This window comes from Gorilla gorilla, chromosome 20 (genome assembly GCF_029281585.2).
Source record: "Gorilla gorilla gorilla isolate KB3781 chromosome 20, NHGRI_mGorGor1-v2.1_pri, whole genome shotgun sequence".
In the NCBI taxonomy this organism is placed as follows: Eukaryota; Metazoa; Chordata; class Mammalia; order Primates; family Hominidae; genus Gorilla; species Gorilla gorilla.
Genome location: NC_073244.2, coordinates 7,324,879 through 7,462,273, shown reverse-complemented (window position 1 = coordinate 7,462,273; position 137,395 = coordinate 7,324,879). Strand labels below are relative to the sequence as shown.

Below are 137,395 nucleotides of genomic sequence, written 5' to 3'. Positions count from 1 at the left end.
GGCAACCTAAGGTTCAGACACAGATGGGCCTGGCTGGGAGGGGTGGCTCACACCTGTCATCCCAGCACTTTGGGAGGCTGAGGCGGGCAGATCACCTGAGGTCAGGAGTTCGAGACAAGCCTGGCCAACATGGTGAAACCCCCCACCTCTACTAAAAATACAAAAACTAGCCGGGTGTGGAGGCGGGTGCCTGTAGTCCCAGCTACTCAGGAGGCTGAGGCAGGAGAATCGCTTGAACCCAGGAGATGGAGGTTGCAAAGAGCTGAGATCATGCCACTGCACTCCAGCCTGGGCAACAGACCAAGACTCTGTCTGAGAAAAAAAAAAAAAAAGACACAGTTGGGTCTGGGTTTACAATCTCATCTTCTGGGCTCTGCGGCCTCAGACAAGGCCCTCCACCCCCCAGATCCTCAGTTTCCCCCTCTGTAGACTAGGCCAGTCATATTTCCTGCCTCACAGGCTGCTGAGAGGACGAAGAAGGTAGTTGGGGCATACAGTCGGTGCTCCATAATGTTAGGAACGATGGAAGGTTAGAGGTTTTCAGGGACGATGGGGCAGGGAGGGTCATTGAGACCCAAGTGAAGTCCAGTCTAAGTGGTTTGTATTTAATCTACTGCTATTGCAAAATACTGTTATTTGGTCAATCAACAAACGTTGACTGTGGGACCACTGGACTAGGTCTCTGGGGGTGCATCGGGGTGAATGTAGGTGGGCACTGGAACCAGCTCCTACTGTGCCACAATTGGCAGGGGGACGGTTCAGGGCCTGGCACACAGTAGGTGTTCAATGAATGCGTGCTTGCCCACCCTCCAGCCCCCCGTGGGCATGGGGTCGCATGTGGGAGCAAACGACCGCGGAGTGGAAGGGAAGCTGGTCCTATCCACTGCCCACCAGCCCCCGACTCAAGCTCATGGGCCCGGGGCCTTTCTGCTGAGGCTTCAGAAGTTGGTGGTGGAAGGGCCTCCTCCTGCCCCTACCCATCCGCTGGCCCATCCTTTCCTCCCACACTCAAGGGTACATCTGCTTCAGCTCAGGCACCTACCAGAGGCCTTGGCGGGTGCAGAAGGGGTCACAGTGGATGGAGGGGCTGGTCCCCAACTCCCCCCACAACCCATCCCTTCCCTTCCTTCTACAGTGACCCTACTAGGGAGGCTCCCCAGGAGCGAGCCGGGGGCCCGCCTGTCCCAGTTCGGCCCCTCTGGCTTGTTTGAGCTCCGGCCTCAGTTTTCCCATCTGTATAATGGGACCAGGGCCTCTGCCACTCTAAGTGTTGGGGTGAGGATCAGAGACAACGCACATAAAAGCTTGGTGGCACAGCAGGAGTCAGGAGCACAGATATTCATTATCACCATCATCATCATCCGTGACTCTATTTTTATGTGAAACGCTAATCGGATTAATAGGCCCCGCGCATGCGCGGCACACACTAGGCGCTCAATAAATGCAGCTGAACAAATAAACCCGTCTTCCTGGGTATGCGGCCTCGCAGAAAGGCGCACCCCTCTCTACGCCTCAATTTCCAAACCCAAAACACAAAATGGGGGCCCCAGTTACCCATCCCCCGTTCCAGGGAGCGCTGGACCACGCGGCACCGGGACGCCCCCCCACCGGGAACGAGCCCCCACCCCCCCCAGGCCCCTGGCCCAGCGCCCTTCGGGGAGCCGTTTACAAGAAGCGGCGCGCTTCCCCCGCGCGGCCCCCGCCAGGCTGCCGTTCCCAGCCGGGATAATCTAATCGCGTTTCCAAGGCTGCGATCGATAACCCCGAGGCGGCGCCAAAACGAGGCTCTTAAAGGGCCAGCAGCCCCGCCCGGGCCGGCGGGGAGGGGGTCGTGAGGTGGGGACAGGCTTTGCGCGTCTGCGCCCCCCGGCCGGCCCCCACCTCCAGGCTGTGTGGCCCTAGGCAGGCAGCCTGACCTCTCTGAGCTGCAGTGCCGCAGCCGGAAAACGAGGTCCCCGGAGGCCAAGGGCAAACCTATTCCCTATCTGCGTCTTCCCCCATTGCCCGGATGGGGAAACTGAGGCTTGGGAAAGGAAGAGAGCAGCCTGAGCTAGGTTCTGCAGGCGATCCCACCCTCTCCCGCCTCTGGCCCCCCCAAGACCCTGCCTCCCCTCCTGCCCCAGAATCCATACAAACGTCTTTAGCATGCCAGTCCTCCCGGGCCGGCTCACCGACCTGCCGCGGGGCCCCCGGTGGCCCCACCCGGGCTGTGCCGCCCCGAGGAGGTGTCCCCAGCGCCCCACCGAGGAGGGGGGGCCAGCTGCTCCCGTGTGCTTGGAGGGTCCTCTCCCTGCCTAGCCTGCCCACCTGTTCCCCAAAGGGAAAAACCTCAGGGCACCTTCTTCCTTCTGCCCTGGTGGCTGGAATGGGGAGCTGCTCAGAGAGGCAAAGATGGAAGCTTCCAGAAATGGCAATGGTGGAATCTTCTAGAAGCAGCAGTGGTGGACTGCCCAGGAGCTATAGTGGTGACTTATTTATTTATTTATTTATTTACTTACTTATTTATTTATTTTGAGACGGAGTCTCGCTCTGTCGCCCAGGCTGGAGTGCAATGGCGCCATCTCGGCTCACTGCAAGCTCCGCCTCCCGGGTTCACACCATTCTCCTGCCTCAGCCTCCCTAGTAGCTGGGACTACAGGCGGCCGCCACCGCACCTGGCTAATTTTTTTTTGTATTTTTAGTAGAGATGGGGTTTCACCGTGGTCTCGATCTCCTGACCTCGTGATCCGCCCGCCTCGGCCTCCCAAAGTGCTGGGATTACAAGCATGAGCCACCGCGCCCGGCCAGTAATGGTGACTTCTTTTCTGGTTGGTCCCCAGCCCTGACCACTGCCTGGCCCAGTGGCCTGAGGCCAATGTCTTCTGGGCGTGTAAATTGGGATGAGGGCAGCATTGTCCTTCCTCACCGTCAGCCCAGGGACGGTGTCTCCCACGCACTGGGTTCTCCAAAGGACTGTCCTGGACTGGACCCGGAGTCCGGACATCAGAGAGTCTGTGCCTCAAGGGAAACTGAGGCCCAGGGAGGGTCACACTCAGTGTGTGGCCCAGGGCTCGCCGGACCTTTGGCCCTGCTGACCCTCCCAACAGGGACCGGCTCACCCTATCTGAGTCCCGCCACCCCTGCTCCAGCCAAAGGACCCCCCCTGTCCTACACACACTGGGTCCCTCCCGGGAAGCCAGGCCTGACCCCACTTCCTTGTCGCCTTCCGGGTCCGGGATCAGGGCTGCAGGGGTGAGAGGAGATTGATCCAGCAGACGACCTTGTGGCCACTGTTGCCAAGGAGATGGCCCCTGGGGGCTGTGCGGGTGGCCAGGGCCAGGGAGTGACAGAGGGACAGAGGGAGGGAGGGATAAAGGAAGGGAGGGAGGGATGAAGGAAAGGAGGGAGGGACAGAGGGGAGGGAGAGACAGAGGGGAGGGAGGGAGGGAGGGAGAGAGGGAGGCACCAGCAGTGGGTACGGTCCTCACATCAGGGCCTCCTGGGCAGCTGGTCGGCTATGTTGACACAGCCTGGGAACCAGCATTCACCCCTCCCTGGCGGTCTGCCATTGACTAACCGCCATTGGGCTCCTGTCTACAGGCTTGGCTTGGAAGTGAGACGCAGCTGCCACCACCCAAGTTCACCCAGGAGGGCTGGGAGCCTGGGAGCTGGCACCTGGTCTGCTCTCCAAGGTAGCCTCTGGTCCATTCACCTCCAGGACTGGGGTAGGTATCCTAGAAGTGGGGCCCATGTTCCAGGGCCCCACAGGATGAATAGGAGTTTGCCAGGTGGAGAGGGAACGGTAAAGAGGAGGGAGGCGGCCCGCTCATCCAGCCCCACCACTGGAGAGGAAGGGGTGAGTGAGTGTCAGGAGGGTCTCTGCTTGGCAGGGTCTCTGCTTGGCAGGCTCTGTGACAGGGGAACCTCTGGCCGAGGCCAGCTGGTGACTGCTGGGTTTGTGGGAGCTGAGCATGGATTTCCCATAGTGACGGGAGCTGCTGGGCACGGCTGAAGGACGGTTAGGCTTCTGACCTGGTTACCGCGTGCCAGCTGGATACCAGAGATCAGGGTGCAGCCGTGGACCCCAGACACGGCCCTGCCTCCTAAGAGCTCTGCATCTCTTGGGGGCACAGGCAGCAGCTGGGGCTGACTGGGGACCGGACCCAGAAGCCACCGCAGCAGGAAGAGGGTGCGGGTGCAGGAGGCTGCAGCCACTGAAGTGGGGGAGATCGAGTGGAGAGCTGGGGGTCGGGGCAGACCAGGGAGAGGCCGACTGGGGGCGACCTGGACCCTTCAGCTGCAGGGATCGGCTCACAGGGTCAGGAGGTTTGGGGCAGTGGAGCCGTGGGAGGGCCCTGGGGTATGTGGAGCCTGACTCAGGGGTGTCCTGCGGGACCCAGTCCATAAGGGGCCATTGCACTCAGAGACGCGAGCATGGGCTGTGGCTGGTGAGTGCGCCCACATGCACACACACAAACATGCGCAAGCACACCAGAACACGCAAACACGCGTTTACCAGGACACACACGTGCAGATACAGCAGGCCGCGCATGAGAAGGTGTACGTGTGGACGTTCCTGGCACATACGTGGCCCATGCGTGCACATGTATAAACGGGACTGACCATGTGCAAACACACCTGAGCTCGTGGCAACGCGCGAACATGTCACAGCCTGTGTGTGCACCCACACGGACATGCCAGCACACGCATGCAAACCTGTGTGTAGGAGTGAGCGCACATGCTAGAATGCACACGAGCATGCGAGAACACGCATAAGCATGCCCCGTATACATCACGTGTGGCACACCTGAATCTACGTGAACACTGTTCATTCAGAAACACGCCAACCACACAGGACCACGTGTGCCTCGGGTCAAAATGCCTGAGCCGGCCGGGCGCGGTGGCTCATGCCTGTCATCCCAGCACCTTGGGAGGCCGAGGTGGGGGGATTACAAGGTCAGGAGTTGGAGACCAGCCTGACCAACATGGTGAAACCCTAGCTCTACTAAAAATACAAAAATTAGCTGGGCGTGGTGGCACGTGCCTGTAGTCCCAGCTACTCTGGAGGCTGAGGCAGGAGAATCGTTTGAACCAGGGAGGTGGAGGTTGCCGTGAGCCGAGATCGCGCCACTGCACTCCAGTCTGGCGACAGAGCGAGACTCCGTCTCAAAAAAAGCCCGAGCCGCGAGGCACTGGGGTAGCCGCGGATGCACGTGTGAGCGCGCACGTGGGGAGCGCCCGCGGGTTTCTGGGCTGCGGGCGCGCCCTGGTGGACGCCAGACCCGCTGCAGCTCTGTCCCTGGAAGGGGGTCCCAGTCCCACCTCCCTCGGTCTGGGCGTCACGCAGGGGTAAGAAGGGGACGGGACGGGGACAACACCAGAAGACCCAGGGAAGGCAGCCCGCAGGACCCCCATCATCCAGCTCCCTCCATTCTTCCCATGACGCGCCCGAGTTTGGGGGAGTCTGGCGAAGCTCCGTGTCCCCCACCCCTGGCGTCCCGAGCGGGGGCCGCGGCTTTCCTGAGCCCACCTCCCCCAGCGCAGGGTGGGCTCCGTGGGGTGGGGGCCCCGACGCCCGGGGAGGACCCGCGGCCTTGCCCCAGTGGCCACCAGGTGGCAGCACGCGCGCCCGACTGAACCCCAGGACCAGCGAGGCCTCCGCGCCCCACCCCATGCACCCCCGGACCACAGGGAGGGGAGGGGTCTGGGGAGGACCCCGGGGGGCCGTGAGCACCAGCCTCGCCGCTCTACGCCTCGGTTTCCCCACCTCCCAGGGAGAGGGAGAATAACTGAACACACAGGCGTGGTGAAGTAACCAGGAGGGCTTCCCTGGGGAGGTGGGGTTGAAGGAAAAGGCACCAATGGTGAAGAAGAGCAGGCCGGGTACGGGACGCGGCAGGTGCAGAGGGCCGGGGGAGGGCGCGGTGGGGGCGAAGGGAACTGAGTCCTGAGCCTGGGCGGGATTGTGGGGTGGGGTTTGGAGGCAAAGGTCCCAGGTTTCCGATCTGAGCGCAGGAGGTGAGGACAAGGGCAGGATTTAGGGTCTACCTAGGACAGAGAATACAAAGGTTTGTTTTGATTTTTTTTTAAATGATATTCTTGGCCGGTAAATATTCTTACTATCCTCAGCCTCGATGGGTAAAATCCAAAGGTTTTAAGATACTCCGAACTTGAATTCACAGCTTTCCAAATATGGGATTCTCAGGATGGAGCCAATTGGAGAAAGTTCCAGAATCCCAGTTCCCCTGGCCAATGCCAGCGTTGATGCCCAAATGCAAGAGTGGCAAAGACAGGGCGTGATGGCTCACACTTGTAATCCCAGCACTTTAGGTGGCTGAGGCAGGAGGCTCATTTAAGCCCAGGAGTTCAAGACCAGCCTGAGAAACATAGCAAGACCCCTGTCCTACAAAAATGTATTTATTTATTTTTGAGACGGAGTTTCACTGTCGCCCAGACTGGAGTGCAGTAGCGATCTTGGCTCACTGCAACCTCTGCTTCCTGGGTTCAAGCGATTCTCCCTGCCTCAGCCTCCCGAGTAGCTGGGATTACACGCACGTGCCACCATGCCCAGCTACTTTTTGTATTTTTAGTAGAGAGGGGGTTCCCCTATGTTGGTCAGGCTGGTCTCCAACTCCTGATCTCAAGTGACCCACCAGCCTCTGCCTCCCAAAGTGCTGGGATTACAGGCGTGAGCCACTGCACCCAAACTCAAAATTTTAAATAATTAGGCTAGTGTGGTGGTACACGCCTGTGGTCCGAGCCACGTGGGAGGTGGGAGGATCACTTGAGCCAGGAGGTGGAGGCTGCAGTGAGCTATGATTGCACCACTGCATTCCAGCTTGGGTAACAGAGCAAGATCCTGCCTCAAAAGAGAAGAAAAAGAGTGGGCCGGGCGCGGTGGCTCATGCCTGTAATCCCAGCACTTTGGGAGGCCGAGGTGGGCAGATCTCCTGAGGTCAGGAGTTCGAGACCAGCCTGGCCAACATGGTGAAACCCCGTTTCTACTAAAAATACAAAAAGTTAGCCAGGCATGGGCCGGGCGCGGTGGCTCACGCCTATAATCCCAGCACTTTGGGAGGCTGAGGCAGGAGGATTGCCTGAGGTCAGGAGTTCGAGACCATCCTGGCTAACAAGGTGAAACTCCGTCTCTACTAAAAAAAAATTCAAAAAATTAGCCAGGCGTAGTGGTGGGCGCCTGTAGTCCCAGCTACTCGGGAGGCTGAGGCAGGAGAATGGCGTGAACCCGGGAGGCCGAGCTTGCAGTGAGCCGAGATCACTGCCACCAGTGCACTGCACTCCAGCCACTGCACTCCAGCCTGGGCGACTGAGCAAAACTCCGTCTCAAAAAACAAACAAACAAAAATTAGCTGGGCATGGTGGTGCACACCTGTAATCCCAGCTACTCGGGAGGCTGAGGCAGGAGAATCACTTGAACCCGGGAGGCGGAGGTTGCAGTGAGCCAAGATTGTGCCATTGCACTCCAGCTTGGGCAACAAGAGCGAAAGAAAGAAAGAGAGAGAGAGAGAGGAGGGAGGGAAGGGAGGGAAGGAAAGGAAGAAAAGGAAAGAGAGAGAGAGAGAGGGGGGAGGGAGGGAAGGAAGGGAAGGAAAGGAAGGAAAGGAAAGAAAGGAAAGAAAGAGAGAGAGAGAGCGAGAGAGCGAGAGAGACAGGAGGGAGGGGAGGGAGGGAAGGGAAGGAAAGAAAGATAGAGTGGCAGAGACTCTGTGATTCCTGTGAGCCCCAGAGGCAGGGACCCCATAATCCCCAAGGGTCCCTGCAGCTCCCAGAGGCAGGGGCAGCTCCCAGGGCAGAGACCCTGTAATCTGTAACCTGAGGGCCAGCACCCCCCAGGCCAGGTGAGGAAGGCTCCGGTCCTCACCCCCTCACCGCCTCCGTAGTTTCAGAGCTACTGCACCTTTAAAATCATGTGCCAAAATTAGCAGCTCTGCTGTCATTAATATGCAAAAATGCAAATCAGGAACTGATTAAGCCCCAGCCCCAGAGGATGTTTCTACAGTGATGAATTCTATTGTCTGCGAGGGTTGGTGGGTGGATGTGCTGGTGAGGGGGGATCAGGGGTGTAGATCCCGGAAGGGAGGGTCCTTGGGGGGAGTCCCAGCTCCGCCCCCCTAGTGCACGCACAGCCCCTCCCAGCTGCCCTCCCCAGGACCAGTGGGTACGGGCAACTAGGCCGGGTTCCCTGTGTGACCGGGGAGTGTGGCTGGGGGTGGCCCGGGGAGGGACTCTCAGGGCCCTCACCCTGCCTGCTCCTCCACCCGGGATTCCCCTGGCCTCTGCCTGCAGAGTTTCAAATGCCTGTAAGGCGATTCCTTCGAAATTCTCCTTCCCCATCTGGCTGGGAGCCCCGACGGGCTGAGACCTCTGTCCTGTGGTTCCCCAGAGCACCGCTCTGAGAGGGCTCTGCAAACACCCTGCATGTGGGGAAATGCAGGCTCACAGGAGAGCGATTCGCACAGGGTCCCCAGCCCGTGAGAGGGTCCTGGGCTCCTCCCGGTGGGTAGAGACCTTCATGCCAGCACAGAGGGGCTGGCTGACGCAGGGGTGCAGGCAGCAGGGAGTGGGGTGGAGCGGGAGGTCTGGAAGAGAGGGTGCAGCAGTGTAACCAGCCCCTGTCCGGGCCAGTCAGGGGAGGCCCCAGTGTGAAGGGGAAGGAGAGAGAGGCAGAGACAGAGGGAGACAGAGAGGCAGAGAGAGACAGAGAGAAAGACAAGAGATAGGAACAGAGAGAGAAAGAGACAGAGAAGCAGAGAAAGAGACAGAGAAGAACAGAAACAGAGAGACAAAGAGATAGAGAGATAGAGATACAGAGAGGCAGAGAGAGAGACAGGCAGAGAAACAAAGAGAGAGACAGAGAGGCAGAGAGAAAGGCAGAGAGAGACAGAAAGAGATAGAGAAAGAGACAGAAACAGAGAGACAACAAGAGAGATGGAGACAGAGATGGAGACACACACAGACACAGAGGGACTGACAGAGGCAGAGGGACAGAAAGAGATACACAGAGACAGAAAGAAACAGAGACAGAGACAAAAAGAGAGACAGAGATGGGGAAGAGAAAGAGACAGAGACAGGGAGGCTGACACAGAGAGAGCACAGAGAAAGAAGACAGAGAGAAACAGACAGAAAGACACAGAGACAGAGAGACAAAGACAGAGATGGAGACCAACCGAGAAAGGCTGAGGGGGACTCAGAAGGGGACCCAGAGGCAGCGTGAGCCGACCCGGCGCCCTCCCTCTGCACGGGCTCCAGCTGGCCTGGGGCCAGCCACCAGCTGCTGCCTCCCACCCACCCTCCCCCACGGCCGGAGCCCCAGCTGCTACCGCCACACACACGGCCACCCTTTGACGGCCCCACCAGCTGCCCCGGGACCCCACGGCGCCCTGGGCCAGGAGGAAATACCGTCGCCTGGGCCGGGGCTCCCAGATGCCTGTCAGGCCGCCCTCTTCGGAGCCTCAGTTTCCTCACCTGTAAGATGGGGAACCCCCCAACTTAGCCTGTGCATTTATGGAGCACCTACTGTGTGCCAGGCCCCAGCTGGATGCTGGAGGTGTGGGGCGGCCAGGCTGGGCCTGGGGCTCCCCTTACAGAGCCAGGCAAGCCCCACAGGCACAAGGGGGAGAAACAGGGGCCTGAGAGTGGGAGGAACGATAAACTGACGATATACCGGCAAAGGGGCCTGAGAGTGGGGAGGAACGGCTCCCGGCCGAGGGACATCCTGGGCACAGACCCTGAGGTCACAGGGAGAAAACGGTGTCCAAGCAGCAGCAAGGAGGTGGCCAGCGCAGCTGGAGGGAGGTGGGCAGAGGAGGCTCGGGAGACCGGACATGGAGGGCAATGGAGTCTTCCGAGACAAAATAAAGCTCAGGGTCGGCCAGGCGCGGCAGCTCACGCCTGTAATCCCAGCACTTTGGGAGGCCGAGTCGAGCGGATCACGAGGTCAGGAGATCGAGACCATCCTGGCTAACACGGTGAAACCCCATCTCTACTAAAAATACAAAAAATTAGCCGGGCGTGGTGTCGGGCACCTGTAGTCCCAGCTACTCGGGAGGCTGAGGCAGGAGAATGGTGTGAACCCGGGAGGTGGAGGTTGCAGTGAGCTGAGATGGCACTGCTGCACTCCAGCCTGGGCAACAGAGCGAGACTCCGTCTCAAAAAAAAAAAAAAAAAAGTTCAGGGTCAGCCAGGCCAGGGGGTTCCCACCCGGGATCCCAGTGCTGTGGGAGGCTGGAGGATTCCTTGAGGCCAGGAGTTTGAGACCAGCCTGGGCAACACAGCAAGACCCCCCTCTACACAAAAAATAGAAATCAGCAGGGTGTGGTCAGGTGCAGTGGCTCACGCCTGTAATCCCAGCACTTTGGGAGGCCGAGACAGGTGGATCACGAGGTCAGGATATCGAGACCATCCTGGCTAACACGGCGAAACCCCGTCTCTACTAAAAATACAAACAATTAGCCAGGCATGGTGGTGGGCGCCTGTAGTCCCAGCTATTCGGGAGGCTGAGGCAGGAGAATGGCCTGAACCCGGGAGGCGGAGCTTACAGTGAGCCGAGATAGCGCCACTGCACTCCAGCCTGGGGGACAGAGCAAGACCTTGTTTCAAAATAATAATAACGAATAAGGAAAAGAAGGAAGAAGGAGAAGGAGGAGGAGGAGAGGCCGGGCGCGGTGGCTCACGCCTGTAATCCCAGCACTTTGGGAGGCCAAGGAGGGCAGATCACCTGAGGTCAGGAGTTCGAGACCAGCCTGACCAACATGGAGAAACCCTGTCTCTACTAAAAATACAAAATTAGCCGGGCGTGGTGGCAGGTGCCTGTAATCCCAGCTGCTCGGGAGACTGAGGCAGGAGAATTGCTTGAACCCGGGAGGCAGAGGCTGCGGTGAGCTGAAATCACGCCATTGCACTCCAGCCTGGGCAACAAGAGTGAAACTCCTTCTCAAAAAAAAAAAAAAAAAAGAGGAGGAGGAGGAGAGAAGGAAGGGAGAAGTAGGGCCCGGCCAGGTGCAGGGCACGTGCTTCCCGCCCCTTCTCCAGTTTGCTGTGTCCCCTGGATTCCTCCCGTGCCCCTGGGCCTGCCCTGACTCAGCCCTAGCTGCAGGCTCCTGTACCCAGTTCTGTATCCCGTCTCAGCCCAGGTCTCCCTGACAGGGTCAGGTTCAGGGTCAGGACAGGAGTGAGGAGTGGCTGGTGAATTTCTTGTCTGTCTCTGCCCAGTGTGCAGACCGTATGCGTGAGGTACAGACCGGCCACGGACCGGCCGGAGACCCGCGGTTCTGCCCTGCCCTGCGGGTAGCTGAGGTTACGAGGGGGCCATGCCCCCACCCAGACAGCCGGGGTGATAAGGAGGCCAGGCCTGACGGAGCAGGAGCTGGGGGGACTAACAAGAGTCTGAAGCAAATAGAAAACCTGAGACCAAGCTTCAGGGGGTGGCTCCGGGGGGTCACATGACCCGGTTTCTCCCGGGCAGCCCTTGGGGCCGTCCCTGGCCTCTGGAAAGGGGCCTCCCCTTCTCACACCCCTGCCACCTGCTGGGAGACCCAGAGGCCCAGCCTCTGCTAGGGGCCTCAGCAGCAGAGAGCACCCGCTCCTTCCCGGGCAGGACTGCCCTGTAGGGCTGTCTGGGACCAAGTCACTTTTGCCATCCTGAGTCCTTTCCTCTATTGAAAAAAAAAAAGTAAAATTGAGGCTAGAATTGTTATTATTAATTTATTATTATTATTATTTGAGACGGAGTCTCGCTCTGTCGCCTAGGCTGGAGTGCAGTGGCGCGATCTCGGCTCACTGCAACTTCTGCCTCCCAGGTTCAAGCGATTCTCCTGCCTCAACCTCCCTAGTAGCTGGGATTACAGGCACCCACCACTACACCCGGCTAATTTTTGTATTTTTAGTAGAGATGGGGTTTCACCATGTTGGCCAGGCTGGTCTTGAACTCCTGACCTCATGATCCGCCCGCCTCGGCCTCCCAAAGCGCTGGGATTACAGGTGTGAGCCACTGTGCCCGGCCTTAATTCGTTATTATTATTGTTCATTGGAAAACAATTATTATTCATCATTTTTCTTCTGATTTAATTATTTTTTCTTCCTGAGACAGGGTCTCACTCTGTCTCCCATCCTGCAGTGCAGTGACGCAAACTTGGCTCACTGCAGCCTCAACCTCTTGGGCTCAAACCATCCTCCTGTCTGAGCCTCTCCAGTAGCTGGAATACAGGTGCCTGCCACCACACCTGGCTTTTTGTTTTTTTTGTTTTTGTTTTTGTTTTTGTTTTTTTGAGACGAGATCTCGCTGTATCGCCCAGGCTGGTCTCAAACTCCTGGGCTCAAGCGATCTTCCCGCCTCAGCCTCCCAAAGTGTTAGGATTACAGGTGTGAGCCACACAGTGCCCGGCCCTGATTTTAAAAGAAATTAAAACATTTTCGGCCAGGTATGGTGGTTCATGCCTGTAATCCCAGCACTTTGAGAGGCCGAAGCAGGTGGATCACCTGAGGTCAGGGGTTTGAGACCAGCCTGACCAACATGGTGAAACCCCATCTCTAGTAAAAATACAAAAATTAGCCAGGCATGGTAGTGGGCACCTGTAATCTCAACTACTTGGGAGGCTGAGGCAGAAAAATTGCTTGAACCTGGGAGGCAGAGGTTGCAGTGAGCCGAGATTGTGCCATCGCACTGCAGCCTGGGTAACAGAGCAAGACTCTGTAACAAAGGAAGAAAGAAAGAAAGAAAAAGAGAGACAGAGAGAGAGGGAGGGAGGGGAGGGGAGGGGGGAGGGGAGGGGGGAGGGGAGGGGAGGGAGGGAAGGGAAAGAAGAGAAAGAAAGAGAGAGAAAGAGAGAAAGAAAAGAAGGAAGGGAGGAAGGGAGGGAGAGAGGGAGGGAGGAAGGAAGACAGACATTTTTATGGGCGCTAAAAGCCTCCGGGGCCTGGGCCTGTTGCGTTCAATGGACAGATTGAACTCACCCTGGTGGCTGCTCTTGTTAACCTCCTGTGACAGATGAGAGCTCACACCATTGTGTGACCACAACCACAGTGGACTCGCTGAGCAGTGCTCCTTGCCCTGAGCTCAAGCTCACGATCAACCTGGTGGGGCCTCCCCAGGACACCAGGGGTTTCCCCCAGGGAACCCTGGGACAGCAAGAGGCCTCCCCACCCCCAGGGAAATGCCCAGGCAGTGCAGATCCTGCAGGAGGAGGGGGTGCCCCGGTGGAAGCCCACCCACGCCCGTTCTGTGGTTCTGCAATCTCAGTCATGCAGCATCTATGGTGAGGTGAAAAACTAAACATTCTTTAATTTTAAAAAGCGGCCGGGGCCAGGGCACAGTGGCTCACGCCTGTAATCCCAGCACTTTCGGAGGCCGAGGTGGGGCTCATCACCTGAGGTTGGGAGTTCGAGACCAGCCTGACCAACATGGAGAAACCCCGTCTCTACTAAAAAATGCAAAATTAGCTGGGCGTGGTGGTGGGTGCCTGCAATCTCAGCTACCAGGGAGGCTGAGGCAGGAGAATCGATTGAACCCGGGAGGTGGAGGTTGCAGTGAGCTGAGATCACGGCATTGCACTCCAGCCTGGGCAACAAGAGCAAAACTCCGTCTCAAAAAAAAAAAAAAAAGCGGGGTGGCAGGGGGCCGGGCATGGTGGCTCATGCCTGTAATCCCAACACTTTGGAAGGCCAAAATGAGAGGATGGCTTGAGTCCAGAGGTTGGAGACCAGCCTGGGCAACATAGCAAGATCCCGTCTCTACAAACAAAATAACGAAAAATTAGCCAGGTGTGGTGGTACATGCCTGCAGTCCCAGCTACTTGGGAGGCTAAGGATGGAGGATGGTTTGATCCCAGGAGTTTGAGGCTACAGTGAGCCATGATCGTGCTACTACACTCCAGCCTGGGTAACAGAGTAAGACCCCATCTCTTTTTTTTTTTTTTTTGAGACACAGTTTCACTCTTTTGCCCAGGCTGGAGTGCAGTGGCGCAATCTCGGCTCACTGTAACCTCTGCCTTCCGGTTTCAAGCAATTCTCCTACCTCAGCCTCCTGAGTAACTGGGATTACAGGTGCGCCACCCCTCCGCCACGCCCAGCTAATTTTTTTTTTTTTTTGAGATGGAGTCTCATTCTGTCACCCAGGCTGGAGTGCAATGGCGCGATCTCAGCTCACTGCAACCTCCGCCTCCCGGGTTCAAGTGATTCTCCTGCCTCAGCCTCCCGAGTAGCTGGGACTACAGGCGCCCGCCACCATGCCCGGCTAATTTTTTGTATTTTTAGTAGAGACGAGGTTTCACCATGTTGGCGAAGATGCTCTCGATCTCTTGACCTTATGATCCACCCGCCTCTGCCTCCCAAAGTACTGTGATTACAGGCGTGAGCCACCGCGCCTGGCTGAGACCCCATCTCTTAAAAAAAAAAAAAAATTAAAACTAAAAAAACATAAAATACACACAAAGATAAACCATCATCTTAGAACATGAAGATGAAGTGGATGCTGGCAGTCTTTTTTTTTTTTTTTTTTTTGAGAGGGAATCTCACTCTGTCACACAGGCTAGAGTGCTGTGGCACAATCTCAGCTCACTGCAGCCTCTGCCTCCTGGGTTCAAACGATTCTCCCACCTCAGCTTCCTGAGTAGCTGAGACTACAGGTGCCCACACCACCACGCCTGGCTAATTTTTGTATTTTTAGTAGAGGGGGGGTTTCGCCATGCTGGCCAGGCTGATCTCAAACTCCTGGCCTGAAGTGATCTGCCCACCTTGGCCTCCCAAAGTGCTGGGATGACAGGTGTGAGCCACCGTGCCCGGCCCCTGGCAGTTTTTATTCAATGTCTCCACGACAGCAGCTCTCCTCTTAGCCTCACCTTCCAAATATTCTGTGGCCTTGTATCCAGTGGCCATTTGCATTTCTTCTTGTATGAATTAATCATTCATTTCTTTACATGGTTTTCTTTTTGAGTTTTTTTCTTATTGATTTGTTGGAACTCTTTGTATATGAAGAACCCAAATCCTTTGCCTCTTATGATGTTGCAAGTGACGTTCCAACTGAGCTTTACGCATGTGGCCTTATGCATATTGTCAAAATGAAAATTTTTTTTAAGAGACAAGGTCTCGGTCTATCCCCCTGGCTGGAGTGCAGTGGCACAATCATAGCTCACTGCAGCCTCCAACTCCTGGACTCAAGGGATCCTCCCACTTCAGCCTCCCTAGTAGCTGGGACTACAGTTGCACACCACCATGCCTGGCTAATTTTATTTATTAATTTATGGTAGAGATGGGGTATTGCTATGTTGCCCAGGCTGGTCTCAAACTCCTGGACTCAAGCAATCCTCCCACTTTGACCTCCCAAAGGGCTGGGATTACAGGCATGAACCACCACTCCCGGCCCCCAAAACAAACATTTTCAACCAAGGAAAAGAGAAAATAATGTCCAATATAAACTCTCAAGCTAATCCTGCCTCTTCAAAAGATAAAGTAAGGGCTGGGCGCAGCGGCTCACGCCTGTAATCCCAGCACTTCAGGAGGCCAAGGCGGGCGGATCACGAGGTCAGCAGATGGAGACCATCCTGGCTAACGCGGTGAAACCCCGTCTGTACTAAAAATACAAAAAATTAGCCGGGCGTGGTGGCGGGCGCCGGTAGTCCCAGCCACTCGGGGAGGCTGAGGCAGGAGAATGGCGTGAACCTGGGAAGCGGAGCTTGCAGTGAGCCGAGATCGCGCCACCGCACTCCAGCCTGGGCGACAGAGTGAGAGTCCATCTCAAAAAAAAAAAAAAAAAAGATAAAGTAAGAACTGAAAGTGTCCCCCACCCCCAGAGTAACCACCAAGCCCTTGGGGCATTTCCTCCTGCACTTTTTCAATATGCTTTTTTCCTTTACAAAAGCTTCAACCAAAAGTGGCATGGTGGGTATTTAACTTGTATTTCATTCCCCCAGAGAAGCGGCCTCAGGAGTCTCTGGGCTCCAAGCAGGCACGGGAACCTGACTTGCTGGACGGTCAACAGTCGGGTTCCTGGTGCAGCCATGACAGAATCTTCTTCTACAGCCCTTGTTGTTGGACACGAGCAGTTTTCAAATCAAGTGTTCTGTGCCACAAACCATGTTCTAATGCACAGCCCTGCTCATGCCGTCAGGTTTTGTCTTGTTTTTAAAAAACGGCCTTGGCATGGGTGAGCAGTGGTCATGCCATCATTTTTATTAGATTTATTAGTGTTTGTTTTTTTTTTTTTTTGAGACGGAGTCTTGCTCTGTCACCCAGGCTGGAGTGCAGTGGCGCCATCTCGGCTCACTGCAAGCTCCGCCTCCCTGGTTCACGCCATTCTCCTGCCTCAGCCTCCCGAGTAGCTGGGACTACAGGTGCCCGCCACCACGCCCGGCTCATTTTTTGTATTTTTAGTAGAGATGAGGATTCACCATATTAGACAGGATGGTCTCGATCTCCTGACCTCGTGATCCGCCCGCCTCAGCCTCCCAATGTGCGAGGATTTTACAGGCGTGAGCCACCGCGCCTGGCCCATTTGTATTTTTTTCACCAAGAGTGACTTTAGGTTTTTTTTTCGTCTGTGTATCCAGTGGCCATTTTAATTTTTTCCTGTATGAATTAATCATTCATTTCTTTGCATGTTTTTTTTGAGTTTTTTCCTTATTGATTTGTTGGAACTCTTTGTATACGAACAGCCCAAACCCTTTGTCTGTTATGATGTTGCAAATAGTTTCTCCCTAGCTTTCTCATCTCATCTAACTTTATTGTGAGTCTGGGACCACACAAAAGTGTTTAATTTTTATGTAGTCAAAAAACTTTTTTTTTTGAGTCAGAGTCTCATTCTTGTGTCCCAGGCTGGAATGCAGTGGCATGATCTCAGCTCACTGCAACCTCTTCCTCCCAGGTTCAAGTAATTCTCCTGCCTCAGCCTCCAAGTAGCTCGGATTAGAGGCGCCTGCCTCTGTGCTCGGCTAATTTTTGTATTTTTAGTACAGAGTGGATTTCATCATGTTGGCCAGGCTGATCTCGAACTCCTGATCTCAAGTGATCTGCCCACCTCGGCCTCCCAAAGTGCTAGGATAACAGGCGTGAGCCACCGTGCCCAGCCTAAAAAACATTTTTTTTTTGAGTCTGAGTCTCGTTCTGTTGCCCAGGCTGGAGTGCAGTCACACAACCATGGCTCAGTGCAGCCTCAACCTCCCCAGACTCAGGTGATCCTCCTGCCTCAGCCTCCAGAGTAGCCACGACTACAGGCACATGCCACCAGGCCCGGCCTAATTTTTGTATTTTTTTTGTAGAGATGGTGGTCTCGCTATGTTGCCAAGGTTGGCCTCAACCTCCTGGCCTCAAGTGATCCTGCCGCCTGGGCCTCCCAAAGTGCTGGGAATACAGACATGAGCTGCCGTGTCTGGCCTGTGTGGTCAAATTTGAAGAATTTTCTCCTTGCATGGTTCTGGATTTTGTATCTTCTCTATGCCTGAAAAGGTCAAGGGGGCTGGGTGTGGGGCCGACCTTTGCTGAGCCTCTTCTGATCCCAGCACCTCCTGCTCACCCTCTCGTGTCTCACACGCAGCCACCCCCAGCTGTTAGAAAACTGCCAACCAAGGCCGGGCACAGTGGCCCACACCTGGAATTCCAGAACTTTGGGAGGCCAAGGGGGGTGGATCACCTGAGGTCAGAGAAGTTCAAGACCAGCCTGGCCAACATGGTGAAACCCCGTCTCTAATAAAAACACAAAAAATTAGCTGGCCGTGGTGGCAGGCACCTGTAATTCCAGCTTCTCAGGAGGCTGAGGCAGGAAAATTGCTTGAACCCAGGGGGCAAAGATTGCAGTGAGCCAAGATGGCGCCATTGCACTCCAGCCTGGGCAACAAGAGCGAAACTCTGTCTCTGGAAACAAACAAACAAACAAACAAACGAACAAACAAAGCAAGGAAGGCTCCCCGGAGGAGGTGGCCCCCAAGCTGAGGGTGGAAGGATGAGGAAGAGAAGACAGCCAGGTACAAAGAGAGGAAAGTTGTTCCAGGAGAGGACACAGCCAGGAAACAGGCCCAGAAACCAACAGGCGCTTGGAGGGACAACCAGGAGGGGCGGAGACGGGGAGGTGGGCAGGGACTTTCGGGCTCTGGGCAGCAGCAAGACATACAATGTCCGTGGAGTGCAGGGCCGGTCTGACGGAGGCAGGGAGGGGCGAGGGCAGGGTTCCGGATCCAGACAGGATGGCCCGGATGGGGGTGGGTGGCACATCCATCAGTGCCACCCGCCCCCGCCCCTTGGCCCTCGGCCCAAACCCAGGGAACAACTTGCATTTCCTCGTCTCGTAGCTTTTGCCTCTGCTGTTCCCTCTGCTCAGTTACCCTTCCTCCCTGTTCCAGCTTTGCAGGCTCAGCTCCAGGCAGCCATCCCTGCAGCCCCCAAGCCCTGAGTCTCCTCCTCGAGTCTAGTTCTCACCCCTTGGGGTTGGGGGCACCTGTGCTCCCCGCCCTCCTAGGATCCTTGTCGTCTTTCCCCAGGGGCGCCCCCCCAGTTTCCCGTCTGTCTAACAGGCATCTCTTTCCACCCCTCCTGTTGCCCTGGGCATCCCACTCCACAGCCACGTCGCCGGCCTCCACCTCGGTCTCCCAGATGCCCTTCCCCACCCCCAGTGAGACCATGTGGGCCCCTCGGCTCCTCCAAACCCGCGAATCAAACCCAACCTTCTTAGCGTGGCAAGGCGTCCCTGGATGGCTTCTGACCTCCCGGCCTTTGTGCCAAAGGGCTGACAGCCTGGAGTGGCCTCCCCCATTTCTGGAAGGCACCAGGTGCAGGTGAAGGAGCCTGGCGGGGTGAGGTGGGGTCGGGGGGGGGACAGGTGGACCGGGGATGGGAGCCTGGCTCAGCTTCAGGCATGAGGCCACTTGAGTCCTGCCTCGGTTTCCCCATCTGAACAATGGGATGACGTCCTCTGTGCCTTGAGCAAAGTTCAGGGGAGGTGAAGACCCCCGGGAAGAAGGGAGATGCCCCCATTGTGCCCAGGGTGCACTACAGAGGCGCCGTCCCCCCATATCAAGGTGGGTGCAGGTCAGCAGGGCTGCCTGTGGGCAGGTGCATGGGTGGCGGGAACTGAGAATCTGGCTGGGCTCCCTGCCCCCTGCCCTGCCCCCGCCTCGGGGTAACTGGGCCAAACAATGCCCCGTGGGGGGTGATGGGCAGGTGCCCTGTGTTTGCACGGGCCGCCCCGGAATGTGGCAGGACAGGCCCGCGGGGGCCCCTGAGTCAGGAGCTGTGGGCGCCTGGCCAAGAGGGGGTGGGACCATCCTCGGCAGTTGGCCCTGGCCCTGGGGTGGACGGGCACCCGGCAGGTGCAGAGGGGCTGCGTGGGGGGCTTGGACAGAAGGAGGGCTCGGGGAGGCCAGGCTGCGTCCAGAGCTGGGCTCCCCCCGAATGGGGACTGTGCCTTCTTCACCGGTGCCTCCTCTCACGCAGCCCCTCCTGGCCATGACCCGCCTTGTCTCATGGGGCCTGGACACCACCCTGGGACATGAGCCTCCTGTTCCCCCTTCACACCTCTCCCTTGACCCACGCTGGCCCCACTCAGAGAACGATACCGCCATTCACAGGCCCAGGTCCCTAACCCCACACCTAGTAGGCAGGCTGCTAACCCCTCACACCCACCCACTGGGAGAGCCCTCAGTTATCCTCCAAATGTACCCCAGATCCACCCCAACTCATGGTCCCTGTGATCACATCCGTCTCCTGCTCAAACTCCCACCATGGCTCCCTAGTCCTCTCACCATGAAGACCCAATTCCTCCCTGTGGCATAGGAGGCCCTGCCCCTCTCTCTGATCTTGGCTCCTCTTCTCTGGTCTTCTCTGGGCTCCAGCCTCACAGGCCCCATTCCTTGAACACCCCACACCCCTTCCCACCTCAGTACCTTTGTCCCTCAGCTTCCCCTGCCTGGCATGGTATCCGCTCTCTGCCTCTCGACCGCATGCATCTTGAGGTCATAGCCCAAGAGTCACTGCCCCAGGGGACCCACTCCCTGTGGGAGATGGTCCTCCTTCCCCTGAATGCCCTACAGCAGGAGGTGTGAGGCTGCGTTCCAGTTCCCGTCAACCTCAGAGCCTCCTGCCCAGCTCTCCTGGCCCTCTGGCTCCCATAAGTCTGGGTGGAGGGGTAGGGGTCTGATCACCGACAAGCCTCTTCCCTTCCTTGGTGTCCTCATAGCTGGAAGTGCCCGAGGAGTCAGGAACCCTTGTGATCAGACCCCAGGAACTGGAGTGTGTCCCCACTGCTCCATTTCACACCAGAATCTCCTCCCTTGGCTAGGGGAGAACGATCATAAGCCCCTAGCACTCCTAATTTCAGGAGGCTTCCCTGCCCAGGTCCAGCCAGCAAGCCTGGAGACGCCTCCTCCCAGAAGGCAGGAAGAACGGGGCCGGGCACGGTGGCTCATGATGGTAAGCCCATCACTTTGGGTAGGCCAAGGAAGGAAGATCGTTTGAGGCCAGAAGTTCTAGACCAGCCTGGGCGACAGGGTGAAACCCCGTCTCTATAAAAAAATACAAAAATTAGCCAGGCGTGGCAGTGGGCACCTATAATCCCAGCTACTCAGGAGGCTGAGGCAGGAGAATCGCTTGACCCCAGGAGGTGGAGGTTGTAGTGAGCTGAGCTGGCACCGCTGCCCTCCAGCCTGGGCGATGAGCTGGCACCGCCGCCCTCCAGCCTGGGCGACAGAGTGAGATTTCATCTTAAAAAAAAATTTTTTTTAAGAGATGGGGGCTTGCTGTGTTATCCAGTCTGGTCTCGAACTCCTGGGCTCAAGCGATCCTTCCACCTCACCCCATCTCTGCTAAAATAAAATAAAAACGAAGTTGTGGAGAATAAGGGAATGGGCCCTACCCTGGCCGAGTCCCAGCCCAGGGCTCTGTGGGGTGGTCCTGATCTGGTCGTGTTGGGATCAGGCCCCTCACTGGAGGTCTGAGCTCGAGCAGGAAGCCCCCACTTTGGGAGGCGACACCGATCGCCCCAGCTGCCCATGCTCAGTGGACGCCGGAGCGAGGTTTGTCCCAGGGCCTCACACGGGTGATAAGTGCTGGGCCGCCACTCCCTTCTCCGCCCCTGCTGGAGGGCGCTGGGGGTTGGGGGAGTATGTTCATACCCTGGGAGAAGTCAAAGGTGCCCACTTTAGGGACAAATGGAAACAGAAATCTGGAGGGTGGCCCCGAAGTCCTAATCCAAGCCCAGTCTCTCTGCGGACAGCTGTGGCCTGCACACCTACGGCGTCTGTCTCCGGAAACCTCGCCATCGCCGCCCCTCGCCCCCCTCGCTTCTGTGTCTCCCTAGTGGGAACTTGTCCTTGGCCTCAGTTTTTCTGACATATGTGGTTCATGTTGGCGGGGGTGCACACAGTAGGTGTGGAGGGAACAGGCGGCAGGTGCAGAGGCCCTGCTCCTCCACCTGCCTGGCCCCAGAGCAAAACAAAGGCCACAGTCAGGAGGATAGCTTGCTGCCTGTCCCCGTGCCAGGGCCCTGGAGGGAGCACCCAGGCCTCGGGGCTGGGCAGAGGTGGTGGCCAAGTGGGGGGCCCCCACGGGCTGCTCCACCCAGTGACTCAGCCCCAGGACTGACCTCCTTGGGGAAAACAATGGTGGCTTGTGGTTACCAGCGGAACCTCCTGGCAGGCGCGAGCCCCAGGGTGCCCTGGGGCCCAGGGAGGAGACCCCTGAGTCTCAGTTTCCTCATCTGTACGATACGTGGAACCACACAGGCAGGAGGACCTCACAGGAAAGAGCCACATTCAGGACTAGACAAGGGGTCCCTCATGGGTCATCCTGCCGGGACAGCAGGGACTGAGTCCATCACTGTCCGCAGTGTTAGGATGCGCGGCACAAGGCCCCGTACGCTGTCAGCGCCCGATAATTGAATAGTCCTGTACGGTGCAGTGGCGCACACCTGTAATCCCAGCACTCTGGGAGGCCAAGGCAGGATGATCACTTGTGCCTAGGAGTTCAAGACCAGCCTGGGCAACATAGGGAGAACCCCGTCTCTACAAAAAATACAAAATTAGCTGGGTGTGGTGGCGCGTGCCTGTGGTCCCAGCTACTCGGGAAACTGAGGCGGGAGGATCGTTTGAGCCCAGGAGTTCAAGGCTGCAGTGAGCTGTGATCTTACCACTGCACTTCAGCCTGGGCGACAGAGCGAGACTCTTTCTCAAAATAATAATAATAAGAAGAAGTCCGTGATTGGATGGTTGCTTCCCTTCCGTGGGTGAAACTGAAGGGCTCCTCCGGAGGACTCCAGCTCCCACACTGTGGCTTGGACCCTGAGTGTGGGTGGGGAGTGGCCCACAGTGCGTGAGGCTCCAGCCCAGCCTTCAAGAGCTCCCTACACTGGAATGGGGAGAGCCAGACCCGGCCACAGACACCCTCAGACCCATGGGGTCAGGGCTGGGCCACAAGGAAGGGCGGGGGGCTGAGGAGGCTGGGGTGGGATTGGAGCTGCTTGGAGACCCTGGCTCCGGAGAGGCCCCTGCGGGGGTGGCGGGCGGCTGAGGAAGGCAGGCATCAGCTGTGAGCACCTACTGTGTGCCAGACTCCCCCCCTTCCACTGTCCAGATGGAGAAACAGAGGCCCGGAGAGTAGCACGAACTTGCCTGAGGTCACAGTGAGGTGGAGAGGGTTAGGGATTGCAGGCAGACCCTGGGACCCGCAGCCCTCTCCCCAGACCTGCAGCACGTGGAACTCTCTGGGCACGGAGGGTCGGACTGTGGACAGCCCAGTTTGGGTGTATAGCAGGGGGGGCTTGTGGCTTTGGTGGGGGGGGCCCCTGTGGCCCCGCCTCCCCGCCGGCCTGGGATAGGTGCAGCATTGAACTGTGATGACTCAGGGGCTCCAGATAGGGGTGGGAAAAGCCTCCCAGGTAGAGGACAAAGCGAACGTAGAGGCCCGGGGTGGGGATGAGCTTAGCAATTTCTGGGCCATCCAGAGGGCAGGATGGCTGGAGCCAAGCGGGCCAGCGAGATGGTGGCATCTTCCCAGGCTGGGAGTGGAGTGTAAATTTCCCTTTGGGGCCCCAGGGAGCCCTGGGAGATTGTGTTATTTTCATTTATTTGTTTAGTTTTTTTTTTTTTTTTTGAGACGGAGCCTCGTTCTGTCGCCCAGCCTGGAGTGCAGTGCTGCGATCTCTGCTCACTGCAACCTCTGCCTCCTGGGTTTAAGCGATTCTCCTGCCTCAGCTTCCCGAGTAGCTGAGATTATAGGTGTATGCCACCACGCCCAGCTAATTTTTGTATTTTTATTTTATTTTACTTATTTATTTATTTATTTATTTTGAGACGGAGTTTCGTTCTTGTCGCCCAGGCTGGAGTACAATGGCGCGCTCTCGGCTCATTGCAACCTCCGCCTTTCGGGTGAAAGCGATTCTGCTGCCTCAGCCTCCCGAGTAGCTAGGACTACAGGTGCCCGCCACCATGCCCGGCTAATTTTTGTATTTTTAGTAGAGATGGGGTTTCACCGTGTTGGCCACAGTGGTCTCGAACTCCTGACTTCAGGTGATCTGCCCGCCTTGGCCTCCCAAAGTGCTGGGAATACAAGCGTGGGCCACCGCGTCCGGTCAACTTTTTAAATTATTATTTTAAATTATTTTAAATATTTTTAGAGACGGGTGTGAGGGGGGGTTCACTATGTTGTTCAGGCTGTTCTCGAACTCCTGGCCTCAAGCGATCTTCCCGCCTTGGCCTCCTTCAAAGCGCTGGGATCACAGGCAGGAGCCACGGCGCCCGATCCTAGGCGGGGTCACTTTTTACTAAAATGTAGACACGGACTACTAAGAATCAGGAAGCCAGATCTGGCCTGAGTTCTGTCCAAAGTCAAGTCCAAATTCACAGATGCCGAGACGGAGACTCAAGTCGGCAAAGGCACCGCTGAGGCTCCCCGCGGGGCTCTCTGACCCAGAGCCGGAGCCAGCCTCGGTTTTCCCGCCGGGAAAATGGGTCTGACGTAGCCCCCTCGGGGCCGTGATACCCGCTCGCACCACTCAGCACGCGGGGCTGGCCCGAGGAACGCAAATATAACCAAGCAGAAGGCTCCGCGCGGGCGGCCACGCCAACCTGAGAACAAAACTCCAGGACCCACCCCGGCCGCCTCTCGCGGCCTCTCGCTCGCAGAGTCCCGCCTCTGCTGCGGGGCGGGGCCGAGAAGAAATGAGGCGGGGCCTCACCACGAATGGCTAGGATCCCCGCCCATCAGACTTTCGCGGCTTCCGATTGACCAGACTGTTCTGCCTTAGCTTTCAATCTCACGGGCCTTACTCGCTTGCGTCATGGACTAAGCGCACAGCTCGTGTGTGCTTCCGCGGACGGGGATAGTCCGTGTTTTCTCCCCGCGCCGCGGCCCGACCGCCTCCTCTGCGCGTCCCCGCTCCCAGGCTCTGGACCTCACGGGATTCGGGGTCCTCACGAGGGTGCTCGAGAGGCCGAGCTAGGGCGTTCGGGCCCGAGCCGCCCGGAGGTGGCGGAGGGATCCGCGTGGGCCGCCGGGCGGGGCACTCGGGGGCGGGGCAGGGGCGGGGCCTGCACGGGGCGGGGCGGGGCGGGGCGGCGCGGGCGGGGGGCGGAACATGTCTCCCGCCGCAGGAAGATGAGGCAGCGGCGGCGGCTGCGGGCGTAGCGGGCCGGAGCCGACGCGGCGGCGGGCACCGCGGGCACCGCGCACGCCGCTGCCCCAGGGGCGCCCCGGCCGGCTGCGCGCACGGGCCCCGCGGGACGGGCCACGCGGGGGTGGGAGGGGCCCGGGCCACGCGCGCCGCCGCCGCCGCCCACGCGCGACCCTCGGGGGCCCGGCCGCGACGCCCCTTTGTCCGGGGGGGGCCCCCCCGCTTCATGCCGCCGCCCCCCACGCGCCGCGTGCCCGGCGGCGCCCAGCAGGTGAGCCCGGCGGGGGGCGGGGGGCGCGCCCGGTACCCCCGTGCTTTGTGCCCAGGGAACCCCGGCCCGCCCCGCGCGCGCTTGTTGGGGGGGGGCGCGGAGGAAGTCGGGGCGGGGGCGGTGTCGGGGGGCGCCCCGCGGCCCGGGAGTCATTGTTCTCCAACTTCGCGCGGCGCCGGGGGGGCGGCGACGTGGAGGAGCCCGGAGCTCGCCAGGCCCGCGTCGCCCCCGTCGGGCCGGGCACTTCGGGAAACTTTAAGCAGCCCCGGGCGGGGGCGCGGGGGGCGCCGGACGGGCTGTGCAACTTAGGCGCGAGGACCGTTCCCCCCAGCCCGGGCGCACGGGGACCCCGGGGCGCCCCCTTTCTCGGGTAGAGGGGGGCCCGGCCCGGGCGCCGGAGTTTGGGGGGGTGGAGCGCGCGGGAGGGGCGTCCTTTTGTCTGCGCGGGGAAGGTGCCGCGCGCTGCAGGCGCTGGTCGGGGCCGGGCGGGCCGGGGGGGGGCGCGCGGGTAACATCTGCTCCGCGTTAATGCGGGGCGAGGCGGCGGCCGCGCTGCGAGCTTCAAAGGCTCCCGGGCCGCGCCGCCTGCACCGGCTGCGGGGGGAAGGGGGTCCGGCTTCCCGGGCCGCCTCCCCCCGGGAAAAAGGCGTTCCAGCGCGCCCCCCGCCTTCCGCGCCGTGCAAAGTGGCTTCAAACATCCTCCAAGTCTCTGAAAGTCCTTGGGACGCCCCAGAAGTCTTCCAGCTCCCGTAGAATGCCCGTTTTAGCTCGCCACCCCCCCCAACTAAGTCTGTCTTAAAATCGGTTTCAGCTACCCCACAAAAAAAGTGCGGTTTCGTAGTCCTCAAAAAAAGTCAGTTTCACACGCCCTCCAAAAAAGAAAAAAACTGAGCGGGGGAGGGGCTGCGCTGGGGCGCCCGCTTCACACCCGGCCTCCAGTTGGCAGACAAAGAGGGGATTTCTCTGCTTCTGAAGTTGGGTCTCCCTCGACCTCGGAGGCTCCTCCCCACCCCCAGCCTCGGAGGTGTCTCCCGGGCTGCCCCCGTCCCCACCTGGGGACCCCTGGGGAAAGTCGAGACTGGAAGGGCCTGGAGTGCATTTCTTTGGGACGGAAATTTTTCTCTGTACCTTTTTCTGGGGGTGGAATGGGTCTTGGCAGGTGGATCCCCCATCCCCCATCTTAGAATGGAGCCCCCTGGGACCACGCGGGAGCACCCTGGTCTTGGGACGCTCTCCCCGCTCATGGAGGGCAGGCAAGGGATGTTGTCAAAGTTTTGCTTAAAAATAATTCCCGGATACATCGCGACAGTAAAGCAATTTAGGGCTGTTTTTTTTTTCTTTCCTGAATACTGTTGGGGTTTTTTGGGGGGAGGGAGATTGAGGGTGGAGGGAAGCTTTGCTGGTCCCTGCATAGGGTGCGCGTCCCCCCCACCCCCGGCACTTTAAGTCTTGAAGCTTGTTCAAGAGTTTCGTGGTTTTCTGACTTGTGGATTTCCTTCATGTCGAATTTGGGGGCGACTTGGTCGTCAACGGGCTGTGACATCTGCTGGGGGAGGGGGGAATCACCAAATTTCCCTCGGGGTGGGGTAGGGTCGGGCTGTTCCTCCCTTTCCCGGGGGTAGGGGGCCTCAGAGGAAGCCCGGGGGTGGTTGGAAATGAGAGAGGTGGAGAAAGGAGAGGTTCTGGCTGCCCTGCGTGCAGTTTAAACTTGGCAACTTGATGCCCTGGTGGTCCCTGGGGGAGTGAGGGAGTTTATATTTGCACACCCTCCCCCCATTTTTCAGACTCCCTGTGGCCTCTGGGGAGGACTCTACAGGGACCTAGACTCTGGAATTCCAGCTTCCCTGCGCCTGCTCCCAGGGCTCCCCGTGCCCCCAGGGCTCTGCTGGAACTCAGACCCCAGGGCGGTGGAGGGTTTTTTAGGTGGCTTTTATCGCTCTGTGCTTCTCCCACTCACAACTCTTCTCCCCTCCCTGTTTCTCCCTGTCCATCTGTCCCCACATCCACCAAGCAGGGTTTCCAGGCCTGAGGTGCCCGCCCTGGCCCCAGGAGAATGAACCAGCCGCAGAGGATGGCGCCTGTGGGCACAGACAAGGAGCTCAGTGACCTCCTGGACTTCAGCATGGTGAGCCAGGACCCCCGCCCAGCCCCCGACACCCCTTTGCCCCCACAGTTCACGGGAAGGTTTTCAGGGGAGAGTGTTTGCTGAATACTTCAGCGATGGAGCGTCAGCTGTTTGGATGGGAGGAGGCCCCGGTGGGGCTGGGGGAGTGGGCCACTCTCTGGCAGGAGGCTGACACCGCATGGCAGCGCGTGTGCTATGGGGCTTTCGCCCGGACGCAGCATGCTACAGCCTGCTGCTTTACAGATGGGGAAACTGAGTCCTTAGGGGCATGGTCCTGGGCCCCCAGCTTGGCTGGGTAAGCAAAAGGCGGTCTCGATCTTCTGATCTGTAAAATGGGCCTGATCAGGGTCGCTTACCTCGTTGTAGATACAAAAATTAAAAATAAGTAAAAGATCACTGCACTGCAGTCTGGTTGACAGTGAGACCCTGGAGGCCCTGTTTCAGTAAATGGGAGGGGGGCTGGGCACAGTGGTTCCCACCTGTCATTCCAGCACTTTGGGAGGCTGAGGCGGGAGGATCGCTTGAGGCCAGGAGTTCCAAGTCCAGCCCAGGAAACATAGTGAGGCCCCATTTCTCAAAAAGGCAAAACAAAACTCAAAAAATTAGCTAGGAGTGGTGGTAGATGCCTGTGGTCCCAGCTACTCGGGAGGCTGAGGCAAGGAGAATCACTTGAGCCCTGGAGGTTGAGGCTGCAGTGAGCTGTGATTGCGCCACTGCACTCCTTCCTGGGCGATAGAGTAAGATCCTTCCTCAAAGAAGAAAAGGAGGGGGTGCCCAGTGCTGAGAGGACCACTCTCCGTGAATGGGGCAGACACGGCCTGCCCCATACAGGACTCCCCTGGTGGGCAGAGGACACGGGCATGAAACTGACTGTGTGGTTAATTAGTCACACGTGGGTGCTGAATTTAAGCTGCCAGAAGTCAAGCTTGGGCCAGGAGGAGGCTGGGTTGGGATTGAGTGAGAATTCATGGGCCACTGAGCAGACAGCAGTGCCACCATTGTGACTGCCACGGTTATCACTGCGGAGCAGGCAGGCCCGGTGGGGAGGGCGGAGCGGCTCCTTCAGAGTCTTAGGTGGTTGGATCTGTCCCTGAACGGCCCATTTTCCGCCTGGGTGTATGGAGGCTCAGAGGGTGCTGGTCCTCAGAAGTCACACAGTTCAGGCAGGTGCAGTGAGGCTGGAATGCTGGAGACCCCTGGGGTACCGGCCGCTGCCGGGTGCTGTAAAGGCCCGGGGCCTCGGTTTGCCTGCTGGTACAGTGGGGCCATGTGTTACGGGTTCCTGGAGAAGCCCAGGGACCTTGGTTTGTTTCTTCTGGCCTGTCTACAGATGTCCTTAAATCCTGCTCCCCCCACCCCATGCCCAGTGGCAGCGTTTGGGGTTGAAACAGGTTGGGGGAGGGCACTTTCAGTCTGAATTTAATCCTCCCGCCTATGAGGCACAGGCCACTGAGGTCTGTCAAAAACAAAAGTCCCCAAACTGAAACAACACCGGCCACCCTGCGGAAAAAACAGCCCAAGGGCCGGAGGGGCCAAGGCTCCGGAAGGGCCATGCTGGTATTTTTAAGCCCCGTTTTATTTTTGCCTCCCTGGCTGAGTAACCTGAGGTGCAGTTGGGTTGTTTTTTGTTAAACTGACAAGTCACAGACCGCTGGGCTGGAACAGACCAGCGTTTGGGGGGAGGGGGCACAGGTTCGGCCCCAGGACCTGACTCCTCACCTCAAGCCACTCAGCACATCTCCCCATCCCGGGTCGGAGCCGTTCCCAGATGAGGAAACAGGCTGGGAGCGGCGAGGTGCCCGTCCTCTCCGGGCGTCCCCCCTCGGGCTTTACCCAGAGGTGGAGTTCCACCTCCCTGGCCAGGACGGGGAGGCAGAGACAGCCCCTGTGACTGCCCGCATCCCCGCTCTGTTCCTGCGTGCCTGCCTTCTGCCCCTGCCGAGGCTTGGTCCTAGGGGAAGCACTGACTTCCCTGGACCACATTCGTATAAAGTGAGAGAACAGGGAACTCCAAATAAATACGAGGGAGAACGCTAACCCAGGCTGTTCCCAGCGCGCCTTTGTCCTGCCCCGACCCAGGCTAGCTTTGGTCGGGAACGAAGGACCCGCCGGCACTGGCCTGGGCTGACATGCCCTGCCTGGGTCCCAGGTAGTCCCTGGGCCTGAGTCAGGGACTTCAGGAATGAAGGGGGAGCGAGTCCCTAGGACCGAGGCTGTTGGAAGCGAGCTCCCCAGGCCCTGCCGCGTGCGAGACTCCCATGGGCTTTTGGGTTTCACCACGTCCCACACAGCCAGAGCCCTCGGTCCATTTCTCAGAAGAGGAAACTGATGCTCCAAGGGGTGCGGGGGCTGTTCTGGGCTGCTCATGAGGCCTGCAGAGCCCACAGGACACAGCCCGGTACCCCTGTGACCTGTGGCACGTTGGTGCAGCCCTGGTGTCGTAGGGGACAAAGCAGATAGAAACGCAGTTTCCCCCACAGCAGGCCTTTGTTTCCCAAATGGGAGGTTGGCCCTTGGAGGTCTGGGTCCTGGGGAGGCTGGGTGCGCCGGAGCCTGCAGGAGGGGGTGCGGTCCTGGGCGAACACTGCCTTCAGCGCAGGCGCCACCCCTACCCGCAAGACCGTTCTTCCTCTCCAGGGCCAGGTGAGAATGCGGCCTCCATTTCCCCTTCTGCAGGACCAGGGAGTGGGGGACAACCCCGCTTCCTGGGTCCCCTTTGGACTTGTGGATTGTGGCCACAGGCGCTGTGCCTTCGCCTCCTGGCTGGCTGGGGAAGGTGTTGGGGATCTTGGCTGCTCCTCAGAAAGCCCCTGGCTCTGATTCCAGCCACTTTGATCACTTAAGCCCCGATGGGAGCCTTAAAACGCAGCCCCTTGGGGCAGGGCGGAGGCTTGTTGTGTTTTTTTCTGTGGCAAAAGGGTTTGTTGCTGTTGGCTTTTCCGGTTAATGCCTCTGAGCCCGTTAATCTTTAGGGACTTAGTGTTCTGGGTACGGGTGAGCCAGACGGGAGGGAGGGTGGCAGTCCCACACCCCTAGCACCCAGTAGCTGGATCAGCTGTGGGGTGCAGCCTCTCCCCAGCTCCTCCAGCTTCCTGTCGGGCCCTGGGCTCCATCCCGTGTCTTCCTCGACCTGCTGCCTGTCTGAGCCTCGGCTTCCCCTTTTGCCAAGCAAACCCATACCCAGCCCTGGTAGGGGGACACTGGGCCCTACCCCCCACTCCAGGGACCCCAGCTCCAGGGACCCCTCGCTCCAGGGACCCCCCGCTCCAGGGCCTGCCACGCGGGGCCAGTGCACCCACAGGAAACGTGGAGTCAGCCAGGGCTCAGGCATCCGGGGACTCTCCACATGTCTACCTGTTGAGTGTAAACCTCTCGCTTTTCAGAGCTGAAGCGTAAAGACAACTTTGTATCACAGTCAAGAGCTGATAAGTTGTATCCTTCGCCTAATGGGATACCCCTCCCCCCAGAGCAAAGGCAGGGGGAACAGCGAGTTTTCAGCTGCAGGGACTCTGCCTGGCGGTACAGCGGGGTCATCGTCTGGAGTTTTCTCACCCTGGGCGTGGGTGTCCAGGGTGCAGCGTCACTTGAGGGCACGCGAGTCCTCAGAGACTTCTGGTCTGTGATGGGGCGGAGCAGGACGGGCCGGGCCTCGATGGAGCGCAGTCGCAGGTTCCCGGGTGTCCCCAGCTCTGCTCCCAGCTTGGGTTCAAACCCGGGACTGTAGGGTTTGGTTTGCCGCCCGCCCCGCTCACCTCTCCCCTCCCCTCCCTGCAGATGTTCCCGCTGCCTGTCACCAACGGGAAGGGCCGGCCCGCCTCCCTGGCCGGGGCGCAGTTCGGAGGTTCAGGTAGGACCCCGCCTTCCTGCCGGCGCTCGTGGAGTGAGGAGATCAAGGGTCTGTTGAAGATAGTGTGTGGGGCGAGGGAGGCTGGGGCAGCAAAGGAGGGAGACAATGGGGAAAGGGCCACACAGGCCGGGTCAGGGGCAGCGAGCCTGAAGACCCCTGAAATCAGCTGCCGTTGCCCGTGTGACCTGCCTTGGGAGCCCGAGCCCTTTGTCCTCTCGTCCGTCCCGGGCCTGGAGCCTGGGTCTGGGGGCTGGGTGGGGCTTGCTTTTAGGCGCAGGATTGGAGCTGGGCCTGTGTGTGGGTGGGGCTCTCGAGCATCCGATTCTCCAGTCGATCCATAAAGGGGAAACTGAGGCTCTGGAGAGGGCGTGGTGCGGGATCCCGGCTCTCACTGGATCCCACCCACCTTGTGAGCCTCGATGACTTTCATTTAAGCAGGTATTAGGCGCTTGCTGTATGCAGGGCCCAGCACCAGGGTGACCGGCCATTGTGGTTTGCCCAGGACTGAGGGGCAATTCCTGGGACCCGCGGCTTTGAGTGCTCAAAGCAGAAACATCCCAGGCTGACCTGGATGAGCTGGTCACCCTCGCTGATGACACGGCAGTGGGCGGGACAGATAGGGGAGACGTGGGGTCCGGGGGGCGGCCTGAAAATCACACTCTGGAGCGTGGGCAGGGCTTCACGGCACACCCAGCGAGGGCCAGGTTGCCCCAAAGCGGGACCTCTAGTGAAGGTCTCCGCAGAGGGTGTGTCGGGGCAGAGCCCTGAGGGTGAGAGGAAGGGGCCGTGGGAGCATGAGGGGAGGAATTTGCCAGGCAGAGAGAGCAGCCCGTACGGACGCCCTGCGGTGGGACCGGCCGGCGGGGCGGGCTAGGGGCACTGTGCTCGTTGCAGGGGCAGCGGGGAGCCTTGGATGGTTGTGAATGGAGAGAGGGTCTAGTCTGATGTGCATTTGGGCGGCCCAGGCTGGCTGTCAACAGGATTTGGTGGGGGAGGTTGGGGCGGGTGCCCCCGATGCTGCTTCAGAGCCACAGGTCTCTTTGTGGATATCAGCATTTTTCCGGGGAGTGGGGGCCTCGGGTTGGGGCCTCTGAAACTGTGTCCTTCCCGCCTCCGGGATCTGGGTGGAAAGCGCTGCCTGCAGGTTATCTCCAGAATCCCCCAGGGGTGGGCCCTGGCTGGAGTGTCGGGGTTTTGAGCGGTGGGCAAAGGGGGGTCTGTACTTGGGCACTTGCACCCCCACGCGGAGAGACATCGCTCTGCTGCCCCCACTGCCTCACACTGGCCTTCCCCTCTGCGTGAGGAAGTGGCCGCAGGGCTGGCCAGAATATGCTCCCTGAGGCGTGGAAATCCCCACACGCCACCCTGCCAGCCCCCCGGAAACAGCCCCAGGAACCGGACATGCTAATGCTTCCCTGTGTGAGGCAGAGGGTCAGGCCCTGGGGGCTTCCTGGAGGAGGAGGCGCAACTCCCAAGGCCGTCCACCCTCATTCTCCTGGGCCTCTGGGTGGGCTTACAGCAGGGCCTGGTGGGGTGGGAGGTGTCTTCCCTCGTCCCCTGTCGTCTCTCAACCCCTCAGCCCTGGCACGGACCACTAGCTGTGAGATCGGTCCCTGGGTAACCAGAGCTGTGGTGTGTGAGCCGCGTGGCCCTGAGAATGCTCCCTCTGGGTTGCCTCTCCCTGGACACCCAGCACGGTCCTAGCAGGAACCTGCCAATGTTTGCAGATGTATTTTCTGTGGTTCCCAGAGAGTCTCGCCCTGTGCTCCGGCCCTGCCCCAATGCCGCAGGTTGGGAGGGTCTCGCCTTGTCCCCCCACACATCAGGGCGGAGGCTTTGGAGGGCCCAGTGAGGCCCAGTATGTTGCATTTCTTGCCCTTGAGGGATGTGATGTGGCTGCTCCAGCCTGGGACCCCCCAGCTCCTGGACACAGAAGGGTGACCCCCTCCCCGTTCAGTCCATGCAGTTAACGCCGCCTGAGCCCGGGGTTGGCGGAGGATGCAGAGCTCCGAGGCCTGAGTTGGTGGCACCCTCCTCACTGCCTCCACTCCCCCAGGCCCCTGCAGGCTGTGGCGCTGGCCCCAGGTGTGGCCCTCCCGAAGCTCCCGCAAGATGGGCACCTGCTCTCTTCCATCGTCAGGTTCAGCGAGTCGGTGGGTGTGAGGGATGGAGGGACCCCAGCAGGGCCCAGGAGCTGCAGTAGCTCATTTCCCCCCTCCCCACTTCTCCTCTCCGAGGACCCAGGAAGAGGGGAGTTTGGGGCTCATCAGCAGGATGGAGCCTCGGAGCTGTGGGATCCCTTCCCAAACCTCGGCTTCTTCCTGGAACAGTGGGTGCAGCTTCCTTCCAGGCGGGGCCTAGTTGGCTTTGGGGACGCCACCCTTCGCCAGGAGTCCCCAACGCTGATGGCTGATGGGGTCCCCCAGCCGCATTCTCCACCTTGGCCCCTTCTTCATGTGCCCTGTTCTAGCACCCTTTTAAGTCACCTCGCTTTTCTTAAGTTTATTTGAAAGGAAACTTTAGATTTGAGAACCGGAAACCCAGGTGAGAATAAAAGGTGTCCCTGAAAATTAATTAAACGTAAGTTTTCCCCTGTGAGGGGTCTGCCTGTTGTTCGATATTTATAAATATTTAAAAATTGGTGTCGAGAGAGGAGTTAGGTACTGGGCAAGGTGGCTCACGCCTTTAATCCCAGCACTTTGGGAGGCCAAGGCAGGAGGATCGCTTGAGGCCAGGAGGTCAAGGCTGCAGTGAGCTATGTTTGAGGCACTGTGCTCCAGCCTGGGTGACTGAGAGACCCCAACTCAAACAAACAGAAAAGGGGCAGACACAGTGGTTCATGCCTATAATCCCAGCACTTTGGGGGACCAAGGCGGAAGGATCGCTTGAGCGCGGGAGTTAGAGACCAGCCTGGGTAACACAGCAAAACCCCATCTCTACTAAAAATACAAAAATTAGCTGGGTGTGGTGGCGCACACTTGGGGTCCCAGCTACTCGGGAGGCTGAGGCAGGAGGATTGCTGGAGCCTGGGAGGCGGAGGTTGCAGTGAGCTGAGATTGCGCCACTGCCCTGCAGCCTGGGTGACAGAGCCAGACCCTGTCTCAAAACAAAAACAAAACAAAAAAGGCATTGGAGATTAACGAATAGGAAACCAAGATTTTCTGGTTGTCTGGATCGGAAGACATTTAAAACGGGAATAATTTTCGTACGCCTTCTCCCGCCCACCGCCTCCCATTTTTGGAAACCCTCAGGCACAGGTCTCTGAGTGACAGCCCATCTTCTGCCAAAAAAGACAGGATCTGAGGCCACGAGAGACACCAGGAAATTGCTTATTGACAGACCAAAGGAAAGTTATTTCCTATGTTTCATTTCCCCGTCGCTTTCTCTGTCCGTGCGATTGTAAGTGTGACACACGCTCAGAGTGAAAATCCACAGAACGGCACCTCCGGGTTCTGCTTTAAGAGGAAACCGCGGGAGAACCTGGCGCGTGGGTCATTTCCTCTGGGTGCGTGTCTGGGAGTGGAATTGCTAGGTCCCTGGATGCTGCTTCACGTTGAAAACGTCCCTTGTGACCGGGCGCGGCGGCTCAGGCCTGTAATCCCAGCACTTTGGGAGGCCGAGGCGAGAGGAGTACCTGGGGCTAGGAGTTCGAGACCAGCCTGGCCAACGTGGTGACAGCACGGCCTGTCTCATTTGACAGGTGACAGAGATCGTGTCCTTTCACCTGCCACTCGTTTAATAGAGGGCGGTGGTCTCGGAAGGGGATCGACCCTGCGAATGGCTTTCTGGTGAATTTTCTGTTACTCTCTTGGGCCCTTGTCCTTGAAGTTGATCCACTTTTTATTCTGAAGTCTTTCGGGATTCACAGGAAGTGGCAGAGTGTTCTCCTCTCACCTAGCCACCCCCAGGGGTACCATCCCGCCCACCCGTGGTGCTGCGTCAGACCTAGGAAGCCGACATTGGTGCCGTCCACAGATCCTGATCAGATTCCACCGGCTTTACACGCACGTGTGTGTGTGTGTCTGTGTGTGCGTGTGTCTGCACGTCTGTGCGTGTGTGTGCGCACGTGTGTGCGCGTGTGTCTGCGCGTCTGCGCGCGCGTGTGTGCGTGTGTCTGTGCGTGTGTGCGTGCGTGTGTCTGCGTCTGTCTGCGTGTGTGTACACGTGTGTGCACGTGTCTGCGTGTGTGTGCGCGTGCGTGCGTGTGTGTGTGTGTGTGTGTGTGTAGTTCTGTGCGGTTTTGAGACATGCACCTTCCTTAAGCCCAGGAATCACCAATCTCTTCTTCATCTGTACGATTTTTTTTTTTAAGGGACCAGGTCTCACTCTGTTGTCCAGACTGGAGTGCAGTGGTGTGATCATAACTGACTGTAGCCTTGAACTTCTGGGCTCAAGTGATCCTCCCACCTCAGCCTTGTGAGCAGCTGCGACCACCTAATTAAAAAAATATGTATTTTGTAGAGGGCTGGGTCAGCGGCTCACACTGGTAATCCCCAGCACTTTGGGAGGTTGAGATGGGAGGATTGCCGGAGCCCAGGAGTTCAAGACCAGCCTGGGCAACATGGAGAAACCCTGTCTCTGTTTAAAAAAAAGAAAAATTTCAGCTGGGTGCTGTGGCTCACATCTATAATCCCAGCATTTTGGGAAGCCAGGGTGTGTGGATCACATGAGGCCAGGAGTTCAAGACCAGCCTAGTCAACATGGTGAAACCCTGTCTCTGCTAAAAATAAAAAAATTAGCTGGGCATGGTGGTGCGTGCCTGTCATCCCAGCTATTCAGGTGGCTAAGGCACGAAAAGCACTCGAACCTGGGAGGCGGAGGTTGCAGTGAGCTGAGATTGCGCCACTGCACTCTGGCCTCGGGGACAGAGGGAGACCTTGTCTGAAGAATAAAAAAAAATATTGTATAGATGGGGTCTTGCTGTGTTCTCCAGGCTGATCTGGTATTCATGAGCTCAAGTGATCCTCCTACCTCAGCCTCCCAGAGTGCTGTGATTACATGTGTGAGCCACTGTGCCCAGCCCAATTTTTCACTTTGAGTATTTGGTGTAAATGGAATCCTATAGTTTGCAACCTTCTGAGATTAGCTTTTATTCTGTTACGTTAGCATAATTCCCTGGAGATCCAGCCAAGCTGTTGGCTGTATCTTTTTTTTTTTCTTTTTATTGCTGCCTCATTAACTTTTTTTTTTTTTTTTTTTGAGACCGAGTTTTGCTCTTGTTGCCCAGGCTGGAGTGCAGTGGCACGATCTCAGCTCACTGCAACCTCCACCTCCGCCTCCTGAGTTCAAACGATTCTCCTGCCTCAGCCTCCTGAGTAGCTGGGAATATAGGTGCCTGCCACCACGCCTGGCTAATTTTTTGTAGTTTTAGTAGAGACATGGTTTCACCACGTTGGCCAGGCTGGTCTCAAACTCCTGACCTCCAGTGATCCACCCACCTCGGCCTCCCAAAGTGCTGGGATTACAGGCGTGAACCACCGCGCCTGGCCGCCTCATTAACTTTTTAACAACATCAGTAATACAACAATTTACATCACTTTTTTTTTTTTTTTTTTTGAGACGGAGTCATGCTCTGTCACCCAGGCTGGAGTGCAGTGGCGCGATCTCAGCTCACTGCAAGCTCCGCCTCCCAGGTTCAGACCATTCTCCTGCCTCAGCCTCCCTAGTAGCTGGGACTACAGGTGCCGGCTAAGTTTTTGTATTTTTAGTAGAGATGGGGTTTCATCTTGTTAGCCAGGATGGTCTCCATCTCCTGACCTTGTGATCCGCCCGCCTCGGCCTCCCGAAGTGCTGGGATTACAGGTGTGAGCCACTGCTTACATCACTGTTTCTTGAGCACTGTGCATTGGACACAAAGCTTGGCTTATCCACTGGGAATTCTTAGTTCTAACAGGTTAGCGAAATAGGTGCAGTTATTACCCTATTTTACTGGTAAAGAAGCTGAAACTTAGAGAGTTTAGTAACCATCGCGCTAATTTTTTGTATTTTTAGTAGAGGCAGGGTTTCACCGTGTTAGCCAGGACAGTCTCGGTCTCCTGACCTGGTGATCCTCCAGCCTCGGCCTCCCAAAGTGCTGGGATTACAGGCACGAGCCACCAAGCCTGGCCTCATTTGGCTGTTTGATAATGTTTGGAGGCGCCTGTCTGTCCACCCGTGCCAAAAGTGCTGGGATTCCAGGCCTGACCCGCTGCGCCTGGCCCCGTTCGGCTCTTTGATAACGTTTGGAGGCACCTGTCTTTCCACCTGTGCAGGGAGGCTGAGGGCGCCGCGGTCCTCAGTGTGCCAACTTTTCGGTGGTTTCTTTGTTCTTGACTCGGCTGCCCTGTGCATTTTCTCTCTCTCATTGATTTTTCTTGCGGAGAGTCTGCTTCATTGGCAAATCGATATTGATCAATTGATCAATTTTCCTCTTTATCGGCATTTCTTGTCTTTCTAAAGTTTTTGGTGACTTTCAGATCACAGGCCCCCTTTGCTGACTTCTGCCCTCTTCTCTTCCGTCAGTGTGGTGTTGAGGGTTCCACCCCGTGAACCCCATCCCATTGGTTTCCATAATGCATGTTTTTCTCATATTACTGACATTTGTTCCTTTTTTTTTTTTTTTTTTTTTTCCTAATTTCGTCTTCAGGTCAGGTTGCTTCAGAGGTTTCTGAGTTCCAAGTTGGAGGTCCTTTCTTGATTTCTAGATCTCCATTGCCAAAACTCAGCTTTGGCTTAAACGGTAGCTACTGTTTGGAGGACGCAGAGCTCCTCTGCCGAGGCTGAAACATGGATTATTTTTGTCCTTCTTTGTGAGTACTTGAGGGATAGTTGGAAGTGGAGCTGCGAGGCCTTTGAACCATATTTAGATTTTTAATCTGTTTAGTGTCAGGCTGAGAGCAGCGCCATCCCCCTCTGTTCTGTTTGTCGGTTTCTCTGTTGACGTATTTAGTTGCCAGGATTGTGGGCTTGTGTGGGCTCAGACAGTGGGATTTCGTTGTGGGTCGAGCCATTGTCGACAACAAAAAAAACCCTTCCTTGGCTGGTGGTGGTGGTGGCTCACGCCTGTAATCCCAGCACTTTGGGAGGCCAAGGCAGGTGGATCATCTGAGGTCAGGAGTTCAAGACCAGCCTGGCCCACAGGGTGAAACTCCATCTCTACTAAAATATAAAAAATTAGCCAGGCATGGTAGCAGGTGCCTGTAATCCCAGCTGCTCGGGAGGCTGAGGCAGGAGAATCACTTGAACCCGGGAGGCAGAGGTTGCAGTGAGCTGAGATCGCGCCACTGCACTCCATCCTGGGCGACACAGCGAGACTCTGTCTCAGAAAAAGAAACCTCCCTTGAATTGAAACTTCGATATGAACGTTGCAACCCTTCCTTTTTGTTGGCGTGGCTTGGCAGATCTTTGTGCACCTGGTTGTATCTCCTGAGTCGCTTGTTTCAAAACTGTCTTTGGTCGGTACCATGTTTTCAGATTAAAGACGTTAAGCACACGTCCATCTTCGTTCTCAGCCTTTCCTTCCATCGTCTTATTTTGTTTTTCCATCTATGTGCTTCTGACTCCGGATTGCTTCCCCCGGTGTGTGTTTTCTGAAGCTCTGTACTGCTTTGCGGCTCTGCCAGTGGTTCTTTTCTAGTTTTGAATAACACGTTTACGGCCGTGATTGAATAGCGGTTAGTACTCTGCGTTGTGAATAACATGTTTAAACACGCCGTTTCTGGCGCTCTCAACTTCCGAAGTGAAATCGCATCTGCCCCCTTCTGTGAGAAGGTGAAAATTGAGCCTGTATATGTCTCTTCCCTGCTGGTATTTGCTACCAATAAATTGCTACTTTTAAAAAACATTGTCGGAGGCCAGCGGATCATGAGGTCAGGAGATCGAGACCATCCTGGCTAACACGGTGAAATGCCGTATCTGTTAAAAATACAAAAAAATTAGCCGGGCGCGGTGGCGGGCGCCTGTAGTCCAGCCTGGGCGACAGAGCCAGACTCAGTCTCAAACAAACAAACAAAAAAAACAAAAAAACATTGTATCTGTTCATAATTGTGTATTTGCATCTTACTAGGAAACATTTGTATCATTAAATAGTGACTTTGCTACTTACTGTGAGGGCTTGAGTAGATGGCATCTATCTTTTGCGTCAGTTTCCTCATCTGTAGGGTGGGGGTAATGTAGCCACTGCAAGGATTCAGTGAAATGAGAGAGAACTCACAAAGTGCCCCCAGAGGGCTTTCCTTGTGTGGCTGTCTTGTTAGGGCTTCTAGGAATCTCTTGATTCGTAGTTAAACGTGCTCACCATCTACTTCATTCCATAGAACCCCCAGGCTCTGCCATTTCTTTGAGGATCCATGGGGCTTACAGGCTTAAGACAGTCTTCTCGTTTTTTAGGGTAAATCATTGAACTTCTTAAACTTCATCCTTTATGTTCCATGTTGGGTTCCCTCTTGTGTCTCTCTTTTTCTTTTTTTTTTTTTTTTTTTGAGATGGAGTCTCGCTCTGTCACCCAGGCTGGAGTGCAGTGGCGCGATCTCGGCTCACTGCAAGCTCCGCCTCCCGGGTTCGCGCCATTCTCCTGCCTCAGCCTCCCGAGTAGCTGGGACTACAGGTGCCCACCACCACGCCCAGCTAATTTTTGTATTTTTAGTAGAGACGGGGGTTTCACCCTGTTGGCCAGCATGGTCTTGATTTCTGGACCTCATGATCCGCCCTCCTTGGCCTCCCAAAGTGCTGGGATTACAGGCGTGAGCCACCATGCCCGGCCCCGGGTTGGTTTCTGAGCTTGTTTTGAGGGGCAGGTTCTCTGGTCCCCACACTCAGGTGTCGCTGGTGATTCCCATAGACGTGGAAGCAAGAGCATGATGGGGTCTCAGTTATCTCTGTGGTCACTGAAATTCAAAGCGGGGCCCTGTTTCTCTGAGTTGTTACTTAACATCTGTGCTCGACGCCCACTCTCGGGGCCAGCTCTGCCCTCCAGGGAAACCCCAGGGCCTTGGGGGAGCGGGGTTGCGAGGCGCCCCTGGTTCTGGGGGAGGAGGTTGCCAGGCGTCCTCGGCTCTGGTGGAGGAGGTTGTCCCCGGTTCTGGTGGAGGAGGTTGCCAGGTGTCCTCGGTTCTGGTGGAGGAGGTTGCGAGGCGCCCCTGGTTCTGGGGGATGAGGTTGTCCCTGGTTCTGGTGGAGAAGGTTGTCCCCGGTTCTGGTGGAGGAGGTTGCCAGGCGTCCCAGGTTCTGGCGGAGGAGGTTGTCCCCGGTTCTGGCGGAGGAGGTTGTCCCCGGTTCTGGCGGAGGAGGTTGTCCCCGGTTCTGGTGGAGGAGGTTGCCAGGTGTCCTCGGTTCTGGTGGAGGAGGTTGCGAGGCGCCCCTGGTTCTGGGGGATGAGGTTGTCCCTGGTTCTGGTGGAGAAGGTTGTCCCCGGTTCTGGTGGAGGAGGTTGCCAGGCGTCCCCGGTTCTGGCGGAGGAGGTTGTCCCTGGTTCTGGCGGAGGAGGTTGTCCCCGGTTCTGGTGGAGGAGGTTGCCAGGCGTCCCCGGTTCTGGTGGAGGAGGTTGCCAGGCGTCCCCGGTTCCGGCGGAGGAGGTTGTCCCCGGTTCTGGTGGAGGAGGTTGTCCCCGGTTCTGGTGGAGGAGGTTGCCAGGCGTCCCCGGTTCTGGTGGAGGAGGTTGCCAGGCGTCCCCGGTTCTGGCGGAGGAGGTTGTCCCCGGTTCTGGCGGAGGAGGTTGTCCCTGGTTCTGGTGGAGGAGGTTGCCAGGTGTCCTCGGTTCTGGTGGAGGAGGTTGCGAGGCGCCCCTGGTTCTGGGGGATGAGGTTGTCCCTGGTTCTGGTGGAGAAGGTTGTCCCCGGTTCTGGCGGAGGAGGTTGCCAGGCGTCCCCGGTTCTGGCGGAGGAGGTTGTCCCCGGTTCTGGCGGAGGAGGTTGTCCCCGGTTCTGGCGGAGGAGGTTGTCCCCGGTTCTGGCAGAGGAGGTTGCGAGGCGTTCGCGGTTCTGGCGGAGGAGGTTGCCTGTGTTGCCCGCACAGCCTCACTGTGCCTCTGCCTGAGGGCACGTCCTGCCACTTTAGGTGCTCTGGGGACCCCTACTCTTAGGGTGGTGTGTGGTCTCCACTCACATTCTCTTCAGCCTCAGGTTTGTCTGCTCGCGGGCGGGCCACAGGGCCCTGCTTTCCCACCCCCCATCGCCAGACATTAGAGGCAGATCGAAGGGGGAGGCTTTGCGGGATCTCGTCAGCCCCCCAACAAGGAAGGGCTCTGTGGTGCCCCAGAAGCATTTTCTCCCCCACTCCAGATCCCCCTCAGAAGCTGGCAGCATGTGCCACAGCCTGCGGGCCCTGACCAGAAGACACGACAGGAAGATAAACCCAGGGCGGCTGCAGTGTGCGAGCTGGACCGAGGGCATCCTGGTCTTTCATCTTCTCCCATAGCTTGAACTTAGATAAAATGGAGGCTGGGCACGCCTGTGACCCCGGGGCTTTGGGGCATACAAGGTGGGAGGAGCGCTTGAGTCCAGGAGTTTGAGACCAGCCTGGCCAATGTAGTGAGACCCCATCTCTACAAAAAAATTTTTTAAAATTCGCCAGGTGTTGTGGCTCATGCCTGTAATCCCAGCACTTTGGGAGTCTGAGGCGGACGGATCACTTGAGGTCTGGGATTCAAGACCGGCCTGGCCAACATGTATGAAACCCCGTCTCTACTAAAAATACAAAAATTAGCTGTGCGTGGTGGCAGGCTTCTGTAGTCCCAGCTACATGGGAGTCTGAGGCGGGAAAATCACTTGAACCCAGGAGGCAGAGGTTGCAGTGAGCCAAGATCTCACCACTGCACTCCAGCCTGGGCAACAGCAAGACCCTGTCTCAAAGCAAAAGAAAAACATTTTTTTAAATAGTGCTCCACCTAAGGAAAGGCCACCCCCAAATTCAAACCTCTGTCTGATCTCACCCGTCATGACCCCCGGAGGGGCTGGGAATGGGTCTGAGAAGCATCACAAGCTGCAGGGGCCAGACCCAGGCAGGGCAGTGGGACAGGCTGCCATCGGGGTCCTTCACAATTTTAATTACAAGGAGGAAGAAGAGACAGGGCGAGGCACAGGCTTGGGGGGTCATAGTGACCCTGTATCGGGTGGCCCGCTTTTACTCCCGAGTAAACGGAACCTGCGTGAGCTGTCGAGGTGTTAATTGGTTTTTAGACGTGACTGTGGTAATTGGTGGCGGCTGTTATTTCATTTGCTTTTGGGGACTGGGTTGTTCAGTACAGCAGGCACTAGCCATATATACATTTTTAAATGTAATTTTTAATGTGCTTGAAAAAATGCTGGCCACATTTCCAGCAGTTGGTAGTGTGGTCCCCGTATTGGACAGCGGAGGTGGAGAATATTTTGATCCTCCAGGAAAATGTTCTTGGAAGCACAGTTATTTATGAGTAAAATGAAGACGTTGAGGCTGGGTGTTTTGGGGGCGTCAGCTGTGTTCCAAGCAGTGCTGCGGACAAAGAGGGGTCCCAGGCTGGGAAGGGGCTCAGGCAGGGGGTGTGGGTGGGGCCACCTCCTGTGTTGGGGAAGAGGAGAGTGGTGAGGTCAGGAAAGAGTTTGGTCTTTATCCTGAGGACGGTGGGGAGCCATGAGAGAGGCTAGAGGGAGGGAGAAGAGCCAAGTTTTGCTTCTAAATGCTCCATCCGGCCGCCTGAGGATGTCAGCAGACTTGGAAGGAAGCTGCTGCAGGGACTGGGCTTAACCCGCTGCTGTAGCTATGGGGCAAGCTGCTGTTCTTTGGGAGGAGGGAAGGTGAGAGGACTCCCAGGACTTTAGCCTGAGCGCCTGAGTGGGGGCACATTGCAGAGCTGGGGCTATAGGATGAAGTCCCCAGGCCCATCTGAAGCCAGACCACCTGGTGTTGTGCCTGAGGGTTTGGCAGGGGTGGTACACAGGGCTGTGTTCAGGGCCCGTGTCCACCAATAGTTTTGCCTGCCTGGCGTGGTAACCCCACTCCTGGTACTGAAGTCTGTCGATTGGGTTTCTTGTGCAGAGGCAGCTGAAGGCACTTGGACAGTCTTTTTCTGTATCAAGGTCAGCCGGCCTTCTCCGGAAAGGACCAAGGAGTGAATATTGTTGGCTGTGCAGGACAGATGGTCTCTATTGGAATTGATTCAACTCTACTCTTGCAGCAAAAGCAGCCGTTGATAGTACATGGACAAACGGGCATAGTGTGTGCCAATAAAACTTTGTTTAAAAAGCAGCTTAGGGGCCAGACTTGGTACTTGTGTACTGTTTGCAGATCGCTGCTGCAGACCAATCTCAGTCCTACCCGGTATTTACTAAGCGCCTTTTGAAGCCTCCCTTTCCCATTTGCCAACGAGCCACCAGGCAAAGACCAGTCCCCGGTCCCTCTCAGGAGGGGACCCAACAGGGACTGGGACTGGGAAACCACCAGCCTGGAGCGTTCCTTGGCCACCGATGGCCTCTCTGAAGCAGCATCTTTCATTGTTATCCTCACGGCAGCCCAGGCAGGTGGGCGGCTTCCACACCCCGTGACTGGAATTGGAACTGAAGCCCAAGGGGTGGGCCGCTCCTGGGGCCCTCTCCCAAGCGCCCCCGCGCCGTCCACTCGCAGGCCTCTCCCGAGGCAGCCAGGCTGGCCCAGGACAGGAAGGTGCCCTTCCCGGGTAAAACTCTGCGGTGCTTCACCAAAGAAATCACAGAAAACCACACTCTGACAGCAGCGTCTTATTCTATTAGTACATTTTAATTAGAACAGGAGCAAGGGATGCATTATGAATATTCATGGTGGGTTATTAAAATGCATAATTAATCGGTGGGGGGGATTTTAATAACTGTATTAATGTGGGGGCTGTCCTTATTTTTGTCATTTCTAGAAGGAGGCCAAGGCTGGGTGAGGGAGGGTTCCCCCAAAGGGCAAATTGAGGCCGCAGAGCCTCTGGCACAGGCCTGTTGGAGTGAACTTTGGGGGGCGATCCCTGGGCATGGGGCCCCAGGAGGTCCCCCACCACACCAGGCCTTCCAGGGGGTGAGGGCTGGGGTGCCAGGAGCCTCCCGTTTGCTCAGTTGGGGGTCTCTGCACCTCCTGGGATACTGGCTATGGCTGGAGGGGACCAGACAACATGCAGGTGGTATAGAGGCAAACTGAGACCCAGAGGGTGCCGGCGCTGTGCCCACCCCTACACAGCCAGCCCACCCTGGCCTCAGCAGCTGCCCTGTTCGCCAGGGCCCACGTGCAGTACCAGGATCTCGGGGTGCAGATGGCCGAGACCTGGCAGCGAATGCCATGTGGATTCCTGGAGACCACAGGAGCCCCCTGCCTGGCCCCCAACCCAGCCATGGCAGCATCCCAGCCCCCCACTCATAATCACATTGGAAATTTTTGATTAGAAAACAAAATCTAAATGAGGCACATGAATATTCATTAGACTTGGAGATTAATATGCATAATTATGCAAATCAGACAGCAATTAAACACCAATACTCCCCGGGGGGAATGATTAACACAAAGGCACCTAAATAGAAGGATGCGATTTGAAAGAAGTTTCTGGTGTGGATGAGCAGGGAGGGCAGGGGGCGGGGCGGAGGAGCCTGCAGAACAACCTGAGGTAGTGCCTGTCACAGACACCAGCACTGGGCTGGGTCCCCCAGGCCTGGCTCTCGGGAAGCCTCTGGACTTGGGAGTTGGACATGGACACCCCCAGCCCTGCAAAAGTAGGGCCTGTTTGTAAATCATTTATAGAGAGGGAAACCAAGGCAGGGCAGCAACTCCGTGGCCAAGCTGAGGAGGCCCAGGGCCCACTCCTGCTTCTCCACGGGTGTGCTCTGTGGCCCCCGATGGAAGGGGGAAGGATCCAAGCAGGCCCGCCCTGCCCAGGGCAGAAGATTCTGGAGTCCTGGGCGTTGCCTGTGAGTGTTCTGAGAGATAAGGGCCCCGCCCGCCCCGCCCCGGGACCAAGGTCCTCGTCCCGTCCCTTGCTGCGCCGGGAACTCCTGCCCCACGCAGGCTTCTGGTCTCCACACTGGGCTTGTTCCTGGGTGATGAGATTCGGCTCCACCCTCACGGGCTGCCAGCCTCCTGCCCGGTGGGTGAGCCTCTGCTGCTGCTTCAGCAAAGGGCGGCCCCACTTCCCACACTGGCAGGTGGGGACAGGGAGACCCTGGGCCTCCCCAGAGCTCATGGTTTAGCTTCCATACCCTCATGCTGTCATGAGCCTTTCTCACAGGGTCAGAAGAGTCTGCATCTGACACAGAGACCCCAGCCCACATAGTCAGGGCTGGGCCAGAGGGAGGGACTTGGGGCTGATGGGGAGGAGGCTCGGCGTGAGAGTGAGGTCTTTGCCCAAGGAGGGTATGAAAGCTGGGGCTTCAGTGGGTGGGTAGGAGTTGGCCAGCAGAGAGCCGACGGAAGAGTTAATTTAAGTTTATGGACCTGTAAGTGCTCCGAGTCCCAGGGTGTCTGGGTGTTAGCTGCTGACTGGTGTCCTCATGAGTCGGGCTGGGTGAGGCTGGGTTAGGAAGGGTTCCACAAGCCCCCTGGGTCCACTGAGGTTTGACCCTGAGACGACGAACCGAAGCTTTTAGAGCTGGGCAGGCGTGAGGGTGACCCATAACTCTCTCTGTCCTGCCTGCAGGTCTTGAGGACCGGCCCAGCTCAGGCTCCTGGGGCAGCAGCGACCAGAGCAGCTCCTCCTTTGACCCCAGCCGGGTAGGAGTCCCCGTGAGGCCTGAGACCCTGAGTTTCCTGTCCCCAGAGTTGGGGGCGAGGGGTGTGGGGAAACTGAGGCTGAGAGAAGGGGCCAGCCTTCCAGGGGTTTGGACTGGGAGACGTGGGTTTGAGTCCTGCCTCTCCAGCTGTAATACGGGGTGGAGGGGGGGCCTGTGAAGCCCCAGCACCTCTCATCCCCACCCCATCTCCCGTAGACCTTCAGCGAGGGCACCCACTTCACTGAGTCGCACAGCAGCCTCTCTTCATCCACATTCCTGGGACCGGGACTCGGAGGTGAGTGCCCGGCCTGGTGCGGTCCCTCTGCTGTGCACAGATGTGCAGACGTGGGCCTTGGCGTGGTCAGTGCACGCACAGCGCCAGGCAAGTCCCCAGCGTTCACCCAGAAGATGTGGACAGCCGAAGCCTCTGCCCGTCCTGGGAGCAGCTGCGAGAGGTGCAGGGGACGCGGTCCGGACTCCCTGGCACGGCACTCTGCAACTAGGCTTCCCCGCCTGAGCGTAGAGACAGGCCGTTCCAGACTCCACTTCCTCCCTGGGATTTCTGCAGGGCTCCTCCTGCTTCCCGGGGAGGGGTCAGCAGGGCTGGCCTGTGCCCACTGGGAAGGAGGCCTAGGAGTTCTGGAGACTCGGGAGGGTGGCCAGAGTGTGCGGTGGTCAGAGCCCATGCCCTTCCGCAGACTGCCCGCCCGCCCTCTTTCCCTGGGGGGCCCTCCTGTTAACCGAGAGAATCATGACTCAGGTTGGGCTCGGTGGCTCACGCCTGTAATACCAGCACTTTGGGAGACTGAGGTGGGTGGATCACCTGAGGTCAGGAGTTTGAGACCAGCCTGGCCAACATGGCGAAACCCCGCTTCTACCAAAAACACAAAAATTAGCCGGTCGTGGTGTTGGGTGCTTATAGTGCCAACTACTCAGGAGGCTGACGCAGGAGAATTGCTTGAACCCAGGAGGTGGAGGCTGCAGTGAGCCGAGATCACGCCATTGCCCTCCAGCCTGGGTGACGGAGCGAGATTCCATCTTAAAAAAAAAAAAAGGATGACGACTCAGGCCTGGTGTCTGGTCCCACCCCACCACGGAACCTGGGCAAGCGCCATCCTCTTCTGAGCCTCAGTTTCCCCACTGTGGGAAAGGGACCCTCCCAGAACCTTCTCGGAGGGAGGCGGTGAGGAGTGGCCCAGCTCTGCAGGCCCTGCCCAATGCCAGGTGGGGGTTGGTGCCTGGTCTTGGGAATATTCCAGCCCCGCTGCAGGCTCACCCGTGCTGCAGGGGAACGAACCGACGCTTGGGAAGGGCACCCTGGCCGGGGGTCTGTGGCTGGGTGGGGCTGACTGGGACGCCCTCCTCCAGGCACCTGGGGCTGCGACTGGGACAGTGTCCCGTGTGCGTTCCCTCCTGCGGGTGACCCAGGAAATCCCCTGAGCTTCACACGCTCCGCCTCCTGCGGGAGTGTCAAGTCCTGTGCCCCGGGGTTCGGGGGGCTCAGGTAGGGGTCTTCGGGGGGTCCCGCTGCTTGGGGGGCTGGGAAGGGCCTCGGGGGTCCTGCTGTCGTGGTCAGCCTCCTGCCCCAGTGCCTCAGCTGTGGAATTGGTGGTTTCGTCCCTCAGTCATCCTGGGATGCAGGATCCTTCCCGTCTCTGGAACCCGACGGTTTGAGGCAGTGTTTCTGCTGGGTTTTCGTGGTGCGGTGGGGGTGTACGCTGCTTAGAAGCCGGGAGCTGTGGGGCGCTGGACCTGCTGCAGGGCCCAGGTGCTCACCGTGTACCCCTCGGCATTGTTGGCTGGGGGGGAAACTGAGGCCCGGAGGACTTTGGGGGACCCAGCCTTTTCCCTGGACCCTGAGGGGCAGCCGCTGTTTGGGCCCCACAGCGGGGCAGGGATGGTCCTGTCTCGCTTTGCCCGGCCTAGAACTTGGAGTACAGTAGAGTCAGTTGGTGTCCTGAGTAGGAAGCGAATAGCGTGAAGGTCGGGCGGGTGTGTCTGAGGGCCCACCACGTGCCACGGGCGATTTCTGCCCGTTCCCCTTATGGGGTAGGTGAGGCCTGGCCTCGCCCCCCTGCCGGTATGGCCCCTGCACCTGGGAGGCTGGTTCCTCACTGGCTGTTCCTTCCTCCCGGCCTCTTCCTCATACCCCCGATGGCCCCAGGGTGGGCAGGGCTGACGTGGGCAGTTCCCACGGCCCGGCCAGCAATGCCCAGAGCCCAGCCGTGTCCCACCTGCCACCCCCACAGGTGGGGCCCGGGCCATAGCCAGGCAGCTTGGAGAGGGCAGGCGGGGGTCCTGGGGAGGCACAGGGGGCTTTTGCCATAAACTCAGCCTCCTGTGGCCTCAGTTTTCTCACCCGAGGAGCCAGGCGAGTGACTGCTGTGGCCGGGTGTGGCCTGTGGGGTGGGTCGTGGCTGTCATCTTCCCCATGTCCCCCCGGATCACCAAGATGAGGAAACGGGAGGCAAAAAACAGCAGCATTTGTTCCAGGAGTTGGGAAATCGTTGAACTTTTAAAATTCAAAAATCGGGAAATTTTTTCCTGCTTTGAGAATAATGTACATTACTCAATCGCGCGTCCCAGCCCCTCACAGCAGCCCCAGTCACATTCCGTGCCCAGTGTCAGCCAGAAGGGGATTTAAGTGGCTCAGGACCTGAGTAATCGGGGCGCCTGCTTCAGGCAAGGCTGGATCCAGGTGTCACTGCATCAGCCCCAGGCCCTCCACACTGGGGGCTCGCCCCGGCAGGGTGTCCCCCTCCGTAGCCCAGGCCCTCCATGCTGGGGGCTCGCCCTGGCCAGCTGTTCCCCTCTGTAGCCCAGGCCTTCCACACTGGGGGCTCGCCCCAGCAGGCTGTCCCCCTCCGTAGCCCAGGCCTTCCATGCTGGGGGCTCGCCCTGGCCAGCTGTCCCCCTCCGTAGCCCAAGCCCTCCACACTGGGGGCTCGCCCCGGCAGGCTGTCCCCCTCCGTAGCCCAGGCCCTCCATGCTGGGGGCTCGCCCTGGCCAGCTGTCCCCCTCTGTAGCCCCGAGGCCTTACCTGTCCTTTGTCACTGAGCGCCCCAGGGAAGTGCTCATTGGTGGGGTGCAGGTCACGTGCTCATTCGCGAGTGAACCCTGGTCTGAAGGCTGCATGCTGGGCACTTTGGGGGAGCCTGTGCCAGGGGAACCCGGGGGCCTGTGCGATGAACCTGATGCGAGCTCTGCTGTCCCCTTCCCGCCTCACCCCCTGTGAGCTCTGCTGTCCCCTTCCCGCCTCACCCCCTGTGAGCTCTGCTGTCCCCTTCCCGCCTCACCCCCTGTGAGCTCTGCTGTCCCCTTCCCGCCTCACCCCCTGTGAGCTCTGCTGTCCCCTTCCCGCTTCACCCCCTGTGAGCTCTGCTGTCCCCTTCCCGCCCCACCCCCTGTGAGCTCTGCTGTCCCCTTCCCGCCCCACCCCCTGTGAGCTCTGCTGTCCCCTTCCCGCCTCACCCCCTGTGAGCTCTGCTGTCCCCTTCCCGCCTCACCCCCTGTGAGCTCTGCTGTCCCCTTCCCGCCTCACCCCTTGTGAGCTCTGCTGTCCCCTTCCCGCCTCACCCCGTGAGTTCTGCTGTCCCCTTTCCGCCTCACCCCCTGGGCAGGGCTTATGTGGGCTGCAGATGCTCAGAGTTGGCCCCGAAATCATCGGGGACCCCTTCTTGTCCCCAAGCCTGTCATTGGGCAGGAGATGGGCACACTGAGGGCAGGGTTCTGCGGGAGATGGGCATACTGGGGTCAGGGCTCCCCGAGATGGGTACACTGTGGTCAGGCTCTGCCAGCATCCTACCGTGGCGCTCTGAGTCGTGTGCACGTACTGAGAGCCTATTGTAGGCACATGGCAGGCACTTGGGGGGCCCTCAGGATGTTCCTTGGGGTCGCCTCCCACTAACCTTCCTTCTCCCCTTGCAGGCAAGAGCGGTGAGCGGGGCGCCTATGCCTCCTTTGGGAGAGACGCAGGCGTGGGTGGCCTGACTCAGGTGAGGGGCTCGGGCCGGGCTGGGGTGTATTTTAATTTTAAACAAATCTGTCACCCATGTTCTCTGATCTGCAGAAGCTCTCCTGGCTTAGCTAGGTTCTGTTTGCTTCCTGATAGCAGTGAAACCAGGCTGGGCTTGGGCCAGGGTGGGCTGGGTGGGTGTGGACCGGGAGCAGTGGGGAGGTAGGTGAGGACCAGGGAGGCCAAGGCCTGCGGGGCTGCCATGCTTAGCTGGAGGGGCTCAGTTGCCCTCTCCTCTGAGTGGCAGGCAGGAAAACAGGCCACGCAGCAGGCCTTTGCAGGTGTGGACCCCCTGGGGAGCCCATACAACAGGCCCCTGTGCAGCCGAGATCCTCACCCACGCTGGCCCTGGTTGTGAGGCTGGGGGAGGATGTTGGGGGCTGTGACCAGCCACAGGGGTCCCATGCAGCCTCCGGTGCTGGGCATTCCCAGGGTTCCTCCCTCACCCCAGGACTTCATCTCTGTCCCCGCCGTCGGCTCCTGGCTCTTGGTGGGGCTCGGCCTTGTCACAGGTGGGGCCGTCTGTGTGCTCACTGTGCCCAAGCCAGAACAACAGTAGCCATAGTGATGGAGGGGGCCAGCCGGGTGCCAGGCTCTGTGCCAGGGGCAGACGTGTGTTTCCCAATCAGTCCCCGCAACGAGGGGCCGCGGCCTACGTGCCCATTTTACAGACAGGAATACGCAGGTGCCCGGGCTCCCCATCCGAGAAGCAGAACTAGGGCTCGGGCCCTGCTCTCTGGAGCTCCCGGGTGACTCATCGAGCCCTGCGGTGGCCACACAGGGTGCGGGCTCAGGACAGGCCGGGCCTCGGGAGAAGGCCCTGTCCTGGGCGCTGGGCCACCCCGTGGGGCCGCTGGATGATGATAGAACAGATGATTCTTTTTTTTTTTTTTTGAGACGGAGTTTCGCTCATGGCCCAGGCTGGAGTTCAACGGCGCAGTCTTGGCTCACCGCAACCTCCGTCTCCTGGGTTCAAGCGATTCTCCTGCCTCAGCCTTTTGAGTAGCTGGGATTACAGGCATGTGCCACCATACCCGGCTAATTTTGTATTCTTTGTAGAGATGGAGTTTCTCCATGTTGGTCAGGCTGGTCTTGAACTCCCGACCTCAGGTGATCCGCCCGCCTCAGCCTCCCAAAGTACTGGGATGACAGGTGTGAGCCACCGCGCCTGGCCTTAGAACGGATGAAATGCAGGAGTCAGTTCCGGGACCCGGCTTAGGGCAGCCCTGGCTCCCCAGGAAGAAAGCCCGTTTCACACTAACACGTACAGAATCCAACCGAGGGCTTTACAAAACAAAACCAAAAAGATAGGAAGCAGCTGGGTGCACAGACGCTGAGCCACGCAGCTTTGTACTTTGCGTCTCAGAATCTGGGGAGCAGCCCCTTGGGTTAGCCACACTGGTATCTGTTTCTCAGTCTTTTGTTCTTCATGAAAACAGCAGTGTGGGATGCGGTCAGTCTCAAGTCAGAGAAACACGGCAGGTGTCACAGAGAAACACCGTGACAGGCAGAAGGGGCATCACCCACTGAGGGGCGGGTCTGAGTGGCTTCGGCCTTTGCAGTTTTTTCTTGAATGGAGCAGCCTGGGGTCTGGATGCCAGCTGGGCGCTTCCTGACCACCCGCTCCCCACCAGGCTGGCTTCCTGTCAGGCGAGCTGGCCCTCAGCAGCCCCGGGCCCCTGTCCCCTTCGGGCATGAAGGGGACCTCCCAGTACTACCCCTCCTACTCCGGCAGCTCCCGGCGGAGAGCGGCAGACGGCAGCCTAGGTGAGCGGGGTCTGGCCGGGGCATCGGGGGCTTCTGGGAGGGAGCCTGCAAAGGGAGGTAGGAGGCTCCCTGTTAGCTGAGGGCAGCAGAGGGAGCAGACCCCGCACCTTCCAGGTCCTGGCTGGACGCCGGGCACTCGGGCCGTGGGAGGGATGGACGGTGACGGGGGTCGAGGCTGGGGCCGGCGGGCGTGGCACGTCCAGGGAGAGGTTCCTACGAGCCTCTGGTCCCGAGGTTCCTGCAGCTGATGGGCACGGGCTCTGCCATGTGCTTTCTGTGTCAGATGCCTCATGGGGCAGCATCGTGGCTCCTCTGCACTGAGGCCTGCTGCTCACGCTGGACAAAGCTTGCACACGCGGGCATCCCCCGCGAGGCACGTTACAGCCTCGGGCTCAGGAGCACTGGATGGCGCCTTGAACTACCTGGGGCCCATTCCAGGCAGCACAGTCGCCAGGCATGGCGGCACTCACCTGGGGTCCCAGCTTCTCTGGAGGCCGAGACAGGAGGATCACTTGAGGCCAGAAGTTGCAAAACATTCTGGGCAACATAGGGAGATCCCATCTTTGCGAAAAATTTTAGAAGTTAGCTAAGTATGGTGGCACACACCTGTGGTCCCAGCTACTCAGGAGGCTGAGGCAGGAGGATGGTTTGACCCTGGGAGTTCGAGGCTGCAGTGAGCTGCGATCGCACCATTGCACTCCAGCCTGAGCAACAGCGCAAGACCCTGCCTGAAAAAAATAAGCGTGAAATCACCCACAAAAAGCACGAAAACGTAAAAGATCGTGGCTCTGAATAGACCAAGGACAGGAGCCCCGTGATGCGGGAGGAGGCCTCTGTTCCGCCTCGGCTGGGCACGTGCGCCTGGGCCACTCGAACTTTTCCCACTGTGCGCACGTCCGTGAGTGACCAGGAAGGCGCCCAAGTGCTGGTTTCCGGGTTACGGATTTTATCCTGTAGGCGAGTTTGCAAACAGCAGCCCCGAGTGGTGAAGCCTGACTGCGTGGGATAGTCAGGGCCATCTTGGAAGGAGGGTGGGGCCAAGGGGCTTCCCAGCAGAGCCTTGGCTCAAAATCCACCAGCTCCTCGTTTTCCGAACTGTGCGTCACGGGAGAAAACCGTCGTGGTTCTTCGACATCTTTGGAGCCGTGTAGATAGACCCGAGGCTTTTTGTTGTTGCTGCTGTTTTGAGACGGAGTCTTTCTCTGTCCCCAGGCTGGAGTGCAGTGACACGATCTCGGCTCACTGCAACCTCTGCCTCCCGGGTTCAAGTGATTCTCCTGCCTCGGCCTCCCGAGTAGCTGGAATTATAGGCGCCCGCCACCACGCCCGGCTACTTTTTGTATTTTCAGTAGAGATGGGGTTTCACTGTGTTGGCCAGGATGGTCTCGATCTCTTGACCTCGTGATCTGCCTGCCTTGGCCTCCCAAAGTCCTGGGATTACAGGCGTGAGCCACCGCGCCCGGCCGACCCGAGGTTTTTAATATGTGAAACGGGAATTGTGAGGGTCTCTCCTCCAGGGTGTAGGGCAGGGGCTGTTCTCATGGCCGGTGGCCGGTTCTCACCCCTTTTGCTCCTAACAGACACGCAACCCAAGAAGGTCCGGAAGGTCCCGCCGGGTCTTCCATCCTCGGTGAGTCGCACGAGGGAGAAGGGACCCCACAGCTCATCAGTGGCAGTGCCAGGCCCTGTGTCCTGGCGAAGCTTGGGAACACACATGGCGGGGTGGGCCCTGAGTGGACAGGCGCCCTGTGATTTCTGAGCCAAGATCTGAGCTCTGACCCGAGCTCTGACCTGAGGCCGCCTCCAAGGGAAGGCGGGGAAGTTCTTCCCTAGGTCTAGCCTCTGTCTGTCTTGTTTTGAGAGAAAGGCAGTCCTGGTGGCTGAGGCCCCTTTAGAAAGGGCACAATTGTGCCGGGTGTGGTGGCTCACGCCTGTCATCCCAGCACTTTGGGAGGCCGAGGTGGGTGGATCACCTGAGGTCAGGAGTTCTAGATCAGCCTAGTCAACATGGTGAAACCCCATTTCTACTAAAAATACAAAAATCAGCCGGGCGTGGTGGTGCATGCCTGTAATCTCAGCTACTTGGGAGGCTGAGGCAGAAGAATTGTTTGAACCCAGGAGGCGGAGGTTGCAGTGAGCCAAGATCGTGCCGCTGCACTGCAGCCAGAGCAACAGAGTGAGACTCCCTCTCAAAAAAAAAAAAAACGAGTGGTGCCACAACTGGGGCTCCCTGTTACATCCTCACAGCTTCAGGCTGCCCCACATCCCTGCCTCCCTGCCAGGCCTCGCAGATGGTCCAGGCTGCTGTGCCACACTCCTGTGGTCTCATCTCGCTGGAGGGAGAGGGAATTTGCCAATTCCCTGGCTCAGTAGCCACCAACCACCCTCTGCCCAGTGCCTGTGCTGGCCCCAAGAGCCCTGGGCATACATGTCACCCCTCCAGCCGACCAGCTCCCCACAGGCCTGGGTTCGGGGTTAGAGTCAGGTTGGCTTCCCAGGCCAAAGGTGTGGTCAGGCTCTGCTCCCAAAAGTATCACTCACTCCCCTCCTTCCCCAGGGTGCACTTTCTCTGCCCTGAAACTGCCCCCCTAGTTTATTACAACAACAGGCCCACCCTGTTGCGGCAAACTTCCCGCTCCAGCACAGCAGCAGACGCTACCAACAGGCCCCAGCCCCACAGTCCAGGCAGTGCCAGCCAGTCAGAGCTGGCGCTAATCACAGACCCCTCTTCCTGTTCCTTTAGTGAAGGAGGAATGTTGCTCTGGGGCCAAGGGAAGCTCAGCACTGGAGGATTGATTCCAGCTGAGGAACAAGGGAGAAGGATGGGATGGGGTGTTGGAGCTGGGCTTTTGATGGGTCGATAGGAGTTTTCTGGATTAAGAAGGAAAAAGGCTTAGTAGGCAGAGCCAGATCCAAGTCCTGAAGTACAAAGGTCAGAAGTTCAGGGAGGCGGGAGGTGGGGGCTGGAAAAGGAGTAGGAGAGAGAGACCAGGACACCATAAGAACCTCAAACTTGGCCAGGGGCTGGGATTTACCTAAAGGGGGGTGGCTTTACAGGGAAGGGAAACGGGGTGGTAGATGTGCTACCAGGAGGGGACAGGAGGCCGGCAAGGTGTGTGGCTGATCGTGGCCCCTCCGTCCTGACTGCACCCCCCACCGCCCACCCGCCCGCAGGTGTACCCGCCCGGCTCAGGTGAGGACTACGGCAGGGATGCCGCCGCCTACCCATCCGCCAAGACCCCCAGCAGCGCCTATCCTGCCCCCTTCTACGTGGCAGGTACATGGCAGGGTGGGGGCTCGCCAGGGACGGTAGGGCAGGGCTGGGGTTCCCCACTCAGACCCCACCTTACCAGCTCCCCTCCACAGATGGCAGCCTGCACCCCTCAGCCGAGCTCTGGAGTCCCCCGGGCCAGGCGGGCTTCGGGCCCATGCTGGGTGGGGGCTCATCCCCGCTGCCCCTCCCGCCCGGTAGCGGCCCCGTGGGCAGCAGTGGAAGCAGCAGCACGTTTGGTGGCCTGCACCAGCACGAGCGCATGGTAGGACCCAGGGCAGGAGGCAGGGGCTGGGTGGAGGGTGGCAGTGCCTCATCTAACCCACCCTCTTCCTGCCTGACCCCCCAGGGCTACCAGCTGCATGGAGCAGAGGTGAACGGTGGGCTCCCATCCGCATCCTCCTTCTCCTCAGCCCCCGGAGCCACGTACGGCGGCGTCTCCAGCCACACGCCGCCTGTCAGCGGGGCCGACAGCCTCCTGGGTACGGCCCCTCCCTGGGATGCGGCCTCTCCGAGGGGACACTGGGCTCCAGGCAGGGTCTGGGTGGGCTCAGTGCCGGGCGGCGAGGACTCCATGGGAGGCGCAGGCGCGTCTGCTGGCCCTGAGAGCGGGTTGTTGTCAGTTCTCATCGTCCGCTGTCTGCAGGGCCTGCCACGTGCGTTGGGCTTGGGATGTGTGGAAATAGATCTTTGAGGAGCGGCTTTCCCGCCTTACAGCTGGGAAAGAGGCTCAGAGAGGGACTCACCCACCCAGGGTCAGAGAGGGACTCACCCACCCAGGGTCAGAGAGGGACTCACCCACCCAGGCCCAGAGAGGGACTCAGTCACCCAGGGTCAGAGAGGGACTCAGTCACCCAGGCTCAGAGAGGGACTCACCCACCCAGGCCCAGAGAAGGACTCAGTCACCCAGGCTCAGAGAGGGACTCACCCACCCAGGCCCAGAGAGGGACTCACCCACCCAGGGTCAGAGAGGGACTCACCCACCCAGGGTCAGAGAGGGACTCACCCACCCAGGCCCAGAGAGGGACTCAGTCACCCAGGCCCAGAGAGGGACTCACCCACCCAGGCCCAGAGAGGGACTCAGTCACCCAGGCCCAGAGAGGGACTCAGTCACCCAGGGTCAGAGAGGGACTCACCCACCCAGGCCCAGAGAGGGACTCAGTCACCCAGGGTCAGAGAGGGACTCAGTCACCCAGGCTCAGAGAGGGACTCACCCACCCAGGCCCAGAGAAGGACTCAGTCACCCAGGCTCAGAGAGGGACTCACCCACCCAGGCCCAGAGAGGGACTCACCCACCCAGGGTCAGAGAGGGACTCAGTCACCCAGGGTCAGAGAGGGACTCACCCACCCAGGCCCAGAGAGGGACTCAGTCACCCAGGCCCAGAGAGGGACTCAGTCACCCAGGCCCAGAGAGGGACTCAGTCACCCAGGCCCAGAGAGGGACTCAGTCACCCAGGGTCAGAGAGGGACTCACCCACCCAGGCCCAGAGAGGGACTCAGTCACCCAGGCTCAGAGAGGGACTCACCCACCCAGGCCCAGAGAGGGACTCACCCACCCAGGCCCAGAGAGGGACTCACCCACCCAGGGTCAGAGAGGGACTCACCCACCCAGGCCCAGAGAGGGACTCACCCACCCAGGCCCAGAGAGGGACTTACCCACCCAGGCCCAGAGAGGGACTCACCCACCCAGGCCCAGAGGGGGACTCACCCACCCAGGGTCAGAGGGGGACTCACCCACCCAGGCCCAGAGGGGGACTCACCCACCCAGGGTCAGAGAGGGACTCACCCACCCAGGCCCAGAGAGGGACTCACCCACATAGGGTCCCCTGCCAGCAGCCTGTCCACAGTGCCTCAACCCCTGCAGAGGCCGGTTTCAGGGGGTCAGACAGAAACCGGACCCAAGTCAGGCTGCTCTCCCCGGCGCAGCAGTGTCTGTGCAGGACGGCAGAACGCAAGAGAGCTTGCCGTCGGCGGCGGCACCCAGGCCGGGTTGCATGGGCCTCACCTCTCTTCACCCACAGGCTCCCGAGGGACCACAGCTGGCAGCTCCGGGGATGCCCTCGGCAAAGCACTGGCCTCGGTGAGGCGTGGGGCATGGGGGGTGGCCAGGCAAGTGACCTGAGAGGCCGGCCCCTGACCGCCCATCTCTCCTGGTCCTCCTCGCAGATCTACTCCCCGGATCACTCAAGCAATAACTTCTCGTCCAGCCCTTCCACCCCCGTGGGCTCCCCCCAGGGCCTGGCAGGTCTGTGAGGGTTTTGGGGGGAGGGGAGGCTGAGGTCTGTGAGGGTTTGGGGGGAGGGGAGGGTGAGGTCTGTGAAGGTTTTGCGGGGGAGGGGAGGCTGGTTCTGGTGCCTGCACCTTGCTGGGATAGGCAGGCAGGTGGGAGGGAGCAGATGGCCCCCAAGGGCCCGTGGCATCGCTGGTCAGGAACCGACAGTGGAAGGGAGTCCCCCATGGGCTTGTGTTCCGCTGGGCAATCCAGGAAAGCTGCCTGGTGGAGGCAGCCTCCAAGCCAGCCCTCCAAGGCTATAGCACATAACCAGGCAGTGAGGGAGGGCTGGGAGGTGGCGTCCAGGTTAGGTCACAGCACAGGCAAAGCCAGGAGGCAGGACCTGGCAGTTCACACTGCGTGAACATGAGGGGACACTGGCGTGCCTAGCAGCTCCCAGGTCCAATGGGGCCAGCAGCGCCAGGGCTGTGGCCTGGACTCTAGAATGTGTGCGTGTTGCCATTTGCTCACCCACTGGGTATTTATTAGGTACTGACTGTTTACCATGTGCGGTGCTCTGGCATGGGAGGGCAGACCCTCCTATCCCTGTGAGGACGTGCTTGCTTATCGGCAGGGGGTGGGGGGCAGGTACAGGAGGAGGGGGAGTGAGAACTGGAGGTTTCCAGAAGGTCTGGGTGTTTAAAAACACCCATGAGTCCTCATCTCTGCCCCATGGGAAGCGCCAGGAACCCTCACTTCACCTCGGCCTGTCTGGTCCCACCTGGAGCTTGCCACTTCCTTGCCTGCTGCTGGAGCCCAGAGTGGGTCAGCCAGGGTGGGGCAGCATGGGGAGGAGCCCCCTACTGTGTGCTGCCGAGCCACTTTATCCTCTCAGTGGGGAGTTGGATTTTGTAGATGGGGAAACTGAGGCTCAGAGATGGGAATGGCAGTACCCACTGGGCACCCAGCGTCCCTGCCTGGCGGGGCTGAGCAGCTTTGCATCAGTGTGGGGTGCCCCAGAATGGCCATCGTGGGCATCACCGGAGGCTGGACAGGCGGGGTGGTTCATGAATCCCTCGCCATGGGCATGAGGCCATGCTCACACCCTGCCCCTTGCACCCCATTCACGTCCCCACTCCCTTCCAGGGACGTCACAGTGGCCTCGAGCAGGAGCCCCCGGTGCCTTATCGCCCAGCTACGACGGGGGTCTCCACGGCCTGGTGAGTGCCCACCCTGCCCCACCCCACCCTTCCCCGACAGAATTTGCAGGACAGATGCTCCTTGAGAAGGAGAAACCTTTTAGTTAGTTTCTCGTAAATAAGCCCCAAGGTGTTATTGAGGCCTCGTGGCCACCAAGGCACACACATTTTGTGTGTGCTCCCGGACGCCATATCCCTGGCATACGCAGCTTCTTGGGGAAGGGGAAAATGGGACCACCGGCCACTTGCATGCGGAAGGGACATGAATGGGGGCCTGTGGGGTCCCTCGGCTTGGGCCCCTCACCACCCATCCCCCCACCCTGCAGCAGAGTAAGATAGAAGACCACCTGGACGAGGCCATCCATGTGCTCCGCAGCCACGCCGTGGGCACAGCCGGCGACATGCACACGCTGCTGCCTGGCCACGGGGCGCTGGCCTCGGGTTTCACTGGCCCCATGTCGCTGGGCGGGCGGCACGCAGGCCTGGTGAGCGCTGGGCAAGGGTGGGGCTGGGCAGTGGGCGGGGACCCGGCTCCCCCTGATGCACCCGTCTCCCCACGCCTGCAGGTTGGAGGCAGCCACCCCGAGGACGGCCTCGCAGGCAGCACCAGCCTCATGCACAACCACGCGGCCCTCCCCAGCCAGCCAGGCACCCTCCCTGACCTGTCTCGGCCTCCCGACTCCTACAGTGGTAAGCCCTTGAGCTTGGGACTGTCCGACTCCTGGTTCCAGTTGGGGAAACTGAGGCACTGTAGTGGTGGGGGTCAGGGTGGGAGCTCAGGGCAGGTGCGGTCACCGTGGGGGCACCTGGTGACATGGGCGCCCCAGTCAGCAACTTCAGGAGGGTGGGTAAGACCGGCGGGGCCAGCATTGGCCCTGGGCATGTGAGGTGGACGGCTCTGGGCTGCCTCTTCATTTGCCTGCTCCCAGACGCTGTGTGCCTGGCAGCGCTCAGCACTGGGGAACGGGGGCGAGGGGTGCAGCAGGATGCCTCTGCCTCAGGGGAGACAGACCAGGAGCTCGCTGCACAGTACAGGTGCCAGGGAGAAGGAACGAAGTGGCTGCGGTGGGTTGGGGGTTTTGTATGGCTTTGAAGATGGTGGCCCGTGAGGCCACAAGGTGATGTTTGGGCAGCATCTGGGAGGAGGCAAGAGTAGGCAAGTACCTGGAGGAGGAGGGTTTCAGGCAGAGGGCGCAGCCCAGGCAAAGGCCCTGGGGCTGGACTGCACCTGGGAGGAACAGCCAGGAGACCCGTGGGGTTGGAGCAGAGTGAGGAGAGGGAGAGAGGGAAGGGGGAGGGTTCAGGTCATGTGGGGCCTTGTGGGCTGCGGGGAGGACTTGGGATTTGGCCATGAGAGAGGTGGCAGCCGTGGAGGGCTGAGGAGGGATGGGACCTGACGCAGGTGCTCACAGATACCCTCTGGTGGCTGCTTGGAGGACAGACTGTGAGTGGCACCGGGAGACCAAGGCAGAGGCCACAGGGCTGGTCCAGGGGCCTTGGAGGGGTGAGCAGTGGGTGGGCCCTGCATCTCCTGAAGGCGGGGCCCACAAGATTTGTGATGGACAGGACTTGAGGGTGAGAGAAGGCAGGGTGGCTCTGGGATTTCTGGCCCGAGCTGTGGGTGACACTGGGGCTGGGAACTCCGTAAGGAAGGGGACAGACGAACAGGTTGGGGACAAATCTGGACCTGGGCCTGGGGATTGTCGAGTGTCTCAGACACCCATGAGAGGCCCAGGAGAAGGCGGGGTAATTGTGGGCCCTGTCCTGGCCCTGGCCCTTCCACCAGCCCAGGAATCCTGCCTGCTTTCCAGGCAGCCTTTCCAAGTACCTTGATTCTATCACCCCTAGGCCAGGGCATCTCACCGCAGCGGCTCTGCCCCCAGGGGACACTGGGTGATGTCTGGGGACATCTGCAGTTGTCAGGGCTGAGGGGTGCTCCTGGCATGGAGTGGGTGGGGGCCAGGGATGCTGCTCAGCACCCTGCAGTGCCCAGGACGGCCCCACCCCACAGGTCAGCAGTTTCCAGGGGCAGCCCCAAGCTTAGTCTTTCACCCGTAGGCTCCCCTCTGTTTCCTTCCTGTCATTCACTTCGTGTGCTGAGGCCTGGGCTGGTCCTGGTGGCTGGCGTTGGCCGATTGCAGCAGAGTTCACTGTGGGGAGTGGGTGCATTTCTGAGGCTCCCCCTCAGGGTACGGGGGTCTCGGGGGATGGCAGCTGGTTTGCTCCGTATGAGCCCTGACTGATTCCTGGACTCCCCGAGCCCGGGTTTTGGGGGTGGCCCAGGCCCTGCTGAACGCAGAGTGGCCGCATTCATTTGGGGCAGCTGTGTACCCTTAAGCCACATGTTTTGCAATTATTGTTCTTGAGCTTCATGAACACAGCGTCCCACTAGCGTGTTCTTTACACCCTGGTTTGCTGGCTCATGTTGTGTGTGGGGTACATGTGTGGTGTGAGCGGCTGGGGTCCCATTGTGAGTGTGCCGTTGGCTCTGGCCTGGGCGTGGGGCTCTAGGTCATTCCAACGTCATGCTTTCCTGCCAACCTGCTGATCAACGGTGTGATACACCTGTTGTCAATTCAGAGGAAAGGCTGATGAATTATTTTCCAAAGCAGCCAAGCTGCCCTCTCACAGGCAAGATTTTGACTGTTCAGGTCCCTCAACTTTGCTAGCTGACTGGGTATGAAAGGGTAGCACAAAGCCACCCTAATTTGCATTTCCTTCATCTCTTGATGCGCTGAAGTGGACTTCCACGAGTTTCTGGCCATGTGGTTTCCTTGTCTGTGAGATGCCTTTTTGGATACCTTGCTTATTTTTCTACTGAGTTGCTTTCTTTTTGTCCTTTCCCATTGATTGTGGGAGATCACCTCCTGGTTGGCTACATCTATGGTGGGTGTCTTCTATTCTTTGGCAAATGCTTTTCTTTTCCTGGTATCTTTGCTGATCAGGAACTCTCAATTCTGATATAGTCCAGCTTACTGATTTTTGTTTTTTCTTTTTTACTTGTTTTGTTTTGAGACAGGGTCTCACCCTGTCACACAGAGTGCAGGGGCATGATCACAGCTCACTGTAGCCATGACCCCCTGGCCTCAAGTGATCCTCCCACCTCAGCCTCCCAAAGTGCTGGGATCACAGGTGTGAGTCAGCCACGGTGCCCGGCCTGTGTTCTTTCAAAAGCAGCTCTTTGAGCACTTGCTTGGACAGCTCTTGGACTAAAATGAGAATGATAAAGATTAGCATAGCATCTGCACAAGGGTGACGTGGACACTCCTGAAGTGTTCCAAAGTTTTATTCTTTTTTTTTTGAGACGGACTCTCGCTTTGTCACCCAGGCTGGAGTACAGTGGCGCAATCTTGGCTCACTGCAACCTCCGCCTCCTGGGTTCAAGTGATTCTCCTGCCTCAGCCTCCCAAGTAGCTGGGATTACAGGTACCCGCCACCACAGCTGGCTAATTTTTTGTATTTTTAGTAGAGATGGGATTTCACCATGTTAGCCAGGATGGTCTTGATCTCCTGACCTCGTGATCCACCCACCTCGGCCTCCCAAAATGCTGGCATTACAGGTGTGAGCTGGTGTGAGCCACTGTGCCCATCTGAAGTGTTCCATATTTTTAAGTTAATGATTGAAACAGTTTACTTTCCCCAAAAAAGAAGAGTGTTCTTTTAGCGTCTTAGTAGATTACTGCCATTGAGTTGCTGCAGAATTTCTACACACTTTGTTCCAAAGGTGGTAAAACTTTCCCTTTCATCTTGTGGTCCTTAATCTGTCTGGCATTGGTTAGCTACACATGGCGTGAGGTAGGGATCCAGTTCTGGTTGTTGGTTTTTTGTTTTTATTTTTGGCCAAGACCTGGTTTTTCCAGGAAAGCCCAAGCCCCTCACCACAGGAGCACAAAGAGATATGTCAGTTGGCCCTGGAGGCCGACGCAGGCCCCTGACCCCAGGCCTGTTGCAGGGCTAGGGCGAGCAGGTGCCACAGCGGCCGCCGGCGAGATCAAGCGGGAGGAGAAAGAGGACGAGGAGAACACGTCAGCGGCTGACCACTCGGAGGAGGAGAAGAAGGAGCTGAAGGCCCCCCGGGCCCGGACCAGGTGCCAACCCACCCCTCGGCCCTCCACACCCCCACCCCATCAGGACGCACATGTGCACAGGCCACACGCACACCGCACCCACACTGGGAGGCCGTCGGCGGGCCCCACGCTCTTCCCCCAACCTCACTGTCTCCCTCTGGCCCCCTCCCGGCGCCCTCCCCGTAGCCCAGACGAGGACGAGGACGACCTTCTCCCCCCAGAGCAGAAGGCCGAGCGGGAGAAGGAGCGCCGGGTGGCCAATAACGCCCGGGAGCGGCTGCGGGTCCGGGACATCAACGAGGCCTTTAAGGAGCTGGGGCGCATGTGCCAACTGCACCTCAACAGCGAGAAGCCCCAGACCAAACTGCTCATCCTGCACCAGGCTGTCTCGGTCATCCTGAACTTGGAGCAGCAAGTGCGAGGTCAGTGGGGGCGCGGGCCACCAGCGTCCCCGCAGCGCCACCCTCCCTCGTGTTCCTGCCCTTGCTCTCCTTCCCCGCCCGCCTTCCTGGAGCCAGCCCTCCCTCTGCAGCAGTTGCCTCCTTGCAGTGACTGTGCCCTTCACCCCCCTGACCGCATTGCCATGACTGTCCACTCCTGACTGCCAGCCCTTCTCCCTGCCTGCCTCAGCATCCCCTCCACAGTGGGAGGACTGGACTCTTTCTGGACCCCTAGTCCTTCAGGCCTGGGCTCTGTGGCTCAGAACTGCATCTCCCAGCTCCAAGGGCTCCCACTCGCCCTGGTCCTCCTTTCTTGGGAAGCCCAGAACCCAGCTCACAGAGGCCAGTGTCCCCGATCCCAGAGACAGGAGCTGGTGTGCAGACCACCCTGGCCCCTTCCCGTCAAGCAGATGCCACGCAAGGCCACATGAGCCCATCCCCTGCCTCTGACTCAGTTTCCCTATCTGAAGGTGATAGGGAAACTTCCTATCACCCCCATTTCCCAGGGCCAGGGGGAGGAAGGATACAGACAGACCCTGTCCCCACCCCCAGATGTGAGCTGATTCCTTCCCCCCGCTGGCAGCTGCTTCCTTAACTCCTTCCTTTCCTCGCCTGCACCCCGTTAACCCTTTCTCTCCTGCAGCACTGTTGCTGGGACCGGAGCCACAGCCCCGGCCCGGCCCACGCGCTGTCCCCTCAGCTCTAAGGTTTCCGAGTCTCTGCAGCCGTGTGCGGCACGCCTCGCGCCCCCAAAGCCCGCCTCTCTGCTGTCTGCCTTCTGCCCTCCCCTCCATCCCGCCCGTCCGTCCCTCTGCTTCCCGTGGCAGCCCCTCCTCACCTCGCACTTGCTGCCCGAGCACCGGGAGCGGCTGGGCTGCAGCCTCAGGGCGTTTCCTCCCCCAGAGCCCCCCCGTCAGGGCTTGCGGGAAGAAACCAGACCCGGGGGCACGCAGCCCCTGGTCCTGTCAGTTTGGTCTGTGCGCTTGTCCTGGGCTCCAGGGGCCGCCCCCGCTACCTGGAGGGATTCCCTCAGGCCCCTAAGGCAGGGTGGGCAGGCAAGTGGGTTAGGCAGCCCCCTAGAGACTAAGACAGGGCACCAGGCATGCTGGGTACTGGGCCAGACCTTCACCCATTTCATCTTCACCACAACCTAGAGCAGTGGGTGCCCTGATGGGGACTGGCATCCATTCTACCAAGTAGGAAGCCAGGGAACAGAGCGAGGTCACCCGTGCAGGGCCATCCAGCACAGAGGCCTGGGCCGGGACCCGCACCCCTGCGGCAGCAGCGACAGTGCCCACTCGCCAGCTGCATGCTGCTCGGCTGGAGAGGGGTCTCAGCCTTGGGCCTGTCACAGAACAGGCTCTTGGAACCTCAGAGCTCTTACTGCGACCATTCACGGTGGCAGTGACAACGGGGTTCCCGGAGGCCTAGGGAGCCGGCCTTCCCAGCCAGGGGCAGGTGCTACAGGGAGGGCTCATCTTGGGGCAGCTGGAGTTCACTGTAGGGGACGGGTGCATTTCTGAGGCTCCTCCCCAGGGTGTGGGGGTCTCGGGGGATGGGAGCTGGTTTGCTCCATGTGAGCCCTGACTGAGTCCTTGACTCCCCAGTCCCGGGTTTTTGGAGTAGCCCAGGCATTTGCCTGCTGAGCCCGTGTCTTCAAGGCCTCCTCTGTCCACAGTGGGTCTGGCCAGGCCTAGCTCTCCATCACCCCGCAAGTGGCTGCTCTGAGCAGGGAAAGTCATCATCTTGGGAGGGAAGAACAAAGAGAGGAGCAGGCACTGGGCCTCCCCTGCCCCCAGCCCTGCCCTGGGGCCCACAGAGTTAGCAGGGTCAAGGGAGAAGCAGTTACCCTGTGGGCTCCCAGACGGGGTAGCAGGGCCCCACCTCCCTCCACAGAAACGTCTGGGAACAGTCAGACCTTGGGTCTTCCTGGGTGTGACCACATCCACAGCCTCCCCTAGAGCTGAGTCTGAGGGCACTTGCCCCTGGGCAGCCAGTCGCGTACACACACAGGCGCCCCACCATGGGGCTCTGCTGCATTCCAGGGAGCACATTCGCCGCGTGCACAGAGAAGCACATTTTCATGCATGTGACAACACGTACATCAGCATGTGGGCCCGTACTGCTGCCCACACCACCACCAGCCGTGTACCCCCACTGCTGCCCACACCAACACCAGCCGTGTACCCCCACTGCTGTCCACACCAACACCAGCCATGTACCTGCATTGCTGTGCCCGACACCAGCCGTGTACCTGCACTGCAGTGCGTGACACCAGCTGTGTAACTGCACTGCTGTCCACACCAACACCAGCCATGTACCCACACTGCTGTGCCCAACGTAAGCCGTGTACCCGCACTGCTGCCCACACCAGCCGTGTACCCACACTGCTGCCCACACCACCAGCCGTGTACCCACGCTGCTGTGCCCACCAACGTAAGCCGTGTACCCGCACTGCTGCCCACACCCACACCAGCCGTGTACCTGCACTGCTGCCCACACTGCTGTGCCCACCAACACCAGCCGTGTACCCGCACTGCTGCCCACACCAGCACAAACACAAGTAGCTGGATACCCTCTCCACAACCCAGCCCTGCCCTCCCACCCAGCCTTGGCGCATCACTAACAGAGGCCTCGGTGCTGTGACCCAGCAGTACGGAGGAGGCGCTGTCCCTGGAGGAGAAAGACCTGAGGGACCGGGAGAGGCGCATGGCCAATAACGCGCGGGAGCGGGTGCGCGTGCGGGATATTAACGAGGCCTTCCGGGAGCTGGGGCGCATGTGCCAGATGCACCTCAAGTCGGACAAAGCGCAGACCAAGCTGCTCATCCTGCAGCAGGCCGTGCAGGTCATCCTGGGGCTGGAGCAGCAGGTGCGAGGTAGGCTCCCCGGCCAGGGCTGCCCCAGCACCCTCTCCCTTCCCCACACCCAGGTGCAGATGCTGGGGCCCTCCTGTGCTTGCTGCCCCCGGACTCTGTCCATGTCTGTCTTTGTGGCTGGACTCAGACCCAGTGACGTTCCCCAGACACCCCCTGATACCCACTCTCTTCTTTACAAGCCTCCACCCCATCCCCCCAGCCTTCTCAAGGAAGGAGGTGAGAGCCGGAAATACAGGAGGCCACACGCGATGGGGCTCTGCCCCCACCCCCTCCTCCCTGACATCCTATCCCCCACTCCCACCTCACATCTTCCTCCTCCCTGGGACCGTCTCCCACAGAGCTCTCCCCCCTCCCTCCAGAGCGGAACCTGAATCCCAAAGCAGCCTGTTTGAAACGGCGAGAAGAAGAAAAGGTGTCGGGTGTGGTTGGAGACCCCCAGATGGTGCTTTCAGCTCCCCACCCAGGCCTGAGCGAAGCCCACAACCCCGCCGGGCACATGTGAAAGGTATGCCTCCGTGGGACGAGCCACCCGCTCTCAGCCCTGTGCTCTGGCCCCAGAACGGCCACTCCGGGCTTCATCCACGTCCACACCTCACACACCTGTTGTCAGCATCGAGCCAACACCAACCTGACAAGGTTCGGAGTGATGGGGGCGGCCAAGGTGACGCTGGGTCCAGGAGCTCCCTGGGGCCCTGGCCTACCACTCACTGGCCTCGCTCCCCCTGTCCCCGAATCTCAGCCACCGTGTCACCCTGTGACCTGTCCCATGGATCCTGAAACTGCGTCTTGGCCCTGTTGCCTGGGCTGACAGGAGCATTTTTTTTTTTTTCCAGTAAACAAAACCTGAAAGCAAGCAACAAAACATACACTTTGTCAGAGAAGAAAAAAATGCCTTAACTATAAAAAGCGGAGAAATGGAAACATATCACTCAAGGGGGATGCTGTGGAAACCTGGCTTATTCTTCTAAAGCCACCAGCAAATTGTGCCTAAGCGAAATATTTTTTTTAAGGAAAATAAAAAGAACATTAGTTACAAGATTTTTTTTTTTCTTAATGTAGATGAAAATTAGCAAGGATGCTGCCTTTTTGGTCTCTGGTTTTTTTAAGCTTTTTTTGCATATGTTTTGTAAGCAACAAATTTTTTTGTATGAAAGTCCCGTGTCTCTCACTATTTCTGCTGCTGTTCCTAGACTGAGCATTGCATTTCTTGATCAACCAGATGATTAAACGTTGTATTAAAAAGACCCCGTGTAAACCTGAGCCCCCCCGCCGCCCCCCCACCCCCCCCCCAGAAGCCACTGCACACAGACAGAACGGGGACAGGCGGCGGGTCTTTTGTTTTTTTGATGTTGGGGGTTCTCTTGGTTTTGTCATGTGGAAAGTGATGCGTGGGCGTTCCCTGATGAAGGCACCTTGGGGCTTCCCTGCCACATCCTCTCCCCTCAGGAAGGGGACTGACCTGGGCTTGGGGGAGGGGACGTCAGCAAGGTGGCTCTGACCATCCCAGGTGACTCTGCCAAGCAGCTGTGGCCCCCAGCGCTACCCCACACGACGCCCTCCCCAGGCACCCCTAAGCTGCTCTCCCTTGGAACCTGCACAGCTCTCTGAAATGGGGCATTTTGTTGGGACCAATGACCCCTGGCATGGGAACCACACCGTGGAGCCCGGTGCTGGGGACCTCCTGGACACCCTGTCCTTCACTCCTTTGCCCCAGGGACCCAGGCTAATGCTCTGAACTCTGGCTGAGGGGATGCTGCTCAGGAGCCAGCACAGGACACCTCCCACCCCACCCCACCATGTCCCCATTACACCAGAGGGCCATCGTGACATAGACAGGATGCCAGGGGCCTGGCCAGCCTCCCCCAACACTGGGGGGCATTCCTGGGCCTGAGGCCACACCTGCTGCCCTCCCTCTGTGGGGTCCAAGGGCAAGAGTGGCTGGAGCCGGGGGACTGTGCTGGTCTGAGCCCCACGAAGGGCTTGGGCTGTGCGTCCGACCCTGCTGCAGAACCAGCAGGGTGGCCTCTCGGGCCCATCTGTGTCCCGTGTCCCAGCACCCAGGTCTCTCTCCAGGTCTCCTTTTCTGGTCTTTTGCCATGAGGGTAACCAGCTCTTCCCAGCTGGCTGGGGACTCTTGGGTTTAAAACTGCAAGTCTCCTACCCTGGGATCCCATCCAGTTCCACACGAACTAGGGCAGTGGTCACTGTGGCACCCAGGTGTGGGCCCGGCTAGCTGGGGGCCTTCATGTGCCCTTCATGCCCCTCCCTGCATTGAGGCCTTGTGGACCCCTGGGCTGGCTGTGCTCACCCCAGCTGCAGGTCAGGTGTCTCCCCCCGTGCCACCCCTGAGACTCCCACCATTACCCCCAGGAGATCCTGGACTGCCTGACTCCCCTCCCCAGACTGGCTTGGGAGCCTGGGCCCCATGGCAGATGCAAGGGAAACCGCAAGGCCAGCTCCATGCCTGGAATCTGCCCCCAGTCCAGGCCAGGCGGAGGGGAGGGGCTGTCCGGCTGCCTCTCCCTTCTCGGTGGCTTCCCCTGCGCCCTGGGGGTTTGATCTCTTAAGGGAACTTGCCTCTCCCTCTTGTTTTGCTCCTGGCCCTGCCCCTAGGTCTGGGTGGGCAGTGGCCCCATAGCCTCTGGAACTGTGCGTTCTGCATAGAATTCAAACGAGATTCACCCAGCACGAGGAGGAAGAAACAGCAGTTTCTGGGAACCACAATTATAGGGGGGTGGGGGGTGTGATCTGAGTGCCTCAAGATGGTTTTCAAAAAAAATTTTTTTAAAGAAAATAATTTTATACGTGTCAACACAGCTGGCTGGATGATTGGGACTTTTAAACGATCCTCTTTGAAGTGGATTCAGAGACCTGTCCTGTATATAACAGCACTGTAGCAATAAACGTGACATTTTATAACGATGCTCTGCAGTCCCCGGGTTCTTTCTGGTGTCACATGTTTAGGAAGGGAAGTGGGGGGCCCCTGACGTTCACCTCGGGTGCAGCAAGGACCGTGGTCCGCCCTGTGCACTGGGCTTCCTCGAGCGACTCCTCACTCTGAGGAGCCCATAGCTCCCAGGGCGGCTGGGAACCTGCATATGTATTCAGGGCTCCAGGCCACCTGGAAGCAGGATTGGCTCCCGGGGAAAAGCAGCTCCCTGGGGGCTGCACTTGGGCGTGTAGGAACCATCCAGGACCTGCGGTCCTCCCAGCCCCCATCTGGGAGGGCTCCCCATCTCCCAACGTCCCGCCCGGGCTGTTGGAACCCACTTCACTGCCCCTTCCTGCTCCGAAGTCGGCTCGAAGTCTGAGCCTGTCACTGCTCCTCTGAAACCTTCCACGGCTCCGTTGCTGGCAGCATCAACCCCACACTCCTTAGTGCGGCATCTGTGACTTCCTCCACAACCGGGTGCCCACGGAACCCACGGACAGGGCTCTCGGGGGGAAGGGGTGTGGCAGGACCTGTGGGGGCGCTGCTCATCCCAAAAGTGCCCACTGGCATCTGCTGCTGTGCCCAGGGACTTGGCCGCTGCATCTCTGCGAGGACACAGCTGGACTGCCCTGCTCCTATGGGGTTGGGGTGGAAGGAGTGCCTTCCTGGCCACTTGACGGGGGGTGGCCCCCAGGAGAGAGCCCTTTGGCGCACAAGTGCCTTAGGGAGGAGAAGGCTCAGCACAGTGACTCATGCCTGTAATCCCAGCACTTCAGGTGGCTGAGACGGGAGGATCGCCTGAGGCCAGGAGTTCCAGTCCATCCTGGGCAACACAGTGAGACCCCATGTGTATAATTTTTAAGGGAAAGAGAGTGGCCAGGAGTTGACAGAAGGTGCTGAGGGGAGCCCTGTCCACCACTCTACCCAGCTGGCCTCTAAATTCATGCTGGAAAACAACTTTTAAAATATACATTGGCCGGGCGCGGTGGCTAACGCCTGTCATCCCAGCACATTGGGAGGCTGTGGCGGGTGGATCACTTGAGGTCAGGAGTTCGAGACCGGCCTGGCCAACATGGCGAAATCCCATCTCTACTAAAAATACAAAAATTAGCCGGGCATGGTGGCGCATGCCTGTAATCCCAGCTATTTTTGGGAGGCTGAGGCAGGAGAATAGCTTGTACCCAGGAGGCAGGGATTGCAGTGAGCTGAGATTGCACCACTGCACTCTAGCCTGGGCGACAGAGCGAGACTGTCTCAAAAAATTAAAATTAAATTGGTTGTACCTGGTGACACACACTTGTAGTCCCAGCTACTTAGGAGGTTCAGGTGGGAGGATCGCTTGAGGTGGCAGTGAACTGTGATTGCACCACTGCACTCCAGCCTGGGCAACAGAGCCAGAACCTATCAAAAAAAAGGGTGGGCTGGGTGCAGTGGCTCATGCCTGTAATCTCAGCACTTTGGGAGGCCAAGGCGGGCGGATCATGAGGTCAGGAGATCGAGACCATCCTGGCTAACACGGTGAAACCCCGTCTCTACTAAAAATACAAAAAATTAGCCAGGCGTGGTGGCGGGCACCTGTAGTCCCAGCTACTCGGTAGGCTGAGGCAGGAGAATGGCGTGAACCTGGGAGGCGGAGGAGGAGCTTGCAGTGAGCCAAGAATATGCCACTGCACTCCAGCCTGCAGCCTGGGCAACAGAGCAAGACTCCGTTTCAAAAAAAAAAAAAAAAAAGGGGTGGAGGGGACATCCAGATGGTCCAACAAAATAACAAAAACCGGCTCAAGAAACAAAAAGGAAGTTCTATGTCATGTTGAATGGCTTCAGGCACAGCTGGATCCAGGCGTCATTACAAATCTCTTTCCATCTCTCAGCTCTTGTTTATGTCACTGTCTCTGATGAACTCTTTTTTTTGTTTGTTTGTTTTGAGACGGAGTTTCACTCTTGTTGCCCAGGCTGCAGTGCAATGGCGTGATCTCGGTTCACCGCAACCTCTGGTTTTCAAGCAATTTTCCTGCCTCAGCCTCCCGAGTAGCTGGAATTACAGGCATCCGTCACCATGTCCGGCTAATTTTGTATTTTTAGTAGAGATGGGGTTTCTCCATGTTGGTCACGCTGGTCTCGAACTCCCAATCTCAGGTGATCTGCCCGCCTCAACCTCCCAAAGTGCTGGGATTATAGGCGTGAGCCACCGCGCCCGGCCCCTGGTGAACTCTTACATTGTGGCATCTGGAAACTCTGGGCTGACATTCCAGCAGCCCTTGTGTTCCTGTCCTTTCTCTTAATAGTCTCTGTGTCAGCCCCTGCATCCCACTTTTTTAAGTTTCCACCAATGGGAAGAGTCTTATTCAGGTGCTCTCTGATCCCAAGCTCAAAAACCCCAAGGCAACTGGAAAGTTCTACAAACAATGCCCAGGGCCGGGCCCGGTAGCTCATACCTGTAATCCCAGCACTTTGGGAGGCGGATCACTTGAGGTCAGGAGTTCAAGACAAGCCTGGCCAACATGGCCAAACCCCATCTCTACTAAAAATACAAAAACTAGCCAGGTGTGGTGGCTCACGCCTGTAGTCCCAGCTACTTGGGAGGCTGAGGCAGGAGAAGCTTGAACCCAGGAAGCGGAGGTTGCAGTGAGCCGAGATCGTGTCATTGCACTCCAGCCTGGGCCACAGAGCGAGACTCCGTCTCAAAAAAAAAAAAGGAAAAAAAAAAGAAAAACAGTGCCCAGACTGTGGTGTCCAAAACCTATTTCCGGCTCCCACCCTGAGTCCTTAACCAGGGATAGGGATGGGTTACCACCCGCAGTCCCCAGAGAGCTGCAGGCTTGGAGAGTACTGAGGGGCTGACCCCAGGAGGACAGGCCAGGCTGGGCAGAAGAACCCACGATGTCCATTCCTTATCACGAGGCCTGCAAGTGATGCTGGCGCCCGAGAGACAAATCACGCCCAGTGCCCCGTCTAGGCTATGGCCTTTCCGTTCATGCTGTAAAGGTGCCTGTGGGTCAGGCAGTCCAGGAGGGCTTCCTGAGGGAGGCAACTCTCGAATATGGGGGAAAAGGCACAAAAGTGCAATGGCGGTGTCTGGGAATATGCGCCTCTTCCTTCTGCCCACAGCGGCCCGGTGTGCAGGGGGGAGGCTGGAAGCTGGGAGCTGAGTGAGTATGTACGGTGCTGCGCCGGCTTGTGGGAGAGCAGAGGAAGCAGGGACTGGAGAAAGGCGAGCCCAAGCGAGCCTGGTGCGGTGGAAAGCAGGAGGCAGAAAGACCTGCCTGTCATCAGCTAAGAGCATCCAGAGACGTTCACCGAGCAAGGAGCCAGGCCACCCTCTGCTGCCGGAATGAGGAATAACCCAGGCTCGCAAACGGAAACCTGCAAAGAGATTTCCGACAGGGCCGCCAAGCAACGGGCAACGCTGAGGCTCAGGGAAGCACTGCCGCTCGATCAAAGTCCTACAGCGAATCAGGAACAACGCCTGACGCCTCCAAAAGCGGGCTCCAATCCCAGCTCTTCCCCTCTGTGTGACTCTGAGCAAGACCCTTCCCCGCTGGACCTCAGTTTCCTTCATTGTAAATAACGTCCTGGCACATACTAGGCGCACAAAATCACTGGCAGGTAGCCCCGCGGAGCCCAGGAGCACAATCGGCCGCCAGACCACGTGGCCAGAAAGCCCCGCCCTAGCCCCGCCCACTCCGGACCGCTTCTCCGCGGTCGCCCAACCCTCGCCGGAAGTTACTGTAAGTGGCTTCCGGGTCTGCGCGCACAGTGGCGGATGATGTTTTTTTTTCCTTCCCCCCGTCCTCCCCGCGCGCGTGCGCGCCGCGGCCGCGCCTGCGCAGTGTAGCCGGGTCAGCTGGACAGGGTCATCCTGAGGGTGCGACTCCGCCGCGATGGTGACCCGGTTCCTGGGCCCACGCTACCGGGAGCTGGTCAAGAACTGGTGAGGACGCCGACCCGCGGCCCCATCCGCGCTCCCGCCTCGGCCCAGCCTCGCGCCGCTGCGTTCCGTATTTGTGCGCGTTTCCGGGGGCCGGGACGGGCCCAGGTCCCTTGTTGTGCCCGGTGACAGAGGGGGAAACTGAGGCCGAGAGGCGGAGCGGCGCGTCCCGGCGTGAACGGGACGTGACGGACCCAAGGCCAAACCCCAGCATGCCCGGCTCCGCGGCTAGGCCGCTCCAAGCCTCAGTTTCCCCATCTCTACCGGGGGATCCGAATGGTGACTCCCTGGACGGAAACGCCCAGAAGGTGCCGAGTCCCGATCCCCAGCCCAGCACTCGCGGCATCTTCGGCCTTTGCCACTATTTTGGTTTTTATGATTTTTAACAAGGAGCGTGAAAGCTTCAGCTGCGCCTCAGCCCACGTGGGCAGCCGGACGGCATAGGGGTGGCCCCCATAGAAGCCGGGCTGGGGGTGGCCTCCGTAGGGTTGTCTGGTGTTTCCACGTGGGGTGCTAAGAAGCAAGGCCTGGCTGGGTGCGGTGGCTCCCGCCTGTGATCCCAGCGCTTTGTGAGGCCGAGGCAGGTGGATCACCTGAGGTCAGGAGTTCGAGACCAGCCTGGCCAACATGGTGAAACCCGCGTCTCTACTAAAAATGCAAAAATTAGCCAGGCGTGGTGGCGGGTGCCTCTAATCCCAGCTACTCGGGAGGCTGAGGAAGGAGAATCGCTTGAACCCGGGAGGAGGAGGTTGCAGTGAGCTGAGATTGCGCCATTGCACTCCAGCCTGGGTGACAGAATGAGACTGTGTCCCAAAAAGAGAAAAGAAAAAAAAAGCAGCAAGGTCTTAGACGGGTGCAGTGGCTCCGGCCTGTGATCCGAGTGCTTTGGGAGGCCCAGGCAGGAGAATCACTTGAGCCTGGGAGTTCAAGACCATCCTGGACAACACAATGAAACCCCATCTCTACAAAACAAAAAATTATCAGGGCATGGTGGCACCTGTCTGTAGTCCCAGCTACTGGGGAGGCTAAGGTGGGAGGATCGTTTGAGCCTGGGAATTTGAGACCAGACTGGGCAACACAGTAAGACCTTATCTCTACAAAAAAATTTAGAGCTGCTGGGCACAGTGGCTCACGCCTGTAATCCCAACACTTTGGGAGGCCGAGGTGGGCGAATCACCCGAGGTCAGGAGTTCGAGCCCAACCTGACCAACATGGAGAAACCCCGTCTCTACTGAAAATACAAAATTAGCCAAGCATGGTGGCGCGTGCCTGTAATCCCAGCTACTTGGGAGGGTGAGGCAGGAGAATCGCTCAAACCCGGGAGGTGGAGGTTGTGGTGAGCTGTGATTGTGCCATTGCATTCCAGCCTGGGCAACAAGAGCGAAACTCCGTTTCTAAAAAAGAACAAAGCAAAGGCTTATGATTGGCAGTGTGTCCGGAAGCCAGAACATACTTCCTCCATCCCAGACTGGGGGACAGGTCGGGGACAGGGTCTGCACGGTGGAGCTGACTGGGACCTTCAAGTGGAACGTGATGGTGCCGGTGGTGTTTTACAGCGTGGGTAACTCAGGCCTGGGATGGGGAAGCCTGCTCCTAGCTGAGAACCCAGCTGCCCATGGTAGCCAATGCAGCCCCTCCCGGGTGCAGCAGGTCCGCTTCTTCTGTGTTCAGTCACAGCGGGGACCACCTGTCATCTGTGCTTTCATCCAACAGCAAGCATTTATTTATTTATTTATTTATTTATTTATTTATTTATTTAGAGACGGAGTCTTGCTCTGTCGCCCCGGCTGGAGTGCAGTGGTGCAATCTCGGCTCACTGCAAGCTCCGCCTCCCGGGTTCACGCCATTCTCCTGCCTCAGCCTCCCAAGTAGCTGCGACTACAGGCGCCCGCCACCACGCCCGGCTAATTTTTTTTGTATTTTTTAGTGGAGACGGGGTTTCACCGTGTTAGCCAGGATGGTCTCGATCTTCTGACCTCGTGATCCACCTGCCTCGGCCTCCCAAAGTTCTGGGATTACAGGCGTGAGCCACCGCACCCAGCCCAACATTTATTGAGCACCTACTATGTGTTAGGGACACGCCGACAGACCGAACCCTTGTGGGCGGACATTCTGGTTGGTGGGCAAGGAAAGGTAAAGAAACGAGATCTGTGGTGTGGGGCTGACCTAAAATAATGAAGCGGGAGAGGAAGGGGTGCAGACACCTGCGTGCGAGGGGCCGTGCAGGGCTGTGCCACCAGGCAGTGGCTTTGGGAGGCTAGGGAGCAGGTCTCATCCCCAGGAGGCACTGTGGGGTTGTGTCTCAGAGTCTCAGACTCAGGACTGAGAGGGCCACAGTTCACCAGCTGGGGACCCTGCAGTCCACACCCCTTCTAGGCCCTGCTGGGGCTTGCTTTGAGGAAGGGGTTGTCGTGGCGACGAGGTCGTTGGTCAGTGTGGTCATGGTCTGTGCGTCCTTCCTCAGTGGCTAGTGGAAATCAGGTTTTGTGGGCTCTTCCCACACTGTCCAAATCCACAGGGTCCTACATGGGGTGACCAGGATGATAGGAGAGGCGGAGGCCGGCCCACTGGGCATATTTATGAGCAGGCTTCTCTGGTGATTAATAACCCAGGGCTGGGCGCAGTGGCTCACGCCTGTAATCCCAGAACCTTGAGAGGCTGAGGTGGGTGGATCCCTTGAGGTCAGGAGTTCGAGAACAGCCTGGCCAACAAGGTGAAACCCTGTCTCTACTAAAAATACAAAAATTAGTCGGGCGTGGTAGTGGACACCTGTAATCCCAGCTTCATGGGAGGCTGAGACAGGAGAATCGCTTGAACCTGGGAGGCGGGGGTTGCCGTGAGCTGAGATTGCGTCATTGCACTCCAGCCTGGGTGACAGAGCGAGACTCTATCTCAAAATAAATAAATAAATAAATAAATAACTTATCCAGAATGCCATCAAGACACACGTGCGAAGATTCCTGCCCTGTTGGTGGCATCTGCCTCCGAGCCAGGTTTCAGGAGCAGCTGTGCATGCCCCCAGCTGGTGAGCGGGCACCTGGCCTGCACTTGGAGAGTCTCTGGTGAGGCCCCTTGGGGCAATGTGGGCAGGGTTTCTTCATCCGCTTCCAGGAGGAGCACCCCCTACCGCCCCAACATCCCAGCTGTGTGATTCACTGTGATCCAGGGAGGTGAATCGGATTTTTTTTTTTCTTCCGAGACAGAGTCTCACCGTCGCCCAAGCTAGAGTGCAGTGGCACGATCTCGGCTCACTGCAACCTCCACCTACAGAGTTCAAGTGATTCTCCCGCCTCAGCCTCCCCAGTAGCTGGGACTACAGGTGCGCACCACCACACCGGGCTAGTTTTTATATTTTTAGTAGAGATGAGGTTTCACCATGTTGGCCAGGCTGGTCTAGAATTCCTGACCTCAGGTGATCCACCCGCCTCGGCCTCCCGAAGTGCTGGGATTACAGGTGTGAACCGCTGCACCCCGCCCGGAATTGGATTTTAATTTCAGCCCTCTGTTGGCCAGCAGTGGGACCTGCAATTGTTATCTAGTGCTGTGTGCATAAGAAATGGTCTCCCAAAATTAGACGCTTAAACTAGCAAATACTCCTTCTCTCACAGTTTCAGTGGGTGCACTGAGTCGACTCCTCAGGCTCTCTTGTGAGGCTGCAGTCTCATCCGAGGGTGTGACCAGGCAGATCCGTTTCCAAGATCACTCACGGGGTTGTTGGCTGGATTCATTTCTTTCTTCCTTTTTTTTTTTTTTTTTTTTCTTTTTTGAGACGGTGTCTCGCTCTGTCGCCAGGCTGGAGTGCAGTGGCATGATCTAAGCTCACTGCAAGCTCCGCCTCCTGGGTTCATGCCATTCTCCTGCCTCAGCCTCCCAAGTAGCTGGGACTACAGGCGCCTGCCACCTCGCCTGGCTAATTTTTTATATTTTTAGTAGAATGGGGTTTCACCATGTTAGCCAGGATGGTCCCTATCTCCTGACCTCATGATCTGCCCACCTCACCCTCCCAAAGTGCTGGGATTACAGGCGTGAGCCACCATGCCCGGCCCTCATTTCCTTCTTAGCTGGAGGCTGCCGTCAGTTCTCTGCCACATGGGTCCCTTCATAGGGCATCTCACAGCATGGCAGCTGGCTTCTCCAGAGGCAGCTAGAGGTTGCGCAAAGGTGCCCAGGATGGAAGCCAGTCTTTTTCTTTTCTTTTTTTTTTTTTTTTGAGATGGAGTCTCACTTTGTCACCCAGACTAGAGAGCAATGGTGCAATCTTGGCTCACTGCAACCTCCACCTCCTGGGTTCAAGCCATTCTCCCGCCTCAGCCTCCCAAGTAGCTGGGATTACAGGCATCCACCACCATGCCTGGCTAATTTTTGTATTTTTAGTAGAGACGGGGTTTCACCATGTTTCCTAGGCTGGTCTTGAACTCCTGACCTCAGGTGATCTGCCTGCCTCAGCCTCTCAAAGTGCTGGGATTACAGGCGTGAGCCACCACGCCCAGCCTCTTTTTCTTTTTTAATTTTTTTGAGATATGGTCTCATATTTACCCAGGCTGGAAGGCAGTTGGTGTAGCCACAGTTCACTGCAGCCTCTGCTTCCTGGGCTCAAGAGATCCTCCTGCCCCAGCTTTCCTAGTAGCTGGGACTACTGGCATGTGCCACCACACCCAGCTAATTTTTTTAAATTTTGTGTAGAGATGGGGTCTCACTCTGTTGTCTAGGCTGGTCTCAAACTCCTAGGCTCAAGTGAGCCTGCTGCCTCAACCTCCCAAAGTGCTGGGATTCCCCTTGTGAGCCTCCGTGCCTGAAGCCAGTCTTTTGTCACTTGACCTTGGCAGTGAGGCCCCATTGCTCATGCTGCGTTCTGCGCATTAGAAGCCTGTGCCCGGCCGGGCGCGGTGGCTCACGCCTGTAATCCCAGCACTTTGGGAGGCCGAGGCGGGCGGATCACGAGGTCAGGAGATCGAGACCATCCTGGCTAACACGGTGAAACCCCATCTCTACTAAAAATGCAAAAAATTAGCCGGGCGCAGTGACGGGCGCCTGTAGTCCCAGCTACTCAGGAGGGAGTGAGGCAGGAGAAAGGTGTGAACCCCGGAGGCGGAGCTTGCAATGAGCTGAGATCCCACCACTGCGCTCCAGAGGCCTGGGCAACAGAGCGAGCCTCCATCTCAAAAAAAAAAAAAAAAAAAAAGAAGCCTGTGCCCAAGTTCATACTGTGCGAGGGCGTAAACGCCAGCAGGCGGGCTTGCTGGGCCTTCCTAGAATCTGCTGGGCCTTCCTAGAATCTGCTGGGCCTTCCTAGAATCTGCTGGGCCTTCCTAGAATCTGCTGGGCCTTCCTAGAATCTGCTGGGCCTTCCTAGAATCTGCTGGGCCTTCCTAGAATCTGCTGGTCCCAGGCAACTCGGGAGCTCTCACAGCACGTGCCGTGGTGGGCAAGAGCGTGAGCTTGGAACCGGAGGCCTCGATCCTCGCCAGCTGTGTGGCCTCAGGTGAGGGCCTCGCCCTGTCTGTTGTTTGGTGTCCTCGCCTGGGAACAGGGACTGTGATGGCGGCACCTGCCTGAGTCCTGCAGCTGTGGCAGGGATGGATGAATTTCTGCAGACTGCAGCAGACCGGACCCATCATCATGGTGGTTGCAAACTTACAAACACCTACACATGCCCCAGGCCCAGCCTCCCCCCAGCTCCACTCCCACCCCAGCAGCCCCTTGAGCAGTTACTGGCTTCCTGAGAGCCGGCAGCATGGGCAGGGCCTGTGCTGCTGGTGCCAGCCCTCAGGGCTCACAGCACTGGGTGGGCACAGGTGCCCGGCCCGCACCTCAGCCATCACCGTGCAGGACAGGGGGCCGGGGTGGGCAGGAGAGGGTCTTGGAGAAAGCGTCCAGAGCAGGCCTGACCATCCCCCCTCCTCTGGCAGGATCCCGACGGCCTACACATGGGGCGCCGTGGGCGCCGTGGGGCTGGTGTGGGCCACCGATTGGCGGCTGATCCTGGACTGGGTACCTTACATCAATGGCAAGTTTAAGAAGGATAATTAATTACACAAACCCTTCACAGACTGCTCTGGTAAGTTTCAGTGGGCTGCGGTGGGTGGACTGCATGATGGCCGGATGGTGGCCGAAGAGTGGGTTCTCCAGCCTCCCAGAGCCAGGGCGGCAGCCCTCACTGCTCTCCCTGGAGAGGCCTGCATTCGAGAGTGGGGCCCTGGGTGCCCTTTCTGGCATCTCCGGCCCACGGGCACAGAACTGTCTGCCCCGCAGCCTTGGGTTGTGTGATTGGGGCGTGGGCCTTGCCCTCTCTGGACAATCCCAGTTAGTCGTCGAGGCAGACCCTGCTTCCATCTCAGTGGGCACTCCAGCCTGAACTGGGTGGGGGCCCACGTTACAGACGGATGGGGAAGGTGGAGGCTGGCCCACGGTGGCTGGACACCCCATGAGCTCTTGGAAGCGCCTGTGAGGCCCTGGACGCATCCACGTGTTTCTCCAGCATGCCAGCTGCCCCCTTAACCACAGTGCCTGTGGCATCTGCCCAGTGCCCACATGACAGTCCCACGTGGCCGTGCTCTTACACCCCCATTTTCCAGGTGCTGGCCTGAGGCCTGAAGCCATGCCACTGTTTGAACCTGGGCCTCAGAGCCCTGCTCCGGTCTGTGTTCCTCCCTACTGCGTGGAGCCCGGGGCCTGTGCTGCATTGGTGTTCCTGCCAGGCTGCTGTCCTGGGCCACTTCCGCAGCCAGCTTCATATGGAAGGGACATTTCTTTTTTTTTTTTCTTTTTTTTTGAGACGGAGTCTCGCTCTATTGCCAGACTGGAATACGGTGGCGCGATCTCAGCTCACTGCACCCTCTGCCTTCCGGGTTCAAGCGATTCTTGTGCCTCAGCCTCCCAAGTAGCTGGGATTACAGGTGTGTGCCACCACACCAGGCTAATTTTGTATTTTTAGTAGAGACGGGGTTTCTCCATGTTGATCAGGCTGGTCTCAAACTCCTGACCTCAGGTGATGCGCCCGCCTGGGCCTCCCAAAGTGCTGGGATTAGAGGCGTGAGCCACTGCACCCAGCCTGGAAGGGACACTTCTACTCACCCTGCCTCGTCTGCTCTCCCTCCAGGTGCCTGGTGGCGCCAGCTCCTCCCACCTCAGCACCTGCTGCATCTGGAGCAGCCCAAGCCTCAGGATGGACGAGAGGAAATCCACAGCTCAGCTTCAGGCTTCTTATGTTTCTGAAAACAGCTTGGATATTTTAATGCACGTTGCATTAAACCTCACTGAAACCTGCTCCGTGCCCGGATGTTGATCATGCTGGTGGCTTGGTTACTGTGACTGTAGCTGGAGTGGCACAGGTGACCCAGGCGTCCTTTCAGCTCCAGAATGTTGCAAGTCTAGGAGAGTTTTCCAATGGCTGACAGAAACTGCTTATTTAAAATGTTTCATAAGTAATATTTGCAGTATGTTTATCCGTTGCTGCCTTAACAGGTTGCCCCACACGTAGTGGCTTAAAGCAACGAACATTCACTATCTCACAGTCTGTGTCAGTTGGGGATTTGGGAGTGATGTATCTGGGTGGTTGTGGCCCAGAGTCTCTCATGAGGTTGCAGTTAAGACATCAGCCAAGGCCACTTTGTCTGAGGAAGGCTCAACTGGGGCTGGAGCCACTTCCAAGCCAGTGCCCTCACGTGGCTGTCGGTGACAGCCGCAGTTCCTTCCCGTGGGGGCCCCTACACAAAGCTGCTTGAGCATCCTCATGGCATGGCCTCTGCCTTCCCCAGAGCAGGTGAACCAAGGGAGAGGAAGGAGAAAGCCACAGTGCTTCTATGAGCCACCCTGAGAAGTCTCACGTGATCACTTCCGCCACAGCCTGTTTATCAGAAGCAAGCCCTCGAGGCCCAGTCCACGTGCAGAGGGAGGAGAATGAGGTTCTGTGTTTTGAAGGGAAGAATATCAGAATTGGTAGACATTTCAAACTGTCACATTAGGGATACAAAAATGAACAGGCTGGGAGCGGTGGCTCATGCCTACAATCCCAACACTTTGGGAGGCTGAGGAAGGGGCATCACTTGAACCAGGAGTTCAGTACTAACCTGGGCAACAAAGAGGCCCCTGTCTCTGATAAAAAGAAAAAAAATGAAAAAATAAAAATGAACAGGTATAAAAAGAGAATATGGTACAAAGTCACACTCCATGATACAGCTGCCCAGTTTTTTCCAGCTCTTGCCAATCTCTGAGCCGACATTGCACCACTGCACTCTAGCTTGGGCAACAGAGTGAGACTCAAAAAAAAAAAAAAAAAATCCTAGACATACTGTCTGCATACATAAGTGTGTTGATGGAAATAGCTATTATATCAGTCTGCTAGGGCTGCCATAACAAAATACCACAGATTTTGCATGGCTCAAACAACAGAAATTTATTTTACTTATTCTTTTTTAAAAGACAGTCTTGCTCTATCGCCCAGGCTGGAGTGCCGTGGCACGCTCTTGGCTCACTGCAACCTCCGCCTCCGGGGTTCAAGCGATTCTCCTGCTTCAGCCTCCCAAAGTGCTGGGATTAACAGCTGTGAGCCACTGCACCAAGCCTATTTATTTATTTATTTATTTTTGGAGATGGAGTCTTACTGTGTCACCCAGGTTGGAGTTCAGTGGCATGATCTTGGCTCACTGCAACCTCTGCCTTCAGGGTTCAAGCGATTCTTCTGCCTCAGCCTCCCGAGGAGCTGGGATTACAGGTGCCCGCCACCATGCCCTGCTAATTTTTGTATTTTTAGTAGAGATGGGGTTTTGCCATGTTGGCCAGGCTAGTCTTGAAATGACCTCAGGTGATCTGCCCACCTCGGCCTCCCAAAGTGCTGGGATTACAGGCGGGAGCCACTGTGCCCGGCCAGATTTTGTTCTGATTTTTAAAAAAACATTGGCCAGGGGTCTGTGCGTGGTGGCTCACACACCACTGCACTCCAGCCTGGGTGACAGAGCCAGGCTCTGTCTCAAAAAATATATAAAAATTAAAAAAAAAAAATTGTCTGCAGGCTAAGTGTAGCGGCCCACACCTGTAATCCCAGCACTTTGGGAGGCCACGGTAAGAGGATTGCTGGAGCCCAGAAGTTTGAGGCTGTGGTGAGCCGTGATTGCACCACTGCACTCCAGACTGGGTGGCAGAGTGAGACCCTGTCTCAGAAAAGAAATTGTGTGACTTGAGCCCTGAATCTGTAGGTTACCAGACCCCAGTAGCAGTGAGCTTCTTCTGCCTATTTCTGTATCTGCTGTCCTGGTACTTAAGTCCTGGAAGGGAAGGCAGAGACTTCAGCATGGTGGCACTGAGGCCCTCGCCAGCCCAGGAGGTGACAGGAGCCAGCCTGGCGGATGGGGTCCTGTGTTTGTTGCCACAGTGAGTCACTGGACTCCGCTGTAAAGAGGAGCAGTCTCGTGGCCCCATCAGCCGTTTATTCAGTCATTTATTTCTACCAGCATCCACTCGACGACATTTTTTCTTTTTCCTTTTTTTTTTTTTTTTGAGACAGAGTCTCGCTCTGTCGCCCAGGCTGGAGTGCAGTGGCGTCATCTCAGCTCACTGCAACCTCTGCCTCCCGGGTTCAAGCGATTCTCCTGCCTCAGCCTCCCGAGTAGCTGGGACTACAGGCGCCCGCCACCACGCCCAGCTAATTTTTTGTATTTTTTAGTAGACACGGGGTTTCACCGTGTTAGTCAGGATGGTCTCTATCTCCTGACCTCGTGATCCACCCGCCTCGGCCTCCCAAAGTGCTGGGATTACAGGCGTAAGCCACCACGCCCGGCCTTGATGACATTTTTTCTACAGACTATAAATCATTTATAAACTTTAATTTTGTTGCTCAAGTTGTCCTCTCTGTTTGGCCATCGTGACCCCTTCCAAATGGGCTCCTGTGTGCACATGATATGTCCCGGGTCATTTTTTTTGTTATTGAGGTGAAATTCACATAACATAAAATTAACCATTTTCAGGTGTGCAATGCAGTGCTTTAATACATTCACATTGGTATGCAGCCACCGCGCCCAGCCTGGAATTGGCCATTTTAAAGACTATTTTATTGACTTACTTATTTTAGACAAGGTCTCGCTCTACCACCCAGGCTGGAGTACATTGTCACAATCATAGCACAATTTTAAAAATAATCTTGGCCAGGCGCGGTGGCTCACGCCTATAATCCCAGGACTTTGGGAGGCCAAGGCAGGCGGATCACCTGAGGTCAGGAGTTTGAGACCAGCCTGACCAACGTGGAGAAACCCCGTCTCCACTAAAAATACAAAATTAGCCGGGCATGGTGGTGGGTGCCACCATAATAATCAAGTCCCTTGCATGGGGGCAGGCCTTGCACTGGCTGCCCTAGTCAAGTAATCCCAGCTACTTGGGAGGCTGAGGCAGGAGAATCGCTTGAACTCGGGAGGCGGAGGTTGCAGTGAGCCGAGATCGCGCCACTGCACTCCAGCCTGAGCAACAAGAGCGAAACTCCGTCTCAAAAAAAATAATAATAATTAAATTAAAAAAATAATAATAATCTCCTAGCCGGGCGTGGTGGCTCGCGCCTATGATCCCAGCACTTTGGAAGGCTGAGGCAGGCACATTGCTTGAGCTCAGGAGGTTACAGTGAGCCAAGATCACGCCACTGCACTCCAGCCTAGGCAACAAAGTGAAACCCTGTCTCAAAACATAATTATCATCTCCCTTGCGTGGGGGCAGGCCTTGTGCTGACTGCCCTAGTCAGGTACCACGGCTGGTTCTGGGGTGTAACTGCCTGGCTTTGAGTCCACGGCATAGACTTTCCTGTCTCCTTGGGAGCACTGATTCTTCCATGGCAGCCCAATGCTATGGGGCCTCGGTCTCAGGCCAGTAACCAGCTCCTGAGCTTCTCAGGAGACAGAGCTGGCTGTCTCACACTTCACCTCACCTCATGATGAGGTGGGGTGAGCGGGGCATCCGACCATCATCCACCCATCCATCCTGATTTATTCAGTGCTTCTGTGGTCAGCACAACATCCCGAAAATGTGCCCGTTCCGTCAGCCGCTGTGGCTCACACCTGGAACCCCAGCACTTAGGGAGGCCGAGGTGGGCGGATCACTTGAGGTCAGGAGTTCGAAACCAGCTGGCCAACAAGGTCAAATCCCATCTCTTCTAAAAATTCAAAAAAATTAGCCGGGCATGGTGGTGGGCGCCTGTAGTCCCAGCTACTCGGGAGGCTGAGGCAGGAGAATTGCTTGAACCCGGGAGGTGGAGGTTGCAGTGAGCCGAGGTCACGCCATTGCACTCGAGCCTGGGCAACAGAGCGAGACTCTGTCTCAATCAGTCAATCAATCAATCAATAAATGAATGTGCCTGTCCTACTCCCTGGAACCTGCAGCTAAAGGGACTTTGAAAATGGGATGAGATCTGCAGATGGGAAAGCATCCCAGATCGGGTGGACCCAATGTCAACAAGAGTCCTTAGAACCAGGACAGTTTCTCCAGCTGGAGGCAGGGGAGCACAGCAGCTAGACTCAGTCCTTGAACACCTGTGCAGGCCTGCCCAGCCCTAGCCTTGGGAGCGACGCTGTCAGGGGGAACTGATGGGGGGCAGCCCACCCGTTTCCATTTCAGGATCCCTCTGGCTGGCTGGGGAAGGGGTTAAGGGGAGACAATAGGGGGTGGGCGATTCCGCAGGAAGGTCCTGGAACTCTCCCGGCCAGAGATGGTGGCTGGACTAAGGTGCAGGGGGTGGTCGGGGAGCGGGGGGGGGGCTCAGATTCCTGGATTTTGAGGGTTCAAAAAGCAGCTAGACGGGGCGCGGTGGCTCAGGCCTGTAATCCCAGCACTTTGGGAGGCTGAGGTGGGCTGATCACCTGAAGTAAGGAGTTCGAGTCCAGCCTGGCCAACATGGTGAAACCCCGTCTCTACTAAAAATACAAAAATTAGCCGTCCGTGGAACCAGCTACTTGGGAGGCTGAGGCAGAACAGCTTGAACCCGGGAGGCGGAGGCTACAGTGAGCCAAGATCGCGCCTCTGCACTCCAGCCTGGGTGACAGAGACCCCGTCTCAAAAAAGAAAAAGCTACTGGAGGGAACTTGGGGGCGTGGAGGGGGTGGTCACGGGGGAAGTCCCCCAGATTTGGACGCTCGTAAAAAGCTCGGAAGCTAGGAGACCAGGAGGGCGGGGAAGTCGAGGTCCACTCACTGGGCCAGAGTCCCCAAGACTTGGGCTGGAGAAAGGTCGGAGGAAAGGACCCCACTAGTCCGAAAGCATGTCCCCGCGCACGCGCACCAGGCGGCCGGGGGAGACAGGGCACAGTAAAAGGAGCCGCGCGGACTCCGGGCACAGCTGCTGGGCACTGGCAGCTCGCAAGGCACAGCGCGCAGGCGCGCACGCCGCTTAAGGCCCCGCCCCCTCCCGGCGCGCTGATTGGCAGGGCCGTAGAGGGGCGGGGGCATGGCGCCGCGGCTGCGCAGCGCGGGGCCCCGCGCGGGCGGGTGGGCGGAGCGGGCCCCCCGAGCGGGGGCTGGCGAGCGCGGGGAGGGGGCTGAGAGGGCGGCAAAGCCGGCGCGCGCCCGGCTGGGGGCGGAGGGCGGGGGCCCGCGGGCCGGAACAGCCGCGGCAAGTGGCGGCGGCGGCAGCGGCAGCGGCAGCGGAGGCAGCTGAGGCGGCGGCGGCGAGCGGGGGTCCGGGCGGCGGCGGCGGGCCGAGGAGCCGGGCGCAATGGAGCGGAAGAGGTGGGAGTGCCCGGCGCTCCCGCAGGGCTGGGAGAGGGAAGAAGTGCCCAGAAGGTCGGGGCTGTCGGCCGGCCACAGGGATGTCTTTTACTATAGGTGAATGAGCGCGCCGGCCGCGCAGGGCCTCAACGGGCGCCTCCCAGCGGCCTCTGCGGCGGCCTCGGCGCCCCTGCCCCGGGCCGCGGCCTGGGCCCCGCGCGTGCGTCGTGCGTGCGTGCGTGCGTGCGTCTTGCGTGTGTGTCCGCCCGGCGCGCGGAGGCCCAGTGCGCGTGCGCCGCTTGTTGGGCCGCATGGCTTTCAGCCGGCCGTTCGGGGACTGGCTGCCGGACGGCGACTGCGGCCTTTGTTCGTGCGCGCTGGGCCAGGGGCGCCTGGCGGCGGCCAGATGCTGCCGGGAGGCAGGGGTGGAGGGTGGGCTGTCCCTTTGGTTCCTGTGAGACGCAGGGGGTGCCTTCTTGGGGCGCTCCTGGGGTGGCGCGGAGCCCGAGGGGGTGGCCAGCCGGGATTTCGGGGAGCAGGGCTGATGGGCGGATCAGGGAGGGCGTGCGTGAAAATACGGGTTCTTGGGCTCGCCCCAGTCCTGGGAATAAGCGCCTCAGGGTGACTGGTCTCCCGCGCAGCGTTGCTTTTTTTAAAGGTGTTCCCCCTGACTCCTTCCGAGGCCTCTGGTCCTCTTGGGTCGTGGCCCCCTCAGGGTGGAGACCTGAGGCTTTCGACTTTCCGAGCCCACCTAACGGTAGTCTTTTCGTGAATGTCATTGGTGGTCGAAGGCTTTCAGAGACCCCCCCGTCCCCAAATTGGAACAAGGCGCTGCTCAGAAAGGTCGCAGGGAACCCCCTCCGTGGAACAAAGACTTAGTCGCCTGCTGCAGCCAAGTCCCAGACAGTCGGCCACCTGCTGTTTGTCCTCTTTTTTTTTTTTTTTTTTTCCTGGCTCGGGAAAGATGCTTTTGATTCTGGGCCAGCTTTGATTGCGCCCTCCCCTTGGTTCAGTGTCCCGTGGCGCCTTCAGGTCCCCCAGGAGGGGAAAGCGGACGCCTGCCACGTGCCGAGCACCTGGGTAAAGGGGGGTGTGCAGCTGGTCCCCCTTTTTCCCACAGCTCGGGGTCGTGGGCCGGAGACCGCCCAGGTGAGGGCGGGTGGTTTCCACGAGCCAAGGAGGGGCAGAACGACCGCTCCGTCCACTGTGCACTTCGGTCCTCTGTGGTTCTTGACTGTCCCGGTTTGGGGAGATAAAGTGAGAAAAGTGAGCGGGGAAAGGATGGCTGTGATCAGAAGCAGTGTGTGGGGCCTCGTCCTGCAGGAGGAGCTCAGGGACTGGTTCCTGGAAAGTTGGAGGACAGCAAGAGAGGGGAAACTTGGTCCCCAAATGTGTACCCTTATGAGCTGGAACCCTGTAATTGCAGGCATTGGCATAGTGGGACTGCAATCCCTGTCTCTGAGGGACAGGCTCATGCATCCCCCTTTGGTACTCGCCCCCTTCACTGGCTCTCTGGCTCTTTAGAAAGCCTGCAGCCCTGTGTTCTGTCCTCTGTCAGGAGGAGGCCGGGCCTGCCTGCACGCTCCCTCCAAGCACGTTTCTGGGCTTCCTTCTCCCAAAGGCTGCCGTATAGTCCACGGTAGGTCTGTGTCGGCCTCTGCAGCCCCTTGTCAAAAACAAGCCTCCCCAGCACCAGGCGCTGCCTGGATCCCGACCATTCAGCCAGGAGTGAGGCCGGGTCCTCCAGCTGACAGGTGACAGCCAGGGCACCAGCCATTTCCCATTACAGCCGTGGGTACACGTCCTGAGATCTGCAGTGACACATGCTGAAATCTGGTAGGGCAGATGACGGGGCCTGAATGAGACTGGGGTCAGGGAGGGCTTCTCTGAGGACGTGACATTGAGTGACAGGGAGAGGCGTCCAGGCAGCAGGAACCCCCTAAGAGGTGGCTGCAGCTTGGGAGCTAGAACCAAGGCCAGCTTGAGCGGAGTATCCTGAGGCTGTCATCATCCCACCTCTCTCATTCCCACTCTGGGCCCTGGCCCTGAGCATGAGGGTCTAGCAGTGGAGAAAAGCAGGTAGAAGCTCTCCTCTACAGGCTAGAGATTTCAGGTTTCTCTGCAGAGGGTGAAGCCAGGTAGCCCAGAGCCGCCCTCTGCAGGTGTAGGGCCTCAACCCAGCCCTTCATCTGAGGCTGCAGGCTCCCAGAGTGCGTTTTCTGTTGGGGGTGCCTGGGAGAGTTCAGGCCATGTTGCCCACTTTTTTCTATACGTGTGGTTTTATCAAGGCTGTTCTTTTTTCATTGAATAAAATCTCAGGGACATCTTTTTGTGTCAATAGATGGGTATAACCTTTATTTAAAATTGAGATATAATTCACATTCCACAAAAGCTACCTTTTTTTTTTTTCTTTGAGACAGGGTCTCACCCAGGCTGGAGTGCAGTGGTACAATCACGGCTTATGCATTCTTGACCTCCCAGGCTCAGGTGACCCTCTCAGCTCAGCCTCCCAAGTAGTGGGAATTACAGGCACGTGCCACCATACCTGGCTTATTTTTATAGAGATGGGGTTTTGCTGTGTTGCCTAGACTAGACTGGTCTCGAATTCCTGGACTCAAGCAGTTAACCTGCCTCAGCCTCCCAAAGTGCTGGGATTACAGGCATGAGCCACTGCCTGGCCAAAGCCACTTTTTAGAAATGTACGATTCAGTGGGGTTTTTTTTTTGGAGACGGAGTTTCACTCTTGGCCCAGGCCACAGTGCAATGATGCAATCCCAGCTCACTACAACCTCTGCCTCCCAGGTTCAAGCGATTCTCCTGTCTCAGCCTCCCGAGTAGCTGGGATTACAGGCGTCTGTCACCATGCCCGGCTAATTTTTGTATTTTTAGTAGAGAAGGGGTTTCGCCATGTTGGCCAGGCTGGTCTCGAACTCCTGACCCCAGCACCTCAGCCTCCCAAGTGCTGGGATTACAGGCCTGAGTCACCGCACCCGGCCCCCAGTGGTTTTTAGTACATTCACAAAGCTGTGCAACCACCACCGCTATCTAATTCCAGAACATTCTCATCACCCTGAAAAGCAGCTCTGTCCTCATTAGCAGTCACTCCCCACTTCTTACTCCCCCAGCCCCTGGTAACCACTAACCCCCTCTATCTTGCATTTGCATTCATTCATTCATTCATTCATTTTGAGACAGGGTCTTGTTCTGTCACCCAGGCTGGAGTGCAGTGGTGCAATCACAGCTCACTGCATCCTTGACCTCCTGGGCTCAAGCGATCCTGCCTCCTAAGCCTCCAGAGTAGCTGGGACTACAGGCATGTGCCACCATGCCCAGCTAATTTTTTATTTTCATTATTATTTATTTATTTTGAGAAGTAGTCCTGCTTTGTCACCCAGGGTGGAGTGCAGTGGTGCAATCTCGGCTGACTGCAGCCTCCACCTCCTGGGTTCAAGGGATTCTCCTGCCTCAGACTCCTGAGTAGCTGGAATTACAGGCCCCCACCACAACCCCCAGCTTATTTTTATATTTTTAATAGAGACGGGGTTTCACCATGTTGGCCAGGCTGGTCTTGAACTCCTGACCTCAGGTGATCTGCCCACCTTGGCCTCCCAAAGTGCTGGGACTACAGATGAAAGCCACTGTGCCTGCCTTCCTTTTTTTTTTTTTTTTTTTTGAGACCGAGTTTCGCTCTTGTTGCCCAGGCTGGAATGCAATGCTGCAATCTGGGCTCACTGCCACCTCCACCTCCTGAGTTCAAGCAATTCTCCTGCCTCGGCCTCCCAACTAGCTGGGATTACAGGCATGTGCCACCACACCCGGCTACTTTTGTATTTTTAGTAGAGATGGGGTTTCACCATGTTGGTCAGGCTGGTCTCGAACTCCTGATCTCAGGTGATCGGCCCTCCTTTGCTTCCCAAAGTGCTGGGATTACAGGTGTGAGCCACTGCATTTATTCTTTTTGAGAGGGTGTTATCGAGATACAGTTTATGTACCATACAATACAGTCATTTAAAGTGCACGAGTCAATGGTTTTTTAGCATATTCACATATTTACGGATATGGGCAGCTATCCTCAGATTCAATTTTAGAATTTCCATCACCCCAGAAAGAACCCCAGGCCCATTTACCACTGCCTTGTGCGCCCACCCCCAGTCTTAACAACCAGGCTGTGATCTGTGTCTCTTGTTCGCCTTACACCTTTTTTTTTTTTTTTTTTTTTTGGAGACACAGTCTTGCTCTGTCGCCCAGGCTGGAGTGCAGTGTCGTGATCTCGGCTCACTGCAACCTCTGCCTCCTGGGTTCAAGCCAATTCTGCCTCAGCCTCCTGAGTGTCTGGGACTATAGGCACGTGCCACTGTGCCCGGCCAATTTTTTGTATTTTAGTAGAGACGGGTTTCACCATGTTGCCCAGGCTGGTCTCGAACTCCTGAGCCCAGGCAATCCACCCACCTCAGCCTCCCAAAGTGCTGTGATTACAGGCGTGAGCCACCACGCCCGGCCTTGTTTCCCTTCATCTTAAAAGGCAGAACGGCCTCTCTTTGGGGTGACCGGAGGCAAAGAGCTGTTGGGAGTGTTTTGTGGGGTCTCTTCTTCCTTCCTTGTGGCTACCTGAAGCCTGAGTCTCAGCTTCTGGTTTCTTGGTTTCTTTCCACTGCCCTGGGCAAACCAGCTTCGATTTAACGTCAGCCAGCCCAGAGAGTAATTAAAAGAGTTAAGTCTCAAAAGTAAATCTCCGGGAAGAGCCCTCAGTGGTTTCAGACCCCCAGGCACTTGTCCTGGTGCCCTCCCTGAGGCGTCCTGTCCTACTGGACATGCTGGAGCCTGCCCATGTTCTTGTGGACCATGGAACTTGCCCGGGGTTGGGGGGCAGGGGTGGAGAGAAATAAAACTTCCTGTGATCTATGTATCAGCCCAGTACATAGATCCTGGATAGAGGCGATTGAGCTAAGCATGGGACCAAGCATTTCTGTGCAGTGCCTGCAGAATTGAGTTTCCTTCTGGCTATGGGAGATTCTTCTGAGCTGTCTCAGTTGTCTGACATCTGGCATCTGCCATGGGCCAGGACGTCTGGGGCAGGGGCAGAAGAGGACAGGAGGAGACTGCCCTAGAGGATTCTGGGAAAACGGGAAAACAGCAAAACAGAGCTACCCACCAATCTCAGGCTGATGCATTATTAATAAAAGTGACTGTTGACTGAGTTTGTAGACATAATATGTTTGAGGTACCTGGCCTAGTAAGCACCATACAAGTGCTATTATTTCTAAATGATTTTATCAAGATAAAAGACACCAGCCAAGCATAGTGGCTGCCGCCTATAATCCCTTTGGGAGGTTGAGGCAGGAGGATCTCTTGAGATCTAAGTTGGAGACCAACCTGGGCAACATAGCGAGACCCCATCTATGCAAAAAATTTAAAAATTAGCTGGGCATGGTGGTGCACACTTGTAGTCCTAGCTCCTCAGGAGGCCAAGGCAGGACAATCCCTTGAGTCCAGGAGGTCAAGGCTGCAGTGTGCTATGATCACACCACTGCACTCCAGCCTGGGTGACACAAGGAGACCCTGAGTCTAAAAGTAAAAATGAAAAAAAAAAAAGAAATGAAGCAGCAGGGCGTGATGACTCACACCTATAATCCCAAAGCTTTGGGAGGGAAGATGGAGGACTGCTTGAGCTCAGGAGTTCCAGACCAGCCTGGGTAACATGGTGAGACCCTATCTCTATAAAAAAAATATAAAAATTGGCTGGGCGCGGTGGCTCACGCCTGTAATCCCAGCACTTTGGGAGGCCAAGGCGGCCAGATCATGAGGTCAGGAGGTCGAGACCATCCTGGCTAACACTGTGAAACCCCATCTCTACTAAAAATATAAAAAATTAGCCGGGCGTGGTGGTGGGCAGCTGTAGTCCTAGCTACTCGGGAGGCTGAGTCAGGAGAATGGTGTGAACCCGGAAGTCGGAGGTTGCAGTGAGCCAAGATCGCACCACTGCACTCTAGCCTGGGTGACAGAGCGAGACTCTGTCTTAAAAAAAAAAAAAAAAAATTAGGCCGGGCACGGTGACTCACCTGTAATCCCAAAACTGTGGGAGGCCGAGGCGGACAGATCACCTGAGGTCAGGAGTTCGTGACCAGCCTGGCCAACACGGTGAAACCTGGTCTCTACTAAAAATACAAAAATTAGCCAGGTGTGGTGGCGGGCACCTGTACTCCCAGCTACTCAGGAGGCTCAGGCAGGAGAATCACTTGAACCTGGGAGGTGGAGGTTGCAGAGAGCTAAGATCGAGCCACTTCACTCCAGCCTGGGCGACAGAGTGAGACTCCATCTCAAAAAAAAAAAAAAAAAAAAAATTAGGCGTGGTGGCTTGTGCCTGTCATCCTAGCTACTTGGGAGACTAAGGTGGAAGGATCACCCTAGCCCAGGAGTTCAAGGTTGCAGTGAGCTGTGATTGAGCCACTGCATTCCAGCCTGGGCAAGAGTGAGACCCTATCTCCAAAAGGAAAGAAAGAAACGAAGTCCTGTGCCTATCAGCAGCCACTCCACATCCCGCACCCCAGCCTCTGGCACTACGCGTCCCCTTCCTGTCTCTGAATTATCCTGTTCTAGACATTTCTTAGAAATGGGATCACATACTGTGTGGCCTTTTGTGTCTGGCGTCTCTCACTGAATGTGACGTCCTCAAGGTGCATCCATGCTGTGGCCTGTGTCACAGCCTCGCTCCTTTTCATGGCTGAGTCATGTCCCATCGTGTGGATGGGCGTTTGTCCGTTCATCCATTGAAGGCGTCTGGGCTGCTTCCACCTTCTGGCTCCTGGCGACATTCGTGTGGAAGTGATGGTGTGGATGTGTGCTCATTTCTCGGGTAGATACCTAAGAGTGGCGTGGCTGGGTCATCCGGAAACTCAGTGAAGAGCTGTCAGGCTTTTCCAACATGGCCGTTCCATCTTACATCCCAACCATGATGACGATGTGTTGGGTTGGGTGCTTGTCATCCTGTAGTGTGACCTCATGTGACACACAGGGCAACCCATTGGTGGGTGTCCTTATGTCCTGGAGAGGATGAGTTGCCGGCGCTTGTCCGTGGCAGGCTGAGAGCAGAGCCCCGTGTCTGAGAGCAGGTCTGTGTTTACCTGGCTGCCTTGTTGCGAGCTCTCCAGTCGGGTTATGCCCAAGCAGCTGTTAGGGCCTGGCCCCAGATCTTAGAACGAGACCCCTTCTCAGTCTGGCCCTGCTGCTGTAACCCCAAGGTGGAAGAAGATTGCTTTTAGGGCTGTCCCTCACATACCTGTTCTCCGTGGGGTCTTTTCTCAAGAATGTGACCTAAATTCCATTTCTGGAATGTTCTGGAAATGTGAGCCATCCTCCCAGAGCCGGGGCCCAAAGTCCTGTAGGTAGTAGCGTTTGTACCCGAACTCAGCGTCTGCTGTGCCTGACGCTGCCAGGGCCTACGGTGGGGAGGATTCAGAGGGGACCGGGGTTGGGGGTCTGGAGCAAGGATCCGATGTGGAGGCTGGGGCTAGGGCCAGGGTGTGAGGATCGGGGCCAGTGCTCTGCGTCTGGGTCTGGCGCCCAGATCTGGGGGCCAGTTGTGGGGTGCTGGGGTCTGGGATGAAGGTCTAGGGTCACGCCAGGGTTGGGGTCTGGGGCTGGGGCCAGGGCCTGCCTGGGTTTGGGGTCAGGGCCGTGTTGGGGTCTGGGTCTGGGGTCGCGACCTGAAGCTAGGGCTGGGACTGGGTTTGGGTCTGCGGCCAAGGCCTGGGTTTGGGGTCTGGGGTCCGCCCGGGGCGCCGACCGTCCCGCCTCCCCGCAGCCCGAGCGGGAAGAAGTTCCGCAGCAAGCCGCAGCTGGCGCGCTACCTGGGCGGCTCCATGGACCTGAGCACCTTCGACTTCCGCACGGGCAAGATGCTGATGAGCAAGATGAACAAGAGCCGCCAGCGCGTGCGCTACGACTCCTCCAACCAGGTCAAGGTGAGTGGTGGCGTCACGCAGGTGACGTCGGTGCGGGGCGTTCTAGGCGGGGACGAGGCCATGACGTGAGCTGCAGGCGACACAGCCCGGCGTCCTGAGCGCAGGAGGTCACAGCGGGCGGAGGGGACAGAGCGGAAGGCGCAGGCCCCTGGGTGCAGAGCGCAGGGCGCATGGCGAGGACGCGGCCCGCGGCGGGGGTTCCAGAGCCGGCCGGACCGACCCTGCGGGAGCGGCCTCCCCGGACCGTGGGGGTCCTGGCGGGCGCGGGGGACACGAGGGGCGCCGGCAAAGCAGGGGGTCACCCGGGCCCCGCACCCCCTGAGGCCCCGCGCCGCCGGGGCGCCCCCAGGCCGGACTGCATATCCTTCCTCCCGCAGGGCAAGCCCGACCTGAACACGGCGCTGCCCGTGCGCCAGACGGCGTCCATCTTCAAGCAGCCGGTGACCAAGATTACCAACCACCCCAGCAACAAGGTCAAGAGCGACCCGCAGAAGGCGGTGGACCAGCCGCGCCAGGTGAGCTCAACGCACAGCGACCCCAGCCTTCCCGGCTGGGTTGTTCACTTTGGTGGGTGGACGTTTGGAATAAGGTCGTACGTGGAGCGGACGGAGTGAGCGCAGGAGTTCCAGGCTAGCCCGGGCAACATGACGAGGCAAAAAACAAGTAAAAAATTAGCTGGACGTGGTGGCGCCCGCCTGTGGTCCCAGCTTTTCGGGAGGCTGAGGTGGGAGGATTGCTTGAGCCCAGGAGGCTGAGGCTGCAGTGAGCTATGATCACACCACTGCACTCCAGCCTGGGGGCAGAGCAAGACCCAGTCCTGCGGTCCTGTCTTGGAATGTGCAGGGTATTGGTGCCAGGATACGCCCCACCCTCAACCCCCAGATACCAAAATCTGGGGATGTTCAGGCCCCTCAGAAAATGGTCTAGTATGGCCTCGCGCGGTGACTCACGCGTGTAATCCCAGCACTTTGGGAGGCCGAGGCAGGTGGATCACCTGAGAGGTCAAGAGTTTGAGACCAGGCTGACCCAACATGGTGAAACCCCGTCTCTACTAAAAATACAAAAATTAGCTGGGCGTGGTGGTGTGCGCCTGTAATCCCAGCTACCCGGGAGGCTGAGGCAGGAGAATCACTTGAACCCGGGAGGTGGAGGTTGCAGTGAGCCAAGATGACAGACACCACTGCACTCCTGCCTGGGCGACAGAGCGAGACCCGGTCTCAAAAATAAAATAAAAATATTTTTAAAAAATGGAAATGGTCTAATGTTTGCACGTTACCTGCAGGTATTTTCTAGCTTGCTCATGAGGTGTGGATGCTTGTGACGTTCCTTGTGTGTGTTTTATTCATTTTTTTAAGTTTTTCACTTTCGAGACAGGGTTTCTGTATGTTGCCCAGGCTGGTCTCAGGCTCCTGGCCTCAAGTGATCCTCCCACCTTGGCCTCCAAAACTGTGGGGATTACAGGTGTGAGCCAACTCACCTGGCCAGTTGTTGTATTTATTTATTTTTTTACCCCCCAAATATTTTCAGTCTGCCGCTGGTTGGGTGTGTGGTTATGGAACCCACAGATACAGGGGGTTGACTGCCCATATGTGACTGTGTAACCTACTTCTTAAAAACCTGAGAACCGTGTGTATTTTCTTTTTGTTTTTTCTTTTTTTTTTTTTTTTTGTTGTGACAGAGTCTCGCTCTGTCACCCAGGCTGGAGTGCAGTGGCAGGATCTTAACTCACTACAACCTCTGCCCCCTGGTTTCAACTGGGTTCAAGCGATCCTTCCACCTCAGCCTCACAAGTAGCTGGGATTTCAGGTACCCGTCACTACGCACGGCTAATTTTTTTTTTTTTTTTCTTTTTTGAGATGGAGTTTTGCTCTTGTTGTCCAGGCTAGAGTGCAATGGTGCGATCTCAGCTCACTGCAACCTCCACTTCCTGGGTTCAAGTGATTCTCCTGCCTCAGCCTCCCAAGTAGCTGGGATTACAGGCGCCCGTCACCACACCGGACTTTTTTTTTGTATTTTTAGTAGATAAGGGGTTTCACCATGTTGACCAGGCTAGTCTCAAACTCCTGACCTCAGGTGATCCACCCACTTCGGCCTCCTAAAGTGCTGGGATTACAGGCGTGAGCCACCCCATGTGTATTTTTTATTCTTATTTACAAATGTCCACTGGATCCCTGGCTGTGGAAAGCCTGGGCAGGGTCTGGAGACCCAAGGCAGTGGGAGGGGAGATGCCCCATTGGGACCCACATGGGGCAAGGAGGCCAGGTGGGCCTCCCTGGAGCCCAGCAAGGACCTGGAGTGGGGAGAGGGCAGGGCCACTCTTGAGGTTCACATCTGTGTCTGGGGCAGCTCTTCTGGGAGAAGAAGCTGAGCGGCCTGAACGCCTTCGACATTGCTGAGGAGCTGGTCAAGACCATGGACCTCCCCAAGGGCCTGCAGGGTGAGCGGGCACCCTGAGGGGAGGCGGAAGGGGATGTGCCGGGTGGGGTGGAGGCGCTGCAGGTGCCCTCATCTCCTGGCAGGGTGGATGGCTGTTCCTGCTTTGGGTGCTTAGGGCAAATCTGCCAGCGACTGGGGCAGGAGGAGGGGACTCAGTGGGGTTGGGGATGGGTAAGGGCGCTTGGGCTGGGCCCTTCATTCTTGACCTTGGAGACCCTGCGGGTGGGGCTTTGTGGCTTCCAGGTGTGGCGCAGGCCTGGGGCTGTTTTCACCTGCAGGACGTGCAGTTTTGCCATGGAGATCCTAAATAAACAAACAAGGACAGCTGACTTTGCTCCTGTACTCTCCCAGCACGTCCGCACCACAGAACAAAGAATGCAGCTCTTGCAGGGTTTTGGTGGTTGTTTTTTGAGACAGGGTCGGCTGGGTACAGTGGCTCACACCTATAATGCCAACACTTTGGGGGGCTGAGGCAGGAGTTTCACTTGATCTCAGAAGTTTAAGACCAGCTTGGGCAACATAGTGAGACCCCATCTCTACAGAAAATACAGAGCAAGGCCAGGTGCGGTGGCTCACGCCTGTAATCCCAACACTTTGGGAGGCCAAGGCGGGCGGATCATGAGGTCAGGAGATCGAGATCATCCAGGCTAACATGGTGAAACCCTGTCTCTACTAAAAATACAAAAAATTAGCTGGGCGTAGTGGCGGCCGCCTGTAATCCCAGCTACTTGGGAGGCTGAGGCAGGAGAATGGCGTGAACCCGGGAGGCGGAGCTTGCAGTGAGCCGAGATCGCGCCACTGCACTCTCCTGGGCAACAGAGGGAAACTCCGTCTCAAAAAAAAAAAAAGAAAATACAGAGCAAGACCCCATCTCAAAAACAAAAGGCAGCCTTTCCGTGGCCCATGCTGAAGTACAGTGGCGCCGTTACTACTCACAGCAGCCTCTACCTCCCGGGCTCAAGTGGTTCTCTCAGCTCAGCCTCCTGAGTAGCTGGGACCACAGGTATGCAGCGTGACACCTGGCTAATTTTTTAATTATTTTTGTAGAGACAGGAGTCTCACTATGTTGTCCAGGCTGGTCTCAAACTCCTAAGCTCAATGAGTCCTCCCACCTCGCTCTCCCAAGATGCTGGGATTACAGGCGGGAGTCGCCACGCCTGGCCTAACTTGCTTTTTTTTCTGTTATGAATGTAGTAACACAAGCGGGAGAGGGAATTTAGAAATGGAACCCAAGTTGGGGTTCCTTCCAAGAAGGTGGCAGCTCCCATTGTTGGGGCATTTCTGTGGCCTGTCTGGGCCACAGCTGCCCCGTGGTGACCTCTCCACTTGCGGCTGTTTGTCCACTGCCTGGCAGGGGTGGGACCTGGCTGCACGGATGAGACGCTGCTGTCGGCCATTGCCAGCGCCCTGCACACTAGCACCATGCCCATCACGGGACAGCTCTCGGCCGCCGTGGAGAAGAACCCTGGCGTATGGCTCAACACCACGCAGCCCCTGTGCAAAGCCTTCATGGTGACCGACGAGGACATCAGGTAGCCCCTTGGCCTGGTCCCCTGCTGCTCCACCCTGTCTCTTGTGGCCATGGGGACCCTGAGTGTCCCCGTGTGCCTGCGTGCTTCCCGTCTCCCCATGACGCTGCTGGGGTTTTGAAACAGAAACAGCCAGGGCTAGGGGACCCATCGTCGGAGCAGTATGAACCGTTTCACCCGCGTCCTGGGTTCAGGGCGAGCCAGGCACCCCTTGGAGGAATGTTCTTGAAAAGAGTGTGGTCCTTTGAGTCCGTGAGGACTGGCTGTGCTGGGTGCTGGGCTCCATGTTGGGCCCTGGAGACGGAGGGACAGGGCAGGCCAGGGGTCTCTGCCTTCAGGGAGATGGCTCAGGGTGCCTGCTGAGGGGCAGTTCTGATGTGCAGAGCCTCGGAACGAACAGCAGGGAACACGGCTGCTCAGAAACAGGCAACAGTCAGGTGAGGCTGAGCAGCCCAGGGGTGAGGGGCCCTCCTGCGGGGCCTCAGGGCCGAACCCACATCCAGTGTGCAGAGTGGATGCAAGGCCGCCTGGTGACGGAGGCGCCTGCAGGAAACTCTGGAAGTGCTGGAGCGAAGACGGGACCTTTCACGTTCAGTGCAGCACACGGCTTAGGTCAGAGGAAGGAAAGGAAACTTGACGGTTCCAGAAAGAAGGAGCCAAGACCCGGAACGGCCAGGGAGGCACTGGGCATGCGGGTTTCCTGTGGCAGCAGCTGGGGTTAAAGGCCCCTGGGCACAAGAAGAGACCCTGTGCCCCCACGCAGGGTGAACAGATGGACCTGAGACACCACCCCCACAAGCACACAAACTGGGCGCCAAGGGTTCCATCCGGAGCGGCTGGCGGCATCCTCCTCCGGCCATGGTACCTCTGGGCCCCCTCTTTTGGGTTTGAGGTCCATTTACACTCTGCGCACTCAGAGAACTTCCCGAAATGAAGATGGTGAAATAGGAAGAATTGTCAACAAAAGAAAAGAACAAGACTGTGAAAAATAGCACGCAGATCATTAAAAGCCCTGCAGAACTTGCAGAAATAAGGCCGGGCACAGTGGCTCACGCCTGTAATCCCAGCACTTTGGGAGGCCGAGGCGGGAGGATCACCTGAGGTCAGGAGTTGAAGACCAGCCTGGCCAAAATGGTGAAACCCCGTCTCCACTAAAAATAAAATAATTAGCTGGGTGTTTTGGCACATGCCTGTAGTCCCAGGTACTCGGGAGGCTGAGGCAGGAGAATCACTGGAACCCGGGAGGCGGAGTTGAGATCCTGCCACTGCAATTCAACCTGGGTGACAGAGTTAAAAAAATAAAATAAGAACTTACAGAAATAGAAAAGGACATTGGAATTAGGAAGTCGGTGGTGGGTTCCGCAGGAGGTAGGGTCCTGTCTGGAAAGACAACGAGCAGGTGGTGGCTGCAGTCGAGTAGGTGAGCCAGGGTGTTCCGGGTGGTGGGGACAGAGTGAGAGGGAGCAGCTCAGGTCTGCAGGAGCCGCTGGAGAGAGACCCCGGAGGCAGGGGGCGGCTGAGCCTCGGCCACAACTGGGGAGAAACACTGTCAGCTTCGCCTGGGAGTGAAAGCAGAACAGAGACAAGGAGGGGCTCTTTGGGCAGCCGGAGAGGGAGGTGGGCAGAAGCGTGTGCTGCGGCCCCGGAGGCGGCAGGCAGAGGAGCGGCCACCCTGGAGTGCCTGGCATCAGCTTGTAGGCCCCGAGGAGGAGGCCCCCCATCCCTGGTGGTGGGTTGAGACGAGGATGTGGATCCTTTTTCTCAGGCCCCCCGAGCCATGGTGAAGGAGTGCACGCTGGTGCATAGTGCGCAGCGGAAAGGTGACCCTGGGCCTGCGAGGGTGGGGGCTGCTGCGGGCTGATGGTAGCTGATTTTGGTGAGGCTTTTTTTTTTTTTTTGGCAGAATCTGGCTCTGTTGCCCGTGCTGGAGTGCAATGGCGCCATCCCAGCCCACTGCAACCTCCGCCTCCCGGGTTCAAGTGATTCTCCTGCCTCAGCCTCCCAAGTAGCTGGGACTACAGGCGGCCGCCACCACGCCCAGCTAATTTTTATATTTTTAGTAGAGGTGGGGTTTCGTCATGTTGGTCAGGCTGGTCTCGAACGCCTGACCTCAAGTGATCTGCCCACCTCGGCCTCCCAAAGTGCTGGGATTACAGGCATGAGCCTCTACCTGGCCTGGTGAGGGTTTTCCTGCCCCACTCAGTGCCTGTCAAGGGACAGGAGCAAGGGTTCACACAGCTGAGCCCCGGGGAGGCTCAGGGCCAGGTCTGGGGACTGAGGGGTCAGGCCCCTCCCTTGGTCCCAGTAGAGGTGGCAGGGGGGCCATCTGGGAGGGTGGCAGACGCTCGTGATGGCCAGCGGCAGCCGGTCGTTCTCTGCATGGATTGTGAAGGGAGGGGTGGCACGGGCCAGGGCTGGTCCTGGGGGTGCCTGTGGATCCCTCGGGCCTCCCCTCCCAGCTGAGGTCCCCACGTTCATCCTGTGTCCACGTCCTGCTGGCCGCTCACCTTGGTGTAACGCAAGGTCCGTGTGTCCCCAGGAAGCAGGAAGAGCTGGTGCAGCAGGTGCGGAAGCGGCTGGAGGAGGCGCTGATGGCTGACATGCTGGCACACGTGGAGGAGCTGGCCCGTGACGGGGAGGCGCCGCTGGACAAGGCCTGCGCTGAGGACGACGACGAGGAAGACGAGGAGGAGGAGGAGGAGGAGCCCGACCCGGACCCGGAGATGGAGCACGTCTAGGGCAGGTGCTGCGGGGCCACGGGGGCTCCCTGGAGTCGGGTCCTGGCAGTGGGGACTGCCTGGTGAACACAGATGTGGTTGGGATGACGGGTGCCTCCCAAGAGCTTCCCATCTCCCTAGAAGAGCCCAGGCGTCCCCGTCCCGTGGAGTCGCTAAAGCCAGCCCTCCCTGTCCTTTCCAGAGGCCCTGCCGAGAGCCCGTGCTGCCTGCTGGAGCCGCCTGCAGACGCGGCCCTCGGCCCCACGTGAACCAGGCTCGGCGGCCAAGTCCAGCCTTGGAGACACCCGGGAGGAAGGCCGTGCTCCTGGCTGCCTCCTCGGCCCGTCCCCACTTCCCGGGGCCTCGGGGCACACAGCTGGGGCTGCCCCCACCCGAAAGACCCTCCACACTCGTCCTCTACAGGGTCCGGCTTCGGGAAGTGCCGGGTGCTCCTGGGCCCTGCCTGGCTCCCTACGACCTTTGGGCTTGAGGCCAACTCCTCCCCGTGCCCACTGTCCTAGCTCCTTGAGACTGGAGAGCAGCCAGCAGGTGCCCGGCAGCTCGGCGCCAAGGATTGCTGACAGCTGGGAGGGTTTCTCGGTCTGGAGGCGTAGTTTTGAAACTCACATCACCCACTGTGCAGCGTGAGGACGGGACTCTGGTCTGCTGTGGGGGGCGTGCAGGACGGCGCCACCCTCTGCCCTGCCATGTGGCTGGTGGTGCCACAGACCCTCACCGTGCCTGAGTGGCATGTCCAGGAGGCCGCTCTCCTTCAGTAAATCTAACACAGTCGAGGCACGTCATCGGGCGGCCTTCCCTGTGTGCCAGCGCCAGCCTTCGCTTCCGAAAACCAAACTCCAGCCGCTGCCAGTCGGGACTTGGTCGCCCGGCGCTGCCAGAATGCTCCACTGCCAGCCGGCCCCCCTGCCTCGGTTTCCCTTCTGTTTAGTGGCGACACAGGCACCCAGCTTTGGGGTGGTGCTGACGCTCCCAGGGGTGCCAGGAGCCACTGGGACAGGGCAAGGCTCCCAGACGCTCCTCGAGGTGCCCGGCTCTCCAGGGAGCTTCTGGCCCAAGGCTGTCTGAGGATCTGCTCCTTAACCCCCCAGTGCCTTGGCGAGGGCAGGTTCCAAGCCACAGACGCCTGCCCTGAGTGGACTCTGCAGCGAGTCCCTGGTGCCCTCCTGGCCCTGCTGCCCAGTGAGGGCTCCTACGGGTGGGTTCATTGGCCTGGGCCCAGCGAGCCCCCACCTGCACTGACCTTAGGCCCATAGAGAGGGCCTGTCCCGGCGCTGCCCCAGCCAGGATCTGGTCGCTGCCCCAGGGGGACTGATGGGCAGAGTCGCCCCTGTGGCTGGACTGTGACCATCCCTGATGGGGCCTGACTGCGGGAGCTGAGGAAGCGCCGCTCCACCGTCTGCCCTCCGAGGACCCCCATGGAGGCAGTGGGCTGGCAGCTTCCTGCTGCTCCCTGTCAGAGTCAAAGCACAAATCCTCAGGACGGGCTCAAGGGCCAGGGCAGCCGAGGGAAGCTCCAGGTGGGGACCACGTCTTCCTGAGGTTGGTGCCCACTGGCTGGGACCCTTTGCCAGCCCCTCATCCCCAGGTGCTGCAGTGGGGTGGCCTCCCCTCTGTCTGCCTGGTGGAGGGAGCCGTGGGCGTGGGGACGTGACTGAATAAAGCCACCGTGGGTGGATGTGCTTGGAGCCTGGAGTTTGGTGCGTCCGCTAGACTTTGTTGCCCACGTTTGAGCTTCTGTCTTTGGGTGATGAAAGGCTGAAAGCGGTGTGGGGACAGGGCCAGCAGGTCCCCCAACCTCGCGGACATTCACAACCCAAGAGTCAGGCTTGAGGGTATTCAGAGAAGACCAGGCCGGCCTGGGCATCTGTGGGCAAGGGCCGTGCCCCCTGAGGTGCCGCTGGCTCGGCCTCGGGATCGTGGGTCTTGGCCCTGCTGCCCCAGTGAGGAAGATGGGCTGGGGCTCAGACCCAGGACCGCTCCTTCCAAAGCAAGGGAAGCAGGAGGGGCTACCTGGCAGGGAGGGCCCCCCAGGTCCTCAGGTCCTGCACAGCCGCTGCAGGGAGGGGAGCTGTGCCCTGGGACCCTGGACTTCAGCTCACTAGCCATGGCCACTGGAAGCTGCTTTCTGGACCTGAAGGCTGGGAGGCCACCCTCCCCTCACCTGCCCGGCAGTCAGAGACACTCTGTTTCCCTCTTCCCATCTCCCACTCTGTCCCTGTCTCCCTTGGTCTCTCTGTGTCTCTGTCTATCCCTGTCTCTATCTCCCTCTTGTCTCTCTCTTGTGCTGTCTCCCTCTGTCCCTCTTTGTTTCTTGCTCTCTCTCCTGTCTCTCTCCCTCGGTCTCTGTCTCTGTCTCTTGCTGTCTCTCCCTGTCTGTCTCAGCCCAGCTTCCTGTCACTGACAGACCCCGGTCAGTCCCTCTGATCCCGGGGTTCTGGCTATGTCCTGGCCTTGGTGTGAGATGTGATGATCCCTACCCCTGCCACAGGGCCCTCCCCACCGGAAGCCCATCCAGGCCCTGGGCTGTCGCTGTTGACGAAGCTTGAGGGTCCTTTCCTCTCTCCCTGAAACCTTGGGGACCCCCACAGGCCAAGGCAATACTGGCCTTTGCTAGAGGTCGTGCCCAGTGAGAAGTGAGTTGTAGGCGTGGGCACCTGGGGGGCCAGCCCAGTACTCAGGCCCTCATCAAATTCCCTGCCCTGGAAAAGTCTCAGACCCTCAGGCTGAACCCCCTGGGCGCACCCAGGCTCCACACTCCAGCCCCAGAACCCAGACCTGGCATGGGGCGGGGAAGCCTGAGCTCCCAATGCTGGGATCTTTCATGGGGGCCTCATGACCAGCCTGCCCTGTGCGGTGCCAGGCCCCATCCTCAAAGGCCACTTGGCTGCCCCCAGCCCCGCCCATGTCTCAGCCCCAAGACCTTCTGGGACTTTTTTTTTTTTTAGACAAGAGTTTCGCTCTTCTTTCGCTCTTGTTGCCCAGGCTGGAGTGCAGTGGCGTGATCTGGGCTCACTGCAACCTCCACCTCCTGGGTTCAAGCCTCAGCCTCCCGAGTAGCCACCACGCCCAGCTAATTTTTGTATTTTTAATAGAGACGGGGTTTCACCATGTTGGCCAGTCTGGTCTCGAGCTCCTAACCTCAGGTGATCAGCCCGCCCCGGCTTCCCAAAGTGCCGGGATTACAGGCGTGAACCACCATGGCAGCCCTTCTGGCACTTGCCAGCAGCAGCAAGAGCCTCACGTGTCCCCCGCCTCCCCTCAGACCAAGCTCCCCACCACTGCCGCCACAGAGGGTACCAGGGAGGAGAGAACTCAGGACCCCCGTGGCAAGGATGCACCTCCCAGCCCTCGGCTCAGCCACACGGACCACAGGGCTCCCGAGTCTCAGCAACACCAGCTGAGGGGCATCAATGCCTCTCCCGCCACACCCAGGGCCCGTGCCTTGCTGTCCCTGCAGCCCCCAGACCCAGGCAGACAGGGACAGCCCTTCTGACCACCCCACACACTCGCCACCGCAAAGATCCCCGGGGATGCCCCTCGCCTGTGTGTGTCCCTCATGGCTGTCACATCAAATCTCCAGGAGCCCGGAGGTGCCCATGGAAAACACCCCCAGCTTCCGGAACGTTCTTTCGGACAGGGCCATACTGGAGCAAGACTCAGCTTTCTGGTAGCGGGTGGCTGGGCACTGCCTGTGAGATTGTCACACTCGTTCCAGATTCAAGGGGTCCAAAAAGTGTAAACAGGTCAAGTGCCCATCCAGGGATGAACAAACAGCCCGGCCCGCCCACACCATGGAGCAGGAACCAGGCTCTGACACCGGCCACGGCGCAGATGCCCCTGGAGGAGTCCACCCTCAGCAAGAGACACACAGACACCGACAAGGCGTGTGATCCCATTTGTGTGAATGTCCAGGACAGGCCGATTCAGAGACAGGAAGGGGACACGTGGGTGCCAGCGACTGGGGATTATGGGGAGTGGGGGGAATGGATAAAGGGCACCCACAAAAGTTAATGATAACGTTCCACAATTTTTTTTCTTTTGGAGATGGAGTCTCGCTGTTGTCACCCAGGCTGGAGTGCAATGGTGTGATCTCGGCTCACTGCAAGCTCCGCCTCCCGGGTTCACGCCATTCTCCCTCCTCAGCCTCCCAAGTAGCTGAGATTACAGGCATGTGCCACCACCCCCAGTAGAGACGGGGTTTCACCATGTTAGCCAGGCTGGTCACAAACTCCTGACCTCAAGTGATCCGCCCACCTCGGCCTCCCAAAGTGCTGGGATTACAGGCGTGAGCCACCGTGCCTCACCAGAATTGTGTACTTTTTTTTCTTCTTCTTCAGCATGGAGTTTCGCTCTTGTTGCCCAGGCTGGAGTGCAATGGTGCAAACTTGGCTCACCGCAACCTCCTCCTCCCGGGTTCAATAGATTCTCCAGCCTCAGCCTGCTGAGTAGCTGAGATTACAGGCGCCCGCCACCACACCCAGCTAATCTTTGTACTTTTAGTAGAGACAGGGTTTCACCATGTTGGCCACGGGCAAAAGAATTTTGTTGAGGGCAAATAATATGAGACCACAAAACTGCCTTCCCTGCTCAGTTTTAATTTTCACAGTTTTAATTTTTAGCCTTCTCTGGTTACCAAAATAACGCACGCTCACGGCCGTTCATTTGAAGATATTTCCAGTTAACGTGTGTGAAGTGGGTTTTTTGAGATGTAATTTACAAGCAATAAAATGCTCCTGTCTCTGCTGTCCTGCCTTCCTTCCTTCTCCATCACAGGATTCTCCCTGTGCATTTTCCTTTTCCTTTCTGAGTTTTGTTTTGTTTTGTTTTTTGAGATGGGGTTTCCCTCTTGTCGCCAGGCTGGAATGCAATGGTGCGATCTTGGCTCACTGCAATTTCTGCCTCCCGGGTTCAAGCAATTCTGTCTCAGCCTCCCAAGTAGCTGGGATTACAGGCATGTGCCACCACGCCCGGCTAATTTTTTGTATTTTTAGTAGAGACGGGGTTTTGCCATGTTGGCCAGGCTAGTCTCGAACTCCTGACCTCAGGTGATCCACTGATCTGCCCACCTTGGCCCCTCAAAGTGCTGGGATTACAAGCGTGAGCCACTGCACCTGGCCTTTTTTTTTTTTTTCTTTCTTTGTTTTGAAGCAGGATTTCACTCTGTCGCCTAGGCTGGAGTGCAGTGGCGTAATCTCAGCTCACTGCAACCTCTGCCTCCCGGGCTCAAGCAATCCTCCCACTTTAGACGCCCAAGTAGCTGGGACCATAGGTGTGTGCCATCAGACCCGGCTAATTTTTAAATTTTTTGTACGGGCTGGGCAAGGTGGGACACGCCTGTAATCTTAGCACTTTGCAAGGCCTAGGCAGACAGATCACTTGAGGTCAGGAGTATGAGACCAGTGTGACCAACACGTACTAGAAAGCACAAAAATTAGCTGGGCATGGTGGTAGGTGCCTGTAGTCCCAGCTAGTCGTGAGGCTGAGGCAGGAGAATCCCTTGAGCCAGGGAGGAAGAGGTTGCAGTGAGCTGAGATCACGCCGCTGCACTCCAGCCTGGGCGACAGAGTGAAGGGATTCTGTCTTCAAAATAATAATAATAATAAATAGGCCAGACACAGTGGCTAACGCCTGTAATCCCAACACTTCGGGAGGCCTAGGCAGGAGGATCACCTGAGGTCGGGAGTTTGAGACCAGCCTGACCAACACGGAGAAACCCCTTCTCTAGTAAAAATACAACATTAGCCAGGGGTGGTGGGCACCTGTAATCCCAGCTACTCAGGAGGCTGAGGCAGGAGCATCGCTTGAACCTGAGAGGCGGAGTTTACAGTGAGCCAAGATGGCGCCATTGCACTCCAGCCTGGGTGACAGAGCAAGACTCCGTTCTCAAAAACACAAACAAAAAAAACTGTATCCTAAGCAAGACAATGGATCCCCCAGGCCCACCCCCGGGCTTCATCAGCGATGATCACGGCTCCTCTTGTCTCCCATAACCCCCACCCTGCCCAGTCAAAATGCCTCCCTTCCTATGTGATTTTCTTCCAACATTCTCCCATGAAAAAATGTCAGACGCGGCCGGGCATGGTGGCTCATGGCTGTAATCCCAGCACTTTGGGAGGCCAAGGCGGGCGGATCACCTGAGGTCACGAGTTCAAGACCAGCCTGACCGTCATGGTGAAACCCCGTCTCTACTAAAAATACAAAAATTAGCTGGACTTGTTGGCGGATGCCTGTAGTTCCAGCTACTCAGGAGGCTGAGGCAGGAGAATCGCTTTAACCCAGGAGGCAGAGCTTGCAGTGAGCTGGGATTGTGCCACTGCATTGCAGCCTGGGCGACAGAGCTAGACTCCGTCTCAAAAAAAAAAAAAAAAAGAAAAAAAGTAAAAAACATCAGATGCAGAGTGGGCCTGAGAGAATTTCACATTTCACGGTGACCACGATAGTGCCACCACCTACACCAGCGCTTCCCACCTGAGGTGACTCTGGGCCCAGGGGCCACGTCTGTGGGCATCTGGACTGTCACAACCAAGGAGGTATATTATGGGTTGAATCATGTCTGCACAAAGATGTCCGTGTCCTCAACCCCACAACTTCTGAATGGGACCTTGTTTGGAAAGAGGGTCTCTGCAGACAAGTTAAGCCACAGTTGTACGGGAGAGGGGTGGACTCTCATCCCGTGACTCCTGTTCCCATGAGAAGAAGGAAACCGGGACACATATAGGGAGACATGGGTTTGTGAAGACAGAGGCCGAGGTCAGAGCGATGCGGCCACAATGAGTGATGAGGCCACAATGAGTGATGAGTTCCAGAGCCCCCAGAAGATGGAAGAGGCAGAAAGGACACTCTCCAGAGCCTTTGAAGGGGGCACGGCCCTGCCCACACCTTGAGTTTTGACTCTGAGGCTCCAAAACTGGAAAAGAATTAAATATTCATTGCTTCATTCATTCATAAATTCATTTGTTGATTAGACACAGGGTTTTTTGTTTGTTTGTTTGTTTTTGAGACAGAGTCTTGCTCTTTTGCCCAGGCTGGAGTGAAGTGGTGTGATCTCGACTTGCTGCAACCTCCACCTCCCGGGTTCAAGCGATTCTCCTGCCTCAGCCTCCCAAGCAGCTGGCACTACAGGGTCACGCCACCACACCCGGCTCATTTCATACTTTTAGTAGAGACAGGGTTTCACCGTGTTGGCCAGGTTGATGTAAAACTCCTAACCTAAGGTGATCTACCTGCCTTGGACTCCCAAAGTACTGGGAAGACAGGCGTGAGCCACCGCACCTGGCGCCCGGCCGACAATGCCATTAATAATTGCAAGTGGCTGGGGATAGTGTTATCCACCTGTAGTCCCAGCAGTTTGAGAGGCTGAGGCAGGAGGATTGCTTGAGGTTAGGAGTTCAAGACCAGCCCGGGCAACAAAAAGGACCCTGTCTCTACAAATACAAAAAGTAGCCGGGTGTGGTGGTGCACACCTGTGGTCCCAGCTACTCAGGAGGCTGAGGCGGGAGCATTGCTTGAGCTCGGGAGTTCTGGGCTGTAGTGAGCTATGCTGATCTAGCGTCTACGTTAATATGATGACCTCCCTGGACTGGGAGGACCACCAGGTTGCCTAAGGAGGGCTGAACCCGCCCAAGTCAGAGACGGAGCTGGTCAAAGCTCTCATGCTGATCTGTCCTGGGGTCACACCTGTGAATAGCCACTGCACCCCAGCCTGGGCAACAGAGCAAGACTCTGTCCGAAAAAGAAAGAAAAGAAAAAGAAAGGAGAGGAGAGGGGAGGGGAGGGGAGCAGAGAAGGAAGGGAGAATCCTGGCTGATACGGTGAAACCCTGTCTCTACAAAAAATACAAAAAATTAGCTGGGTGTGGTGTCAGGCACCTGTAGCCCCAGCCACTCGGGAGGCTGAGACAGGAGAATGGCGTGAACCCAGAGGCGGAGCTTGCAGTGAGCCAAGATTGCACCACTGCACTCCAGCCTGGGTGACAGAGCGAGACTCTGTCTAAAAAAAAAAAAAAGAAAGAAGGAAGGAAGGAAGGGAGAGAAAAGAAGAAATGAAGAACGAAATAAAGGATGAAAGAAAAGGAAGGAAGCAAGGAAGAAAGAAAGAAAGAAAAAAGAAAGAAAAGAAAGAAGGAAAGAAAGAGAGAAAGAGAAAAAAGAAAAGGAAGAGAAAAGAGAGAGAAAAAGGAAAGAAAAGGAAAAGAAAAAAGAGAAAGAAAAGAGGAAAGAGAAAGAAAAAGAAAGGAAGAAGGAAAGAAAGAGAGAAAGAAAGATAGAAAAACAATTCCAAGCATGGGCGTGCACAAAAGAGAAGTCCAGGACCGCAGGAGGGGAAGTGGGGCTGGATGCAGCCTGGGGTCAGGAGAGAGATTTTGGGTGGGGAAGGGCTCCAGGCAGGGGGATCCTGACCCTGCCTGCCTGGAAGAAGTGGGCAGAGAAGCCACCAAAAGTGAAGGGCCCAGCAGTGGGTGGCTGTGGCTGAGGGACTAGATGAGTGGCTGAGGGGGACCCAGGGTGTGTGAGGCTGGGGGAGGGGACAGAGGAGAAGCCTTGCTAGGCAAAGGGGCAGGCTGCCCCACTCCTGCCCAGAGAGCCCTGCCTTCGGTCCAAGTTTGCACAGCCAGCCAGGGACAGGTCTGGTAGAAGAGGGGGGCAGGTAGACCCAGCCAGACAGGTTTATCACAAAAACCCCACAGGTCCAAGGAAGGCCCCGAAGGACAGCTGGAGGAAGAGCCGCTGGGAAAGCGTGGCTTGCTTTTTTTTTTTTTTTTTTTTTTTTTGAGAGGAGTCTTGCTCTGTCAACCAGGCTGGAGTGCAGTGGTGCAATCTCGACTCACTGCAACCACCACCTCCAAGGTTCAAGCAATTCTCCTGCCTCAGCTTCCTGAGTAGCTGGGATTACAGGGGCGCGCCACCACGCCTGGCTAATTTTTGTATTTTTAGTAGAGTCGGGGGTTTCACCATGTTGGCCAGGCTGGTCTCTAACTCCTGACCTCGTGATCCACCCGCCTCGGCCTCCTAAACTGCTGGGATGACAGGCATGAGCCACCGCGCCCGGCAAGGGTGGCTTTAGAGGTGGACAACGCCCGTTGCGGGGAAAGGCACCCCAGAAGAGGGTGGGGCTCCACATGGAGGGTTCTGGCTGGTGTGAGCCTGCCCTCGCCATGGAAGCACCACTGTGGTAGACAGGTCTCTGGCTGGGGGCACAGAGACCGGGTCTGTGGCCTTGGGTGGGGAGGAGGAGGTGGCGTGGAGGAGGTGGCCTGACCCCAAAGCCTGGAGCCAGCCAGAGGGGAGTTAGGAGAGACTAGGGGAGAGGGACCTCAGGCCCTGGGGTGTGCATGATTGTGGAGCTGTCCCTGGCACAGAGGCTGGGGGTGGGGAAGGGGCCTGACCCTAAAGCCCACCTGATAGCAAGGGGTACTTGGGGACTGGGACCCCAGGCCCTGGGGGGTGCACCGTGGGGCGGGGGGTGGACCCTGGCACAGAGGCGGTGGGCGGGGCAGGAGCCTGACTTCGAAGTCCAGTGGGATCGCGAGGGGGACTTGGAGAGGACCCCACGCCTTTATGCAGGTAGGTGGGGGTCCCTGGCACAAGGAAGCGGGCGTGGAGCAAGAGACCTCGCTTGGGGGCGACCCGGATCTCTAGGGGAAATTAGGGAGCGGGACCTCGGGCCCTGGGGCGCGCGAGGCAGGGACTCTCAGGCTTGGGGCGGGAGCGCTGTCCAGGCAAGGGCTGAGCCGCACACACCTGCAGCAGCGCCCGCACGTGCGGATGCGCCCGGGTTCCCGCCCGAGCGCCGGGCGGAGGCGGGGCCTGGACCACGTGCCCGGCGCCGGCCCCGCCTCGGCCCCGCCCCCGTCCCCGCCCCGCGCGCCTGCGCCCTGGGGGCCGCCCATTGTTGGGCCGCGGCGTGACGTCGCGGGGGCGGGGCCGGGGCGGGGCCGCGGGAGGCGGCGGGAGGGAAGGAGCGTGCCGCGCCGCCGCCGCCGCCTCGGCCGCCGAGCAGCCGCCGCCGCCGTCGCCGCCGCCGCCGAGCCGCAGCCAGAGTCGCTGCCGCCGCCCGGCCCGGCCCGGCCCCGAGCAGCCCCGCGCCGCCGCCGCCCCGCCCGCCCGGCCCCCCGTGCCCGCCCCCGCCGCTGGATGCAGGCGGCCGGCGGCCCAGCTCGCAGAGGCGGAGGGCGGCGCGGGCGGCGGCGGCGGCGCGGGCGGCAGGAGCGCGGGCCCCAGCGCTAGCGCCCGCCATGCCCAGCTCGCTCGGCCAGCCCGACGGCGGCGGGGGCGGGGGCGGCGGCGGCGGCGGCGTGGGGGCGGCGGGGGAGGACCCCGGACCCGGACCTGCGCCCCCGCCCGAGGGCGCCCAGGAGGCCGCGCCCGCGCCCCGGCCGCCGCCCGAACCCGACGACGCGGCCGCCGCGCTCCGCCTGGCGCTGGACCAGCTGTCGGCGCTCGGGCTGGGGGGCGCTGGCGACACGGACGAGGAGGGGGCGGCCGGGGACGGCGCAGCGGCGGCGGGGGGCGCGGACGGCGGGGCGGCTCCGGAGCCTGTGCCCCCCGACGGACCTGAGGCCGGCGCGCCCCCGACCCTGGCCCCCGCCGTGGCCGTGGCCCCCGGGTCGCTGCCGCTGCTGGACCCCAACGCGAGTCCCCCGCCGCCGCCGCCGCCCCGGCCGTCGCCCCCCGACGTGTTCGCGGGCTTCGCGCCCCACCCCGCGGCCCTGGGTCCCCCGACGCTGCTGGCCGACCAGATGAGCGTGATCGGCAGCCGCAAGAAAAGCGTCAACATGACCGAGTGCGTCCCGGTGCCCAGCTCCGAGCACGTCGCCGAGATCGTGGGTCGCCAGGGTGAGTGGCCCTCGTCGGGGGTTGCTGTCCTGGGGGTCCCCGCACCGCCCGCCCCGGGGAAGGGGGTCGCCCGAGCCCAGCCCAGCCCGCGCCGGACGCCCCGCACCGGACACGCCCCGCGTGGGCTCCGGCCTCGGCCGCTGCCTTTGCGCCTTTGTCCTGCAGCCGCCGCGGGAGAAAGTTGGGCGCAGCCCGCGCTCCTCCCCTGCGCGCTCCGGCCCCGCCGCCGCCTTTGTCTGGGCCGCCTCCAGCCCGGAAAGGCTCCGGGGAGCCGCGCCGCAGCCCAGGCCCTCGGCCGCCCGCAGGGGCACCCCAGAGAGGGGCTCGAGGGCCCGGGGCTCCGGCCGGGCGGGGGGCGCCCCACACCCAGCACAGGCGGCGGGGCGGGGCAAGCGCAGGTTTAGGGGTGGCTTAGGGGGGCCGCCTGCAGGACCGGGCGAGAAGGCTGACAGTACAAAGAGCGCACGTCTCAGTCTCCAGCCTGGGGCCCTGACTGGGGTGGGGACGGGACCGGGCAGGAGAGGGTCCCTGCTCCACTCTCTGGCCCCGAGTCAGAGATTTCGGGGCCTGGGGAAGGACCGGCTGTCAAAGCCACTTCTGGGGTGCAGCCTGCTGGGCAGGCCGGCGGGCGGCAGGCCCCGGGTGTGGGGTCCAGCGGTGGCATCGTCGGAGCTTCCCTCTGGCCGCCCCATTGTTCTCTTTGTTAGAGAGCGAGGCTGAGATTTGCAGGGTGACATCAGGCCGGCCGCTGCTCATTGGCCCCCGAGCTGCGGGGCGGGCGGGCGGGTGGTGGGCAGTGCCTGGCCCAGCTCACACCCACCACCCCGTTAGCCACCCGTCCGCCTGCCTCCCTCAACTTTCTCCTGCCTTCCCGCCACCCCTCCCCGCTCCTGGGTCCCCTCTGACCGCCAGTGATCAGCCAGGTTCTAGAACTTGGGGTGGGGCCTTGGCGGGGCTGGTGGTGGGGTCGCAGGACACTTGGGCTGGGGGTCCCTGCCGCCCCCGGGCCCTGGGGAATCCAGGCCAGAGAAAGGTGTGGGGGGCTGGGATTGCAAGGTCATCTATGGCCCTGGCCTCAGGCAGGGGACCACCAGGGCGCCCTCCCCTCCGCCCCTTCCCTCGGTTCGGGTGGGTGGGGCAGCACAGCCTCCTGTCTTTTGGTCGTTCATTTGTCCAGCTCATGTGGGGACCCACGGAGGGTCAGGCATGGTGCTGGCCCCAGGAAACATGCTCTGGAGTGGTGAGTGGGGAGGGACTGGGTGCTGTCTCAGTCCTGCTGGCTGCCCTTGGTGGGACCCCCTGGCAGGAGGGCGCCGTACCATCCTGTTACTGCCTCCCCATTGAGGCCTTCCACCCGGCCTCCATGTCCCATACCCAGGGCCTAGAACGGGACAGCTGCCCTGTGCGGAGTGTCTGGGAGCCTGTGGAGACAGGCGTCCAAGCCGAGGCCTGGGGACCAAGTGACCAAAGGCACGAGGCTGAGCCTCCAGGTGGTGGAGGGTGTGGCTGTGTTCTTTGTGAATGCGCTTGTCCTGGCACCCAAGGGCCTTTGAGCGAGGCTATGGCCACATGGGGAGCTGGCAGGAATCAGCGTCAGGCTGAGAGCTTCTAGACCTGTGGCCTCAGGGTGGGAATTCTCTAGGGGCAGGTCCATGGGAAGTGGAGTCTGTGGGCATCAGGCTCAGCCCCCACCTCTGGCCTGTGCGTTCTGCACCCACTTACTGGGCTTTTGCTGGTGGCGGTCAGCAAGGCAGGCCCTGGGGTACAGTGGGGGTCGGGGGTAGAGTGGGCCCTGATTGCTTGTCCTGCAGGCCGCCGTGGCCCTGCGGCCCTGCGCAGATGACGGCCCCTCTCTGTGATGTGCGGACGTCTCATCTCCATTAGGGTAGAGGATTCTGGGGCAAGATGCTGGTTTTATTTATTTATTTATGAGACGGAGTTTCGCTCTGTCGCCCAGGCTGGAGTGCAGTGACGCGATCTGGGCTCACTGCAAACTCCGCCTTCTGGTTTCAAGCAGTTCTCCTGCCTCAGCCTCCTGAGTAGCTGGGATTACAAGTGCGTGCCACCACGCTCAGCTGATTTTTGTATTTTTAGTAGAGACGGGGTTTCACCATGCTGGCCAGGCTGGTCTTGAACTCCCGACCTCAAGTGATCCGCCCACCTCCACCTCCCAAAGTGCTGAGATTACAGACGTGAGCCACTGCGCACGTCCAGTTTTATTTATTTGTTTTTATTCTAAAATTTTTCTTGTAGAGACAGGGTCTTGCTCTGTTGCTCAGGCTGGTCTTGAACTCCTGGCCTCAAGCGATCCTCAGCCACCCAAAGTGCTGGGGTTCCTACAGGTGTGAGCCACTATGCCTGGACCCAAGTTGCTGGTTTTAATCCCAGCTTCAGGTCACACACAGTGGCCACCCCATAAGTGGAGTGCAGGTTGCCAGGGATGTGACTGTGGATGCCAGGACAGGTTGGCAGCTTCAGTAGTCCTTACGTCTTCCACAGCTTAAGTAGTCCGTACATCTTCCACACTGTAGAACCATCTGTGGCTCCCAGCTTCTCCCACCCACCCCGTTCTCAAGCATACCTTTCAATGTCCTTTGTGCCCCAGCCCTGCCCCTTTACTCACCTTCCTCTCCACCCTGGGGCTTTCTGAACTTCTCATGCTTCTCTGTCAAACCCAAGCTCCAAGGCTACCCCTTCCCTGGAGGCCAGGAAGAGTGCACCTGTCCGGCCTCCCCACCTAGACAAGAGTCACACAGGCCTGGCACCAGTGCTCTCCCCAGTAGCCACGTGCTGTCCTCTGAGCTTCAGTTCTCTTGATCCTAGAGGGGGTCCGAGTACTTTCTGGGCAGACTGTGGTCATTCAAACCCTCTGAGTTCCCACCCATCTGCTGGAGGCTCCAATTCATTCATTTGCTATATCTTTTTTTTTTGGGGGGGGGATGGAGTCTCGCTCTGTTGCCCAGGCTGGAGTGCAATGGCGCGATCCCGGTTCACTGCAAGCTCCACCTCCCAGGTTCAACGATCCTCCTGCCTCAGCCCCCCTAGTAGCTGGGATTACAGGCATGTGCCACTATGCCCAGCTGGTTTTTGTATTTTCAGTAGAGACGGGGTTTCGCCATGTTGGCCAGGCTGGTCTCACACTTCTGACCTCAGGTGATCCACCCACCTCGGCCTCCCAGAGTGCTGGGACTACAGGTGTGAGCCACCGCGCCCGGCCGTTGGCTAGATCTTTATTGAGTGTCTACTGTGTGCTAAGCCTATGCCAGACTTAACCTGCCCCATCTCCCTGAGGCCCATAACGTGCCCCAGGGAAGGTCCTGCAGCTCCCAGGTCACAGATGGGCAGGCAGAGGCTGCAAGAGGTAAAGAATAGGTAAAAACTGAGGGGATAGCAGCACTTCGAGAGGCTGAGGCAGGAGGATCCCTCGAGCCTAGGAATCGAGACCAGCCCGGCCAACATGGCGAAACCCTGTCTCTACAAAAAAAAATACAAAAATTAGGCATGGTGGCACACTCCTGCGGCCCCAGCTACTCCGGAGGCTGAGGCAGGAGGATTACTTGAGCCTGGGCGGTCGAGGCTGCAGTGAGCTATGGTCTTGCCACCACTCTCCAGTCTAGGCAACAGAGCAAGACCCTGTCTCCAAAACAAAACAAAAATCATGGGCTGGGATTCAAACCCAGTTTCTCTGGTGGGTCAGCAAAGAAAATTTCAGATTCCAAAGCTTGAGGGCTGGGGGTGAGGGGAGGCAGCCCTGTCTGGGAGACAGGCAAAGTGGAGACCCAAAAGCACAGGCGTCTCCCTCCAGCTGACCAGCAAAGGCGCTCTAGGGGACCTCCGGCCCTGCTCCTGCTGAGACCCCAACATGTACCCTCCTTTCTCACCCCGCTTGCCGGGCACCCTGGGCGAATCTGTGCTCCGTGGCGGTCTCTCCCCCTGCACGTTCCAGGTACAGGAACCAGGGCAGGTGCTTGGTCATGGTTGGGTCTTCAGTGTCTTGCCGGGGCCTGTACACAGAAGGTGTTCTGTGGCTAATGAATGAATGACTGAGTGAGTGATGTTGAAGGCAGGGCTTGGACTGGAAGCTGCTCAGGGCTCGCCTCGCTCTCTCCGCTGTTGGCACAGGCTGAGGCTAGTGATTTTAGGTTGTCCCCCTGAGCTGGGGGAGACCCCCGGCTCACTGTCTCCCCTCCTGTCCCTTGTTCCTGGCTGCAGCCCCAGAGGCTCCTCTTCTCCTCCCATCCCCGCAGGCCTCAGGTTTTCCCGACGGCTGGGGACAGTGCTGGGGTGTTGGTGGGGACCATGCCATGGTTTTCCTGTCCATACACTGCAGAACCCTAGAAAGAAAGGGTCTGCTAGGAAACCTCCACACGGCAGACCCAACTGAGAGTTCTGGCGTTAGTACAGTGTACATGTTCCCTTCATTCCCCGAGAGGTTTTTTCTTTTCATTTTGTGACAGGGTCTTGCTCTTGTCGCCCAGGCTGGAGTACAGTGGCTCAGTCTCGGCTCACTGCAGCCTCCACCTCCCAGGTTCAAGCGATTCTTTCACCTCAGCCTCCCGAGTAGCTGGGATTACAGGTATCTGCCACCGCCACGCCAGGCTCATTTTTGTATTTTTAGTAGAGACGGGGTTTCGCCATGTTGGCCAGGCCGGTCTCGAACTCCTGACCTCAGGTCATCCTCCTGCCTCCACCTCCCAAAGTGCTGGGATTACAGGTGTGAGTCACCACGCCTAGCGGTTTCTTGTTGTTGTTGTTTTGTTTTGTTTTTGAGACAGGGTCTGGTTCTGTTGCTCTGTCCTGAGTGCAGTGGTGTGATCGTAGCTCACTGCAGCCTCAACCTCCTGGGCTCAGACGATCCTCTCACCTCCGCCTCCCGAGTAGCTGGGACCACAGGTGCGCACCAACACACCCAGCTAATTTTCTTTTATTTTCTTTTTTTTTGAGGTGGAGTCTCACTCTGTCGTCCAGGCTGGAGTGCAGTGGTGCAATCTCGGCTCACTGCAAGCTCTGCCTCCCGGGTTCAAGCGATTCTCCTGCCTCAGCCTCCCGAGTAACTGGGATTACAGGCGCCTGCCACCACGCCCGGCTAATTTTCGTATTTTTAGTGGAGATGGGGTTTCACCATGTTGGTCAGTCTGGTCTCGAACTCCTGACCTTGTGATCCACTGTACCCGGTCCACACCTGGCTAATTTTTTTTTTTTTTTTTTGGAGACAGAGTCTCACTCTCGCCCAGGCTGGAGTGTGGTGGCGCGATCTCGGCTCACTGCAACCTCCACCTCCCAGGTTCACGCCATTCTTCTGCCTCAGCCTCCCAAGTAGCTGGGACTACAGGCGCCCGCCACCACGCCCGGCTAATTTTTTGTATTTTTAGTAGAGACGGGGTTTCACCGTGTTAGCCAGGATGGTCTCGATCTCCTGACCTCGTGATCCACCCATTTTGGCCTCCCAAAGTGCTGGGATTACAGGCGTGAGCCACCGTGCCCGGCCACACCTGGCTAATTTTTAAAAATTTTTTGTAGAGGCCGGATGTGGTGGCTCACACCTGTAATCCTAGCACTTTGGGAGGCTGAGACGGGAGGATCACCTGAGCCTAAGAGTTCCAGACCAGCCTGGGCAACATAATAAGACCCTGTCTCTGCAGAAAAGCTTTAAACAATTAGCCGGGCGTGGTGGTGCATAACTGTAGTCCCAGCTACTCAGGAGGCTGAGGTGAGAGGATGGCTTGAGCCCAGGTCAAGGCTGCAGTGAGCTGTGACTGCACTCCAGCCTGGGCGACAGGTGAGACCCTTTATAGAGACAGGATCTTGCTATGTTGCCCAGGCTGGTCTCGAACTCCTGGCCTCAAGTGATCTTCCTGCTTTGGCCTCCCAAAGTGCCGGAACTATGTACCGGTGTGAGCCACTGTTCCTGGCCTGGGAGGGGGTTTTGACATCCCTGTTTGACAGCTGAACCAGCTTCCCTCCTCCCCACCAGACCCCTCAGCTCCGGCTGGCTTCCATGGTGGCCCAGGTCTGGGATGCTGCTGTCCCGCGTCACCCAGCTGCCTGGCTGGGGGCGGCCGCGTGTTGGACTGTGTGTTGGCTGTGAGGCCTTGTTCTTGCCCCGTCCTGCTTCTAGAATCCTGCCCTTGCTGTTGCCTCAGCAGCTCCCTGAGGTTCACATTCCCCTTCCTGCCATGGCAAACCCATCCAGCCTGGGCTGGTGGCCTCAGCTCCCACGCCAGGACTTGTGGTTTCATTGGTGAGTCGTAGTGCACGGTCATTGCAGCCAGGACCCTGGACGGGCTGGATGAGTGACGCCCGCTGCTGTGTGCGCTGCGTGGGGCCCCGAGGCCCTGCCCTGGTAGGGGGAGACTTGGCTGCTGTGGGTTGGGGGTGTGGGACAGGTCAGGGCCAGACTCTGGGGTGGTCACCCCGATTCCCAGGCATCTCAAGCCCTCCGAGTTGGAATTCTGGGGACATGGCCCACGAATCAGCATTTCAGTGCCTGCCAACCTTCGGTGTCCCCCAGAGCCCGCCCCTCAGGCTTCCTGTCCCTTTAGCCTCGCCATGACATTTCCAGCGGGGCAGGGGTGGGCCGGGATCACTCCTGGAGCCCCGATTCCTTGGCCTCTTGGCGTCTTGATGTGGGTGGAGTTTTGGGGGCCAGCACGTGTCAAAGCAGATGCAGCACCAATGAAGTGAGCTCCAGCTCCGTCTTTGAGGTCCTAGAGGCCTTCTAGCTGTGAGGTCTCCACCCAGCGCCGCCGTCTGGGTTAGGGCAGGATGAAGTAAGGGGAGGGGGAGGCGCCAGTTCCCTCCCCTGCCCCGATGCACGCGTGGCTCCCAGCACCATCCTGGTTTCTGCTCAGTCACACGCCCCCTTCCTTGCCACCTCCATCTCCCAAATGTGTCATCTCACCCAGACCAGACTTTCTGTGACCACAGCGTGTGAGCTCAGCGGTGGCCACGTCGGGGCAGCCTCTCCCACGTGTGACCCTCTGGGGACCCGGGGCGGCTCCCAGATCAGCAAGGGAGGACCCCGTGCTGCACCCTGGCAACGCTGGCGGGCTCTGCCCTCTGCCGGGTCGGCGTGTTGGGGAACAGGCTCACTTCCTGCCTGTGGGCAGGGCCAGCGGAGCCTCCATCTGCGGGTGGCACCTCCTGCCCCAGCCTTGCTGGGTCTCCACTCCCTGTGCCTCAGTTTCCTCTCCTCAAGGAGGATCTATCTAAAGCAAACACTGTGGGCTGCAGTGAGACCTGCCAGGGTGGCTGCCAGGAGCCAACGGCCTGGTCATGGCCCTCTGAGGGCCTGTGAAGCCGGGCCTGTGAAGCCAGGCCTGTTACCTTCCCCTTTCACAGTGAAGAAACAGGCATAGCAAGGTCCCCCGAGTGCCCAGGGAATCCCCAGCCCCATCCCCCGGCCTCAGGGAGGCAGCTCAGAGAGTCAAGCATGTTAGGAGAGACTCAGAAGAGCAGGCCCAACCTGGTGCAGTCAGGGTGGGCTTCCTGGAGGAGGGGGACACCGGACTGTACAGAGGAATGGAGGGGACTGGGTGCAATGGAGGTGAACAGAATGCTGCGACTGGGAGGGACAGGTGTGGTGGCAGTGCAGCTGGGGCGGGAAAACTGCTGTCCCCCTCCGAGTGGGTGCACCCCCGCCACCCCTCCCAGGGTCTTCCCTACCGAGCCCCTGGGACCACCAGCCTCCAGGCCCCACGCCTTCCATCTTCCTGGCCCAGGCAGTTTCTGACTTCTTCCCCGTCAAAAGTGCTGATCCTGCTCATTTCATCTCTTGCACTGTGGGAGAGTTAGCAACACTGTTTTCCCCTCAGAGCCACCTTCTGACTGTATTGAAACATCCCTGCAGCTCCCTCTGCTTCCCCAGAGCCTGAGGGGTTGCGAGCGGTGGCTCAAAACTCCTTCACGGGCCAGGTGCAGTGGCCCACACCTGTCATCCCAGCACTTTGGGAGGCCGAGGCAGGAGGACTGCTTGAGCCCAAGAATTTGAAACCAGCCTGGGCAACATAGTGAGACCCCATCTCTACAAAAAATAAAAATAGGCCGGGCGTGGTGGCTCACACCTGTAATCCCAGCACTTTGGGAGGCCAAGGCAGGTGGATCACCTGAGGTCAGGAGTTCAAGACCAGCCTGGCCAACATGGTGCAATCCCATCTGTACTAAAAATAAAAAAAATTAGCTGGGCGTGGTGGTGGGCGCCTGTAATCCCAGCTACTCAGGAGGCTGAGGCAGGAGAATTGTTTGAACCTGGGAGGCAGAGGTTGCAGTGAGCCGAGATGGTACCACTGCACTCCAGCCTGGGCAACAAGAGCAAAACTCCGTCTCAATAACTAATTAAGCTGGGCATGGTGGTGCCAGCTCTGGAGGCTGAGGTGGGAGGATCACTTGAGCCCAGGAGTTGAAGGCTACAGTGAGCTATGATCACACCACTGCACTCCAGCCTGGGTAACAAGAGTGAGATAATCTCAAAAAAGGAAAAGAAAAAAAAAAAAAACCATTAAGGCCCCAGGGGTGGGGTAGGGATGTCTGGGACCCCAAGAAGGCCATACCTGGTCAGCGGTTGCCTACACAATCGGTGAGGAGACCCCTGTCTCCTACACTGACACTCATGCCCCTCACCAGGTCAGACCCCCAGCCCAGCCAACAAGAACGAAGCCACAGCAGGCCCCTCAGGGCCCATCTGGATGCTTCGGAGGTGTCTGGAGTCAGGGTGCGGGCGTCCGCAGTCGGGCCGAGACCTCGGCTCCCCTTAGGCCAGGGTCTTGGTAGCCTAGGGAGGGTCATTTGGCCGGAAGAAAATTGTAGGCAGTTTCCACAATCTGAATTTCGGCTTCCCCTCCTGTTGGGCCGGGAGGTGGTGTCAGAGGGTCTGCAGTTGCTCTCTGGGCTGACACAATGGGGGCTTGAAACCATGGAAACGTCTCCTCTCTCATTTCTGTAAGATAAAAGTTCCAAGTCAAGGTGTGGGCAGGGCGGGGGGCGCCTTCAGTTTCCGGGGGCTATGGCCAGTCCTTGGCTTGTGGAGACATCACTGTGGTCTCTGTCTGTGTCTCCACAAGGCCAGCTTCTCTGTGTGTGTGTCTCTTTTTTTTTTTCCTTCTTTTTTTGAGACAAGGTTTTGCTCTGTCGCCCAGGCTGGAGTGCAGTGGTGTGATCATAGCTCACTGCAGCCTCCACCTCCCAGGCTCAGGTGATCCTCCCACTTCAGCCTCCTGAGTAGCTAAGACTACAGGTGTGTACCACCACACCTGGCTAATTTTTTGTTGTTGTTTGTAGTAGAGATGGGGTCCTGCTGTGTTGCCCAGGCTGGTCTCAAACTCCTGGGCTCCAGTGATCCTCCTGCCTCAGATTCCCGAAGTACTAGGATTACGGGTGTGAGCCACTGCACCCTGCCACTGTGGCTTTTTTTTTTTTTTTTTTTTTTTGAAATGGAGTCTTGGTCTGTGGCTAGGCTGGAGTGCAGTGGCATGATGTTGGCTCACTGCACCCTCCACCTCCTAAGTTCAGGCGGTTCTCCTGCCTCAGCCCTCCCCAGTGGCTGGGATTACAGGCGTGCGCCACCACACCTTGCTAATTGTGGCTTTTTTTTTTTTTTTTTTTTTGAGACGGTCTCGCTCTGTCACCCAGGCTGGAGTGCAGTGGTGTGCGATCTCGGCTCACTGCAGTCTCTGCCTCCCAGGTTCAAGCGATTCTTCCGCCTCCCCGAGTACCTGGGACTACAGATGCCTGCCACCACGCCTGGCTAATTTTTTGTATTTTAGTAGAGACAGGGTTTCACCATGTTGGCCAGGCTGGTCTTGAGCCCCTGACCTCGTGATCCACCCGACTTGGCCTCCCAAAGTGCTGGGATTACAGGGGTGAGCCACTGCACCCCGCTTTTTTTTTTTTTTTTTTTTTTTAGTTGGAGTCTTGCTTTGTCGTCCAGGCTGGGGTGCAGTGGTGCAATCTTGGCTCACTGCAACCTTCGTCTCCTGGGTTCAAGTGATTCTCCTGCCTCAGCCTCCCAAGTACCTGGGACTACAGGTGCCTGCCACTACACCCGGATGATTGTTTGTATTTTTAGTAGAGACAGGGTTTCACCATGTTGGCCAGGCTGGTTTGGAACTCCTGACCTCAAGTGATCCGCCTGCCTTGGCCTCCCAAAGTGCTGGGATTACATGAGTGAGCCACGGGCCCAGCCGACCCTACATACTGAATTAATACTGTCAACGCCGCATATTAGGGTCCAGCTTGTGAACTTGGGGGAAACATTCACACCCCAGCCGTCACACTGCGGTTCCAGAGGAACATAAATTATGGCGCACACCTTTCAACCTAAAACAGGGTCCCCTTGCCGTCTTGCTTTTAGGCCAAACTCGAGCCCAGAGGGGAAACTGAGGCTGAGGGAAGAAGGGACGTGGCGTGTCTGAGGATAAAGTGTTGTTGGGCACAGGCTGGGAGGTACGGGCTCCCTCACTGGCCCTGCAGCCTGCATGCCCAGCAGGGCTGAGCTGCGCAGGGGGCTCTGGGTCACCTTGTCCTTCCCCTCCCTCCCCGACAGGTTGCAAGATCAAGGCCCTGCGGGCCAAGACAAACACCTACATCAAGACTCCAGTGCGGGGCGAGGAGCCCGTCTTCATCGTGACCGGCCGGAAGGAGGACGTGGAGATGGCCAAGCGTGAGATCCTGTCGGCAGCCGAACACTTCTCCATCATCCGCGCCACGCGCAGCAAGGCCGGGGGTCTGCCCGGCACCGCCCAGGGCCCGCCCAACCTTCCCGGACAGACCACCATCCAGGTGCGCGTGCCCTACCGGGTGGTGGGGCTGGTGGTGGGGCCCAAGGGCGCCACCATCAAGCGCATCCAGCAGCGGACGCACACCTACATCGTGACGCCCGGGCGCGACAAGGAGCCGGTGTTCGCGGTCACTGGGATGCCCGAGAACGTGGACCGCGCGCGCGAGGAGATCGAGGCGCACATCACGCTGCGCACTGGCGCCTTCACCGACGCGGGCCCCGACAGCGACTTCCACGCCAACGGCACCGACGTCTGCCTGGACCTGCTCGGGGCGGCCGCCAGCCTCTGGGCCAAGACCCCCAACCCGGGACGACGGCCCCCCACGGCCACGGCCGGCCTCCGCGGGGACACGGCCCTGGGCGCCCCCAGCGCCCCCGAGGCCTTCTACGCGGGCAGCCGCGGCGGCCCCTCCGTGCCGGACCCAGGCCCCGCCAGCCCCTACAGCGGCTCCGGCAACGGGGGCTTCGCCTTCGGCGCGGAGGGTCCCGGTGCCCCGGTGGGGACGGCCGCCCCCGACGACTGCGACTTCGGCTTCGACTTCCTGGCGCTGGACCTGACCGTTCCCGCGGCGGCCACCATCTGGGCGCCTTTTGAGCGCGCCGCCCCCTTGCCCGCCTTCAGCGGCTGCTCCACGGTCAACGGAGCCCCGGGACCTCCCGCCGCCGGCGCCCGGCGCAGCAGTGGGGCCGGGACCCCCCGCCACTCGCCCACGCTGCCCGAGCCCGGCGGCCTCCGCCTGGAGCTCCCGCTGTCTCGCCGCGGCGCCCCGGACCCGGTGGGCGCGCTGTCCTGGCGACCCCCGCAGGGCCCCGTATCCTTCCCAGGCGGCGCCGCCTTCTCCACGGCCACCTCGCTGCCCAGCAGCCCCGCGGCCGCCGCCTGCGCCCCCCTGGACTCCGGCGCCTCCGAGAACAACCGCAAGCCCCCTTCGGCGTCCTCGGCCCCGGCCCTGGCGCGAGAGTGCGTGGTGTGCGCCGAGGGCGAGGTGATGGCTGCGCTGGTCCCCTGCGGCCACAACCTCTTCTGCATGGACTGCGCCGTCCGCATCTGCGGCAAGAGCGAGCCCGAGTGTCCCGCCTGCCGCACGCCGGCCACCCAGGCCATTCATATCTTTTCCTAGAGCGCGGACCCCCACGTGGCCGAGGCCTCCACCGCCGCCGGGGCCATTTGCGGGGGCCAGGGGTGGGCGCGGGAGACGGGGCGGGACCCGGGGTGGGAGAGGGACGGGGAGGGGGCGAGGGGCGGAGGCCGAGGGGACAGGGGGGTGGGCGGCGGCCAGTGTTTACAGATGAGCTTTAACTGCCGTCTCAGGCGTGGAGACGGAGACCCCGGAGACCCCGCAGCCCGGCGGCGCCTCAGCCCTTCAACGACAGTATTGAGTGGTCAGGTTACAATAAACCGGAGAGAAAAGGTCCGCTTGCACTTTTTTTAATTTTTTTATTTTTAGACACCCCTCCCCTCCAGGGTGATCTTTAAAAAAAACAAAACAAAAAACACGATTTTTCCAGCGCTCAGTGTTTTTCCTTTTGTCCGAAGCCGTTTTCTGATTTGACTTTTCTCGCCGGCCGGTCTCAGGCCGCACAGACGTTCCAGAGGAGGAGGGTGACATTTTTACTCCCTTTTTGGGGCTAACCATTTATGCTTTTGTACATCAACCATGCGCGGCCGGAGGGGGGCAGGGGGGCGGGGGCGAGGGGCGTTCCAATCAAATTTCTAACTTTCTGTTAATTATTAATCCCCTTTTTACTGCGGTTTCTGTTGTCATTTTTTAAATTTTTTTAATTTTTTTTTTTTACTTTTACTTTTTACCTCTTGTGTATATGTAGGGAATTTATAGGGAAATATGTACTTTATGGAATAAATTTTAAGAACTAAAATATATTTTATTTTAAATAAAGTAATGGACCTTTAATCTTACACAGCTAAATTACTGATTATATATTTGCTGAGCTGATTTAAGGGTTAAAAAATTGTATCAAGAGTTTTATTTTTTGACTTCAAAGCCTTCTTAATAAAGCCTCTTTTCTACATGTGAGCACACGGCTTCAGCGTGGTGTGGGGGGTGGGCACCAGGAGGGGAGACCCTGGGGCAGGGGACACCCGGGTCCAGCCCCTCACACCCCAGTTCCTTGGTCCAGGCTCTCACCCCGACCAGGCACTGTCTCTTGTTCCAGACGAAGGAACTGGGTCTGTGGAGCAGGGTCTAGCTGGGCTCCCCGTGAGCAAACCTCAGGTCCCCCCATCCCTGTGGCTGTTCAACCATGGATTCCACGGAGAAAGGGGACCCAGGCTGTCCTTCCTCAGGGACATCTGCCCAGCTCTCTGGGTGTGTGGGATCCATCCCAACAGACCGTCCAGCAGTCGTGCAGATGGGGAAACTGAGGCCTGGAAATGCCCGTCCCAGGTTTGACCTCGATGCATCGTGGTCTGTGAAGGACGTTTGAGCCGTGGTCATCTCCCCACTGCTCTGGGAGCCATGACACATAGGGCCACCAGATACAGCTCTTCAGGGCTGGGGTTGAGACCACAGGCTCGTCGGGTGCGGTGGCTCTCGCCTGTAATCCCAGCACTTTGGGAGGCCGAGGCAGGTGGATCAGGAGGTCAGGAGATCGACACCATCCTGGCTAACACGGTGAAACCCCGTCTCTACTAAAAGTACAAAAAAAGTTAGCCGGGTGTGGTGGTGGGCGCCTGTAGTCCCAGCTACTTGGGAGGCTGAGGCAGGAGAATGGCGTGAACCCGGGAGGCGGAGGTTGTAGTGAGCCGAGATTGCACCACTGCACTCCAGCCTGGGTGACAGAGTGAGACTCCGTCTCAAAAAAAAAAAAAAAGAAAAAAAAAAAAAAAGACCACAGGCTGGACCCATGGTGAGCCGTCCCAGCGCGCCATCCCAAAACAGCCAGGAAGCCCCTGGGTGTCAGGATGGGCCGCTCCGGGGACAAGGAAGGGGCCGGGCACACAGGCTGCAGGCTTGGGGAGTGGACCTTGGGGAGGGGCCTGAGACTTAGAACCCACTAGGGAAAGAGAAGCACGTGTGGAAGAGAGGCCTGGAGAGCTTCCGGAAGGAGGCGAGGAGGCTCAGGTGGAGAGGAACCACCAGAGAAGGACACCTGAGTTCAAGCCCAGCCCTGCCCAGGCCCCTGGCCTGGAACTCCCTCCTCTGCAAAACGCAGGGTGTTCGAGGCCCAAACTCCCTCTCGGTGAGACTGAGGGGCGTGTCATTGGTTGAATGGAGTCTCCCCACCAAAATAAGGAGTCCCCCAGAAAGTGAGAATGTGATTTTATTTGGGAAAAGGGTCTTTACAGATATAATTAAGGATCTCAAGATGAAATCATCCTGAATAAGAGCAAGCCTTAAATCCAATCATGAGTGGTTTTTTTTTTTTTTTTTTTTTCTGTTTGGTTTTGTTTTGTTTTTGAGGCAGAGTCTTGCTCTGTCGCCCAGGCTGGAGTGCAGTGGCGCCATCTCGGCTCACTGCAAGCTCCGCCTCCCGGGTTCATGCCATTCTCCTGCCTCAGCCTCCCGAGTAGCTGGGACGACAGGCGCCCGCCACCACGCCCAGCTAATTTTTTGTATTTTTAGTAGAGACGGTGTTTCACCGTGTTAGCCAGGATGGTCTCGATCTCCTGACCTCGTGATCCGCCCGCCTCGGCCTCCCAAAGTGCTGGGATTACAGGCGTGAGCCACTGCACCCGGCCATGAGTGTTTTTATAAGAGAGGGAGAGGGGCCGGGAGCGGTGGCTCACGCCTGTAATCCTAGCACTTTGGGAGGCCAAGGTGGGTGGATCACGAGGTCAGGAGATCGTAGACCATCCTGGCTAATACGGTGAAACCCCGTCTCTACCAAAAATACAAAAAATTAGCCGGGCGTGATCTCGACTCACTGCAACCTCCACCTGCCAGGTTCCAGAGATTCTCCTGCCTCAGCCTCCTGAGTAGCTGGGATTACAGGTGCCCACCACCACACCCGGCTAATTTTTTTGTTTTTAGTAGAGATGGGGTTTCACCAAGTTGTCCAGGATGATCTCAATCTCTTGGCCTCGTGATCCACCTGCCTTGGCCTCCCAAAGTGCTGGGATTACAGGTGTGAGCCACCACGCCCAGCCGGGAGGGACTGTTAACCTGGGTCTGGCCACAGCTGTGCGGAGCGGCTGGGTTCGGCTGCAGGCCACACACCCTGTGACCTGGGCTGACTTCGTGCCTCAGCCAGACTGCAGAAGGCCGCAGGGAGGGGCGGGTGTGCGGATGCCCCCCTCCCCTCTCTGCAATTAGGTCATGGAGAGAATGAGAGCAGCCCCCAAGGGGTCGAGGGATGAAAGATGGGACAAATGTCAAAGGGGTGGAGGAGAGTCTTTTGGAAGGATATGAGGGTTCCTGCAGCCCCTGGATTCCGATAGAGTGGGCAGAAGGGGACGATTTTGTCTGGTGCTGCAAGGATTCAGGGGGTGTCATGGAGCAGCTCTGCTTCCGGGGAGCCCCAAGTGGGGTCACTTTGTCACCTAACTGCAGGGGAGGCTGGGGAGAGGAGAGGCACCTCCAAACTGGGAGAAAGCTGGACGTGGTGGCACAAACCTGTAGTCTCTGCTGCTCGGCAGGCTGAGGTGGAAGGATCACTTGAGCAAAGTGAGGTTGAGGCTGCAGTGAGCCGAGATTGCACCACTGCACTCCAGCCTGTGTGACAGAGCAAGACTCTGTCAACAACAACGACAAAAAAAAAAAAAAAAATTGGGAGAAGAGAGGACATGACAGGGCTAGGCACAAAGACCCGGGGAGGTGGGGTGGGGAATTGCGTGGCGGAAGGGAATGGCAAAGCATGGGGAGGCTGCTGGGTGACCCGCCAGGGCAGGGCCCAAGTCTAGACTGGCCAGGACCTGCTCTAGGCGTTTCTGATGTAGTGATATAGAGGAGCTGAGGCCCCCCAGCCAGGGTCCAGGGGTGTCACCATGCTGGTCCCAGGACTTCCGGAGACATCTCAGGGATGAGCTCACTCCCACTGCAGGGTTGCTCAGCTGACACATGAGAGTCTGAAGTGTCTGTGGCCTTTGGGGACAGCACAAGAGATGGCCAGAGATGGATTCTGTTTTTGTTTTTTTTTAAGAGACAAGGTCTTGCTCTGTTGCCCTGTCTGGAGTGTGGTGGTGCAATCATAACTCACAGCAGCCTTGACCTCCTGGACTGCAACGATCTTCCCACCTCAGCCTCCCGATAGTAGTTGGGACCACAGGCACATACCATCACGCCCAGCTAATTTTTTGTATATTTTTTAATTTTTTGTATATTTTGTAGAGACGGGGATTCTTCATGTTGCCCAAGCAGGTCTCGAATTCCTGACCTCAAGTGATCCGCCCGCCCCAGCCTCCCACAGTGCTGGGGTTACAGGCATGAGACACTGCATCTGGCCCAGTCTGGATTCTTAAAGTTGCTGCCCAAGGCCCTGGATCCAGCTGTGTCTGAAAGCCAACTTTTCCATGCCAACCTTTCCATCATCAGAGCTAACAGGAGTTGGAACAACTCAAACTCTAACCACCTACAGGGACCACATTTCTGACCAAGGAGCTGGAAGAATTTTCTAGAGGGGCTGGGGCAGCAATGGCAAAGCAAGGATCCCATGCATTGGCCTCTCCATGTCTCGGCACAGCTCAGGGAAGCCAAGGGCTGAGGCCTGGCCTGTGTCCTGGGCACAAAGTCTCATTGCTATTGTCACTCACCTCCTTTGACTCATGGACTTGGCATGGTGGGGTGACCCTAGTCCAATGTCTGCTGAAAATCCCGTTCCAGGTCTCATCAGACACGGGGGACACTGAGGGGCAGGGCTGTGTTTCTCCCATCTGTAGGCTCCACGTGGGAAGGATACACCATCCACACATTGTGTGTCACTTGGTGGGAAGGATACACCACCCACACATTGTGTGTCCCTTGGTGGGAAGAATGCACCACCCACACATTATGTGTCCCTTGGTGGGAAGAATGCACCACCCACACATTGTGTGTCCCTTGGGATGTCCCCAGGGTAGAGACCGTGCCCCATGTCCACCATGCGTGATGAAAATGGTGGGCTCTAGAGTCAGATGCCTGAGCCCCTGTCTGCCGCGCCACCTTCCTGGGCTGTCCCTGGGCATGTCACTTCGCCTTCTCACCCTCAGTTTCTGCATCCGTAGGATGGGGAATTGGGGGCTTAACCAAGGGTAAGCCACCAGCTGGTGAGCAACAGAGCCTGGCACAGGGCAAGTGCTCAGTAAGAGCTGACCCACTATAGGTGCCCTTGCAATCACTGACCTCAGATGCTTACATTCTGGAGGGGATGGATGGGTGGGCAGATGGGCAGGTGAGTGAATGGATGGATGGATGGATGGATGGTGAATGGGTGGGTGGGTGGGTGGTGGATGGTGGATGAGTACATGGATGGATGGATGGACGGATGGATGAGTAGATGGGTGGGTGGATGGGTGGGTGGGTGAATGGATGAGTGGGTGGATGGATGGGTGGATGAGTGGACAAGTAGATGGGTGGGTGGATGGATGGGAGGGTGGGTGGATGGATGGATGGATGGACGGATGGATGGATGGATGGATGGTTGGATGGATGGATGTATGGTTGGATGGATGGATGGGTGGGTGGGTGAACAGGTGGATGGGTGGACAAGTGGATGGGTGGGTGGATGGGAGAGTGGGTAAATGGATGGATAGATGGATGGATGAATGGATGGATGGATGGATGGTTGGATGGACGGACGGACGGATGGTTGGATGGATGGATGGATGGGTGGATGGGTGAACAGGTGGATGGGTGGACAAGTGGATGGGTGGGTGGATGGATGAGACGGTGGGTAGATGGATGGATGGATGGATGGATGGATGAATGAATGGATAGATGAGTGGGTGGATGGTTGGATGGATGGATGGATGGGCGGGTGGGTGAATGGATGGGTGGGTGGATGAATGGGTGGATGGGTGGACAGGTGGATGGATGGGTGGATGGATGGGAGGGTGGGTGGATGGATGGATGGATGGATGAACAGGTGGATGGGTGGGTAGATGGATGGGAGGGTGGGTAAATGGATGAGTGGATGAGTGGATGAATGGATGGATGAATGGATGGATGGATGGATGGATGGATGAGTGGGTGAGTGGGTGGGTGGGTGAACTGATGGATGGAGGAATGGGTGGTTGGATGGATGGATGGGTGGGTAGGTGAATGGACGGGTGGGTGGATGGGTGGACAAGTGCATGGGTGAGTGGATGGATGGGAGGGTGGGTAAATGGATGGATGGATGGATGGATGGATGAAGGGATGAGTGAGTGGATGGTTGGAGATGGATGGATGGGTGGGTGGATGGTTGGATGGATGGATGGATGGGTGGATGGATGGGTGGGTGGATGGTTGGATGGATGAATGGATGGGTGGATGGGTGAACAGGTGGATGAGTGGGTGGATGGATGAGTGGGTGGATGGTTGGATGGGTGGATGGGTGGGTGGATGGGTGGACAGGTGGGTGGATGGGTGGATGGATGGGTGAATCAGGAGCTCAGAGGAGGGAGAGATGAATTCTGCCCAATGAATTCTGCTTGGGGATGCTGCAGAAGGCTAGACAGGGGCTGGTTGGATGTGGGGGTCAAAGGGAGACAGTATGGCAAAGGTGTGGAGGTGGGATGACAGGGCACACTCAGGGAACAAAGAGTAATCAGAGAACAGGTGAAAATAACGGGAGATGATTTCAGAAAGTGAATTGGGATATGGTCTTTGGTTTCGTCAGTCTCACTCACCCCCTGCACAGAACTGTGATGGGAGCCCCTGTTTTTGCTGCAGTCTAACTACCTCACCCCTAAAAAAAAAATCCACACCAGCATGTGCTGGACTTCACCAGCCAACAGAATTTAAGTCTAAATTTAAATGTAATTACTCTCAGGTGGCTGGTGGCTCCTGTATTGGATCTTTCTAGAATCTTCTAGAATGTTCTAGCCCAGCGTTGTTCAATAGAACTTTCTACAATGATGAAAACGATTATGGGAATGGTCTAAATCTGCACTGTGTGATACAAAGCCACCAGCTGTGCATGATTTGTCACCTGAAATGCGAGGACAACTGGGAAGCTGAATTTTTTATTCTACCAAGCTTGAATTTTATGTTATTTATTTATTTATTTATTTATTTGAGACAGGTTATTGCTCTGTCACCCAGGTTGGAGTGCACTGGCGTGATCACGGCTCACTGCAACCTCCGTCTCCCAGGGCTAAAGCGATTCTCCTGCCTCAGCCTCCTGAGTAGCTGGGATTACAGGCATCCGCCACCACGCCCGGCTAATTTTTGTATTTTTAGTAGAGATGGGGTTTCACCATGTTGGCCTGGCTAGTCTCCAACTCCTGACCTCAGGTGATCCACCCACCTCAGCCTCCCAAAGTGCTGGGATCACAGGCGTGAGCCACTGAGACGGGGCTTTTTTTTTTTTTTTTTTTTTTCTCTTTTTTCTCTAGAGACGGAGTCTTGCTCTGTCACCCAGGCTGGAGTGCAGTGGCACAGTCTCGGCTCACCGCAACCTCCACCTCTTGGGTTCCAGCGATTCTCCTGCTTCAGCCTCCTGAGTAGCTGGAATTACAGGCATGTGCCACTGTGCCTGGCTAAATTTTTGTGTTTTTAATAGAGACGAGGTCTCGCCATGTTTCCCAGACTGGTCTCCAACTCCTGAGCTCAAACGGTCCACTTGCCTTGGCCTCCCAAAATGCTGTGATTATAGGTGTAAGCCGCCTGGCCTGGCCTTATTTTTTAAGAGTCAAGGTCTTGGGCCGGGCGCGGTGGCTCACGCCTGTAATCCCAGCACTTTGGGAGGCCGAGGCGGGCAGATCACGAGGTCAGGAGATCGAGACCATCCTGGCTAACAAGGCGAAACCCCGTCTCTACTAAAAAATACAAAAAATTAGCCGGGCGTGGTGGCGGGTGCCTGTAGTCCCAGCTACTCTGGAGGCTGAGTCAGGAGAATGGCGTGAACCGGAGAGGCGGAGCTTGCAGTGAGCCGAGGTCGCGCCGCTGCACTCCAGCCTGGGCCACACAAGGTTCTGGGACCGATGGACACACATCTCACCAAGGACCAACCAGGGAAGAGGAGGCAGGGGTGCCAGCGTGCCCAGAGGCAGTGGGAGGAGAGTAGGGGGGACAGAGGTCCTGAGGAGGTTTGGCTCTGGGTCCCCAACCAAATCTCATCTCGGTTGTAATCTCCATGGTCCCCACGTGTGGAGAGAGGGAGCAGGTGGGAGGTGATTGGATCATGGGGCGGTTCCCTCGTGCTGCTCTCTGATAGTGAGTGAGATCTCACGAGATCTGATGGTTTTATAAGGCAGTTTTCCCTGCTCTTCCTCCCTCTCTCTTCGCCTGAGTCAGGTAAGACACGCTTATTTCCTCCTGCACCGTGATTGTAAGTTTGCTGAGGCCTCTCCAGCCATGCAGAACTGTGAGTCCATGAACCTCCTTTGTTTATAAATTACCCAGCCTTGGCGGGGCGCGGTGGCTCCCGCCTAGAATCCCAGCACTTTCAGAGGCCGAGGTGGGAGGATCAATGACGCCAGGAGTTCGAGACAAGCCTGGCCAACATGGCGAAACCCCCGTCTCTACTAAAAATACAAAAATTAGCCGGAAGTGGTGGCGGGTGACTGTAATCCTAATTACACGGGAAGATGACACAGGAGAATTGCTTGAACCCGGGAGGCCGAGGTTGCAGTGAGCCGAGATCACACCACTGCACTCTAGCCCGGGCGACAAAGCAAGACTCCATCTCAAAAAAATAAATAAAAATAAATAATAAAACAATAAACTGGCCGGGTGCGGTGGCTCACGCCTGTAATCCCAGCACTTTGGGAGGCCGAGGCGGGCGGATCACGAGGTCAGGAGATCGAGACCATCCTGGCTAACACGGTGAAACCCCGTCTCTACTAAAAATACAAAAAATTAGCCGGGCGTGGCAGGGAGGCTGAGGCAGGAGAATGGCGTGAACCCGGGAGGTGGAGCTTGCAGTGAGCCGAGATCGCACCACTGCACTCCAGCCTGGGCGACAAAGCAAGACTCCGTCTCAAAAAAAAATAAAATAAAATAAAATAAAAATAAATAAAAATAAAAAGATAAAAAAATAAAAATAAAAGAATAAAAAAATAGTTTGCTGAGAATGCACATGTACCCTAGAACTTAGAGTATAATAAATATATATATAATAAAATAAAAAAATAAAAAACAATGCATTACCCAGGCTCAGTAGTATCCTCCTGCCTTGGCCTACTGAAATGCCGGGATTACAGGTGTGAGCTCCTGCACCAGGCTTCTCAGTGAGAGTTATAAGCCAGAGACCTCCATTCTTGTGGTCCCTGAATTACTGGGCGGCGGTGGGGGTTGGGGGGGACGGTTTGGGGAACACAGACAGGAATTAATTCCATAGGTGTTTATTATAATTGATTGAGCGCCTTATTGCCAAAGCCCACAGTGGGTAGGCTGTCTCGGCTGGGCGTGGTGGCTCACGCCTGTCATCCCAGCGCCTTGGGAGGCCGAGGTAGATGGATCACATGAGGTCATAAGTTCGAGACCTGCCTAACATGGCGAAGCCGTCTCTACAAAAAATACAAGAAGTAGCCGGATGTGGTGGTGCATGTCTGTAATCCTAGCTACTCTGGAGGCTGAGGCAGGAGAATCGCTTGAACCCAGGAGGTTGAGGTGAGCTGAGATCACGCCATTGCACTGCAGCCTGAGCAACGAGAAACTCTGTCTCCAAAGAAAAAGGGGGCCGTCTCTCCTACCCCGCTGCCTCCCCGACTCCATCGCGACCCCATCTCCTTCCCCATTTCGACCCCACAGCCGCCAGGCTGGACCAGAACGGCACGTTCTCTGTCGCCACCGTGTGGCCAGCGCCGCACATGACACCCTGCCCCGCCCCTACATCGGAGCTCTGAACCCCCGGGAAATTCCCGGGAGATTTGTCCAAAGTGGAGACGCAGGTCCCTTCGCTTGGGGCTGCGAGCTTCCCCCGCGCACAAACGGGCGCACCTGTTCCCCCGTTTTCCTGCCGCTGGCCGACCCTCGCCCAGTAGTTCAGGGCTAGCACGCAGTGGGGGCTCATTAAATATTTGCTGATTGGCCGGGCGCAGTGGCTCACACCTGTAATCCCAGCACTTTGGAAGGCCGAGGCGGGCGGATCACCTGAGGTCGGGAGTTCGAGACCAGCCTGGCCAACATGGTGAAACCCCGTCTCTACTAAAAATAGAAGAATTAGCCGGGTGTGGTGGCGCACACCTGTAATCCCAGCTATTCGGGAGGCTGAGGTAGGAGACTCGCTTGAACCCGGGAGGTGGAGGTTGCAGTGGGCCGAGATCATGCCACTACACTCCAGCCTGGGCGACAAGAGGGAAGCTCCGTCTCCAACAACAACAACAACGACAACGAAATTGCTGATTGAATGGATGACTGGCAGGGGACACAGAAATGTGTTGTTCCTTTATGCAAAGCAGATCCAGTCTCGCCCAGTGTTAGGGGCGACAGAGAGATACCTGGACACCCCACACCGCCCAGAGAGTTTTACCACTACCCTTTCAAGGGCAGAAAAGACTCCACTTTCTTGGATTTTTTCTTTTTTTCTCTTTTTATTTTTTTGAGACAGAGGCTTGCTCTGTCACCTAGGCTAGAGTGCGATCTCAGCTCAATGCAACCTCTGCCTCCCGGGTTCAAGCGATTCTCCTGCCTCAGCCTCCAAAGTAGCTGGGATTACAGGCACCTGCCACCACGGCCGGCTAATTTTTGTATTTTTAGTAGAGACGGGGTTTCACCATGTTGGCCAGGCTGGTCTCAAACTCCTGACCTCAGGTGATCTGCCCGTCTTGACCTCCCAACGTGCTGGAATTACAGGCGTGAGCCACCGCTCCTGGCCCATAATTTTTCTTTTTTTCTTTTTTTTGAGATGGAGTCTCGCTCTGTCGCCCAGGCTGGAGTGCAGTGGCGTGATCTCGGCTCACTGCAAGCTCCGCCTCCCAGGTTCATGCCATTCTCCTGCCTCAGCCTCCCAAGTAGCTGGGACTACAGGTGCCCGCCACCACGCCCGGCTAGTTTTTTGTATTTTTAGTAGAGACAGGGTTTCACCGTGTTAGCCAGGATGCTCTTGAACTCCTGACCTCGTGATCTGCCCGCCTCGGCCTCCCAAAGTGCTGGGATTACAGGCGTGAGCCACCGCGCCCAGCCCTCATAATTTTTTAATTGAAAATTTTATTGAAATAATTGTCAATTCATATGCAGTTGCAAGAGGAGGGAGGATCCCATGAGCACAGGACGACAGGAATTCTTGTAGGTTGCATTGAGCTGTGATCCTGCTACTGCACTCCAGTCTGGGTGACGGAACAAGACCCTGTCTCAGAAAGAAAGGAGGGAAGGTCCGGGTGCTGTGGCTCATGCCTGTAATCCCAGCATTTTGGGAGGCCAAGGCAAGTGGATCACCTGAGGTCAGGAGTGCCAGACCAGGCTGGCCAACATGGGGAACCTCCTCTTTACCAAAAATACAACAACAAAAAATTAGCCGGGCGTGGTTGCGGGCACCTGTAGTCCCAGCTACTCTGGAGGCTTAGGCAGGAGACTTGTTTGAACCTGGGAGGCGGTGGTTGCACTGAGCCTAGAACACACCACTGCACTCTAGCCTGGGCAACAGAGTGAGACTCCATCTCAAAACAAAAACAAAAACAAAACAAAACAAAACAAAACAAAACAAAACAAAAACGGGTGTGGGGGCTCACGCCTGTAATCACAGCACTTTGAGAGTCCAAGGCAGGTGAATCACGAGGTCAGGAGTTCGACAGTAGCCTGGCCAACATAGTGAAACCCCATCTCTACTAAAAATACAAAAATTAGTTGGGCATGGTGGTGGGCGCCTGTAATCCCAGCTACTCCGGAGGCTGAGGCAGGAGAATCGCTTGAACCCCAGAGGCTGCAGTGAGCTGAGATCACAAAATTGCACTCCAGCCTGGGGTGCATTAAGGACACTCCATCTCTAAAAAACATATAAGTAAGATTTCACATGGATACAATCCATCAATCTTAGGATTCCTCAGTTTAACTTGTGATCGTGTGTGTGTGTGTGTGTGTGTGTGTGTGTGTGTGTGTGTGTGAGATGTCTTTAGTCTCCTATAATTTGTTGGCCTCGGTAGATTCGTGTATCCACCATCATGACATGGAGCATTTCCATCACCATCAGAATCTCTTGCTGTTTGTGCACCCTCCCCGCACCCTCATCCCTAACCCTAATTCCATTTCTAAAATGTTATATAAACTTTTTTTGTTCTTTACACAGGGTCTTGCTCTGTTGCCCAGGCTGGACTCCAGTGGTGCAACTACAGCTCACGGCAACCTACATGAACTTCTGGGTTCAAGGCATCCTCCTGCCTCAGTCTCCCAAGCAGCTAGGACTACAGGTGTGCATCATCATCCTTGGCTTATTTATTTATTTATTTATTTTTATTTTTTATTTTTTTTTGAGACGGAGTCTCGCTCTGTCGCCCAGGCTGGAGTGCAGCGGCGCCATCTCGGCTCACTGCAAGCTCCGCCTCCCGGGTTCACGCCATTCTCCTGCCTCAGCCTCCCGAGTAGATGGGACGACAGGCGCCCGCCACCACGCCCAGCTAATTTTTCGTATTTTTAGTAGAGAGGGGGTTTCACCGTGTTAGCCAGGATGGTCTCGATCTCCTGACCTCGTGATCCGCCCGCCTCGGCCTCCCAAAGTGCTGGGATTATAGGTGTGAGCCACCGCACCTGGCCTTAATTTTTTAATTTTTTATAGAGATGGGGTCTCACTGTGTTCCCCAGGGTGGTCTGGAACTCCTGGGCTCAAGTGATCCTCCCACCTCAGCCAACTGAGTAGCTGGGACCACAGGCACACCCCACCATGCCCGGCTAATTTTTTTTTTTTTTTTTTTTTTTTTTTTTTTCCCGAGACAGAGTCTCACTCTGTCACCCAGGCTGGAGTGCAGTGGCGTGATCTAGGCTCACTGCAACCTCCGCCTGCGTGGTGCAAGTGATTCTCCTCCCTCAGCTCCCCGAGTAGCTGGGACTACAGGCGCCCGCCACCACGCCCGGCTAATTTTTGTATTGTTAGTAGAGACGGGGTTTCATCATGTTGGCCACGGTGGTCTCGATCTCTTGACCTTGTGATCCGGCTGCCTCGACCTCCTTAAGTGCGGGGATTACAGGCGTGGGCCACCGCGCCCGGCCAGGACAGGCTTTTTTCACTCAGCGTAATTCTCTGGAGTCATCAGGAGTTTGAAAACTCCCCGTGGGACCCAGGTTGACCTACCTACCAGCACCCCATTTTTTCATAGATTGAGAACCAGCGCCTCAGTGTCCCCATCTGTATAGTGGGAGAGAAAAGGTCCCTGCTCCCGGGGCCTTGCCAAAGAGCAAGGAAGCTTTATGACGTCACACACAGTTGCCACGGGCAGCAGCCAATCCTGCTGGCCCCAGAGGTAGCCGCCCTTGCCCCCCCTCCCCACGCCTTGCTTGCTTGCTGGTGATTGGAGGAGGCATGATGTCACGTGCTCCCATAGACCAATGAGGAGGTGGTCCGGAGGCTGGGTTCAGCTGTAGCCTCAGCGTGGGAAAAAGGATAAAACGGAACTTTGGGGCCGGGCGCTGGGGCTCACGCCTGTAATCCCAGCACTTTGGGAAGCTGAGGCGGGTGGATCGCCTGAGGTCGGGAGTTCGAGACCAACCTGGCCAACATGGTGAAACCCCGTCTCTACTAAAAATAGAAAAGTTATCTGAGCATGATGACGCCTGTAGTACCAGCTACTTGGGATCCTGAGGGACGAGAAAAATCTCCTGAACCAGGGAGTCGGAAGCTGCAGTGAGCCGAGAGCACGCCACTGCACTCCAGCCTGGGTGACAAGAGCGAGACTCTGTCTTAAAAAATAAAACTGAGCTTTGGAAATTCTGGCCAGGACAAGTTTTCCCTCTCTCAGGGTTAAATCAGTGGTTTCCAAAAGGAAAAAGAAGGAGAAGGAAGGACGAGGAGAAAGAGGAAGAGAAGGGAGTAGGGGGAAGAAGGAAGAAGAAGGGAAGAAAGAAAGAAAAAATCTTTGAGCCAGGGCTGGAGTGAATTCATGACCATCTCTTGAAGTTCCAACCCTTGTAAGCACCCAAAAAAGTGAGGCTATTAATTTTATTTCTGGCAGCACACAGTTCACCCGTCTAAGGAAGATTCCAGAAACTTTAGCACGAGGGCGGTGTGGGTGCTTTGCCATCTCTGGAAGTTCTTATACCTAGAAATAAGAATTGGCCCGGGAGGTTAGAAAATTAATATATTCTGTGGTTGGTTTATTTTTAATAAACCACCATTGTGGGCTCGGGGCGTGGGAGACGGCACAGATTGTTGCTGTTCTTGACGCCCACAAGCAGATGGAAATAAATACTCTAGGTAGGTCATTTTGCAAGACACCCAGTTAAACACTCTGAAGATGTTTTGTCTTTTTCTCCCTAGAAACAAATGTTCCGGTCAGAAATGAAGCTGTTTCTTGCATGTTTTGGGTTGTGTATTAGTTAGCTATTGCTGGGTCACAAATTACCTTCAAATTTGGTGTCTGGGCCAGGTACCGTGGCTCACAGTAATCCGAGTGCTTTGGGAGGCTGAGACAGGGGAGTTGCTTGAGACCAGGAGTTTGAGTCCAGCCTAGGTGACGGAGCGAGACTCCTTCTCTCTATAAAAAAAGAGAAGAGGCCGAGCGCGGTGGCTCACACCTGTAATCCCAGCGCTTTGAGGGGCAGAGTCGGGCAGATCACCTGAGGTGAGGAGTTCGAGACCAGCCTGGCCAACATGGTGAAACCCCGTCTCTACTAAAAATACAAAAATTAGCCAGGCATGGTGGTGCATGCCTGTAATCCCAGGTACTCGGGAGGCAGGAGAATCGCTTGCACCCGGGAGGCAGAGGTCGCAGTGAGCCGAGATTGCACCACTGTATTCCAGCCTGGGCGACAGAGAGAAACTGTCTCAAAAAAAGCAATAACAACAAACTTTTTTTTTTTTTTTTGAGTTGGAGACTGGCTCTGTCGTCCAGGCTGGAGTGCAATGGCGTGATCTCCAATCACTCAATCACTGCAAGCTCCACCTCCCGGGTTCACGCCATTCTCCTGCCTCAGCCTCTGGAGTAGCTGGGACTACAGGTGTGTATCACCACAGGTGGCTAATTTTTGTATTTTTAGTAGAGACAGGGTTTCACCATGTTGGCCAGGCTGGTCTCA

At 57.8% G+C, this 137,395-nt stretch overlaps 4 protein-coding genes and 1 non-coding gene across 21 annotated transcripts; all 5 read left to right on the top strand.

Moving 5' to 3' along the window:
* Nucleotides 1-24,535: 24,535 nt before the first annotated feature.
* On the top strand, nt 24,536-68,264 carry TCF3 (transcription factor 3). 15 transcript variants are annotated; one of them, XM_055371121.2, is made up of 20 exons: nt 24,537-24,854; nt 26,869-26,979; nt 30,754-30,826; nt 45,420-45,493; nt 45,709-45,787; nt 49,420-49,487; nt 51,142-51,274; nt 52,855-52,904; nt 54,449-54,551; nt 54,641-54,810; nt 54,895-55,027; nt 56,567-56,625; nt 56,712-56,790; nt 57,904-57,977; nt 58,286-58,441; nt 58,523-58,646; nt 61,909-62,044; nt 65,115-65,341; nt 65,701-65,846; nt 66,175-68,264. In XM_055371121.2, the coding sequence occupies exons 2-19, from the start codon at nt 26,908-26,910 to the stop codon at nt 65,841-65,843; spliced, it is 1,953 nt and encodes a 650-aa protein (XP_055227096.1). In that variant the 5' UTR covers nt 24,537-24,854; nt 26,869-26,907; the 3' UTR covers nt 65,844-65,846; nt 66,175-68,264. The 15 variants fall into 15 exon arrangements, with proteins under 15 accessions (XP_063558006.1, XP_055227096.1, XP_063558007.1 ...); XM_055371124.2 differs by lacking the exon at nt 65,115-65,341 and adding an exon at nt 62,210-62,445 and having other exon boundaries at nt 24,538-24,854; XM_055371127.2 differs by having other exon boundaries at nt 24,538-24,854; nt 58,283-58,441; nt 65,118-65,341.
* Nucleotides 61,140-61,243, top strand: LOC115933078 (U6 spliceosomal RNA). Its single transcript, XR_004069103.1, has one exon. It is a non-coding gene; the product is annotated as a U6 spliceosomal RNA (small nuclear RNA).
* A 3,734-nt stretch (nt 68,265-71,998) lies between the features above and the next one.
* Nucleotides 71,999-79,467, top strand: UQCR11 (ubiquinol-cytochrome c reductase, complex III subunit XI). Its single transcript, XM_004059659.3, has 3 exons — nt 71,999-72,204; nt 78,111-78,259; nt 79,301-79,467. The coding sequence occupies exons 1-2, from the start codon at nt 72,155-72,157 to the stop codon at nt 78,229-78,231; spliced, it is 171 nt and encodes a 56-aa protein (XP_004059707.1). The 5' UTR covers nt 71,999-72,154; the 3' UTR covers nt 78,232-78,259; nt 79,301-79,467.
* Nucleotides 79,468-84,656: 5,189 nt separating this feature from the next.
* Nucleotides 84,657-101,234, top strand: MBD3 (methyl-CpG binding domain protein 3). 2 transcript variants are annotated; one of them, XM_055371116.1, is made up of 7 exons: nt 84,657-84,899; nt 92,680-92,839; nt 93,217-93,354; nt 95,186-95,276; nt 96,630-96,807; nt 99,344-99,547; nt 99,724-101,234. In XM_055371116.1, the coding sequence occupies exons 1-6, from the start codon at nt 84,886-84,888 to the stop codon at nt 99,540-99,542; spliced, it is 780 nt and encodes a 259-aa protein (XP_055227091.1). In that variant the 5' UTR covers nt 84,657-84,885; the 3' UTR covers nt 99,543-99,547; nt 99,724-101,234. The 2 variants fall into 2 exon arrangements, with proteins under 2 accessions (XP_055227091.1, XP_055227090.1); XM_055371115.1 differs by having other exon boundaries at nt 84,657-84,995.
* An 8,275-nt stretch (nt 101,235-109,509) lies between these two features.
* On the top strand, nt 109,510-123,187 carry MEX3D (mex-3 RNA binding family member D). Of its 2 annotated transcripts, XM_055371114.2 has the most exons (3): nt 109,643-110,377; nt 120,918-122,258; nt 122,464-123,187. In XM_055371114.2, the coding sequence occupies exons 1-3, from the start codon at nt 109,777-109,779 to the stop codon at nt 122,529-122,531; spliced, it is 2,010 nt and encodes a 669-aa protein (XP_055227089.1). In that variant the 5' UTR covers nt 109,643-109,776; the 3' UTR covers nt 122,532-123,187. The 2 variants fall into 2 exon arrangements, with proteins under 2 accessions (XP_055227088.1, XP_055227089.1); XM_055371113.2 differs by having other exon boundaries at nt 109,510-110,377; nt 120,918-123,187.
* Nucleotides 123,188-137,395: the final 14,208 nt, after the last annotated feature.

Coding starts and splice junctions, on each gene's coding strand:
- MEX3D (XM_055371114.2), top strand. CDS start 109,777: ATGCCCAGCTCGCTCGGCCAGCCCGACGGCGGCGGGGGCGGGGGCGGC. Junction 110,378..120,917: donor CGAGATCGTGGGTCGCCAGG/GTGAGTGGCCCT, acceptor CCTCCCCGACAG/GTTGCAAGATCAAGGCCCTG. Junction 122,259..122,463: donor GCCGGCCACCCAGGCCATTC/ATATCTTTTCCT, acceptor CTGCCGTCTCAG/GCGTGGAGACGGAGACCCCG.
- MBD3 (XM_055371115.1), top strand. CDS start 84,886: ATGGAGCGGAAGAGGTGGGAGTGCCCGGCGCTCCCGCAGGGCTGGGAG. Junction 84,996..92,679: donor AGGGATGTCTTTTACTATAG/GTGAATGAGCGC, acceptor GCCTCCCCGCAG/CCCGAGCGGGAAGAAGTTCC. Junction 96,808..99,343: donor GTGACCGACGAGGACATCAG/GTAGCCCCTTGG, acceptor GTGTGTCCCCAG/GAAGCAGGAAGAGCTGGTGC.
- UQCR11 (XM_004059659.3), top strand. CDS start 72,155: ATGGTGACCCGGTTCCTGGGCCCACGCTACCGGGAGCTGGTCAAGAAC. Junction 72,205..78,110: donor CGGGAGCTGGTCAAGAACTG/GTGAGGACGCCG, acceptor CTCCTCTGGCAG/GATCCCGACGGCCTACACAT.
- TCF3 (XM_055371118.2), top strand. CDS start 26,908: ATGAACCAGCCGCAGAGGATGGCGCCTGTGGGCACAGACAAGGAGCTC. Junction 55,028..56,566: donor CGGGGCCGACAGCCTCCTGG/GTACGGCCCCTC, acceptor CTTCACCCACAG/GCTCCCGAGGGACCACAGCT. Junction 56,791..57,903: donor CTCCCCCCAGGGCCTGGCAG/GTCTGTGAGGGT, acceptor ACTCCCTTCCAG/GGACGTCACAGTGGCCTCGA.